The 144,179-nt window shown below is 38.7% G+C and overlaps 3 protein-coding genes and 1 long non-coding RNA gene across 4 annotated transcripts in view; 1 reads left to right on the top strand and 3 right to left on the bottom strand.

Annotated features, from left to right (window-relative positions):
* Nucleotides 1-420, bottom strand: part of ACTC1 (actin alpha cardiac muscle 1) — a 5,447-nt gene extending 5,027 nt beyond the window's left edge. The window contains exon 1 of the mRNA XM_030001491.2: nt 381-420. The gene's annotated coding sequence lies outside the window, so the exon portion shown is untranslated. The remainder of the gene's footprint in view (nt 1-380) is intronic.
* Nucleotides 421-29,352: 28,932 nt separating this feature from the next.
* On the bottom strand, nt 29,353-91,015 carry AQR (aquarius intron-binding spliceosomal factor). The gene is made up of 35 exons (XM_030038313.2): nt 90,833-91,015; nt 89,877-89,933; nt 88,658-88,698; nt 87,589-87,624; nt 85,243-85,363; nt 83,787-83,927; nt 82,088-82,156; nt 81,245-81,345; nt 80,476-80,552; nt 78,567-78,631; nt 76,524-76,640; nt 75,447-75,560; nt 74,529-74,632; nt 73,613-73,715; nt 72,422-72,542; nt 69,282-69,423; nt 68,330-68,508; nt 66,345-66,512; nt 65,729-65,898; nt 59,803-60,044; nt 58,485-58,631; nt 57,850-57,919; nt 55,308-55,418; nt 53,662-53,771; nt 50,872-51,007; nt 48,935-49,144; nt 47,951-48,088; nt 46,990-47,061; nt 43,349-43,536; nt 38,859-39,030; nt 36,006-36,176; nt 35,192-35,277; nt 34,212-34,386; nt 33,034-33,147; nt 29,353-29,880 (listed from the first exon to the last, which is right to left on the bottom strand). Exons 1-35 carry the CDS (start codon nt 90,914-90,916, stop codon nt 29,632-29,634), a joined length of 4,401 nt encoding a protein of 1,466 aa, XP_029894173.1. The 5' UTR covers nt 90,917-91,015; the 3' UTR covers nt 29,353-29,631.
* Nucleotides 91,016-91,218: 203 nt separating this feature from the next.
* On the top strand, nt 91,219-92,572 carry LOC115335648. The gene is made up of 3 exons (XR_003921492.2): nt 91,219-91,352; nt 91,509-91,655; nt 91,747-92,572. It is a non-coding gene; the product is annotated as an uncharacterized LOC115335648 (long non-coding RNA).
* Nucleotides 92,573-100,301: 7,729 nt separating this feature from the next.
* ZNF770 (zinc finger protein 770) lies at nt 100,302-109,422 on the bottom strand. Its single transcript, XM_030001643.2, has 2 exons — nt 109,296-109,422; nt 100,302-104,482 (listed from the first exon to the last, which is right to left on the bottom strand). Exon 2 carries the CDS (start codon nt 104,338-104,340, stop codon nt 102,148-102,150), a length of 2,193 nt encoding a protein of 730 aa, XP_029857503.1. The 5' UTR covers nt 104,341-104,482; nt 109,296-109,422; the 3' UTR covers nt 100,302-102,147.
* Between the last annotated feature and the right edge of the window lie 34,757 nt (nt 109,423-144,179).

Genomic DNA, 144,179 nt, shown 5'->3' on the forward strand with positions numbered 1-144,179 from the left:
CCCGCGCAGCTGAAGGCGCCCCGACTCGCAGGACGCTCGTTAGGGCACCGTTAGCGGTGCCCTCGGGCCGCAGATGGAAACGGGAGGGAAAGCTTTTGAAATGGGAGCGATCGGCCCTGGCCAGAGAGCACTTCACGGGCGGCGGGGCGTCGCGCCCGGTGGGGCCGCGGCGGCCGGCGCTGCGCGGGGGGCGGCGGGGGGGTCCCCGGCAGAGGTGACGCCGTAGCCGGGAGGAGCACAGGCAGAGCAGCGGCTGTGTCTGCGCGACCGGCACCCGCCGCCCGCCGGTGCCCCCGTCCCGTCCGTCCCGTCCCGTCCCGTCCATCCCGTCCCGTCCCGTCCCGTCCCCGCGGGGCTGCGGGCGCCGCCGCGCTACTCACCAGACCAGCACCGGCGGCGGGGGGGGCTGCGGAGGAGAGCCTGGGTGCCGGCTCGGCGCAGACGCCCCGATTTATACCCCGCCGAGGGGCAGCGCCGGCCAGGGCCGCCGCGGGACGGGGCAGCCACCTTCTCCTTATTTGGTCGGCTCCGCGCCATTGAGCGGCCGCGCAGCCATGAATGGAGCCCGGCCGGCCCCGGCGCGGCCCGGCCGCCCGGCCCATGTAAGGCAGGCGCGGGGCAGCGCGCCCCCGGCCCGCCGCATGGCCAAATAGGGAGCCCCGCGCAGCCCCTCGGGGGCCAGCGCTTTCGGGGAGCGGGGGGGAACGGTGGCCTTCCCGGGAGGCCTCCCGGGGGCACGCCCGGAGCCCGGCGCCCCGAGGCGTCGAGACCCGCCGGCGCCGGCCCGGGCGGACCCAGAAACGCGGCGCGGCAGGCTGGAGGTGCCCGGGCTGGGCGGCGGGCGCGGGGGAAGCCGCGCGGGTGTTCTCTCCCCCGGCCGTCCATTTCCCCACCGAAAAAAGGGGCAGCCGAGCCGAGCTCCTCTTTAACCAGCGACCCGTGAGGTTACGTTGGTGCCAACGACTGAGGCTCCTTGCTGCCCGGAGGCAGCATCTGCCGCCCGCCTTGCCTTGGGAAGTTTCTTTCAACTTTGACGAGCACGTGCGGCAAAGATCGCGCTTTTCTCCGCTTTTGCCTGACACCTATAGCACAAAACGGGATCCGCTCGTTTACATGAATATGCGTATAATTCGGCTCCCCATTTTTGCTCGTTTAACGCACACCGGATCGGTAACGCGGGGTGATACGTATAGGGCGGAGGATGAGAGATGGGAATAGCTCGGGCAAAAACCAGCTATGGTATTAATGTAATGTGACAGTTGTTTTCCCGCTCAGTTGTTGAAACATCCACATTGATCATTTGTTCCAGCGGTGGAGCCTAGAAAATCCATGTATCTTCAGGATTACTTTTTTTTTTTTTTTTTTCAGTTAAAAATAGAAAGACTGGAGAAGCATCCCTTGAGTGGGTTTGGCCTGGTATGTGAAGGCAGAGAGTGTCAACGCGTGTCCCAGAGGAACTGCACTGTAACGCAGATTACCGCGTCCTTCGGGAGCTCAGCTTATAAACTGTCCCATGTCTGCCTGTGTACAACACAACGGGGAGGAGCCGCGGGGAGAACTGAGGTTTGGGACAGAAGGGAAGGGTGGGATGTAAAGGTCAAGAGGGGAACGCTCAGTAAACTGGATCAACTGCTTAAACACTGGTCCAGTTTATTAGATGCCTTACAAGGGCTGACAGCCATCACGTGGTTCTATACATCTTAAACGAGGTGGAAGGAAAGAGCCCAACCTGCAATCTGGGGGCTCGGGGGGGCTCTCGGTGTAAGGGCTCTCTTTGCACTGCGGTTTGGCTCTGACAAAGGGTGCGAGAACTGTAAATCGCCGACGACTCATTTCTAAACTGGATCCAAAGGGGGCGTCAGAGACGCTTAGACTTTTAATTTCTTCTGAAATCGGAGATAGGGGAATCAGTTTCCTCGTTTCTAGCACAATTAATGAGGTGGTTAGCTCCACCCCAACCCCAGTTTATCTTGGGGTTGTGCCCAATTATGAGCACTACTCTGAAGCAGATGTAGCAACAAACTTCTTGGCCATTGATAGCTCCTGCTTTTCTTTAAATGCCTTTGAGAAGACACAACCTGTTTCAGGTGAGACACTTTTTGTGTATAAAGGTGTGTGCATGTATATTTCATACATGTGTATATATAAATATATATGCACATATATATGTATGTATGTATCTGTGTATATATATGTATGTATATATATTTTTTTTTTCTTAGCTACCTAAGAAAGGAGGTTGTAGGACTGTGAAATACAGTGACTTCAAATGGTCAAAGCAGGGAAAGACTGTGCTTCAGTGCCTCTGCTCTGGACAAACTTTGGCTCTTACTTTTCCTGGTATTGACGAAAAATTGACCAAAATCAATATTGATGGGATAAGGACCCCAAGTGAGTATATATATTTATCTAAACCGATTAGGCACAGGTAACAGAGAGTTGAAAATATTTTGGTGATAGCAATGCCAATTTATATAAGAATATATATATATATATGCAAGGATGTATAAGCATATACACCCTGGTACAGAGTACCATTTCAAAGAAAAAATACTTTACCATATGCTGCTTTCAATTTTAAAAAGTCAGCATATTTTACTCCATGGTAAGTTGCCATCTATAATTTAAATCTGCTTCTTTTTTTCCCTAGCACATCTTTTCTACAGAAACCATATAATGTGAGGGATTGGCCAGCTTCTCCGGCACTAGAGATTAGTTTACAGTGTTATCTCAGCTGTTCCTCGGTTCAGAGGTGTTACAGTATTTACATAGAAGCCCGCTGCTGATAGCTGCATTGAATTCCTCCCCAATCAGACCCTCTCTGTCACATCCTACATTCCCTTTGGCTAGAGAGAGAGACAGACTCTGCTGAAACTGAGACAGAGCCAGCTCTCTACGCAAAACAGTCTGTATTTTCTTGTTTACTTTATAACTAAATATCGGCTTTCTCTACTCTTTCCTCAAGTTACAAATTTCTAATCCAGCAGGACAGTGCATCTAGGAGCCTGATGCACTTGAGAGCTCATCAATCCCCACCACCACCACCCCCCCCTGCCATATAGTGCAAGGTCAAATGAAAAGGGCACCACATAATGTACATAAATCCAGAATCACATCTGCTTTCTCGTAGCCATTAGAAAAATACCCAGCTAAAAGTACCCAGTACTTTGGCCAAAATAATTCTGTTTTCTGCAATAAAGTGATATTACAGCCTCAAATAAACCAAACAGGCAAGCAAAGAAGCAAAAACCTACTGAAGTATCTTATGTAATGTCATCTAGAGGAAAAATACTCTAGTGTCTGACTGACCAGGGTCCCCACACGCTGTGTGCATTTCTCATGACTAAGCTATTGGGAGTGACCCCAGAGACAAAGGACAGCACAGGCAGTGGGGAGTATTGGGAGAGCAGACAGATCTGCAGTGGACATGATCTGCACGTACCCTAAAACAGCCTGAACACACAGGAGCATGAAGCCTCAATGTGTACACAATATTAATGGGGTAGCAAATTTTTATATATTTTTTTATATATATATATATATGACACATGCGCACGGGCAAAACTGGATGTGTTGTTCAACCAACAAGACACTGTTGTGACTGCAGCCAAAATCAGAACATGAGTTCTTCCCTCTGCATGGTAAAAATGTGAATATAAAAATCACACTGTGATCTTATGATGCCCAGAAATCTTCACAACTGCTATTCAGCATTTGAATGAAAAAAAAACCATTTAGCTTAAAAATAAAGGCTTGATTCTTCAAAAACTTTAAAGCATAGACCACTTAACTACCACAGACTTCAGATCATTTACAGTAGTTAACATTGCATTCAAAAATTGAAAATGTGTAGGATCAGGCCCTCTCTGTATTTTTTTTCCCAGCCTTTCAGATTATTCTTTTATTATCTGTACATGTTCCAATAAAAATAATAAACTTTTCATAATACAGCAAAACATTTCATGTACAGTATACCCTGACCTAGCAGGTCTTAGAGCAGACGACTTCTCACATAAAATCTGCTATTTCTAAATCCAATGGATGATGACATATAAAATCTGTCCTAGCACAGAGCCAAATGTTACCTCTCTTAAGCCTCAGGCCAGTGTAATCTTTGAAAGAAATTTTACTTTTTCAAGAATAAAAAGCAAATGCCACTCTGACAGGTTTTCTTTTGTCCCATGACAGCTGTTTGGAGTTATATGGGCTTTAGAAATGTAAGAAGCATTGCAGCAGACTCTTACTGATGGGCAGGAGCCCTGATGAAATGAGAATGCCAAACATAAAATATAGGATGAATATCACTGTCATGAGTGAGCCACTGTCATGAAGGAGTCATACGTGGTTATCTACGTCTGTGTAGTTATGAATCTGTCTCTGTATGCAGACATACAAAGAGAAGCCAGAAAAGACAATTCTGCAGTCACCACCAGCCTGAAGTTGTTCCCTATGAAAAGCTCTGTTACACTTTTCCAATTAGATTTTGAACCTCCCACGTGAGAAATCTTTCTCCTGTTCTGCTAGAGGAGAGTCTCCCAGTTTAATAATCACACTGTCAGGAAAACTTCTCCAGAGAATTCATCCGGTATTTCCCTTTCTAAGTTATGTCTCATTCACCCTAGTAATAGCCCATGTTTCATACTTAATACATTCCCTGTCTTCTCAGCATTTAAACCCTTCGCATAGTTGCAGGCTGTTATCATCTCTCTGTGTCTTTCTCTCACTCACTCATGTACTGCTGCACATCTATAATTAACCTAAAACATCTTAAGTGTGCGCTGAAATGGCAGAACCATGAGGTGGGCACTGGGAGTTAGAGATGCAGCTAAAACATCTTGTTACGAAGCTGAGAGAATTAGGCGCAGGCAACGTAAGTGGAGGTGAGTGGCAGTGAAAGGAATTTGTGCTTCTGAGCCTCTGACTCCAGAATCATTATTTGCCACATGTCACTTACAAAGAAAGGCCGGGACTCGCACTTCCATTACACCCCCTTTGCAGGGGAAAGAGGGCTCAGAGAGTGCCGGGAGATCCTAAAAGCACTGCGCCTGCACAGGAGGAATGTCTTGCTTCCAGAAGTGCTGTGCATCTCTCGCAAGCCCGAGCATGGCAGGCATGACAGGGTAGGACTCCAGCATTTCATACCATGAAGACTGCAGTCTGCTCTGAAATAAAATGCAGCCCAGGGAAACTGTTATAATTTAGGCTCCTCAGGCTGTCTTATGCGCTGAGGGACATGGAGTAGTTCAAGAGGACAGAAATATGTCCTCAGCACTTCAGCTGTTGCCAGCATGTATCTCGGTTGCCAGTCCTGTGCAGTGTCTCCGAGAGATACCTGCCCTACGTTAGAAAGCTGATGGGCAGTATTTCTAACAGGATTTCGAAGTCTCATTTCTACTGTTGGGTTTTTTTCCAGTTAGAAAACACATCTGACCTAAACACCAGAAAAGATGGAACACGAAAAACACCTTTGTGTATGTTTGTTCAGTATCACACAGTCATCATTTGATCCTTGATGAGTCTCTGGCTGGTAGTACAGTATCAATAAATAACAATTCCAAAGGCAATGGGTAGTTGCTAGATGTACCAAAGATGGTCTGACGATATCTTATATTAGGAATATTTGGAAAAAACACCAATGCTTAAGGCCAAATTCTGCCCAGCTAACAAATCTGTGATTATTTTTATTTAAATTATATTTCCTTTTTATATGTGACTGTAAAAAGCTCAGATTTGCAGAATGGTTGCCCAGGAAGTGTAATGAAATGATATGGGACCTTAGCAGATACTTCATGAGTATATAAATTACTTAGATTAATACCTAGATACTTAAAGATGACAAAGAAGAACAGTGAAAGAGAGAGAGAAAGAATGCAAGACATAGACTCGGAAATTTGCAGCCAAAGGCACTTCCTCGCACGGATTTATGTCTCACTCCACCTTCAGTTTCCTCCAAGCTCACTTCAGTCTTGTTTCTTTGCCATAGATTCTGCACCTGTCATGTTCTATAGAAAGTGATCAGGACTTCATGGCCTATCTATGTATTGCTTTTCAAATTTAGCATCACAACTGCTACCAGACCAGTGCCGTGAGCAGATGCAAATCTGCTACCAGCAGTGGTGTTTCTAGCACACTGCTGTAACCTTTCAGTTTAGTCTAGTTCTCTACTGTCCTTCTGCAAGGTCTCTGGGTCACAACCACCTGTGGTAATTCATGTCAAAGCCAGTGTCTAAGAACTATTCAGAATGTTTCATATTAGGAATTGATCTTTTCCCTTCTTCACTGCTTCTAATGTCCCCCTCTTCATCAAGTTCCCTTACTTTTATTTATGTTTTTAGCACTTTCCCACTATCCTCTATTTCATCACCTTCCTTCCTTTGTAACTCCCATCTTTGTTTTCCTCACCACATCTCTGTAAGTTCTCCAGCATGCATAGATTGTTGTGTGCAGCCACCTACATGCAAAATGAGCAGACACCGACACCGTGAAGATAAGAGAAGAGTGGATTCAAATTGCCAAGGAAAAGTTTCCCAGAGAAACAAGAAACATACCCATTTTCTTCCCCAGCTAGCATACAGTTGTAGGAAGATGAAATCTCATACGTATATCCTGTCTTTACTGGCATATCACACAGGCCCGTCTTCTTATTTATAACCCATCACATTACTTTGGTCTCACCGATCTGCATGAGCAGATTTGAAATCCACTGCAATGAGTAGGGTTCAGTAATCTGAAACAAAAGGAACCTGAATCTACTAGCTGCTGCAAAGCACTGTGTGAGTTCCAGATTGTTTCTCAGCTGCCTTTTATTTTTCAGAATCAGACAGATGTCTCATAATTACAATAAAAGCAATAATGAAGCAGTCTATTCTAATTGCATTCGAGCTAAGGAATTAACTTTTAATAAAGGAAACCATCAAATACTGGCTTTTCTGTTAACCTCTCTACATGCATTCTCTTGCACTGCGTGTTAAAGCAGGAGCATCTACATCTCTTAATCTGCATAGACTAAGGAGAGAAGGAAGTATTGCTTTACAGATGAGAAGCTAAGGTTCAGCAGGATGAAGTAAGTCACTTGACTGAAGTCACACTGGAAATTAGCAGTTTATGTAAGTATTGAATCCTGCTTCTGAAGACCAATTCCAGCTGTTGAATAAGTAGCGCGCTGTTGTTCTCAAATATGGGTACATAAGGCTCTCTGAATCTGTGGTGTACACAGAAACAGTTTGCTTTGCCACAGTTGACAGATATATCCTTCCCAAGAAATATCGTTTTACAAGACCGATGGATTCTACTGCTGCTATTAGGAACACAAAGATGTTTGATGGGTCTCATAAAAATGTGATGATTCCACCCTACAATTTTGCAAAGTTGTAAGATGATTTAGACAAAAGCATCTCTGTTATTAACAAATGATTTAGCTGGACCATGGTATATGGAGACAACATTGCAGTAAGTGAATTCAAGAGTAGAACTGCAGGATGCTGAGACTGGCTCAGAACTTTCTGGCAAAATTATTTCTCTTGCTAAAAACCAGAGATTCTTCAAAATGCATTTTACCCCAGAAGTTTTGTACTCCATTTTTAAAAGAATGCTCTCAAGTCAGCTTATTTCATTTTCTTCTAGGTTAAAAAAATCCACAAACCTACAGATTTATTTTGGAGGAAAGTACTATCTGAATCATGAACAAAATATTTTAATTGGCAGAAATGAATTTTTTTCCAAATTTTGTTTCTGAGTATTTTCAGGATTTTTACCTCTTAGCCAAATTCAGTAGAAAAATATTTTTATCTCACCTTTTTCAAAAGATGGAAAAATTACCTGAAACATAACAGTTTATTAATCAAAGATAAAACTTTGATAATCAAATAATCCAGCATTCCCATTATATGTTCAGTACAATTCAAAAGAATCCATACCAGACTGACATTTTTCATATTAACAATAAAATATGTGTAACATGATAACAATACTGACAGACTTTTCAGATCTCAGAGAGCATTTAAGCTACTCCTACACACAGGGTAAAAAAAATACCACAGTAGAGAAACAGATTTCAACTGAAATGAAAATAGCAAAACCACATTTTGAGCCGTTCTAGAATGCTTGGTGACGGAAGCAGTTTCAGGGGACTAAAAGGGGATTACTTCTAGAGCTTAATAATTTTCTAAATAGTATTCTAGAATGACAGTGGGAAACGTTTTCTACCAGTACTTATTTTTTTACTTATCTATCCAAAGTCCTAACTACAGAAAAAATAAATCAGGGTCTAGCCCCTTTTTCTTGTAAAAAGGCTCTGGTTTAGACAACACTGAGCATTTACCAAGGCTTTAGTAAGAAGGTCGTACTGTCTCTTATGTATATATTCTGTAAATACTCACTGCATTTCAGACTTCACTTAACATGCTTCATTAATATCACAGAAAAAATGTCATAGGGGCATTTCTGAGTTACCTGTAGAACAGAATGCTTGATTTCCAGTGTATTGGAATACTTTATTCTAGTTACTGTCATCTTTAACATAGGAAGACCTGTTATCGGCTCAGCCAACTTAGTAATTATTTATGCTTGATACAAAGATTTAAATTTAAATTAGCATTTTGTACAAAGCTGTTCAACATGTCCTGCAGATAAATAGGGTTGTGGACAGCAGCAATGTACTCTTCCATTTAAAACATCTCTAAGGCATAGCTAAAATTTCTGTTTATTGTCATTCTTCCTGTAAAGAATGGCCAGACAGAAACTGACCTGAACTTGGGAACAATGATCCATTGCAGGTAGGGGTTTGAACCGTTACAAAAACCTGGAAAACTTCTGAAAAAGAGGTTTAAAATCGAAAGGTTAAATGCATATTTAAGGAACAGGTAATCTACCTAAAATCTCAATGATTCAAGATCAAAGGAAGTACCAGATGGCATCAGTAAAATCTCATTGGCAAAAGTTCATCATTTAAGTCAACTGGGGAAAATGTTGCTGAAAATACACTTTTAATCTGTTGCCTCAAGCATAGTAGATGTTCAGGGAAAAAAAAAAAGGTCAATTTGATGGTTCATAAAGCAATTATTTTCCCATAAAGTATCTTCTAAAATAATACACAAAACACAACCAAAGGCAGTCACCGTAAAGAAAATCTAGATGTTTTCCTACTTTGCAAAACAGTTTCAAAACTACCAGGCCACGTGATTGCCCTCCGAGGAATGACTCTCATAAGCAATTGTTTCCCAGTGCAAAACGTCTTGGATAGACTAAGGTATCGGACAGACATTTGACAAAGCCTGGCATGCAGAAAAAAACAAATATAGCATACTGCCCTTCAAAATGAGAAAAAATGGCCCTAAGACAAGGAACTCAGTAAAAAAGAAAAGTTACTTGCTGAGTGAGGTTGCCAAGTCTTGAATCAGCCACACTCTACAGAGAACAGGGGTACACAGATGGGCTGGCATTGACATCACCCTCCAATAGGGATGGTGAGGACCGAGGTTTCTAAGGATTCAGACTATATTCAGGCTGACCAACAGAGCAAAGGGAAAAGAAACCATCTTTATTTAACTTCGTTTAACCACATGGCATTTGGAGACTGTCTCTGCCACGGCCGCGAGGGCACCCACAGCCCTGACCGCCCCTGCCCAGCCCTCCCCGGGGATCCCCCCCAGCCCACAGCCCAGGACCCCGCGGCAGCCCCACGGGGTTCCCCCCACCCTGCGCAGCCCAGGACCCCGCGGCAGCCCCCCAGGGCCGTCAGACCCTGCCCCAGTGACGCCGGAGGAGGGCTGATCTCCAGCTCTCCGCAGGCCGAGGTCGGCCCGTCCCCGTCCCCATCCCCACGGCCCTGCCCAGCCACCCCGGGGCCACATTTGAGCCCGTTCCCCCCCCTCACCAGCCCTGCTCCCGATCCCCATCTGGACCGCGACGTCTCAGCCCAGCCTTGTCGCTATGGTCCTGCTGGCCACCGGTGGGTCTGAACCCTGTCCTGCAGACTGACTTCCCGGATTCACCTCAGACCTGCCTCACCACCGTGGTGTTGCCTTATGACCTAAACCGTTGCTTGGACCTGGCCGCCATCTCCAGGCCTGCCCTGCTTGCCTCGCTCAGGCACTGCGGGACTGGGACCTGCCCGGTGGGACCCCTGCCCTGCCCTGCCCGCTGTGTTATCCCCCACGGGATCCCCCGTCCACTGTAGAGAGGCCACACCAAAAGCCTTCCTGCGGCTCTTGCTGGCCGCACCACCCATTCATCGTTGCTCTTTGCTAGCCGTGTCGCTGCTCAGCTTTTTTAGCAGATATATTACTTGCCTCTGCTCCGCTTACCACCATTCACAGAGGCTTTATACGCAAACGTGGGGTTAAAAAAATAAAAGCAGATACCCAGGACACCTTCAGCCAAATAGAGCTAGTAGATTGCAGAGATGTGTTTCATCCCTTGTTTTCTCTCCCTTTGCTTTTTCATGCCCAAAGGCCCACAAGAAACAGAATGAGGTAGAATTTTATCTGTTAAGCTTCACAGGCTTAACATGGTGAAGGATGCTAACCTAGGAGGTTAGCGTCATGCTGCGCAGGATGCTAACCTAGGAGCTGAAGGGAGCATTGAACCTGTATTTCACGTCCCAGCAGAGTACTCTGACCTCTAATCTGTAATAAATAAAAGGGAGAAGCAGCAGCCTCCTCTCTACCTTCACCTCCTTTTTCATGCCCAGGTGGCACATAAAAAGGAACCCAACAAAAGAAACAATGAAGAATAAGTCTCGTTTAGCTTCTCAGGAGGAAAAGATGCTGACAATTTCTACAAGGATTTCAGGTTCTGGCTCCCAAGTGAACAGAATATCTACCTGCCTGCTTCTTCAGTTCAAGCACACTAACTCCAGAAAGGATGGAGGTTTCAGATACATTCCAGGACTTAGTGCTTCAAATATATTAGCTCTAAATGTCTGATCATTACTTTAGCTTTTTCTGTCATGTTCCAGGGCATAAATCATCTGACATATTTTAGGTGGAACCTACTCATCTATGCCAATTCTCTAGATTCCTGACTGAGTGACAGGCAACTAAGAATTAGGTACTGCAGTACCTCCAGCCTTCCTTACATTTAGCACGCTACATATATTTTGTGAAAGTAGGAATTAAAATCCATGGTGCTTTCAAAAAATACACCATTTTAAAGGTAAAGGTCTCTAATACAGAATCTCTTGTGAAATGTAAATTGTGTCAAAGCTTTCGGAAACTGAAAAGAAGTACTTTATCTTCTGTAAGACTCATTTGCACTGTTTCCTTTTTCTATCATTGATGGTAAACCTGGTTCCCAGCGAAGACCCTATGACAACTCAGAAGGCTGCTGTACGAATTAAACTGTTGCACCTAGAATACTGCAGGGAGTTCTAAGTACCCAAGTGCAAGAAAAATGGGTATTAACTACAGCAAGCTCAGAAAAATTATTATAAGTTTGAGAAAAATCCTTAGAAGAAAGCTTAAGGAGTTGATACAAACCACACCAAAATTCTTAATAAACTCCCATTGACTTTATAGGCTTTGGAATAAACCCAGGAAGAGTTGTCTATGTGTATTGCTTTCCTATCAATTTAAGGAGGACACAACTATTTATAGTTAAATAAAAGGCATAAATACCCAAGGATAAAGAAATATTTATTAGGTAGAACTTTAACTAGCAAATTTACTCTGGCCATTAATTATGAATCATTGTGTACGCTACAAACCTGTTAATTTAGGTTGTCATCTTCAAAGCATACTGCAGGAGTTCAAACCCCAGCAGGAACTGGACTATTCATATTGAACTAAGTGATTGAAATATTATGTTGTTGATTCGATTTCTATAGCACGAGGAAGCAGGTGAAATTCCATACGAGCACGAAATAAATTCAAGATTAAATAAATAATAGGATGAATGCTGAAAATATCATGTCTAAGCATATTCTGAAAATTAGATCAGTTGGGCTGGAAGCATATAAACTAAGTAAGCCCTTAAAGCTTGAGACATTAAGAGAAAAAGCTAGAATATGCACTGTAATTACAGTCTTGTGCTAGCTAACAACCATGTATCCTAAAGTCAGTAGTTTTCTAGCTCTTTAGAGGCCTTCCAGTTTGGTATAACTAAGTTTGTATTTATTAGTGAATTTTAAACTCCCCAAACTCCTGTGAGGTTTTTATGCATAAGGCAATGAGGTACAGATTAATTGACTTAATGATAAACAGGAAATTGTTGATCAATCTGAAAAAGAAAAATTAATCTTGGAAGTACCACTCCAGTGTTTTAAGCATCTGTCCAGAAGTCCTCAAATTTTCCACTTATCAATCCCTTCCTACTGGTGTTTTGGGGCGTGCAATTTTACAGATGACTACAACAGGATCAAATAGTTGTCATGATGAAGAAATTGCTTTGCTCAGCCAGATTCTCCAAGCTGATCTGCCTGAAAGCTGTAGAAAGTTCTGCTGGTGTCAGCAAAGTTATACCCAGCTGAAGCCACAGAGAAGTGAGATTCTGAGTTCAATTATTAACAACAAGAAAATGAAATACTGAAGGGCTTACCTTTAGGAAAAATATCTCTGCAGTATTCAAATGAAAAGAAAAAAGACGAACTTGGAATTCAAATGAGCACAGAAACACAAGTGGGTTGAAAATCACAACAACTTTACATAAATTCTTGTTTTGCCACCTGCTTCTGTAACTGTTAGGAAAATGCAGTTGGATATAAAAATGTCACTGCAGCCAAAACAACTAATATGATGTTATATGCAGACTAATTACTTAACCTGGGAAAAAGTCCTGTGGGATAAACTCTGAAAGGAAAACTAAAGGAAGAAAAGATCCAGGTTCTACATAGTACTGCAGAAATTTGAGTCAGGGAGAAGAATGTCACAAAGGGTAAAAATTTCGGGTAGATATGTCTGCAAGTAAAATTTCAATAAAGCTAAACGTGAGGTTATTGCGTTTGAATATTCATGAGTTTGAATGGCCTTTTATTTGTAATACATATTCATTTAAATGATGATATATAGCATATTTATACATCAGGCTCCATCAATTCTTATCTATTTGTCATGCATCATTACTATTCCAGGAGATGAAAGAAAATAAATTTTGAAGTATTACAAAAACACAGCTTGTTTAGTAATGATCTCTAGATTCATTGTGGGAGATTCTAGTTATTTTTTCTGTTCCTATCACTAAAGAACAGAACAAAATTGGTAAAGCAATAAAAGCAGCAGTGCTACTCATCCTAAAATACCTTGCATTATTCAGAATCAAGCCCTCCTATAACCAAGGGGAGGTAATTTCTTGCTGTAGAATTACACAGTAATAATGCAGACATAAATAGTTTCTAATATAGCACAGAACTGTGGAAGAAGTTCTGTTAGAATGAAATTAAAAGAAGTCTTGTTACACCATTAATAATGAAGGTGGTGTGAACTGGTTTACAACATAACAGGAATTCTTCCCAACCTACTAGCAAAATCATAAATGGCCTTGTGTAAGAGAGTGACTGGTTTGTACATGTATTTCATTGTTTACTTTAAAAGGATGGGCAAAAATACACAAGAAAGGTGAGAAAATGGACAAGAGGAAGATGAACGTGAGGAATTATTGTTTCAACTAACTCTCCTGCTGTGCTAGCTATTCTGGAGCTGTTACAAAATCTGCTGCCTTTATCAGATATGGAAAAAAACCCAACAAACTAAGAACACTTCTAGAACTTAGGTGCTCTTTGGAAGAAGTGTGTTTGGGGGTACTGATGCTCGTTTTGGGAATATCTAGAACAGTGGCTTCCAAGTGGGGTCTGTGGACGCCAGGGGGTGCGCAAGACAATCCATTGGGGTGCAGGAGGAAAATATTTTTTGTACCATTAATAAATAAAATTTAAAAATATTTTTTAAAAAGTGTTTATTTCATCTTTATCTCATTCTCTTTTTAATTTCTATTTTTGTGTAGGTTTTATAATATACAGAATGTGTTAGTACAGTGGTACCCATACATAATTTATACATTAATAAATATACATATATTAGGGGTGCATGTTCAAAAATTTTTTACTGATAGGGGTGCACAATCAAAAAAGTTTGGAGACCACCAGTCTAGGACACTTACTGCTGAAGGTCCGTACCCACAAGGAAATAATAAACAATAGGATGCAGTCCAAAATCTGATCAAGGGTGGCTGAACAATAAACTTAATAACATAAGGTTTAACAGACTGAGATCCAAACACAAAACACAACAGCCCCTTAAGACATACTCAGCACAAGGAATTCTACAAGTTAAGTCAGGCGTAAGAGCAACTTTATAAATATAAAAGGAAATTCAACAAAGTAAATTAGATAAAGGGGAAGGTAAAAAACACAAAGAAGGAAAATAAAATCAATTAATGAAATCCTAAATAAAAAAAAAGATCAAAACCTCACAGAAAAAAAAAAGTATGCAGATTATGATGAAATAAACGAAAAGCAACAAAAATAGGAAAAAATAGAGGAAAGAGGTAAGGAGAATAAAGATGAACAATTAGATTAGGATTGGAAGACAAGAGAAAAGAATGGAGTCTATTCTGGCAAACATTCACATCTCTCTTGCTTGCTGGACTCCAAAACTCATTGCACTCCAAAAGGATTTGAGCAATCACCTACTAATTTCTCATTTGAGAGAGATGGGGAGGGAAGAGCAAATTAAAGAGGTGCTCATAGAGATCACTCAGCATTCTAACTCCTAGCGTCTCTCTCACAAATCCTTCTGGGACTCAGCATCACAGCCACAGCCTTGACACAACAGATCCTCTGTGGTACCAACCAGATATGTAATAGAAGCAAAACGAAGAGCAAAACGTCTAATGCTCCAGTACTCCCAGAACGTAGCTGCTAGGCTTAAGCAGTAACTTAAAGATGTTTGCACATTTCAGGCTTCATTTTACCAGCTCGTACAATTGCTGTTGGAAGTCACACAGCAACATTTATGATTGAAAAGGTAATCTAATTTTAACATTGATTTCAGAAGGCTTATTTCTATGTAGAAGAAAAAGTTACCACAGACAGATATTTCAAAAGTAGTGTCCAACAAAAACCTGGTTTTTCAAAAGTTTGTTTGAATTCTGTTTGATTACTGTGGAGCTATAAAAGAGAGAGAAAAGAGAAAATATCCAAGTCATTCTGTTTATGCTGAATAAGTCAAACAAAAAATAATCTTTTGTTCCAGCACTTAGAAGGCTCCCTACAGGGAGTCCATCACACGAACCACATACTAGTTTTAGGGTTTCAGTTTGGGTGCATTTGTTTGTCTTATTTTCCATATCTAGAACACGTACTGTGGGGTCAATCTAAAGCTCATACTCCCACCTTTTGTATTCACATGCACGTTAGATGAATGTTTAATACCTAAGTTTAGCTGTCTGCTCTGCCCTCGCAGAATTCACAGCTCCCGAGTTCAGTGTTAATACACAGGGGAAGTTAAATGTTTCGGAGAACAGAATCCCTCCCCGCCCCCCCCCTCAGTGAATCACCTTGGTCAGCATTGTGTTTTCTCTGATCCTATCCTCTACAGTTAAACTTCTCCTATGTATCATCACCTAATTCAGCATGAGATGATGCTTGATGGTTGAGGACAAGGGTCTTTCTGAAATACCATTTGTCCCCAAAACTTAGATGGTCTTTCTTACCGGTCTAGATTCACACCCTGAAACCACTTTCTAAAGGCTTGAGCCCTTGCTATTCTCATTTGAAGGAACAAAAAATAATTCAATTATGGCCAACTTTATTTTAAAATGGCTTTTTAATTGCAGTAGCTTATTGGTAAATAGCATATGTAATACTCTTGTGCTCCTGCTGTGGTAGAAATACATATCCTTACCTCCCAGAACCAAGTCACAGGCAGTTCTAGGCAGGAGCTATTACAAAAAACACTTGCTATAGATTAAAACATATAGATAAAAGACTGTTTCATCTAACCATAACCTCCTCTGGATCAATTAAACCTCTTTAAACTGCCTTCTAGACTTGCTAATTTCTAAAACATTTCTGGAAACACACAGGAAATTGTAGTTCCTGTCACTCTGTCAGCTGGTCACTTGAAGATATGCAATGTCTTTTGAAGCGAGAAAAGAAACTTTAGAAAACCAATCTTATTTTTCATATAAATATGCACTATAATAAAAATATAAGATGACAGAACCAGCAAACACAGGCCATAAAAAGCAAAATAAAAAATATTTTTTCTAGAGACCTACTAAAATTCTTAGAAATCCAAAGTATTACAAGTAAATGGTTGGACAATGCTTAGTGTTTTATAAAAATATAAAATACTTCTAACAAAGGACAAAGGAGGAGACATTTCAATCAGGGTTTTTACAGAAATTGTTTATTAATTTAATATACTTGAAAACAGTGCAGTGAACCCACATGAGCAAAGTTGTTCCATTGAAAAACTGCTCTTCACAGGAAATTAACACAAACTGAGATGATAACGCACAAGATTTCTAATGTCTATTGCAAAGGAACTAAACAGGCACTGAAATGTATATATTAAAAAATACACACTGTAAAGACATCAGATCAGAATTTTACTTTTCTTATTACTGAGCAATGTACACTGTAGATTAAAATATTCACAAAAATAAATTTCCAATTCAGTATCCACTCTTCAGCAAGTGTCTTAATCAGAACCAGTAGGTGCATTCCACCTCTTAGGCAGTATTTTCAACTATTTAATTAGATTTTGACACTGAGCTCAAAACCTGAGAGATGTGCACATAGCTACCTTCTCCAAGTACATGGTATCATTACGTATTTTCAAAACAATAGCTACAGCTTTTATCGTATATTTTAGAAGACAAACCTCTGCATTGTAAGGTTTCTTAGACATGCTCAAGGGAAAAGTACACAGTTAAAAACTAAGAAAAGTTTGTTTAGATCTGAAAAAAATAAGATTAACAGAGTAAACTATGAAATCCAACAGCATACAGTTGACTGCTTGACTGATGCAGGGCTGTCTCCATTGCTTAACACAGGCGCTTGCCATCGCACACATTCTGAGCACGCTGCCTCCCCAAACGCGCCCTTCAGCAACACTTCGCTCAATTCATCTAGTCCTATTAAAGTAGCGAGAGGAGAAAAGAATCCATAGAGGGCACACAAGGCTATGCCTATGGGCCAGCCAGGAAACACCAGCACAACGAGCCAAAATAATCCCCATACTAAGCAGTTGCATTCTGCCATCTGAAACCCAGTGACACGGAAAAGAAGGGTTAACTTTGACTGCAAGTGTATACAGAGATATATAGATAGAACTCTCTCTTGTTGGAAATTTTTATTTTGGGAAAAAAAAAAAGATATTTTCAGCCAAGAAAAATCTGTTTCATATATTTAACAAAAGTCTAATGTGGCAAATCCCAAGCCACACATGCCTCCCGGGAAACTTCCTAAGGAAGAAAGGGAAATACCAGATTCACTTTAATGAGTTTTCTAGACTAGAATGACTTGGATGAAAATTTTTAACATAGCTCTACAGAGATAAGTTGCAATGTTCCTTCAACACATGAGAAAATATGGTTACAGGTGAATACAATTAATGTTTGGAATATAATATGTTTGGAATATAATACATTAAGAAAATCCCGAGGTCCAGACTGTGGCTAGCCCATAAGGCTGCAGAACTTTTCAGGTTGTCAACAGGCAACCAAAGAAGGACACTCCCCATTGCTTATTCTCTGGCTTAGTGAGAAACAGGTTGCATACAACTAGTACCAGGTTAATTGAGTTTACATATCTGCGGGTCCTTTTCATTATCACCTACTCCCTGTGCTGAGCTTTGAGACTATATGCTTTATTTAACAGATCCATCAAGCCTATTACCACCACGACTATTAACAGTTATCTCCCCAATGACCGAGATGTGTTGTGAGCTGTCAGAGCATTTTATTTCTGCCTTGTTCATTCTTTCAGCAGTCTGGAAAGTTGCAGGTATATTTATATGTATGAAAATGCTACACAATCTGAAACACAACCTGGCATTTTCTGGTAGTCTTGTGAGATGTCCAGCAGCTAAACAAACAAAGAAAAATCAAACAATGGAAAAATAATGTATCATACCTAAAACACTGAAGCATTTCTCAGTGTTTAATTTTTAATAATTCATAATTGAGATTTCACAGTAAAAATATAAACTGGTCAGGAAATTCTTTTAAAATTGAAAACCAAGCGTTTACTATGTGCACACCTTGGTTATCAAAGGACTCTTGTTAACTAACCATATATACAAAGCGATAAAGTGGTTAAACATCAGGGAGAGAGAAAAAGAACCAAAAGTCAGGGTAGTATTACTCAGTCTAATGAGTGATCATTGAGGGTGGTACAATATTATTGAGTTAAATGGGTTGCTTTAATTCAGATGCTAATAAAATACATGAACAACATGGCAGCAGGCACTGCTTTAAAATCATGACAGAGTAAACAAAGTCATGAAAAATAACAGTAATTCTGGATCTATGGGCAACCTAAACAGTTCCATTTCTTCAGCCAAGTTCTGTTTACAAAACATTTCAAATATGACCAGAAAGAATGTTTTCTTGAACAATCTAACTTTACCTAGTGTTGCTTATGGACTAATTTCATACCAATCGCACTACTTTTTCATAACTAACCTACTAACACTGCTTTTACTGTTCCTGTTTAGAAAAAGAGACTATAATAGGGGTCAGGGAAAGGATGATATGGATTTATTAGCTGAATTTATGCTGCTTTATGATATCATACTGAAAAGTACATGAACTGCTCAAGTATCAGTAAAAGCAGAAAAATACATGGAAAACAGCCTTACCTTTCTTTACAGCACAGCTCTATGGCTTTTTAAATGATCAGATTTCCTCTGCCAGGCATTCACCAAAGGAGGAAAGCAAGGTGAATACATTGTTTGACGAAAGCCCTTGTCTCCTCTTTTGCCACCCGAACACGACCAACCGCACCGTACCAGGACACGGATGTGCCCACAGTGACAGACGTGGCCTCGGCAAGTGGCTCAGGTCTGGGGCGGGCTGCAAGGAACGGAGGGATCACTGCAGGCAGCAAACCTCTCGCAGGAATTGAGACACCCCTAAGCCTGGCGTTCCCTGACATCCACACCCATAAACCTGCAACCTTGGGAGAAACTGCCTTTGCGCTGGCTCACGTAATCCCAACAGGGTGGCTGGGCTGGCTGGAGCTGCCGGGCAAGGACAGAAGCGTGTTGAAGTCACCAACACCAGCCAGAGACTGCGCATCCCGAGGGGAACTGCCGGCTGCCCTGTGTTAAAGCCGTGGTGTGTCTCCTGTGCCGCAGAGCTGAAGACGCAGCTTCCAGCCTTAGCCGTGGTTTTGGCAGCTGCATTTGAGTTGGCACGGTAAGCATCTTCTGCTCTCAACCACAAAAAGCATGAAGCAGGGAAACTAAAGGTAGACACTAACGCATGTGCACGTCACGTTTTGATTAGTGAAGACTTTTGGAGAGACCTGGTATATCCTAAAGATATTACAAATGCGGTTCCCCCATCCTTCCGTGACAGGGATAGAGAAATAAGGATGGCTAGAAAAGTTTTGCAGCAATCTTACAGAAAACTCCACTGTGCCCAGTAGAAAAGAGTGCATTTTGGAACAGGCATACAATAGAAGCAGCAAAGAACCAAAACAGGGAGGAAAACATGAGTCCCAAAATCCCTATGGGAAGGTTTCTGTTTGCATCGGTTACACAAGCACTTCAGATGTTCCTCAAATCCTCCAATTTCCTTTATTTTGTCTTTCCCATCTTTTTGTTAGATAACAAGAACATTCCATAATTTCCAAGGAATTTTCAGTGTGTATTTCTCTTAGCATGTTTGGTAATTTTTTAAAAGACAGCTTACAAATGCTGTTTTATAGGCAGCTTTTTACAATTCAGCTACGTTTATGCTTCAGAAAATTCTGGTAAAATCCACTTAGGCTATATTAAATCACATCAGAGTGAAGCGCTGTAAGATATCCTAAGTAAATTTCTTGTTACCTATATATCTCAAAGAAAGTCTCAGTCACAAAATTATTTGAGCATTTAGTTTAACAAAACATCTTCAGGTAAATACATGGTGATCTGAATTATGTCAAAATTACATCTGAATTACGTCAACATTTTTTTCACAGCGTATATGAAGAAGTGGGTTTTCTCCATAATTTTTTTCAGCACTGAAGTTGCTAAATGAGTATTATGGTGGAAAATGTAAGTATATGGATGTCATGATATTCAGTTATAAAGCTGCTGGCAAGCCTGACAGCTTGCCAGCTGAAATTTTAAACACCCAGTCAACTTAAGCAGAAGAATGAATTCAAATAAAGAAACTGCACAGGACATAGCAAAACAGTGGCGCTGTATCTTCAGTCTTGCCTTTGCTGCGCAGGCCCTTAAAATTGAGTTGCAGATGGTTTGTTGTTTTTCTTCCATTAGAAAACAAACAGTCTAATCTTCACTCTGAACATGTACTTATTGAAATAATACTGCAAATTAGTGCTCAATTTCTGATCATCTTTCATAAACAAACTAGTTAAATAGCTAATTAAAACTGTCTTCAAACATCTCAGTTGCCAATATATTCAAGATGTCCTAAATCTGGCTTCAAGCTAGAACAAGACAAGAAAGTACAGTCTTTGTTGTTCTATTGAATGACTTCCCTATTTTAAGCAGATTTTACTAGAGTATCTGAAATGCTGATAGTCCACAAAATTTAATGAAAACACTATGAATATGTTCCAGTCTTTTCTTAGAATTACCAAAAAGATTGCTATGAATAATTGTTACTTGTCTCCAAGACTGCTGATTTGAAAGGGTGCTACAAGACTGTTTTTTCTCTATCTACTGATATCTATGCAGCCTAGAGCTAGACCTAAAAAAAACAACAGAAAAAAGACTTTTGTGACTACAATGGCATGTAAACATCAAAATCTAAAACTGTAACCTGAAATCTGCACATAGCTCCTACCGACTCCCAAAGGGTTGTATGGCTCAGGGAAGACCTTGATGTACGTGGCCTACATTCAGGGTCAGGCAGTGGCTAATTAGGTTACTGGCGGTTTGGCAATTTAGGCCAATTACCCTAATACAAATTTCTACTTATAAGCACATGTGTTCTTTTTTCACATTACGTCTTTCAAAGGCATGCCATAACCAGTCCAAAATGCAAGCGGCCATATCCAGACTGCAAAAAGCTGCAGCAAAAAGCAGCAAAACTCATCCAGCAAACAGTTACCAAGTAGGGGAAAAAAGGTGCCACCGCCAGCAAACTGAGGCAGTGAGCCCATCTCAGAAGGTAGAGGGTAAGGGAAGATTCCCACTAAGGCTTTTCTGGTTGACTTGAGGAAGAGAGCTTTGCTCTGCAGGCACGAGCGTGAGAAGAGTCACGAACACCGTCGCTTCCCTCCCTTCGTGAAGGAGAAAGGTAGCCTGAGGCGGAGACAGGTGCCAACCGGGAAAATATTTGATCAAAGCAGATGCGTTTCTAATTCATTTAAAAGATCTTGCTAGAAGAAATGTGGAACTATTGTTACATTCACAGATTAAAGCTAAACCACTGAGGTATATATTTAGCTCACTGCTACACGTTACACGGCATCTCCTCATAATATGCTCATGGCATACTATGCTTATTACACCTCTGATCTAATGGTCCCACCAGTTTTTACCTATTGCCTTCCAGGTCCCTGTTACCCAGTCATGCAATCCCTTATACAAAAGTTTGGATAGCAATTTTTAGGACAGCTTTGTATTTGTATGTATGTAAACTTAGCATCTTTAGCTAAGGTCTAGGAGGATTAAGATAAAAATTATTGACCCAAACTCTCATTAGCTTGGGTGGAACATGCTCTCCTCTAGTAGTCTCCTTTGCTGGCAATTCAGAAACCTAGGACAGGGATTGCCTTCTCCACATCTCCTCCTCCATGGTACAGGAGCATTAGCAATAACTTACATTGGCTCTTTATTCCACTGTATTCATCTTGGAATGCTGCAAGACATAATTTCTAAATATAAAAAAAGAAATCCAAATAGAGTAACTTTAAATTTGCAGGGCAAACCATTTTTGGGGAAATGAGATGCCAAAACACCACTTAAAAGGGCATTATATTGTTTAAGTTGAAAGGCTTTTCATATATTCCCACAGGTAGAAAGCATGGGGGTGTATTCATTCATAGTTCTGTATATTGAATACCAAAAACATTTAAAGTCCTGGTTTAAACTAATAGTTTACAGAATAGGCTTTACCTTGTATTAAGTAAAATATCAAGTTTCATACTGACAAAATTAAGCATAGCACATATGTGATTATAGTAAGACATTCTCTTAAGAATCAACTTTCTCTATATAAATTTACCACTACACAAGGTATGCATGTATATTTCCACTGGTATTTGTGTTTTAAGAAATAAAATTTAAAACACTAAATCCACTGGGTTTGCTCAGTTTTTCTTTCCGATTTATAATGACTGTTTCAGCTTAGAGTTACAGGAAGGTACTGTGCATGGGACCGAGCGCTAAGATGAGTCAGGAGCAGCAGCTGTCCTCAGTGCCTCATCTCATTACGCAGCTCAGACTGACAGAACGCCAGTGGGTGAACGTCGCGGGAGCAATCTAGGACAACTGCCCCATCACTGAAGTATCTGTGTATGCAGGAACAAGATTAGTTAATAGCACGTTAGAGATCAAATGAGATAAAGATCGGAGCCTGTGAAAATAACAAGCTACTCAGGAGCATTTCTTAGCTCTGAGTAAAACTAGCAGGTGCTTGAAACATGGTCAGATCCAAACAAGGAAAGAAATAGTATGTTACTACATCCTGTACCAGGATAGGAAAGCAGGGCATTGAGGACTATTTTAATAGCTTGGACTTCATGAAGATTATAGTGAATCATTCACTTCTGTGTCTAGGTCAGTCGGTTTTCAAAACTGGAACTCAAGCGGTACTGCAGGAAGGGTTCAACATCCAAACATATTTGATCAGAGCTGGTCAGAGTTTCAAGTTTTCATTTTGTGTGAAAGTCCAAATTTTAAATTTTCCTTTCAGTGCCAATTGAAAAAAAAAAAAAAAAAGATAATTTTTAAACACTCTGAGATATTTTGAGTTTTTTGGTGTGGGTCTTTGTGGGTTTTTTTGTTTGTTTTGTTTGCTTGTTTTTTTAATTGGGAATACTGTATCTTTTACTTTCTATTTTATCACTTGACTTTCTAGTAACATACGATTCATGTAAAAGAAAAGTGCATTACTAAAGCCAAGTGCTTGAACAGTAGTTGTTCGTTTTTAAATACAATACCAACAAAGTGCAACATTTAACTAACGTTTTTGAGAAAAGCATTGCTTTGGGAAAATTGTCATCAACCCTACAATTGCATTATTTCCTAAAACAATAACCCACAAAATTTTCCTAATTCCCTAACATGTTTTCTGTTCTGAAAATCCCTAGTTTATCACTTAAGTTTTATGTAAATCACATTCATTACAACAGTTTAGATACAATGTTATGATAAATACAGAATTCACCAGGATGCCATACCTTCTGGCCTTCTACTCCACATGATTTTTCACTGCTACACACTGACAGAGATGAGAAAATCCAGACCAATACGTGGTAAGGTATCAGTAAAAGCCAGTCTACAAAATAAGAACTCAACATTTTCTAGAAGGTGAATACGTAAGGTTCTCCTCTGGGATCTGTATGAAACCACAAAACTGCTAAGAGACTTAGTTTCAGTAAAGATTTCTATCAAAAAACAGTAATTTTCAGTATATCTTTCTGATAAGCAAATCCATCATCTCTTCTTAACTGTATCTTACCTCAACTTTAGTCATTATTAGGTTTTTAGAGCCATACAGAGGCAGTGTTTGGGGATGCGTGAGTTATGCTCAAACTTAGGTGATATCTACATACCATGCAATACAGCAGTTATTTATTTAACTCTGCTTATGTTTCCAGAGGTGGTCAGTGACACCAAGACAACTCTTCTGCAACTGGGCTTTTCTTCTTCCCAATTAGTCTTGTTTCAGCATTCTTGCACGTGTCCTCAGCACAAGAGGATTACTGGTGAGGTGCCTTCTCCCCTCTGACTCAGCATGCAAAACACATGTCTCATGTGTCATGGCATGTGGCATGTCTCATTCTAGAAAACATGGTATTGCCCAATAGGGCATGACTGCTGCTGCTGAAAATCACTCTGAAAAAACAGAGCAAGCCTATGCCACTGCAGATGAAGGTCAGAAACAGAATCTCAGTGCCTCTATAACCGAGCTTCTCCCTATCCACTTCTGCTGCCCCGAACTACTTCCTTTACAGTAGTTAAGATACGTTATGTCCCTAATGACTGTCCCATCTAAAAATAAGTGCTCTTAACACACAAGAGATGTCAGGCTAGCACAGCAGGATGCTGAAGCGTCTCGAGATGCGTAGCAGGGCTTCTCTTACACTGGGCTGCAGCAATTTAGGAATTCACACTTGATAAATGCAATAAGGGCGGCTTCTTTTTATCTCGCGCAAATGGTGCCAGGACTGATATATTCCTGACCCTTATTTGGCTCTCCAGCTTATTCTTTTATGCTGTTCTCTGGAATCATGAAATTCTAATGTTTCACTAGGCAAACATGCACTGTAGTTGTATATGCTTTTTCACTGACATGTATAGATGGACTATGCAATTGACAGCAGCTGGCTCAACTTTTTGTTTGGGTCTACATTTTCTTCAGAGATACTCATACAGAAACATACTTTGCTCTGATAGTGTTTCTCAAGCAGAGATAACACTGAACTCTGGAAACTTACCTATAGCTGAAATAACTCTTCTTCAGCTTTTATTTTTATCTTGTTTTCCACATATAACAGTACAGCAACAGGCTTCTCTGCATTACACTTAAGTAATGCTATTACTTGATTCAAAGATCCTTGTCCTTGTTCTTTTTTTCAAGGTGAGTGAAAATTGTAACAGAGGCTAAATGAAATATACTATTTTTCTTAATAGCAACATATTACATTATCCCCAATATGGGCTAGATTAAGCTGATTAAAGCTCTGCCAGAACACAGCCCAGAGAGATAATCTGTCCTTGTTACCTACCACAGGAGTGGGAAAAGATCACTTTCTCATTACAGTAGTAGTATTTAGTCTCCTGAAATATTTTTTACAAACTGAGAGGGAGTAGTATTTCAGATATTGTTTCGCCCTCTTTTCTTGCATTCTCTTCACTGTAGTAATTTTGTAGATGCCTGTGTTGGCAAGGAGGAATTTTATTTTGGAACTTTCAGTACTATACTTTTTCAGAAACCTTTCAAAAGTTAGGAAGATACATGGACTTAGAGGATGCTTAGCAGAAAGTCCTTTAAGAAAAGTTCTTCTTCAATTTGCAATGGAAACGGCATTCTTTTAAAACGTGTTTAGCAGTACTATAGCACATAAACATTACAGTTATTGGGCTTTTTTGACAGGTACCTAAGCAACCAATCCTCTGAGAAAAAGGACTGTAAGAGAACTACACTTGAGAAACCATATAGCAAAGGAAGCACTAAGGGCCATACAAACAGCCTCCAAAACTCCCCCAAAACATTAATTTTCTATTGATTGTTTCTACTGGGAGGATTACCATGTTTGGCAAAAGAGACTACACTGCCATATGTCTTAATGGCATTCGCAGCTTCTTGACTGCTGTGTGTTGTGATTCATTTGTTGGCTAGGACGTTCGCTTTTGTCTGCTTGCTCTTCAAGATTTCAAGTGTTACCTAATTCTTGTTTCAATAGAATTGTATGTCATCATGTTTATCCAGTATGTGATCAACATCGCCTCTAGGTCTTCTTTTCTAAAAGAATTCTGTGATTTCAGAGAATAAGACTGGTCTCTTTTGTCCTGTCAGCAAAGCCATTCTGTCAGGAAAACTTCTACTCCTCACAAGAATACTTTTCTTCAGGGTTCATATACTTTTATGTCCCAGGAAACTGCAGAGATCCATTCCAAGAGGGAAGAGAAGGGGCCAGATGTTTGCTCCCCTTTTGAAGGAAGTTAGAACCTACCTTATCCAACACGTAGAGCAGTATTTGGTATCCACTATTAAAGCAAATGCAAGGTAAGCTAGGAAAAAGTAATGGCCTCATCTTTAGGAGTTTATGGACATATTCATTATTGTAAAGTGCTTAATGAGACCTCCAGATTGTCTCCTTTTCCCCTTGGCAAACCTTGTCCTGAACTTTTTAGAACTAACTTACCCACCGTCTTTGCCACACTGCCAAGCTGGTTCAAAGTCCCATACAGACTAAAGCAAAAGCAAGCCGTGCTCTGCAGGTGTTACTGAGGCATTTTCTTTGATGCACTTACTGCATTATTTCAGTCACAGATGGAAAGGGGCCTGTATTTATATAGTACTATCTCAGCTATGTGTGGATGACAGAACCCTAAGTAAATTGCTCTTTGCCCTTGTTCTTCTGGCTATTACAGAAATGAACAGTACATTGAATTACAGTATCATTTTTCTATCAGCACGATATTAAGAGTCCAAGGATTGAGCCATTTCTAAACTAGTCTCTAATTAAATAAATCTGGAAAGTAGCACCGAAGTTGTTTTACAGGCTTGGTGTAACAGAGGAAAATTAAGCAATTCATGAAGTGCTGGCTAAATAAATATGAAAAAAAACCACTAATAGTTCTTTAGTTTCACTCGAAGAGTCCTTAGTGTTTTGGGGTTGTTTATTACATGGCTTTGGAACAATAGTAGAAAGTAATTTTATAGCTTTTCCTCCAGTTTATACCCTTAAAGGATCTTGTCTTCACAAAGATTTTGTTCAGTAGGTTTTCATGCAGTGCTGTAATAATTCTTTGCAATAATGCTTGAAGAGAATTTTTTAAAAGCTATTTTAACATTGATTTTGTTCACTCACTTACAGATTCTGTCTTCTAAAAATAGATAAATTTGTGGGTTTTGTGTTTTTTTTTTTAAATTTCAATACATTTAGTTTAACAACTGGGTCTTGTTGATCACTAGAATAAAGATAGGGACATCAGAAGAGGATGCTAAATCCCAAGTAAATATTGCCACTGGAAAAGAAACCATGTAGATCAAAATTACAGTTTTAGACTGCTTCACTTTTCCCACCTACTCTTTCTTATAAGAAAATAGAACATAAAAACTACTTTTGGGGAAAAGACAAAGTTCATCCTTTACCAAAAATGAAAAACAGAACTGAAAAGTTTTTTGGGGAAAAAAAGTTCCAAACCCCTAACCTCATACTCTAAATCAAAGCCTCAAGAACTTTCCAACCACTGCTACAAGAAAATCATGAATTCCTAGACTTCTCAAAATGCATTCTCCTAATGCTATCATGTCCCTGAAAAAAGTAAAGTTCAACATACGGAAGATGGCAGCAAGGATAATGAACCACTTGCTCAGCTCAAGTCACCTCAACAAAACCTTCCACCTCTTTTATAGGTGGTGCTTGGTCCCTCAGAAAACTGCATGTTAAGGCTGTTCAAGCTTTTGCAATTGCTTGCAGTCCAATTGCCTCTTCTTGCACCTTAGAATCACAGAATCATTTAGGTTGGAAAAGACCTTCAGGATCATCAGGTCCAACCATCATCCACGCCCACCAAACCATGTTATGGAGTACCCCGTCTACGTGCTTTATGAATACCTCCAGGAACAACCTTCATTACAACTCCACTCACCATTTTAAGGCAACACTGACGTCTAGGACAACTCTATACTTGGCCATTGTTCTACAAGGACTGAGCCAGAAGCGACCACATATACCTGGGGCCTGCACACAGAACACAGCATCACACAGGCAGGTGTGGTCACAGTTCACTGCAAACTGTGCACGACTCAAAAAGGTCTTCACAGCTCCTTTCAGCTTTGGGTGCTTGCTAATAGCCATTCTGTCCTAATTATTGATAGAATCTCTGTCAGTTAAATTATTCAGTTTAGAAAAAAACTCCAGAATCCTTTTTCAATTCCTAAAATACTAAAACACAATAAATGATTGACAAATATTTATAGAAAATAGGCTGGAAAACAGAGATGACAACCCTCAGCTGAGCTAGTCGCTTGTGGTCTGAAGGCCCTGTATTCCTTGACCCTGCATGAACATATGAATGTTACTGTATGAAACTTAACACCCAAATGTTCAACACTGTAATATTTGTTCTTCCAAGGAAGACAATTTGGTAATAAACAGTAGATTTCCTTCCAATCAAAAGAAGCAATGAAAGAACACACATTCTGCTCAAACAATCAGTTTTCTTGTTTGAGAAAACTTCCATTTCAGTGAATGAAAAACAATAAGAGAACACTGTGTACCAACAGCAAGCATCAGAATTTGTTACTCCTGAGCTCCCCTCTTAACTGATGGGCGGGTGCATGATTTCAGGGGGAGGAGCAGATGAGATCTCAGCATGCACACACAAGTATGCAACAGATGTATTTCATGGAGCTTGGCTTATATTTAATTTTATCCTATTTCTTTTTTCCTTATTATACTACAAAAATATTAAGAAAAATAAAGAACTTCAATGTTATTAATAAAAGCTTTTAAGTTAATTATTCTCTAATCAATTTAAGTGAGGAAGTCCTTCTGGCGGCTTCACAACTGCAACACTTGAAAACCAAGCATTTCCCTTTGCCAGCAAAAAAAGGTGTTCCTATGGCTGTTGCTTTGTTTGAAAATCCACTTGGAAATTTGTAAGTCTCATTGAACCATTGAATAATTTGCCAAGTTGGCAGGTATTCTTAACGAACCAGGGAGAAACCTTTCTCTGATCACTTTATGAAAGATGTAGACTTGGAAGTTACCCTAGAAAAACCACTCAATCATTAGGTCATTAATCTCAATATTGTATGTTTTGCAAATCCTACATTCAGGGAACTACTTTCATTTTTCCTCCTCACCTGACTTTATCCTCAGCAATTACTGTGTGCTCTTAAAGCAAAAGAAATTTATTTCAGAACACTAATTTAAAAAAAAGTACTGTTGAAAAGCTGCATCCTTACTTCTTCTGTAAATAAGGATCAATTAGAAACACCATCAGAAGTCAACAATGAGAAATTTCTACAAGTACCTGGGTCTTATGAAATTCTAAGAACCTGCTAAGGTCCCAATTCAATAAAGCTTTTAAACATTTCAAGTCCCATAGTAATTCACATTTCTCAGACATACAATTAAATATCTTACTGAACTTGAGCCTATGCCTAAAATACCATCTCAGTGTACATGAGCACAGCTCTGCATAAGGAATTCTCCACTGCGAAATATGAAATAAACTATGAAGAGTGTCTGACCAATATTGAATGTACTTAATCGGTGAGGTTTAATGGGTAACTCAGTGACTGAATTAAAGGTCAAATATTCAAAAGTGGTATAAAAAGTATCTTTACTGAACAACTTATGAAAAGGAAATTGTGTATTATTTGAGGCCATGAAACAAATTACATTACTGATACTGACAAGAACTCAGTAAAATGTTTGCCAAATATTTTGCTTGTCCACAGAGTATTCAGTGAAAAATATACCAAACAGGTCACATTACACAAGCAACCATTTAAAAAAAGTCATTGTAAAAATAGCAATTATATTTCTAACTGCTTTTTTCCCCATCTGTTTTCCAAAACATGTGAGGACAAACATCCCGTGGATCACTTTTCAGTCTCAGTCTCAGGTTCACTGTCTCCACTATCACTGTCTCTTCCAGGGTGTTCTGGCATTGTTCGATGTTCATCCACTTCGGCCACTTTCAATTCTCCTTCCTTTATCATTTCTTCCCCTACCTTATTTTCTTCTCCTTCAGCATCTTCCTGCATGCTTTGCCCTTCACCTTCTACATCAGTCTCTTGAGTTTGAGTAGTTTCTGGTTCTTCAATCATGGCAGGTGGGGGCAGTAAACGCTAGATGATTAAAAAAGAAAGGATTTTCAGTTATTACAACAAATACCTCTATTTGGGCATCTATTCCTATTTTAGCTTGAACTGTTCACCTTATATTTAGGATTTTGCATTAGATAAGTTAACAACAAAGACTTAAAATTTAGAAGCTCTAATAATTTGTAAGCATTTAACTCCTATATTAAAAAAAAAAAAAAAAGAATAATCTTGGCTCACACAATGGTCTTATTAGAAACATTTTTTTGCCTGAAAAGAGGGTGTTAAGTCAGTACTTCCAATTCAAGGATATCAAACATTTCATTATCCCAAACAGCCAGACAAATAATAGGGTTATGGTAAATCCCTACTTGGAGCAACAAGCACATTCCTACCATAATCTCATCTATTACCATTTCAATCTCCTAGATATGTTTAACTTGCTTTCTGAGGCCTTTAACAGGCCTGTCTTTAACAACTCATTCCAGTAATTTCCCCTTGAAACATCTTATAAAATGCTATGTGAATGTTATCTGTACTTAAAGACATTTCACCCACAGCTGTAAATGCAGAACAACACAAGTTCCAGTAACAGTTAAAGCAATGCTTAGATATCTTTCACGTAATACTTCTGGAAAATAATTTAGTATATTCAAAGTGTTTTGCTCACAACCAAAAAAGTAGTTTGCAAAACATTATAAGCGGCAGTGGTAGCCATATTACAGACTTCGGAAAAAAAAATACCAAGAATATAGCGAGCTGAAGAGTATGGATGAATGTTATACAACTCCAGGCTGTACAGAAACACTCATACTTCTTGCAGCCTGACATTTTTTAACCACATGATGGATGTTTCCTTGGAATATTGTGAAGCATTTTAATGAAATGAAAGCTTGATAAACCTCCCATGGACAATTGTTTAGTTTTGTTTTGCTTAAAGGCAGCTTGGCTTCACATGACAAATTAAGTGTTTAATTACAGTGAAGTCTTATATTCAATTAGATGACACTAATATTACAAATTTCTGACAAGCATAGGCAAATCTATGAAGCAATCGTAACGGTCTCTATAATCCATCTGTTCACGGAAAAAGTTTATTCCAAAACCAGAGATCCTTTAATTACAAAAATATACTCTTGATGCATAAGACAAACTCAGAATACTTCTGCGACTTAGTTAGATGCACGTTGTGTTTCATGACTACTGCTGTTAACATTAGTGTAAAAGAAATGGAAAAATATCATGTTGTATTAAATAGGGTAAAAGTAATTTAATGCCTGCATTTTTTTTTTTTGTAGTTCGCTTTTTGGCTTCTCCTGCAAAAAGAATGTGATCCATTGCCACAGTAGGAAAACAGCAGTTTTGTAACTAATTTTATCTAGCAATGGATTAGATTAGGATGCTAAAAAGGGTAACTGGTATTAGCAGAAGGACGGGGTCCATATTTGATTAAGGTGTCCAGCAAACCCATCTTTTGGTATAATTTAGATACTACCATCTGCTTTTCAGGACATACATACACTTCTCAGTTTTGACAGGGCAATTCATTTGCATCTGACTGTGACCAACTACAGAGTCCATGGAGTCTTCTTCACATACAATCTGCACAGTTGAGAGATCTCCAACTATATTAGACAAACTGGCTCCAAAACAAGTCTCGTCATGTGCTTATAGGACCGGGTTTCCTAACAAAAGCGTGAGCTTTTGCTACTTTAAAAAGAATACAGTTAGAAGAAGAAGAGATTTTAGTAGTGTCACTCTTTCTCTATCCCATTTTCTTTACAGCAGACAAGATAATTAGAGCACTTCCCCAAAATAGTGAGAAAGCATCCTGTCCACCTGGCAAAGGCTTTTTCTGGGTAGCAAAATGCTTCAAATTTGGCTGAAGCTATGCCTCCCAGAAGAAAAAAAAACAAACAAAAAAACCAACACATAAATCCAAATTCACTGGCTAAGAACTACAGAGAAAAAGAAATTTTCTGTCTGAAAGTCTGACATTCAGTTAAAGGAGACATTTTGGGTTCTGATCTCTACTGATTACACTGTTCCATATTAGATCAAAAAGTCAGTGGAAGAAGGAAGGAAGAGGAGGTGATAGAGAAACATCCTTGCATTAAAGCACAGAACCTAGATCTCACAGACAAGTACCTTGGACTAATCTGTTCAAGGATACAGAGCCATGCTCACACTCTCTTCCCACAGCCAGCTAATCCAGAGTGAGTAGTGTCCTTTTACATCAATTTTTTTCCACTTTTGGAAATCCTTCAGAAGAGCAAAAACTAACAAGGGAATTTCAGAGTACCATGAAAGAATGAATTATAGGTTATAAAATCATGATACACCCCAGACATTAAGCGAAAACTGATGCAGTTGAGGGGTAGCATTTAAGACCTCTCCCTTTCTGTTTACTATCAACTACTTCTAGGCATCTAGAGATGCAAGTATGCTGAGTAAAGGCAGCTTTCTGCTCAGTATACTATCTAAAATGCCTTAAAACCCTGCTCACATACGTAAGACAACAAGGTGTTTCTGTTGGGTTCTGAATTCTGCTTCAGGGATTAAACACTGACAAAATTAGGTATAGAAGTGAGAAAGCACCAACAACTGCTTCCAACCCCATGCTATTTTGCTTGGTGCTGAACTACTGCTGAAAAGAAATTGCTCCAGAATAAAAACGCTACAGCTGCTAACCAGCCTGGATAATGCAGTGAGCTAACATGGTTAAAATGGTTCCAAAACATGATCTGGTCTTTCTATACACTGCAGGCTTGTCCTGAAAACCTGTATTACAAAACATTATTGCACCATGCAGTGATGCTATAACACCACTAGCTGGACTCACCTGAAACATAACACACAAGTTTACTTCAAGTAAATACTGGACACACTAATTCTTTAGTATTATTGAGGAATTTTTGGGCCCAGACAGAGCCATGTCTAACACTCGGCATCAATTACTGCTGGTTTTGGGGCCTTAAATTGGGGCTGAAATTACTAAAAGATACAGCTCTTGCTACTGCAATATTTTAAAGACCTCAATATTCTCACTCCCAATCATAAAACCTTCTTGAATTTTAAACATAACAGGAACAGTCTCAAACCTCAACAGCATCTCATGTCACTCACTAAAAACCAATTTTTTTTTAAATACACACCTTCCAAAAGGTAGAAGGACCTTACCTGTTGGTAGTGGCGTGTACTCTGTATCATGTGCATATACATATTGTACACAAAGTTAGCCATTTGAGGCATGTTCTTAATAACATGTATTTGGTGAGATGGTCTTTCTCCGTTCTAAGGAAGGGGAAAAAAAGTAGACATTCAGCAAGCAAAGCAAAACAACCATTTTTCAAAGGTTGTTTAACTATATTAGAAAACATAAACCCAAAGAAATTAAATAATGCTTTTTAAAGAAAAAAATAGCTGAATTCTCTGGAAAGACAGGAAGTGTAGGTCTTACACTGGGGAACTGCATCAATCATGATACTGCAGCCCAATGAAGAAATTTCAAAAGGAAAGGCTGGGTTCTGATGCTTACTCCATAAAGTACATTTTGGACTTGAGTCATTTAACATATTAAAGGCACAAATAATTTACCATCACATTAGGACTTAGCCTACTTGTCCATCACAGTCCAACTCCTTCTTGCTCACACTTGCTGACCATGCATACTGCATTCTCTGTTGCACCGTGGACATGAAAGTTTCAACTGAAAGGCTCCCTCCCAAACTTGTCAACAACACTTAAGACAAGGTAAAGACCAGTAACTGAATTGTGGGTTCATGTAGGCACCCCTTCTCAAAGTTCCAGGAAGTAAAGCAGATACGCTCCTCCATTTCTTCATTTAGCGTCCTACTCTGTGCGTCCTGTGCTTAGATACTTAATACAAACCTTTCCCTAAAGATCCAATGCAGTATTATGAATTATGTTTTAGTACTTATGAACCTAGCTCAGCAACAAAACTATTCTGCGATTCTAGACCCATTTTTAAAAGAAACGATTAGCTTTGTGTGCTTTTTTTTTTTTTTGAGAAATAACATTATTTTGTTTCATAACAAGACCAAGAATATGTAACACACTAAAAACTCACCTATTTAACACAAAAGAAAAATATTGAATCACTTACACTGGCAGGAAAAAAGCAGGCACAACAGAGTTATATTGGTAACTAAGTTTTGTGGAAAAAAATCAATTAAAAACAGCTAGCATGTATCATGACAAAAGTTAACTCTAGGGACATAATTATCCAAGAGGCACTGGTTTAGCAGAGAAGACAGTCCCATTCCTTATAGCCTACTCAAAAATAGTGGGCATACACACCCATTACAAGTAGCAAAATTCAGAGCAGCTGTTCCTACCTGTCTTGCCGTTGGAAAACATTCTGTGGGAATGATATGGAGGTGAAGTGGTCGAGCTGTGAGTTGGCTGAAAGCTGGAGTTAGCTCAAAACAGTTCTGAAACAGCGATACCCTCGCAAAGATATAAAGCCCGAGCCTGGCTCTTGACATGGCAACGACTAATCGTCGGACATCCCTTCAGAAAACAAACAAAATCAATCATGTTCTTTTTCACTGATGACATAGTTGCCATAAAAATAACTAGACGTATACAGACTTCTTAATTAAAGGAAATATAAAATCATCCGCTAAAATACTATTTTGTCTTTATTTTTTTTCCGCTACATACTGTTTCAATAACTACCAAATACTAGAACCATTACATAAAAGAGGTTTCACTGTACCAAGAATGATATAAAAATATCACCCTTTACTATTTTCCTAGACTTCACAGGTAAAGATTTACACTGACAACAAATCACAATAGCATTTCTGTATCCTGAATGAGTAAACATGAGTTTGGTAACTCATCTAACTGTTGCTGATGAGACAAGTCTTCCTCCACTCCACCCCAAAACTGAAGTGCAAACATTTTAAACTACATATCATAATGCAACTTATGCAGTGATCAAACACTTCCGATAGAAAACAAATAAAAAGCTCACTTACAGGAAAGAATCTATGACAAAATTTAAGCCTGCATTTGTTCAACAAGCATTACATTCCTATCATTCTACTAGGGTGAAACCAAGTTCAGCCTATCTGCAGTAATATAAACTAATTATAGTGTAAGAGCCATTACTAAAGGATAAAGTGGTTGTGAAGAGCGTACCAGACAGTTATAAAAGGAAGTATGTCTGAACTTCATTCAATACATAGCATTAAACTTAATTTCTACTATATACTCAAATAATTGAACACTTTTGTATAATGTACTATAAACATCTTTCTGATAGAAAACATGTAGTTTAATGACACTACAAGACTATCGTCTTACGTACCTAAGGTGGCCTACAGCTTTGGTACGCACTAGTGAAAGGAGAATATAATCATTTTGTTGACCTTGAAATCTGTCCACAGTTGTTACCTAGAGAATCAAAAACCAAGAAAAAGCCTCCATAGGTTAATCTTTGCCATTTCAACTAAAACATGACACCAAAATTTTAACATCAACTTCGGACTGAGATTGCAGTAAATGGGAAAAGAAAATGCTTTAACTCTGTTTTAGTCAGCCTCTAATCAAAAATCATCAGCCTGTTCTTTTTGGGAGATGTTGGGAGGAGCTTTTGTCTGACTGTATACCATTTCTTTTACATTTTTATTCAATTCCGACAGCTAACAGTGGGGTGCTAATTCCAAAAGATTGTGGAAAGGCACCAGTTTTATAATACAGAGTTTTAACCTGCAGAATTAGGACCAGACCTTTATAACTATGCTTTTTATTTGTTTCATCAGATTCATCATCATATGTTTTATCAAATCATTTCCACTCTCGGTGGACCTTCCTAAAGGTGTGGGTTTTAGGGCGAGTTTGAGGACAAAATAAATGACAAAATAAAGAGTTACTCTGTCCCATGTAGTCTGTAGCCTTTCCAACTTCACTGACTTCACTTTGTATGTCAAATTACAAACAGGCAGAAACAAGGGCACTACCCTATGAAATTCCATAGAATATAGGTTAGTAAATGTGTGGTTAACCAGGGAATACTTCCACAGAAAGCTGTGACTCTATTAAATTAGTCTATTCTATAATATGACAATTTAAAAACAAACAAACCAGAACCACTCCAATGACTGAAATATTTTCAAAGTCACCTTGTTTGGCCGTCCAATCAGTGGATTATTTCCACACCGCTGATTAATGACATCACGGATCAGGTGTTTCTGGCCATTGTATGTTGTCAGGATACTTATCTTGTCTGCAGGATAACCAAGCAGGCACATATACATGAAGAGTGCCACAACGTACTCTGCTTCACCAAGATTCTTAAGTTTAAAAGAGGAGGAAAAAAAGAAAAGAAAAAAAAAAAAAAGGGTTACTCAACCTGTAAGGTTGGAAAGAATAACACCTGTGTCATTATTGTGTATTTAGACAAAAAACTCAGTGCTGTGAGAAATGTCTCTAGACCTGACGTTTCTTTGTTCACTTAATGAAAGCCATTTTGAAGGAATAAAAGAAGCACAAGTAGGTTTAATAACTTCATTCTGACTCCTCTTCAGAGAACTGCTGAAAACATCTACATCAATATTATTGTTAGTCATTGATTGACACTTTCCAATATTTACTCAGAAGCTCCCAGTTTTATTTCAACAAGATTAAATTCTAAATATTTAATAGTTCTTAAATATAATAATAATTAAATGTTAAAACATTTAAATTATATTTATGGACTATTAAATATTTACACATTTGTATCTAAATGCATTTATATGCTTATAGGTGTCTGCCCAAATGAACTGCCACCTTAACTGTATTATTACAGAACTCAACTGATACAGTATTTCATTTTCTTCTTCTTAAGTCACATGTCAAAAAAACACCTGCTATGTAAAACTGTGGAATTATTATTTGTTAAAAAGTATTAGAAGCTGATAATCTACAGATACCTGTATTTAAATACAACGCTTTAAAAAAACCCACTTAGTGCCAATATAACATGGTTCCAAATAAGCACGCAAAAAAGTTGCAATGAGTCAGTCTCCAGTAAGCTGAAAGTAAGAAATAGCTGAACTAGAATAACTAAACTCCTTTCAACTATTAATTAGGAGACAGACATCTGGATTATCAAATCCAGTTATTTCTACTGCAGGCCTTACCTATTCAATTTCAAATGACCAGCTGTTACTTTGTATTTCATAACTTACAAGTATTTAATTACTTATAATAAATAATGTCTGTTCCAAAGCACCACTCTTCTGGCTATAGGAAGTTCTGTCCCATTTCCAGATGGAAGTTATTCATAGCCTGTTTAAATCCATTTTCTGTGAAGAAAAACTATCTTTCAGGTTAAAAAATTGTTCTCAATTGCTGACATTTATTCCTGCTCTATTTATATTGGGAATCTTATCCCCACTTGGCATATGTTTGACTAGGCTGGACACACCAACCTCATTTATTTTTTCTTATTAAGTGGGCTCTGCATTACTTGGAAAACGCAGTTGCCAGGCGTATCAAACACCTGTGGGCGTAAAGCTATTCTACAAATTTTAACACCCCTTAAGTCTGGAAAGAAATGCCCAAATTCACAAAGAGAAATAATATGTGGTGGCAATCTGTTATCTCATGAAAAACCATGCAATGCCACCAACATACTCTGCTAATATCTCTCAATCCTCAAGATCACACCCCCCCCCCCCCCCGCCCCAACTGTAGAAAGTATTAGAAGAGTTTGCTCATGAAAGCACTGTTGTAATGATAAAGGTGTTCTTTGTCCTTGCACGAGTGTTCTCAGTCTTCTTTGGCTCAGGAACATTCTAAAGCAGTGCTCATGTTCTCAATTATCAGAATCCCATTTTTAAGGCACTGATTTCAGCTGTTCCTGTTCCACAGGACAACTTTTTACTACTTTTACATTACAGTGTTACAGCTTAAAATACAAAATCAAAAGAAACTCTCCCCTCCAAATGACTCTGTCCTCAATCTAGAAGTGAGATAAAGTGGATTATGGCTCACCATTGCTTTCTTCACTAACAGCACACTAGTTTGTATTTAAAAAAAAGAAAGTGAGAGGACCCCAAGCAAAACCTCTTTCATACCTTTTAAAAAAATGGATTAACATAACCCTCAGTGATCTTCACAGGGAAAAAATGACCATGAATATAATCACCTTAAAGTATATTGTTTGTTTTCCATAATACTAGCAAAATATATGGCATTCATTCCATATTTGAATTAAACTTATTAACTTGCACACAGCTCCAGCTTCTAACTTTTTCAAAACTCAAACTGGTGATTTAGGCACCAGACTTTGTTTCATCACTGTTTTTAAAACAAAAAAATATAAGAGGACTGAAAATACAAGCATCTCATTACAAGCGTAAAAGGTTTTCCTATATTTAAAAGAAATAGATAGAGGCTGTTATTGATGGCTTAATTTGAAAATTTATTTGAGAAATTCCAAGGCTAAGGTTTTTTTGGCAAGTTACTTCATCCTCAACGTCTCTCTGCCTCATGTATATTTCTTGCAGTACCTTTTCATTCATTTATGAATGGGCTTTTTAGCATTCTTACATATAGATCAAATGAATACATTGACTCTTCAAACTCAAATATGTGCCACAGAGCAAACTTTGTTCCTTCACGTACAGGAGAAATGCTACCGTCTACTTCACTATCATGGTAGTACAGCTGAATTACAATAGACTTCGATGTGCCATAAGCCAAAACAACATTTCATGATGAATTATACACCAAATCTCACCCCTCCCATAACATTGAGAAAACATAGACTCAAAGTCAGTCACTTTGAGTAAAAAGCACAACATAATACATTATCATTTTCAACATACAAAACTCATTAAAAGGAGAAAAAAATAATGCATACACATGACTCAATTATCCGAGAACAGGAATTAATCAGTTTACTGTATTCTGATAGTCTGTCTTCATTGCAGATTTACTAAGCCATATCTAGATTAAATAAAGTATACATGTAATATTTCTCTCACCTGATAGAAATAAGGATTGGGTTCAGACTCTCCCACACCATTGAAGTCTTCTACATTTATAAGCTGGAAGTCATACAAAAACCCAGCATTGGCTGTTCTGAATTCTGGCAGAAGCTGCACGTGAGGCAGGTTACCCAGATTCTTGTAACGCCAGTTGTACAGGTTACATAAACTGTTCAAAAACACACAGAGGCAAACCCCAAATGGTTAAAGCCTGTTCTTGAATTTATTCAAAATAGTTCAGACACATACAACCCCTTGCTTTCAAGATTAAAGCTGTGTAGGTTTTCAGTGAAAAAAGTAATTTTGCTAGATAGCCTGTACATATATAAATGAACATACTTGTACCAGCTATCCAGCAATATTATTTTTCAGTTTCGATTCTGTTTGGTTCTCTCTCAAAGAAAACTTCAGATTTCACTTCAGTGCAGCACACTTAGCCTTAAGCCTGTTCCACTTGATCAGCTTTACATTGAAGAGTACAATTTTTGCAAAGAAATCTAGTAGGAATTTTCATGGGTAACAAAATTTAAGGAATATTAATGCTTCTTTACAAAAAGGAAGGAGTAAGGGAAAAAGGATCTTCTGCATTATCTGTTGTAAAATGTCTTACTGCAAAAAGAAATTTCTTATTTTGTGTATTGCCATGTATTAACACCAGACGTGAAGGGAAGCAACCAAAATCTATCCAATTCTGAATCATCTCTGGTATTTATAGGGACAGTAACATAACAAAAATGCCTCATTCACAAATGCACAACAATATCCAGACCAGATAAAGTAGCAGATAGTTCATGGGGAAGCTACCTATGACTGGAGTGCTGCAATGGAAGGCTACAAGCTCTTCAGAAGGGATAGGCAAGGTAGAAGAGGTGGTGGGGTGGCTCTCTATGTTAGGGAATGTTTTGACTGTACAGAGCTACTCGATTCTGATGACAAGGTGCAATGCTTATGGGTGAGGCTGAGAGGGAAAGCCAATAAGACAGATATTGTGCTGGGAGTCTGTTATAGACCACCTGACCAGGTTGAAGGGACGGACGAATCATTCTACAAGCGGCTGGCAGAAGTCTCAGAATCGTGTGCCCTTGTCCTTGTGGGGGACTTTAACTTTCCAGGCATCTGCTGGAAATACAACACAGTAGTGAGTAAACAATCTAGGAGGTTCCTGGAGTGTGTGGAAGATAACTTCCTGACACAGCCGGTAGGTGAGCCAACCAGGGGAGGAGCCTTGCTAGATCTGTTGTTTACGAACAGGGAAGGACTGGTGGGAGGTGTGATGGTCGGAGGCCGTCTTGGGCTTAGCGACCATGAAATGAGAGAATTTTCAATTCTTGGTGAGGCAAGGAAGGTGGTCAGCAAAACCACCACTATGGAATTCCAGAGGGCCAACTTTGGCCTCTTTGAGGCACTGGTTGAGAGAATCCCTTGGGAGACGGTCCTGAAGGGTAAAAGGGTCCAGGAGGGATGGACATTCTTTAAGAAGGAAATCTTAATGGCTCAGGACCAGGCTATTCCCATGTGCCGCAAGTCAAACTGCCGAGGAAAATGACCGGCCTGGCTGAATGGGGAGCTTTTGCTAGGAGTCAAGAAAAAAAGGAGAGTTTATCATCTCTGGAGGAAAGGGCGGGCAACTTGGGAGGAGTACAGGGATCTTGTTAGATCATACAGAGAGAAAATTAGAAAGGCAAAAGCTCAGCTAGAACTAAATCTGGCCACTATTGTAAGGGACAACAAAAAATGTTTTTACAAATATGTTAACAGTAAAAAGAATCCCAAGGAAAATATCTATCCTTTAATGGATACAGAAGGGAACGTAGCCACCAGAGATGACGAAAAGGCTGAGGTACTTAATGCCTTCTTTGCTTCAGTCTTTAATAGTGAGTCCAGTTATCCCCAGGGTACTCCGCCCCCTGAGCTGGAAGGTGAGGATGAAGAGCAGAACATACCCTCCTTAATCCAGGAGGAAATAGTTAGTGACCTACTAGGCCATCTGGACACTCACAAATCTATGGGACCCGATGGGATCCATCCAAGAGTACTGAGGGAACTGGCAGAGGTCCTTGCCAAGCCACTCTCCATCATCTATCAGCAATCCTGGTCAACAGGGGAGGTCCCAGAGGACTGGAGGCTTGCCAGTGTGACTCCCATTTATAAGAAGGGTCCGAGGGAGGATCCGGGGACTACAGGCCTGTCAGCCTGACCTCAGTACCGGGGAAGATTATGGAACGGTTTGTCTTGAGAGCACTCACATGGCAAGTCCAGGACAAGTAGGGGATCAGGCCCAGTCAGCATGGGTTTATGAAAGGCAGATCCTGCTTGACCAACCTGATCTCCTTCTATGACCAGGTGACCCGCCTAGTGGATGAGGGAAAGGCTGTGGATGTTGTCTACCTTGACTTCAGCAAGGCCTTTGACACTGTCTCTCATGGCATACTCCTTGAGAAACTGGCGTCTCGTGGCTTGGATAAGTGCACTCTTCACTGGGTGAAAAACTGGCTGGATGGACGAGCCCAGAGGGTTGTGGTGAATGGAGTTAAATCCAATTGGCGGGAGGTCACAAGTGGTGTTCCCCAGGGCTCAGTATTGGGCCCTGTTCTGTTTAGTATCTTTATCGATGATTTGGATGAGGGGATCAAGTGCACCCTCAGCAAGTTTGCAGACGACACCAAGCTGGGAGGCAGGGTCGATCTGCTCGAGGGTAGGGAGGATCTACAGAGAGATCTGGACAGGCTGGATCGATGGGCTGAGGCCAACTGTATGAAGTTCAACAAGGCCAAGTGCCGCGTCCTGCACTTGCGTCACAGCAACCCCATGCAATGCTACAGGCTTGGGGAAGAGTGGCTGGAAAGCTGCCCGGTGGAAAAGGACCTGGGGGTGCTGGTTGACAGCCGGCTGAATATGAGCCAGCAGGAGCAGGGAGGTGATTGCTCCCCTGTACTTGGCACTGGTGAGGCCGCACCTCGAGTACTGTGTTCAGTTTTGGGCCCCTCACTACACGAAAGACACTGAGTTGCTGGAGCGTGTCCAGAGAAGGGCAACGAAGTTGGTGAGGGGCCTGGAGCACAAGTCTGATGAGGAGCAGCTGAGGGAACTGGGGCTGTTCAGTCTAGAAAAGAGGAGGCTGAGGGGAGACCTTATCGCTCTCTACAACTACCTGAAAGGGGGTCGTAGTGAGGTGGGTGCTGGTCTATTCTGTCAGGTGGCTGGAGATAGGACAAGAGGAAATGGCCTCAAGTTGAGGCAAGGGAGATTTAGGTTAGATATTAGAAAAAATTTTTTTACTGAGAGGGTTGTCAGACACTGGAATAGGCTGCCCAGGGAAGTGGTTGAGTCACCATCCCTGGAGGTATTCAAAAAGCGAGTAGACGGGGTACTTCAGGACGTGGTTTAGTGGGCATGGTTAATGGTTGGACTCGATGATCTTGAAGGTCTTTTCCAACCTAAATGATTCTATGATTCTATGATCAGAAAAGACAAAGCGTAGCAAGGTACGGCAAAAATCCTTGATCAAGAAATTGCTTGCAAAGTGAAGGAATTCTTCTGCTCTCTTATCTCTAAGAAATTTGCTGAGATGTTGCAAAATAGTAGATGGCAAAATAAACTTCATTTATCATCATACTCAGATATAATTTGTATTTTTTAAATCATACTGAACTGTTGTTCATATGACTAGAAAACAGTATTCTACCACCCCCAACATTTCCTACATGAAAAAAATAAGTTCTCCTTCATATTGTTCACACCATTCTATGCCTAAAAAAATTAGTATTTATAACTAACCTTAGAGTAGCAAGATTTTATATGGATTATTTTTCTCTTCTTTGATTTTATTTTTCCTTCTTAATATGACCACAAATATGCACTTAACACAATAAATAAATTTGACATCTAAATTATCACAGTGAAATGACAAATACATGGATAAAAAAGGGAAGTTATCTCACTATAGAGACGGAGTATCTCTTTCAATATAAAAAAAGGCTTTATGCTCTTGTATGGACAACCTGGTTGTCTCCAATCAAAGCTGAAGCTCTGCTGAAATACTACAAAACCCCCACCCTTTTGCAGACTTTAAGGGAAGTATTATATATTCAACACTAAATAAATCCAGTCTTTATTTAGCCTTGAATATATTAAATGTATTACTTTAGAAAAGGAAGCTTCTGCAAAAAAGTCTCAGCTGTAATAAAAACCCGAACACTTAAGACCATTAAAATTCCTTTGAATATAATTTTCATTAAAGTACTCATATTATAGCAGAGTACTACTATATTAAAAAAAAAAAAAAAGTAAACCTCATTGCATTTTAACAAAGTAAAATCTGCCTTCCTAGTCTAAGCTGAAACACACGGAACAAAACAACTAAACTACAGTTTTGCAAACTCCTGTCCTAACGATGAAAACACAGTTTCCAAAATTACATGCGCACTTTTCCAATTTTTAACCTGGTATTTTCTTACAAGCTAGAGATGCCATTTTCTCTTTCTCACCTTGCTCTTGCTCTTCCTTGTGCATCCAAATCAACAGTTGGCACTCCAACACGAACAAACCGTGTAAAAAGAGACTGCTCCATGTTGGAGTATTTTTGAAAAGCCATGTTCTTAATGACTGGTGGCAACTGATGATGGTCACCAATCATAATCCACCGCTTCAAACGACTGAATCCATCCTGGGGGTTCTAGAATTAAACAATTACACAATTACAACTATTACAGTATAATCAAGGCACTCAATTACAACACATTAATAGTCAAATTGTCTGTCTTAGTCTAAACCCTAAATTTCAACATTTGTTCTTAAGCTACACTGAACTACAGTCATTTTAAAGACTATTAACTTCTTTCCAATCTACTACCAGAAAAAGGGAATAGTATTTTAAATAAAGTCTTGTTTCTTACAGAGCAACATGTAAGTTTATTTATTAGAATCAGTAGAGAAACATCAGGATAAGTATATTACATTGTTTTAAAGGTCAAAAGTAACATATTATCAGAGGACAAAAGGAAGAACCACAATTAGAGAAGTTACGGTAGTAAAAAAACCTGATTTCTACATGGTAGTGTCACCCTAGAACAGTCCTTTAAACTTTAATTTTTGGATTCTGAGATAGTGAATATGAACTGCCTGAAGCATCTGAAACCGTTTTAGTGCTCACATGTCTGGGGCACAAACTGAACCTGCCCTTCAAGTGTCTCTGTAGTTCATGTGCTTCACTTGTTTACCTCTGGAATTCCCACATGGCCTCTTTCACGACCAAGATGTGCCTCTAATTAATCACCAACCTGGCTCTTGGACTGAATGTTCTTCAGTATGTTTGGTATATCTCTTTCCAGGTCCTCATCCTCTGTGTACCTATGTTACATACTGACAGAGCTCATGAAGGAACATTGTAACGTAGGAACAAAAAAGGAACAGATGTGTGGGTAACATTATCCAGGAATTAGAATCCTGAAGATTTCCACCTGCCAGTTTTATAATTCAGACCCTCATTTTTCACACACTCCTGTAATATCTCCCTTTCCCCATAGGAGCACTATTCAAGACAGAGGCTAAAATTCCTTTTCTTGCTACCTGAAGTGGAAGATCTCTGAAGCCCTCTCTGATCAGAGAGCAAGGAAGGAAAACTGAATTCTGGACTGTCCAGCTCATCAAGCCTGAAGACACTTTAGTGAGAAGGTAAAAGGATGGAAATTACTTTCAATGGCATGGAAAAAGATTTCTTTTTTTTCTTTTTTCCTTCCAAAAGGTTACTGCTTTGGAGAAGACCAAGTGTTCTATATAATCGTTCTGCTCTTATCAACAATTTCAAATCTCGGACAAAGAGCCCTCCAAAGAACTCTGTTTTTAAAAATATTCTACTCTGAATTGCAAGTGCAAGCAATCAAGTACTACTACTCTGTAAGCCTAGATCTTTAGGTTTTGTTTAAAAAAAATCCTCAATTTTCAAGGACTATTTGGATGGCTTTTGTAAATAAGGTCATGGAATATCCCCCAGAATATGGCTCTATGGTGAAATGGTCTGCTTTAATTACATAAAACTCTTCAGCTTCTGCATTGCTCATATACACTTACTTCCCCTCACCAGCCTGATGGATCTAGTTATTCAATGCTCATTCAAACATTTGAAAAACACTGTAAGATGCTTATTTCACTAAATATAATAATTTCATCATCAATGAAAAACATGGTAAAAGCCACACAGGATTTCTTCATTACACAGCACTGCAGTACAATGTTGTGTTATGATTTATGAGAAGCCTCACCCAATAGATGTTTGCTCTCCGAACACTCCAAATAAGATGGAGAAATATGTGCTCCTGTTCAGAGTTTAGGCAGTATTTGGGGTTTAGAGGGTGAATTAGTTGCCTGCCTGCTCAGAATCATCAAAACTCAGCAGTCTTTAACACATCGAGAAGGTGTTAAAAAACTACATTAATATCCCTAAAACTTAAAAACCTACAGAGTTAAACAGCAACTGAGAAGAGGACTTGCTTGGGCTTTAATAGCAATATGGTTAACTTGGACATGCACATTCTTTTGTGCACTAGGCCCATACAGAGTTACTTTCCTGCAATTGTATTCTACTCTCCATTGTTAAAGAGCAAAATGAAAAATTATGAGCCGCAATTACAAATACATCAAATATTTCACGGAGTTTCTATCACGCCTTTTTCAATTGAGATTTATTTTCTTTTAGAATGAAAATCCAAAAGCTTAAATGTGGTTTTCTAGAAGACTTAAAATTATTGGTTTTCAATGAAAATACCTGCTCCAGGCAAAACTTCTGAAAGGAAACAATTTTAGAATATGAGCAAAGGCAGACTGTGTATTTTTCAGAAAGCCACTAGAGTAAGAATCGAATCAACAGTACAGACTGTCTTCAGTTATTGCTAACTTCCCACACATCAGCTTCTGATTTGCAGCTAAAGAAGTTTGCACAAAGTTCCTCAGGGAGCCCATACTTCACTTCCAGAGGCGAAATTTTATCTCACAATAATCTGAGATTACAGAGATAACAGAGCCACAGATGTGAGAGAAGCACATTTTGCTTACTTATGAAATCCTCTAGCTCTTAAAAGAGGAAAGTGATGCCAATCAAGTTCAGAAGGCTAAAAGCAACCACAGATAATCTTCACTAGAGGCACAAAAAACTTCAAGGCAGTCTGAGTGAACGTGTTGAGTTTAGAATGACGGGAGTAAACATTTTTAGGGAAAGACACTCAACTTTAAAGTAGCAATGTTGGCCCTCTATTACAACAATCCCTTACATTACAGAGCTTTTGCTACCTGGCTTCCTAAAGACTGTGCTATAAATATTCCCTGTGCCACATTAACATCAGTTTCCTTCCTTCCTTCCCTGCATTAGCAGTACCTTTCCAGCTGCAAGACTTCCATTCAACTGTATCACATCTGCATTCCTTTATCTACCAATTGTTGCGGTTTGCCAAACATGGTACAAGCTGCAATTGATTCCAAGCTAAACTTTTACCAATTAGCTAGACAAAAGGTGCATAATTACTGGGCAAAAGTAGAAGTAGAATCAGTAACCACTTCTTTTCTTTCTGTGGAGTTGTAACATCAATTAAAATGTCTCCTCTCTACTTAGCTCCAGTTTTCCTGAAAGTTGTACGTGCTTAGTACCTCTCTGTCTCTGTTAGTCTTGACTGAAACTGACCAAACGCCACAAGCAGACAGGAGGACGCAGAGCAATTATGTAAGCCTTATGTTCTTGGGAGACAAAACTGTTATTTAACAAGACGTAATAATTTTAATATTTAAAATTAGCAGTAGCCACTATGAAATGAGAAAGAATGAAAGTAACAAAGCCAGGACCTAGTTTACATTAATATCTTTGCTTTTTTATTTTCAAAATGAAAGCCTGCTAATCCTACTATTTAGTCAATAAAAGCAACATATTTAGAACCTATTAGCTTACTCCATAATATTAAAAAACAAGGATAAACAACTAATGTAGAACAATGTGAAAGTTCTTACTGTCCAACCAAATGGCAAGTATCAGTTCTAGGTTACTTTCTGCACAAGATATTTTCCTTTTAATATTCTATATTGTTCAAGCGCACAGACTTCCATTTATTATTTTTTGTAATATGTTTTATGATTAAGGTCTAACCTGCAACAGGAGAGGTATAAAGGTTTCTATCTCCAGAATCTGAGCAGACTCTTCCATTAAGATGTTGTCATACTGAGAATGAAAAAGTAAAGAGATGTTCATCAACCAATTAATACAAATTAATGCTGTTATTCAGCCTACCGAAAAAAAGCATCAATTACTCATTTGGGTTTTGATGGGGAGGACAGTTACAGCAGGATTTTACCTTACAGGCAAAATATCAGTATTACCAAAAATCCATGTCAGAAGGTGAAATCCTACTACATCAATGGCAGATCTATCTGTACCAATCGGGGCTTACATCTAGAAGGAATCCATGACTGAACCACATGACATGCTTCCCATGTACCATAACCCATCCGCAAGAGAAAAGCCTTCTGCAGTGGAGCAAACCAATTTGGTATCTTTGCACTGAAGCAGAAAAGAAGCACTTTTGCAATCCAATATAGTGCATTATCGGAGAAAAATAATATTGAAAGAATTATTGGTGGTGGGCTTTTGTTTTCTTTTTGTGAGACAAAAGTCTGTACTAAATCAATACTTATGTTTAAAACTGCAGAGTGAAAACAGCATTGCATCATAGTTCTTTTTCCCCAAACTGTTAATTTTTTATGTAAGCAAAGTTATAAAGGCCATTTTTTTCCCAATTCTGCCTTTATTTTATTACTCAATCGTATCACTGCAGTTCATCATCTAATATGGCAAAACTAACTTTTTCTTTATCTACATGTGCTATTAACCATTTTTGTATATACAATAACTTAAAAGTGATCTCATCTTTTACTTACAGAAGTTAAATTTTTCTTTAGTAAAATTACAAATTGAAACATACTGGTAAAAAAATCCAACTCAAAATAATCTAGCTGCCTAGATTTAGGAAAGGCAAAAAGGTTTATATGAGGCGGGGGGGGAACCCAAACCCCCAAAACAATTAGTGTAGTAACACTAGTATAATCATTACCTTGAAACCTAATTCAACCAGGTCATGTCGTTTCAGAGCAGCATGAGTACAAGTCATGGCAATGATTTTTGCTTCTTTCACCAACAGGTATTTGGATCTATCCAGGCCACTGCGGAGAAGTTCAAATGCTCTGAATTCCTATGGAGGAGAAAAAAAAAAGTCTTGAAAGTCAGGATACAAAAAGTTATTGCTTATAAAATGTATTCACTCAAACTATCTGGCCACCTTCTTAATATAATTAGGCAAGAAAGTTATGAAGGTATCTACTGTTAACAATCCCATCTGAATAATTTTTTTTTTAATGATAAACCTGGAAACAACAGTATTTCAAACACCAATCTTTTAAAAACACATCAAAGAGTTCTGCAACTTGTATGCATATATAAATTTGCAGATAATTATTCAATTAATTCTAAGGAACCCTCTCAGAATCCTGCAAAATTTTGATTTACTGTATATTCTTGTTTCCTACTTTACTGCATCATAACATCACATCAAATTCAGTATTAGAAAGACCAATACAGTTAATATGACCAAATGATATACAGATCACCTTCACCCCAACTTTTAAAAGCCTCTCAAGCAATTCTGGGAAATATAGAAGATAATCTGTTTAAGTTACTTCTAGGTTATCTGATTAAAGGCAATTCACTGTAAATACAAAGACCCTGTGAGGATCAGAGGAGCAGTGATAGGCACACCAACCCTAGTAACCACATCAGTGAAAACAAACATGCAGAACGGCTGCTTCCCAAGATCAAAATAAAACAGATTAGACCCTTGTCCCTGTTGTGAAACATGCCTATATTACTCGAAGGTGGAAATCCTCACCTGAAATCCTTGCAAGCTAATGAAATTGCCTAGAACTATATACTCATTTTCAGATGTAGGGCAAAGGAGAATTTTGGAACTCTGTAAAGGTTTTTTTTTTTTTTTTAATAGGATTAGCCAGATCCACTTACCTTTAATAGTTATATGTCTTACCTCAAGCTGAGTGAATATTTTCTTAACATGTCTAAAACACCCTTCAGCAATTTCCATATCTTCTTCATAGGATTTGCCTTTGAAAATTGGTTGAGGAGCATTTGCAAAATACTGGTGAAAAGGAAACAAACTGGAGACATCCATAACATCTGGCACTTTTCCACCTTTAACTTTCACTTTGCTGATATACTCCTCCCAACGAGACATTACCTATGGCAAACAAAAGTGTCATACTGACATGTTTTTATATCATAAAGTCATTGGCAAGGTGTAGTCTTGCACATATAGTATTAAAAAAAAAAAAAAAATCTATCACAAAAGCGAGGTATGTCTAAATTAGCATTTGACCTTGTATCAGAATGACATTTTTGAAGCTGTGGTGGGTTGACCTTGGCTGGCTGCCAGACTCCCACCCAGCATCTCTCATTCCTCCTCAACAGGACAGGGAGAAGATAAGTGGAAAAGCTTATGGGTTGAGATAAAGACAGGGAGATCACTTAGCAAGTGCCATCACAGGCAAAACAGACTTAACTTGGGGAAAACTGATTTATCGCCTATTAAAAATAGAGTGGTGAAAAACAAAGACAAAACCGCCTTTCTTCTCCACTCCCTCTTTCTTCCCAGGTTCAATTTCACTCCTTCATTCCCAACTCTTCTACCTCCTCCCCACCCTAAGCAGTGAAGGAGGAGTGGGGCTTGTCATTCCAGTTCATAACACTGCATCTCTGCCACCTCTTCCTCCTCACACTTCTCCCCTGCTCCAGCATGGGCTTTCCATAGGCTGCAGCTTCCTTCAGGGGATATTCAACTGCTCCAGCATGGGGTCCTCCAAGGGCTGCAGTGTGGATATCTGCTCTGACATGGTCCTCCATGGGCTGCAGGGGGACAACCTGCTTCACTATGGTCCTCTCCATGAGCTATGGGGGAATCTCTGCTTTGTTGCCTGGATCACCTCCTGCCCCTTCTTTTCCTTCTGACCTCAGTGTGTGGAGTTGTTTCTCACACCTCTCTGCCCCCAGATGCTGCACGGTGTTTTTTGACCTCTTCTCAAAGATGTTTTCACAGAGGCACCACCAGTGATGCTGATGGGCTCAGCTTCGGCCAGCAGTGGGTCTGTTGGAGCTGGCTGTGTCCAGCACAGGGCAGCCCCTCGTCTGTTCTCAGAGGTCACCCCTGCAGCCTGCTGCTACCAAAACCTTGCCACATAAACCCAACACAGAAGCAAATCTCTTGATTATCTCCACTTACAGTACTTTCGTTTAAATACAAAGTGGGATTCCTTTAGGAGGAAATTGAACCAGAAGATGAGCTCTAGCAGTGCTCCTAGCACTCTCCAACACCTAATGTCCATTTAATGTTCAGGCCCACAACCTAGCTAGCCCAGAGTAACTTCTGTAAAAACACACACAGTGTATGCATTTGATCCTAAGTACCGCTGTACAAGTCTGCTTAAGCCAGACTAATTGCTAATGTAGACCACGTCACTGAAAAATACATGGAAGGGAAATGAGGGATATACAATATACAGAAAACCACCGTTTTGTATACTATGCATCTGATTTCACATTGGCATTTAACACCATAAAAGCCTTCTAGCAGGACCATCAAGTAGCTGCTCTAATGCTTGTCCAAAATGTAAAGCTGCCCACAGATTTTCCTATTTGAAGGAGAAACTTCAGGTTAGAATCTTTGCCAGCAGTCATGAAGAGTAGCAATGCTGGCCTTCCAATTGGTGAGTCATCAGGCAGGATTTAAAACAATAGCAATGCATGTAAGTAATGTTGCAATTATAGCTTTAGCTGTTATTGTATTTTGAACCACCAAAGAAAATGGGGGTTTTTTTAGACCCAATTCTGAAAAATTCACTCAAATTTTTACAAAGTGTTTCATAACATATTGAGGTCATATAGTCTCTGCAGAAGTATTTCAGTCCTTACTTGGTATAAGAAAAAGTGTCCAGCTGTTTCACAAGTGTAAGAAACATCTCCTGGGACTCCAAGACTCTCTTGCAATCGTCCAACTTCTCGCAGAAGTTCAAGTCTTCGAGCCAGCACATAATTAACTCTTCCATACCTACAAAATGGATTAAATATAACATAATTCATATTCAAATGTACTTAACTCAAAACTATTTCATCTAAGTATCACGAGAGACCACAAAAACACCAACACTCCCCCCACCAAAACCCACAACTACTACCCAGTTCCAAAAAAGCAAGAATTTGCTACACGCTGACTATTTCTATCAGTTGAGCCCTAAAAGTTTACAAAGCCATGCAAGAGCTGTTACTGTAGAAAAAGCTCCTTTTATCCTATCACTTCAACAAAAGCTTCATAAGTGTTAATATACATTCTCATGATGTACCTGTAAAGAAGAAAAACATTACTTCCGATGTACTGTTTAGGAACTACGATACACTACATGTTACACAAATACAAGCAAGTTATACAAGTGTATGGACCATCATAAATAGAACCTATACTGGAAGTTTCAGTATGATAAGGCTGGCTGACTTTGGCAATACACAAAGTGTCTTGCACTAATGATTAGCCCACTTTAACAGACAGGTCTGCATCCTGTATTCATAGCTGCCTGTTGAGTAACTTTTATGACTTTTATGATTAGTTTGTAACCTACTCCTTCTATTCCTCCTCCTCCTACACAATTCAAGCCCCATTTTTCTCCTTTAAAAATCAATTTCTTATTCCATGCACTCCGCCCCGCTCTCAGAAGCGGTACAAGAACAACAACAACAACAACAAATAATAATAAAAAAAAAAAAATCAATGAATCACATTTTCTAAAAAAGAAAACAAATTAAACAGTGGTATAAATGGGTGGAATTAAAGAAGTGAGAGGAACAGAACACTTTCTTTCAAAAATGCAGATGTAGTTAAAAGCTCAAGAGTGAATAAAGGCTAACTTTCAAGTTCTTATTAAACTTACTACTCAAAAAATATGCTTTCTGCACAGAAAAAGAAATGACACAATCCCTGGTAATCACAATGGGTTCTACTGTCTTATTTAGAAGGGTGAAAGTAGTTAAAGCTAGAGATTTGAATTTACTAAGACACAACTGAACATGATTTTGTTCACAGCTGGAAAAAACAAGTTCTTCAGGAACTATGACAGTTAAGATCCTTGGAATGCTAAATAGTTTTTTCTTCTTCAACAAACTAATCCATTATAATTACAAGTGACTGCAACCAGTTGTGGGTTTTTTTCCTCACACTTCCAACGTCCTCTTATTTCTCACAATTGAAGTCATATGTCCTCTTTTAAGTATTTGTTCATCGCTACAAAAATTTTCTTTAGCTGTGATTCCCTTTGTGTTTAAGTGACAGTACCAGTTTAATCAGCTCCTGTCCACCTTACGTTCTTATGCCCCCTGCCCCACTTGGCTGTGCCTGCAGAGAGAGCAAAAAAGGAACACGAAGCTTGCAAGCAGCAGAAATTCCTTAAGCAGTACTGTGCCCTCTAAACCAGCCTGACACAGAAAAATCATTAACTTAAAAGCTACCTAAAACCAAACAAAATGAATATGGGAAGTAAATTTCTCTTTTCACAGTAGTACAGCCCACCTTCAAAGATATTCCTCAACCCTCATCCTTCCCTACCAAACTGCCAGAACCCATAGGACTTGCAGTAATGTCCTGTAGGTCTGGAGTTACCTTGAAAAAGAATGAAAATAGACAATGTAGAGAGTCTCAAAGAAAACTCCTTTTAATGATGAGCACTGCTGTTCAAGGAATATACTAAACCATGAATACCACTAAACAAATATCTGCCAGAGCATCATTTCACTAAGATTTTGGCTATCAAATTTCTGGAATAATTTGACTATGTCAAAGCATTCAAATTTAAAAAAAAAAAAAAAAAAAAAAAAAAAAAAAAAAAATCACAGGTATTTATTTTACTAAATGAAACTCAGCTATGCATATATGGGTAGCTTCTAGTGACTATATATAATTTTTACTACAGCTTTTGAAGTCAAAGTATTGCTATAATAAGCCAGTACTGGGACAGTTCAGTTATTTCCAGTGCACAACCATTATACCCCAGCTCACATTTCGTAATGTGTATAATCCGACTGATGTCAATTGGACTAACGCATAACAAACATACAAATATTTACAAGAACAGGTTCTTAAGTCTTTGTACTGATACAGAGTTGACAGCTTTCCTTATGTATGTACTCTTCAAAATGTGTTATTTACCTATGAAATAAGCAACTTTGTAGTTAAGCAAAATTCTGAAAAATTAAAAGCAGAAAGTTTAATTTCATGATTATATTTATTAATGCAATATTCACCATGCCAGTAGAAGTGATATAATATTTGTACAAAAAACTTGTTAACTGCAAAAACCTACTTTTATTATTCAACTTCCTCTCACAAACAGATTAATTCTATAAAGTGTATATGGGCCCAGACTATAATGAACTACTTTTATTCAAGCAGTTGAGTTTGTAAACAAGCAGCTGCCTGATTCCACCTTTGGATTCTCAAGGGAACACAGTTTCTCTACTGAGTAAGAACCAAAATTACTTAACCCTGTATTGAAAACAAGTGCACTCTGCGTTACTGGGATTCAATAATAGGAGTAAGGTAAAACTTGTCAAGCACAGCTCCTTGCTCATTTACAAGGGAGGTAGAATGGATTCAACACATACACCTTGCTACAAAGTTTATGCAAGCAAATTTATCATTAGCACCTCCTTCCTCACCTGCTGAAATCTTTCTCTGTCTCCAATTCCTCTTCTCCATGACCCAGACGCAGGAGGTGGCGCTCATCAATGTCTAGGGCCATGATTTTTTCAAACAGCTGGTTCAAGGCCTAAAGATCGACAAGCACAGGAGAAAAGGTGGTTTTCAGAAATTCAGAGGCTCTTGCAGGGGAAAACTGAAGGATTAGTGGCAAGCCAGCTAGGAAATTATACCTATTTTGGTATAAATGGAAGCCAAAGCAAACATGAAGTTAATACTGAAACTAGAGCTCTTAACCTTGACAAGAAGGAAATTAGCCAACTAAAATGCTTGTATTTGCATACTTCATATAACAATTAAATTTTATTTTATGATTTTGAAACAATTTTAAGATTTGATTCTATCACATAGTTAATTTAGTTGATAAAGCTATTAGTTTATAAAACTGTCTCAAGAAGCACACTTTGCAAACATTGATTTTGTTGGATGACTTTAAACCATTTAACTTTTACTGTACATTAGAAGAGTGTGATCTGGTACTGACTGGCAGGTGCTGAGACTCTATTCCATATGGATAAGTAAGTTTTGCTGAAGTAAACTTCAAGGTGTGCTATGTCTTCTGCCTTAAACTCTTCAATTCCCTAACAGCTTAATATCAACTGTCCAATTCAGTGTTTTTCAAAGGATTAAGTTTGTAAGCACTGGATCATCAAATAATGAAACTAAGAATAAACATGAGCAAGCTCCACCTGAACTTCAAGTCTGCTGGAAGTCATGCAAAACATGTTACAACTACAGCATCAATGCATAGGGAACAAACCCTGCTGAGATATAATTTACTTCCTGAACTACATTTCAAGTTCATGTTCTCACATAAGTCTTGTTTGGCAAACAGGGTCTCCTACCTGCCTTGAATTATTTCCTTCCTTTTCTCCCCAATGGACATGCTCTCAACCCTTTCTCTCAATTTCACTACCTGTTACTCTCCTGCAACCTGCTGTACACTAGCCTATAATATTTCAGGTTGTAACTCCTCACCAAAATGAAGCCCCATCCACCATTCTTTGATCAACAGCCTAAGTGCCTGATCTTGCTTTGATGGAAAAAGATGAAAAGTTTTCAAAGCGGTATGTTCAGTTAAAATAGCTCATAACTGAGCTAGGCTAGGCTAATTAGGGACACCAGGAAATAGATGACCCTGGTTTCCAAACAAATCCTTCCAAACCAGGTGCAGATTTAGAGTAAGAATCTTTAAGACTTTTACCATTATTATTCTTATTTTATATATGCTTGAGAATTAAGAGGTAGACTCCATTTCTTATGAATGGGCCTCTTCAAGGCCTTCCCTTAAAAGCATGAAGCACAGAGTCTGAGAAAGCTAGTTAGCAAAAATCTGGCTTGCATGGAGTGAATGTGCAACTGTAAGAACTATGCAAATACTTTTTCAAAATACTTCCTAATTTCTATCCCCAACCAGTTAAATATATTGAAAACTTCTGATAAATTGCTCAGAACTACAAACACTGAAACTGGCAAAATTGCACACAAGCCAACTCAAGTTTTCATTGTTAAGAGACAGTTGCAATCGCCAAACTACTGATCTCAATATCTGCTGTTGTTCTTGGTTTTAATTACAGGAAAATTTCATACATGACTGACACTTTACCTGATTAGAGTGGGTAACTATAAGAGTTCGTTGTTCTGGGAAATTATGATAAAGATTGGATATTATCTGAACTGCTACATCAGTTTTTCCAGTACCAGGTGGACCCACTACCTAAAAAACAAACAAACAAATTGTTGTCAAAATATCAACACACAATTTATCAGAATATTGCACAATACAGAAATATAGCCAGTTGGGAAAAAACCAGAACAATCTCAAGACACTGACATCATATATTAACAACAACAAAAAAATCTGTTTCATGTACAATTTCTTGCTGGCTTCTGTGAATTTCAAGAACACATACATATACCATGAAAGACTTAGCCCAATGCTAATGCAGATTCCTGCCTAAGAGGAATATGGTAACCCAGCATATGAAGTACTATTCTGTTTCACAACCCATGAAAACAGACCTTCTCAGAAAAAAAAAAGGCTTTTTAACCTCAGGACAGCCTAAACATAGGGGAAATAGTGAAAAGAGCATCAAAACATACGATTGCAAAAAAAGTAAGGCGAGGCAGATGTAAAGAACAGAAAAAAGAATCCAATCTTTTTATTTACTCAAAAAATCTACAACTGATGATATAGAAATAATACTGACAACTAATGGGTTTATAGGCTTAATTATACCAGTAACATTCCAAAATTGACACCTGAGACATTTTAAAGGTATCCAAGTATTATAAAGCATCTCAAAGTAATTTGCTCAGCATTAAGAAGCACAAAATAGCAGGTTTCATATGTTTCTAGACATAAAATTACAAATTGCTGTGAAATCATGCTTACTCTATTTAATGAATCTCATTGATCACTGGATTCAAAAGCAAGTAAGATTGTAATTCTCAAAAATATTAAACAGAAATACATGACATAATGACAGAAAATAAAACATAGGCCTGTATTATGCAACTGTTTTATCAGTCTGCCTTCTTTCCCTGAAAAAAAGTGGGTGATGCAATAAGAAAAAAAATCAGAAATACATCCTCAAAAACAAAAAGCTGACTTCATCACTGTTTTTTGACCTAACAAACTCTCATTCTCTAATCTCTTAAAACATAAACAAATGCAGTTTTAGTAGAAAAGTTCAAATTATATAAACGAACATCATCTCAAATATTTACGAAAGCTGGAGTACCAGGCACAGGAAGTTACTTTTCTTCTTTAAAGCCCTTCAAAAGTGAGGTAGATGGTAGTTTATAATGCATTATACAAGATACATACGATACTAATGAACAGTATGCAATACTATTAAAAAAAAAAAAAAGACAAAAATAAAAACTAGGTAACTTAGAGACCCCCTCTCTAGTACTTTGTGTCTTAATTATACACTACAAAATGGTGATAAAGATTTTAATTTCCCAATCTTCTTTCTTATTGACAATGCTACTCACATAAAACAATACTCCTATACACCAGTGTGGGTATTCTTAGACAAACACCCTAATTATGTAAAACCCAGCAGTTCAAATCATTCCAAAAAACCCCTTCCAACATTGTTTAATAACCAAATTTAAAGCATCTATCACCATGGCATTTTCACAGCATTCAAAAAAAAAGAGCTTTCATTTCTAAATAGACCTTAACATTGATACTCTATAACAACCAGGAAGTTCTGCTGTGTTCTACTAGAAAACATACTACACTGCCAAGAACTCAGGTAACATTTACAACGCTACTAATTTCAGCACACTTAGGCAGGCAGGGCAAAAGGCATACAATTCTAATGAAGTTTATTTTTTCCTTTGCCTTTTATCTTTTGTGTGCTAGCTACAGAGTGTATAGGGAGTGGTAAAACATAAGGAGGAAGAGGAGGAGGAAGAGTATGGTACTAATGAATACCAATACAAAACCCTAAAAGTTAGCATTATTGCCTATATAGAGCAAGAAGAAATTAGGAGGATCAGAGAAAAGTCATTCAGATATTCCACTGAGTCACTACCAGGATAGACTGTACTTCATTGGGAGACAGGTACTTGTAGTCAAAGTCTAACTGAGAGTGGTAAACCTTAATGACCTTTGCAGAAACTCACTGATCAGAAATTATTTTCATAACAAATCTACAGCTTTGGTTTGGTTTGCAACTTCTTAGTTCTAGAATTCAATAGGATATAAAGGATTGCACATTACATTTCACAAGACAGCAGAAAAAAGCTCCCTGAAGACAATTCAATGACTTTCATTTCCTTTAATGGAGTTAGATCAAACTAAAAATGATGCAAGTAGTTTAAAACAGCTAAAAATGGCAGATGTGGCAAGAGCTTTACAGTCTAAAACTAGCAATCCAACCACTGAAAAAGTAAATTCAGTTGTTGTGGAAAGTCTTCAGCCACTGAAACACAGAATACTGTTATACAGAGATCAAATGTGTTTCTGTATGATTTTGTGAAGATGGGAGGATGTTAATTTTCCGTAATTTTAAACTATTAATAGAAGTAACCTCAGCAAGGCTACAGAAATGGGCATTACTGGTATTTCACTGAATGTACCTAAAGCCAGAATCAAATAAATAAGACTATAAAATCCTTAAAAATATTCTTACCATAGTTAGCCCAGGCTGCATTCCTGCACGTATAGCTTCAATCTGAGTATGGGTAAATTGAATTGTATTGCTGTAACAAAGCAAAACAAGAACAGAGAATTGATAGATTTTGCCAACAGTTTCGATAAAAGAAATTGTTTTAACAAGTTTGATTTAAATTCATTGGCTACAAGTTTCTCCAGAACTACATGCTTGCAAACTCTCATATAAATTAAACCAATATTAAAACTACCTTTATAGACATGACAATCTTGCAATTTCTAAGCAAGACAGTAAATCACGTTGGTCACGTGACAACAAAATCAACCCATCAAAAAGATTGTCTTTAGTTATTATTTGCTCAGAAAGCTGTCAAATTATTTAGATATGATTCTCCTAATATTCAAAGTCCTGACACAATACTAAGAGACAGTATTTCTCATTGTTCTTCAAGGAAATTTTTTAACAGAGAGGGAATAATAGAATAGTTTGATTTAAATATAAAACAAAACAGCCTCATATTCAAGTCGTCTTTTGGTAATGAAATCAAAATGACATTCTGTTTACAATCAACAATGTTATTTTTAAACTATTTCTGAAAATTAACTGCTATGCATGTGTCACCATTTGTAAAAAAGTTCTCATCCATTTATTACCGTTTTGGTTGATTATATGGATATGGTCCCCTGTTTGGAATGACATGAGGCTCTACAATCAGTGTTTTAGCTTCTTCAGGTTTTTCTTCATTCCCATCCTCTTCTTTTCTTTTCTTTCCTTTGCCTCCCTTTATTGGGAAAGTTATCCTGTAACACATAATTTAAGACTACACTTCAACACGTTCACTATGATACCAGACTGTCTTAGAAGTTTATACAAAAAGATTTTTTTGTCCCCATTAAGACAAACTTTTACACAATAGGGAAACAAGAGTTGCAAACAATGAAGTATTAATGAGGATAAGGGAAAGAATGACAAATAAACTGATGAAGCTGATTTTAAGAAAGCATATTTGACAAAAAGTATATCAAAAGTGCTCTTTTTGAAAATCTAGGAGCAGTGCTGAGAACCAGCTGGAAAAACACTGAAGGCAAAGAGTTCAGAAATGAAAATGGAAGGGACAGGAGTAAAGTTATAATAGAAAGCCACCAGCACTATCTGTTCAGCAGTAATAACTTCAGTTTGTTCTAGAACTGATGCACACTTTTTTTTTTTTTTAACACAGAAGATATGTCAATGTTCTAAACTGCTCTAGCACCTGAAGCCTTTTATCTTCCCATTTCAATTTTTTTTTTGTAGCCCTCCGTAGCATGTTAGCAAGCTTCTCTAATTCAGAAACAAATCACAGTGAAGGAATTCCAATGGCTATCCAATTATCTTGAGACAACAATGCAGACATCTTTAACAGCAATAATCTCTTAGTCTCTTTACAGGACAAATGCAGAAGTAGGAAGAGCAATAGCTCTTCATAAATTGGAATATCTGTATTTTAATCTATGAACTGAAAATGAACACTAATTCATCGAGGGAAATTGTGCGTGGTATCTTGTCTTGATACCTTCAGACTATTTTTATATCATCTTATAGTGTTAGTGTCTTCTCCACACGTATTCTACATCCAGTGTTTCAAAAAAAGCATGGAAGATTACCTCCCTGCTTTTCAAGATTCAGTTTGGCCATGGTAAGAGCTGACTTGTGCGGGAAGGGGAGGGAAGCCATCTTTTCCCTCCCCAGTCAAATCTATTCCTTCAAAAGGAAACATATTTCAATTCTCATTAACTTGTAAGGGAAAAGAGATACAGTTTCTTCAGTCCAGCTGAAGAAACTATTCTCCAATGCTATGCACTGTGAAACTCAGTTGCTAAAGTCTTTTTCTTAAAAGAAGGAGAACATCCCTTCAACCACTGAACTCAACTCCACTTGACAACACACTTCAGCAAGAATATCAAATATCAGTATTTGAAATTTTGAGATCACCTGAAGGGGGGTATTTGCAGAACAGGATTGTCAACAGTCACTTTAATGTTGTATCCAGGAAAGCTAGCTTTTAAGTGATCAATGGACAGGAAAGTGTCATTAAAATCCAGAGTTGCAATCTGATTTGGCATTTTTGAATAGTGTGCACTGCTTGGATCTCCATATCCGAGAATGATGTCATGTAGCCAGTCAGGAACAACACAATCTGTGTTCATCAAATTCCTAATAGTCTCCAGAACAGCCTGCAAATTAGAAAAATAGAAAAAAATATGATCGGAGAGATTGACTTTTTACCAAGAAAACATGAGATACTGAAGACTAATCAAGTCTATTCTAAGATGCTAGCATACAACAGTCTTTAATTGACAGGTGTTTGGTTAGATGGAGTCAATATATATAGTGTATATATGCAACAAAACACTAGTGTCAAACTACATAGTTCTTAAAGAGGACCATAATCATCAATAAAGTTTTCATTCCAGAACACTCAGAGGGCGGGGGGGAGGAACCACAAAAGGCATAAAAGACCCTCATGCAGCTTAACGTTTCTCTTTTAACCCTATAAATTTCATCCCTGCAGCCAGCTTAAGTTTCCCTCCAAAAGCTTGCTCTTTATTCCCAAACTAATCTCTCTATTCATCTGTGGTTATGTCAGTATCTTCTCTCCATTCCCCCTCCCATGAAAACACCGGTGCCTCAGACCCTGGGCTTGCACAGGGTGTGTGCATTTTAACTAAGAGGTAGCTGAACTTTAGCCTTCCTGTTAAAGGGCTACTTCAGTGGCAAGTCTTCCAACAACCACCATACTTGAAACTTGGTATTAGGACCCTCTGCTCTTCAGCAGAAGAAACACAGGATCTGAAATCTGCACTGATTTCCAGATCCTCCAACTTACTACACCAACAAACATGGACACAAATGGATGTCAAAGATAGGGCATCAGCAGTCCAGACCAGGATATAATACACATCTTCCAAATGCCAATCTTGTAAAGAATAGTCAGCCAAAACAAAGTATGGAATTTTATTCTGATAGTCTAAATTTACATATCCAGCTCCAAAGGGCAGGATTCTCTGTGCTTTTCCTGCTTGTGTTGTATCATTCAAGGAATCAAAGTAATGTGATCATCATTCCTGCTTAAGCAGTCAACCTCTATAAAGGTTCTGATTCTTCCCCTCTACTCAGCATGGGTGAGACCATATCTGGAGTGCTGTGTCCAATGCTGGGCTCCTCAGGACAGAAGACAGACATACTGGAATGAGTCCAGCAAAGGGCCACTAAGATGACTCAAGGGGTAGTGGAGAATTTTATCAGTCTGTATAAAAAAAAAAAATAATAATGGGAGGAATTAATGACAATGGACCCAGGCTCCTCTCAGTAGTGCCCTGCGAAAGGACAGGAGGCAATGGACACAAATTGAGATACAGGAAATTCCACTTAAATACATGAAAAAGTTTTTCCTGTATGGGTAATTAAACACTGGAACAGGTTATACAGTCTCCATCACTGGAGATATCCAATTCCAACTGTACAAAGTCACAAGATCTTGACCAACTTGCTCTAGCTGACTCTGGTTTCAGCACGGCTTGGACTAGATCATCTCCAGAGGTCCCTCCAACCTCAACCATTCTGTAAATCTGTAATTCTGTTCCTTCCAAGCTCAACCACGCTGTGGATTCTGTGATAGCTCTATAAAGTTATTAACTCAAAGGCAACTTAGCACTATAAAATTTATGATTGATGTAAAGTTATATGCTCCGTCCTTTCCTTATCTAAAAAGGATGCTTGATTTTCTTAACATTAGAATGGCTCCTGCCATTTCAAATTTAATTCTCGTACCAAGGAAACATATCATAGCAGGTCTGTCCTTGTACAGGAACCTCTGGATAGTCAAATTCCCAGCTGTTAGAAGAAGAGAACCTGTGTGGGATAATACAGCTGGCATAAAGTATCACTGTGACACAAAGTATACTCTGAAGCTCAGCCCCATTTTATAATAAAGGGGATGGCTCAAAGTATCTTACCTGATGCCTACAAGCCACTGCAGAAACCTCCTCTCCCTTTGGCTCACCAAGGCATGTAGTTTATTTCTTCTTGCTCTTGGTCTTACAAACATTTTAGTATGTGACCTGCAGGACCGGAGAGGTCCTGCACTTAACTTCTGAAGCCTGAAGGTTCTCCAATTACTTCAAAGGCCCACGATATACGGATGGACAAGTCCCATATTAACTAAGAATATTTATATTTTCGTTGCAAATATACATTTAAGCTGGAAACACTTGTTTTATATTAAGCATAGTGTAATAAATTTGTGCTAAGAAAAGCACAAATAAATTGGAAAATGTGGCTTCTTCAGGTAGCATTTCTAAATCTAGATGATCAGTTTTTCAGAGGAAAGTTTAAGAAATATGTCCCTAACAGCTAATGTGCTGTTTTTACACCACAAAAACTTCTCTTCAGCTTTTCAAAAGTAACATGTATACATGTAAAAATAGTAAGATTAGTTCTTGTAAGAACTAACACTGCTGACCAACCGTAGTGACGTAGTGGTGTCACCTCCAGCAAACACATTGTATTTGCACTTCCCCTGCTGTCTCATCTGCTTAATTTACTAAGACTGCACAAGAGTTCTGTTGTCTTCTCTCCTACAAGCTCAGCTTAAAACTTCAAGCTACCTTCTATCTGCTCCATACACTATCAACACTAATCACAGTGATACCTTGTTTTCTTTTATCCAGCTGAAGTTAGAAGGGTTTGCAAATGACGTGGAACACTTGCACCCAAACTGGTAGCGATGCAATCTGGAAATATTTTAGTTTGTCTTGACAAATGAATACATGGTATTTAAGTAAAAACCAGCATAGAATGGTCTGCATTGTGATTTGCCTGTAAATTAGCTGCAAGCACACAGTACAGATTTGAAAGCTACACTCACATCTAACAGTAATGGTGAGCAAGCTTAAGTATTCACTGCAGCACTTTCCTTCTGACTACACAAAAGCGCATACATACGTGAATAAAAAACACGTCTATAGTGCTGGCACACCAACAGGCTTTGGCTGAGAGCACTTGTGCTTATAATGTAAAATGAACCTGCCACAGATGCACAACATTAAAAAAAACAACCCAGAACTGATTGTTAATGTAAAGTTATAAAGGACTCTCTGTGAAGTACTTCCACTATACCAATCCACAGCTGGATGGCACCAGAATGCTCTGTGCAGACTGCACGCTATTGTTTTACACTAGAGGCATCTTTCCAAATACAGGAAAGAAAAAGTCACAAGTCTTCCTGCCTCCCTCTTTATCCATCTGCACAGAACTTGCTGCAGAATCCTTTAAAATGAAAATCACTTCAATTATGCAATGCATGATTTTAAGGCACCAAAAGAAAAGCAGTTTTTTGTTCATGTTGCATTTTCATAATGGAAAACTCAAGCAACATTAAAGATTCAAAGGTCTAAATGATCTAACAGCAAAGAAACTAAGCACGCATACAAGAAATATTTTCAGGTATACAAAATTATGTACCCTCACAGCAAAAAAGGCCAACAGTATCTTGTGCTGCTTTAGGAAGTTGCCAGCAGGTCAAGGGAGGTACTCCTTCCTCTCTGCTCAGCACTGTTGAGGCTGAATCATAGCATCATAGAATGGTTTGGGTTGGAAGTGTGCTTTAAAGGTCATCTAGTCCAACCCCCCTGCATTGAGCAGGGACATCTTCAACTAGATCAGGTTGCTCAGAGCCCCATCCAACCTGACTTTGAATGTTTCCACGGACACGGTATCTACCACCTCTCCAGGCAACCTGTTCCAGTGTTTCAATGTTCATCGTAAAAAATTTCTTCCTTCTATCTAGCCCGAATCTACACTCTGAATTTCAGTTTAAAACTATTACCCCTTGCCTACCACAACAAGCCCTGCTAAGAAGTCTGTCCCCATCTTTCTTGTAAGCCCCACTTAAGTAGTGAAAGTCCACAATAAGGTCTTCCCAGACTCTTCTCTTCTCCAGGCTAAACAACATTAACTCTCAGCCTTTTGTCATAGGAGTGGTGTTCCAGCCCTCTGATCATTTTTGTGGCCCTCCTGTGGACCCGCTCGAACAGGTCCATGTCTTTCTTGTACTGAGGACTCCAGAGCTGAACACAGTACTGCAGGTGGGGTCTCATCAGAGCAGAGCAGAGGGAAAGAATCACCTCCCTCAACCTGCTGGCCATGCTTCTTTTGATGCAGCCCAGGATACGGTTGGCTTTCTGGGCTGCAAGCACACATTGGTGGCTCATGTCCAGCTTTTCATCCACAAGTACCCCCAAGTCCTTCTCTGCAGGGCTGCTCTCAATCCCTTCCCCCCCCAGCCTGTATTGGTACTGGGGGTTGCCCTGTCCCAGGTGCAGGACCTTGCACTTAGCCTTGTTGAACCTCATGAGGTTCACATGGGCCCACTTCTCAAGCTTCTCCAGGTTCCTCTGAATTGCATACTAACCCTGAATCTGGAGCACTGTGTGCAGTTCTAGGGTCCTCAATAAAAAAAAAGACATGGACTTATTGGAGTGAGTCCAGTGCAAGGGCCACAATGATGATTAGGGGACTGGAGCATCTTTCACATAAGAAGAGGTCAAGAGAGCTGAGACTGTTCAGCCTGGAAAAAAGACGGCTCGGGGTATCGTATCAATGTGATAAATACCTGATAGAAGGAAATGAAGATGAAGGAGCCAGACTCTTCTCAGTAGTGTCCAGTGACAGGACAGGAGACAATGGGCACAAATTAACAGACATTAAATTCCATCTGAACACAAGAAAACACTTTTTTTACTGTGAGGACAATTCAGCAGCAGAAGAGGCTGCCCAGAGAAGTTTTGGATTCTTAATTCTTGGAGATATTAAAAACCCAACTAGACATGGTCCTGGACAGCCTGCTGCAGGTGACCCCTGCTTGAGCAGGGGGCTTGGACTAGATCTCCAGAGTTGCCTTGCAACCTAAATGATTCTATGATTCTGTAATTATACCACCTGATCAAAAAAGTTTACCAAGGGCAACAGAGACCACCTGGTCAAAGTTAAATTTATGTCAATTCACAATTCTAGAAACTCATACACACATTTCAACTTTCCTGGAAAACTCTCCTCTTCTTGCTTTAACAGACGGTAAGGAAAGCTAAGGTATTGATAAGCTTCCTGAAAAACAGCATTTGTTGAATTTATTTGCAAAACTGAATTAATGTTGTGTGCATAGTTTTGATATTACTTATAGGCAATATACAGTATCATAAAGCATTAGCAACAGGTTTATTTTGAACTCTGACCAAATTACTGGAAGGATCTCCTGACAATGAATATCCAAGGAAGTAAAATGCTAAAGAATCATGCACTGCAACTGTGTGAAAACTGTTAGGGCAGGAAAAAAAGCACCATTCAATCTACAAAGCTCCAGTTAGCATACAATCTCTGTAAGGAATATCAAATGTATCAGTGCTAAAAAAATCTCATCTGACATCCTCTAAAGCCCAGTAAGAAACTGATACAGTGATGCTCCCAACAGCTAACAGGTTTCTCTGGTTTTCACCTTTTGACTAGTTACTCCTCCTTTTCCTACAGTCCACTATTACATCAGGTAACACAAACATTCCACATACTCCCTCAACCCAAAAGGGCAAATACAGCTAATCAGTAGGCTACCTGTTAAAAAGACTGAAATTATAAACTATTGTTTTATTATATACTCAAGTGAAGTAGGAGTGTTCTGATTTTCAGTTACTTCAACACTTACCTGCAGGGGGAAGTTATCACCAGCTGACATGCTCTGGCTTCCTGCAGTGATCCAACACAACTTAAGAAGCCTAACTACATGCATCTAAAATGACCATGTCTCAGTACTGCTGGCATATTCCAATGAACTCTTATCCTAAGAGTCAATGAGCAAGTACTTTACCTTGAAATTGTTTTCTTTTGGTTTTCTTCTCATTATTATATTAAATGTCTCATAAACATCTTCTGCTCCATTTTGGATTGTATTGGTCATGTCTTGTTGATACTGGTTTGGGTCCAGAAATACTCTGTATGTTCGGCAATCCCCTTTAAGCCTTGGTTTGGGTTCGGGTCCTGCCCATAATGAAACAGTAAGATTAGAATTTGAAGGGGTGCTAAAAGCAGATTATCATTCAAATAAGTGATCCATAATTGTTCCTGAAATGAAATTTAGACAAATTCATATGATGAAACTAATTTCTGTATGGTGTTACAAACTTTCTTATTTCATGTTTTCATCCCATTTCTAATAGAGTTTTTGAATATAAGTTATTTTATTCCTAAAACCAAAGTGTACTGGATTTATTTAATTAATCTAATTACATCAGATTCTACCAGAGGAAGCTAGTTAACCTTTCTCAGGCTGCTTATGGAACTGGTTTGTTTTTTCAAGTAGGTAATGAATTCAATGAGCATTGCTTAAAAGAGAAGCAAGTCAATGATTAGGCTGTTAAGAACAACAACAACAACAAAAAGAGAAAAAAACCCCAAACTTTCAAACAAGTTTTGGTATGTCATACCTTCTTCAATAACACGTCCTTTCTCATCCAACATGCCCTGGATTTCACAGCCTCTGACATATACCAGGCCAGTTTGCTCAACAAAAGGTCGTCGTCGGTCAAACTTGGTGCCATAAGGTTGCGTGGGACGTACCGTAATCAAAAAGCAGACATCATGTTTACGCAGACCTGATTCCAAAAAGGAATATTCAGTGATCTGATTGAATGCCATTTTCCTTATCCGTTCCTTAATATATATACAATAGATTACACAAAAAATTCTTGTAAATAAACCCCCACCCATTTAGGGAATAATGTATTCTATTTCAAAACATGCCTTTAACTTAGAAGATACAGAACCATAGGATGTTGTAATCTTTTCAACTATTCCTGCATACTAATATCTGTTAGGACTTCAGATACGACAAGGAGAAATTGTCTGCTTTTTTTTCAAGACAACAAACCTTTTTATTTCAAGATTATTCTTCTCCCAATAATCTTACTTAGGCTACACAACCTATATATTTTTCAGTCCTATCTCAAAAGTAGCGTGTCATTAATCTCTTATTCTCATTGCTTTCTTCTGGACTAACCTTCACATTTTTTTTTACAACAATTTAAGTGCAGTGCCTAGAACTGAGCACAACATCAGGGTAAAAGGTCACTTAAGCAAGTTACTTGTTTTCCATGCTACATTCCAGTTCATAAATCCTGTTATGACTTGATTGAACATTATAATTTTCCCCTCAGCAGTAATGTGTTGCTGTGGAGTCATATTCACTTTTGAGCGATGGTGACCCCAAACTCTTTTCATTCTGCAGAGCTACTGCCTAACAAGTTATTCCCCCAACATGCATTCATGCAGTGATTTGTTCTTGCTTAAGTTTAGCATCTTAATATTCATCCTTGTTGAACTACATCCTACTTTTAAAATGCAATTTTTCCAATTCACTAATGTAATTTTGAATACTAATCCTTTTCTCCAGTACACCTACAGATTCTCACAGATGTAAGACACCTTCAAAATTTAGTAAACACATGCTGTATTTTTCACACAAGACAAGTGATTTTTCATTATGCACCAGATATTATCCAACCTAAAGTGGTTTCATCAAGACTCTGTATGTTAGACAATGATTCATGACTTCACCTCAGTTTTGATTAAGTTAAAGCATTACTGCTTTTGAAATCACAGAGGGTGTTCAAAAGCTAGATGCACCACTATATAGCTACCTACAGTATAGCAAAGTCTGCTGCCATCCTCCTAGCTTTACTACTTTAATAGAAATCTACATTCTCAAACTTGTATCTGTTTATTTATCAGACGCTTCAGCTTTAGCATTTGTGCTACGTGACCTGTAATCACACTATGCAGCTCCAGCACATTTAACAGGTTTCTCTAACAAAAGAGAAGGGAGTGACATTTACTGATAATCCAAGTACAAGTACATGCTTCTGTGCCACTTGCCGACACGGTCAACTAAAGTTCAACTCCCCAAGCAAAAGAAGTGTCGCCTGTGGATACTTATAAGAAACAGTATTCGGTACAGTCAGCACTTCCTAACAACATTCAAATATACTAAAAACTACTAAAATGCACTTGTTTGAATTAAATCAAATCTGTCCTCTCCATTTGTATATGAGACAGCCCATTCCCCACTAATTTTCCAATATGACATTATTAGCATGCATATTAATTTAAAATGCTAAGTTACTTTTCTACATTCCCTGTAAAGGGCAAAATTTTACAGTTAGCAAACTGAATTACATCAGCCTGAAATAGTAAACTTTCTGTTCCCAATGAATGTATAAATACTTTAATAACTTCAATATTCACTTTAGGAAAGTATGAACTTCTTAGACTTGGAGTTTCAGTAACTGACTTTTAAACAGTGTATTAAGATTGGCAAATCTGTACCACATTAAAAACAAACAAAAAAGATTACATCAAAGTGTATTTTGATGAGCACCTATTTTGAGCCCCTTATTTCAAAGAACGTAAGTACCTTCCCATTCATCTTTGATGTTATCTCGGACATTCAAATTAATCGTAACATCTGCTCGTACTCGCATGGGCCAGTTTTCACCAATATTGGGTTTTGCCACCTCCACCACTGTGAAAGAGACAATGGGTTGTGCCATCCTAGCCCATCCACCAAAGACCACACCTCCATATTCCGATAACCTAAACAACAACAACAAAAAAAAACCCCAAACACCAAAGTTTTATTAGTCATTATCTGATAACAGATTCAGTTCTTTTTTTAAACTGTGAAACAATTTACTTCACAGTCAGCTCTAAGACAAAAGTAGAAGTCTTAATTTTTCATGCTACTGAAGAACATTCACATAATCCTGCATTTTAGAACTGATGCATAACATGGACTTATATTTCAAGAAACAAAGGCAACTTATGCTGGCATTAAAAAAAAACAACAAACCAAAAAAAAGACAAACACCTCACAGAGAGAGAAGAAAAAGGGAAGATAACAAAAAAGCAACTACTGAGCATGAGAGACATCACACCAAATGATCCCTTGAAATCTAAAGAGGATCAAAATGCAGCAGATAACAAATTTAAGAGTACTCAGTAACACCTCACATAAACCAGAAGAATTGGTGGTAAGTTTCCAGATTTTATAATCTCAGCCAGGGCTTAGTACTTTTGGAAAACTAACTCACCCATCTTAACACAACAAAGGTTGGTGGTTAGCATCCAACATACGGTCTTAACACATCTTCAGGGATGCGTATCAACAGACCCTTACAAAATCATCCCACAGGATGGCAACACCTTATGGAAGAAGTTAGTATAAAACATACTATCTAGATAATACTTTAAAATGCATTTGTTACTGTGTATTTAGTATACACACAATATCAGTTATTCATTCTTGAATGCACTCTGATTACAGTTGAAATTGAACTGACTGGTTTGCATCAGTTAATAAATATTACCATGGTTTCATCCTACTGACACTATCTTCAATGTCTTGTCTAATCTCGTAGGTAGACTCTAAGCGGAAAAGATTGAAGTTCCTCAGCAGGTAGTCATGAAGAGTCAGAAACTGTAGATTCAATTTGGGAAGTGCAAGACAGCCTAAGGGGGTAAGGGTGGAAGGAAAGAGGTATTTGATGGATAAACAAAACAAAAGTGAATTAATATATTGGTTCTACAAATTCATAAATACATACACACATTATTCTATAACTGCCATAGTTGTTATCCTGGGAGATTCTAAGAAATACTCCTTTTATAAATATACACCACTAAAAAGCACACATTTTTCAGGTTTTCTCTAAATGAACCTGCACAAAATTAAAGGAATTTTCATGCTTCTGGCAGTAATACAGTGAACTATTTAAAGACTGAATCCTTCCCTGTATTCAGACTACAACAAAATTGATTTTTATAAAATCAAATGCAGGGCAAAGTAATGGTACTTTGGGAATGCAACAATTAAACCAGCATTAAGTAATGATGAAAAAGGCTCGTAAACTAATAAAACCCAAGCATTATCCAACAATTCCCTAATTCCAATCCTTTACGTTTATTAGAAGCTATGAAAACCATTAATGTAGAAAAAAGTTTTAAGCCAAGAAATCAAATTTTAATACACAACTTTTGAGGAAAGTTTCTGTTCTGATTATAGATATTTTTTTTTCCAAATGAGAATGAAAACCATGGGAAGACTAGATCTAACTAAACAAGGAGTATTAAAACTCCTAGACAGGTCCTAAAGCTTGCATACCTTTAGGGTAGTCTTAGATGTAAATTTTCTGTAATAAAAATTCTTACATGGTAGTCATTTAACATTACTGGACTAATGTTCCAGTTTGACACCTATGCTTAAGATCTGTGAAAGCATCAGGCTTTTGTAACTTGCAGTATTATCCTTGAAACCTTTCACTGGTATATGTACTACATATTGGCTTTCACATGCACTGAGATACAATGGCAGTGAAGAAGGGTTGTAGAGCACAGTAATTTCTATTCTGAAAAGCCTCATGGTGATAAAATACCTTAACACATTTGCCAAGACCAAGTAACAAACCCTGTCCTGTAAAGCTAGTTATATGCATAAAGGGCAGGGCCTGAAGCAATACCTCTTTAAGGCTGCACAGCATTTATCAGACATATATTCTTCTTCCTTCATTTTTTAAAAGAAAGTAGAAACAATACTCCTACCTTTCTTGGGCTAAATTATTACTCTTATTTAAATTTTAGACCAAAAGAATTTAGCTACTTTAAGAACACAAAAAACCCAAGACCACGAAAACAAAACTGTCTTGTTTGAAATCAGGGCTGGAGAATACATGGGGATTAAAAAGAGAAGGCGTAAACTGAAACTAAGAGAAGCGAAATAGAAAAATACTTGTAACAGTCTGACAGCAACAGAAATGCTTCACAACAGTGCTGTCAATACACCAATAATAATAGCAAAAGAGTTCACCACAGAAGGAGGAAGTGTTTCTACTGGCAACTGCTGTTACTTGCCAAAATTACATTTCACCATTAATAAAATTTCTTCAATGCATTATGAAAAAGTCACAAAACAGCACAGACACAGGTGTGATAAGCTGCTTTTTCTCTCCCCCCCCCCCCAGCAATAATACATATACTGTGATTAACATATTTGGCTAATAAAACACAAAATAAACACACAGTGCATGAACAAGTTAAGTACTGCAAAGTCAGCCTTCCAATATGGTCTGAATGACAGTAAAGCTACCTTGACTTGTATTTAAGAACCTGAATGTTCTAGACCATTAGAACAACCTATATGTTGTTCACGGAAATAAAAAATAAAATTTAAAAAAATCTTGGTTTATATATTGATTTCCTAGAAATTACAGCAAGGACCCTGTTTTGGTGGGGTTTTGTGGGTTTTTTTGTTCTGGTTTTGTTTTTTCTTTTGGGTTTTGGGTGGGGTTTTTTTTGGGGGGTGTGGTGTGTCTGGTTTTTGTTGTTTTGTTGTTAGGGTTTTTTTAAAGGATAAATCCCATCAGAAGACCTATTATTCAGAAGAATCTGAATCAGCTTTTAACTACTTGCAACATACTAAATGTGAGTACTTTCTCTTTTTTTGGGCAGATCTCTAGATGGCATTTGTATCATCTCTGTTTGGAAAAAGATCCTTTGTTGCCTATAACCCCACCTATCTAAAGGGGTCAAATTTAAAAAAAATCTCTTTCTTCTCATTAGTACTTGTTCACAGAGAATTTATCCAAAAAAAACCTAATCTAGGCTAAGCAGCTGAACCTGAGGCTTATACCTACAGAAAAGCCCCTCTGAATCAAAACTACATGGAGGAGGGTATGGAATACTCACTGCTCAAACCAGAAACATACTTTATACTAGTCTTTGAAGATATATGTTGTTATTTGGAAATTCCATGTTCCAAATTAAAATTTTCACATTCCTAATGAAAATTGTCATGATCCACATTAAAACAGTTTTTTTTAAAGTAGCTAGACTAAAATACATGTGCTGATTATTGCAAAGCTTCAAATTACATCATTCCTTGTTTGCAATACCTGCAGTTTGCTTCCTTGATCATGAGCACATCAAGCAAGAACACCAGGTTCTGAATTTAGAGTGCATACACTACCTTTCAGTGACTGTGTACACTTCTACCTTGAAATAAGAGTAAGATAATTAAGTGTTAGTTTCCTCCCATCACCATCCTTATTTTTTTCTTTTTAAAAAGGCTTTCTTGAACATACTTAAGAGCAAAGCACGGACAACAGCTTTTCTGCTGTATGTTTACAACCTGTTTCACCTTACAGTAAGTGTCACACCTGTGTCACAGCTGGTGGTAAAGCACATCTGTTACCCAGATTATAAGCAAATCAATGTATTTGTGTAAACACAGGCCTTTGGATTTTTCTTTAAATCCACTATAAATTTGCTAACAATTTTATCTCAGAGTTCCTGATTCACAACTCAAAAAAAGCTGACCTTACTCTAAGATACTGGAAGATGCCAAAGTACTGCATATAAGTTCCAAGGACAGAATGAACATAGATATCAGAACTGCTTTTTTTTTTCCAGCATTCACTGTTGTGTTCAGTATTTACTAAATTACTAATCATACCTTCTCCAGAATAATATTCAGTTGGTACAATATTTTCATCCCAAATAATCTTCTCTGTGGGATAAAGAGGCATCTGGTTGAGTTGTTGAATTTGAGATATCCGTCGCTCATGACGGGAAACCTAAAGAAAGGATGCATTTTAAACTTCCATAAGTCAAAAAAGGGACAATAAAGCTATTTGTGAAACATACACATTAATCCACAAGACTACTGGTGGTCCCTTGCCATTTTCTCTCTTTTAATAAGTTTTGTTTTGTTTTAATTAAATATAACTAAATGCACACAGTGACATCAAAAGGTGAACAAACACATAGTCCAACTATTGGTCATATTACTAGAGTCAAACAATCATTTGGCTACTCAGCAGACCAAAAATGGCACAACACAACTGAATATTTTCAGTCAAGGCTTAGCAAAGAATCAACTTCAAATAAAATTTATTTTGCTTTGCATTAAACATATGGTCAATAGCTAACTAACACTGCTCGTTCAGCAACAGCAAGTCTTAATTCCCTCTTTGGGAGAAAAAAAAAAAAATCCATCCAATACTACCATATGTCATCTGAACAAATCTCTCTCCATGGCATCCATAAGCATCGTATTACTACCACCTAAACCTTAGGAAATTATGTGAATGATTTTTAAAGACATGAACAACCACAAAATAAGCCTATGAAAAAGATTTTAAAAAACAGCTATGCCGTTCTAACACTGATATCAGATTAGAAGCCTACAGTAATATTGTTATACACCGAATATCCCAAAAAACCATTATGTGCATCAAAGGGTATTTCAAATGGGCTTGAGGAACCAAACAGGTACTGAATATCTAGATCTACTTTAGCAGATTTTTTTGTTTTTAAAGGGGACAAACAGGTTACTACATAAAGAGCAACAGCTTTTCCAGAAGAACTCAAAACTGTTGCTGAGACTCTGCTTATTGACCTTTACAATTACACCAAGCACACATGTACTAGTTTCTCAGGAAAACTACATTTATAAGTAAACATTTTCAAATACTTAATTGATATGGTTTTAAATCCCATCTCAGTATGCCATTTACTGCTATAACACTGCTGTGGTTCACAGGTGGTTCCGCAAAAGGTCCTTTACTACAGTGTAGTTGCTAGATGTAGCTATGTCTTGAGTTTGCACAAGGAAAACCACAAGCAATGTTAATTATGTTTTTACCAGCAACTCCAGCAGAAACTCCTTCTCGTAGCTCGAGTCTTCCCCTTCCGGAAGGGGTGGCAGTAGGCAGAGGTATGACGCCACCTGGTGAAGAACATTTGAGCTGCACAGTGGAAGGAAAAACAGAAAAGCTTGTGTCACTTACTGGAACCCGAGAGAGCACTTACCACTCACTGTAGCTTTTAAAAAAATAAAAAAAAAAATTCCAACTATGAATTTCATCAGAGACCAACAATTACAGATCATTATTTTAAGGGAAGTTCGAGATATTTAAAATATTTGGGTTTGCAGTTGTTATGAAGTGCTCTAGAGCACTTCCATGAGTGAAGGGTGTTCAGCCACAGGTGTAAGCTGAACCACTCATCTGTAATAAACAGAGCAAGGTGTGAATATTTTTTTATGGTTTCAAGACGTGTATCTGAAAACCAAATCAAACAACAGAGCACATCTGCCTTTGTCAAAATACAGAGTGCTATCCTTTTAATCGCAGCATTTACAATACAGTAGAGTTAATACAGTGGTATACTTTTATGATTTCTGTAGTAGTTTTTGTACACAAGAGTTAAAAAAGCTAAATTAAAAAAGTTAGAGGTTAAGTTAATTACTGTTACAATTACTTTCAGCAGCTAGCTATTTTCCAGAAAATTAGTACTTTCTCACATTCATTAGAAAAAAGGAAAATAAAGATATTTTTCTTATACTGGAGTTCTAGTACTTCACCACTAGTGGACAGAACTCTCCTGTCTCCCTATTTCAGCAGGTGTAAAGGCACCATGACAAGTCAGAAAGACCTGAGAAGTCACATGAGAAGGTACATGAGAAGTCAGAAAGAAAAAAGGCTAGAAATTTGTTACATTAAAACATACCGAGAACAAAGCATTTCAATTTCACGTTAAATTGCATTTTGATAACTTACCTAAGGGGTCCAAATAACTTCACTAGTGAATCACGAGTATCTACTGCAGCTACATTTGAGAGTGCAAAGTCATATAGCTCTGGGAAGTGTGCAAATGCTGCTCTCTACAAAAGACCCATACCCCAAAACTGAATGTACACATATTAATGAAACAATTTAATAACAATCTGAATAGTTATAAAAAAGCATAGCTTCTGATTCATAACACGTAGCACCCTGTGGACTCTACAAGGATAGAAATAAAAACAAGATGAAATCTCCGTTTTTCTTAGTTAGCACCACCTATTTCTTACTCCTGTGCTTCTGATACAATATCTTTTTTATACACCCTCCTATCAGCATTTGTTCTGTCATTAAAATAAAACATAAGGGGGAAGACATGTAGCCTTGCAGACAACTAAAAAAAAAAAGCAAGGAACAAGTTTAATTTAACCATGCTTCCCTGAATTTTTTTATTAAAACCGATAGGAAAAATTCTGAAAAGTGTAACTATCTTTATATGAATACAAGTGATGTGAATTTTTATTTTGTCTCTTATGCACTATTGCTACCATATGTGTGTGCTGCTCTTGAAGAAATGGTGCCACCTACTGCATAATCATAAGTTAAGTTCCTATAGCACTTAATTTTCCCTTCTGAATAGATTTAATGGGAGCAGTTCATCTCAACAATATCAAATCAAAAGTGGTGGTGTTTTGCTAGAGCGTATTATTTAGTCATAGTCACATACATAACATGGAAGCGTTAAGTGCCTTCGATATGGTATAGAAAGTCAAGTTAAAACTATTCCTGTAACTCAACAGGAGAAATAAGGGGTTTGCTTTGGGAAATAACTTAATGCCTATTGCAGATACAAATTAGACTAAACCAACAAAACCAAATCCTTTCCCTCCCATAAGCACTTTGCCATCTGCCTACCTGTAGAGAAGTAATTCTATCATAGTGAATTGTTGTCATCTCATTCTCCGTCAAAGCATTTCCAGTCTGATCATTGATTTCAAAGCCAGTGTAGAATTTAAGCATATCTAAAAGCTGAGACATCATCCATATAAATTAGTGGATTAACAATAGGAGACACCCTACCACAAACAAAAACACAGTTTAAGAGGACAAATCTGGGCACCATGCACAAACAAGAGCTCCTCAAAGTTCTTGAAGAAATGGACTAAGGAGTGGTATCTAAATTTTATACTTGGCTGGGGCACAAAATAATTTTGTTTAGGTATCTCATCTACAACCCATAGAAATTACAGCACAGCCCACAACCAATGCCGTTTCTTTTACATACTAGGACTTGAAACTGAAACTAACTGCACTAAGGTAATCTAGCCAGAGGTTCACTGCAACACTGAACTCAACTTAGGGCTTGCTACTACCAAAAGGGAGAGGTCTTGCTCCCCCCTGCCCTCTCTGATGCCAGCTCTGGAATTCATCCTACCTTTCAATGATATTATTTAACTCAGAAGAAGAAAATTATTCAGATGTGCTGCTGGCTTTGTGTTCCATCAATACTGACCCTCAGAGAAACTGAACAAATGCCAGAGATGAGGGACAGCAAGCAGCAGGAAAAGCAGCTGAGGTGCAGGTAAGGGGACAGATCTTCAGGTCCTGCCATAAAAAACAATATACTGTCTATGACTGAGTAAAAACTGAGGGACAGTAGTGAAAAACAACTGCACTGTAAAACAGTCTGAGGTCAAAACGAAGCACAGCAGAATGCATTGGTGTCTTTTGCTATACGTGGGGTAAAGCATGCCAGAAGCTGCACCGTTTTCCAGGTTGCACCTTTAAGAACTGTTCACAAACAGAGCCAGAAAGGTAAGAGCAGTCACACACATAAATACAGGTAAGAAGGAACTACTGTCTGAAGGATTTAAATAAACATAGTTTGCATCTATCAGAAAAACCTGTCTTAACAAATATAAAACAAAACAATTGCAGTATTCAGAGCTGCATCAGAATGAAAAAGTTATTTTCAACAACTTTGTATCTCACCTGGCAGAAGAGATGACCCTCCTTCTCTCTTTTAGCAAGACTGGAGAGGTAACAGTGAACAACAAGATGGGAGTCATCCAACACTGTATTAAACCAGCGCCGTGTGGGAAGCAAAGCCTGTGGTAAACAACCTCACGTTAATACAAGCAATTCTTCAAAATGTAAGAAATCCCGGTTTCTCATAATCTTCCATTTCAAGAAGGCATATCAAGATAGATTGCTGGACAGTTATTTACATATCTAATACTCTAACAGAGGTTCTCATGTTAAAGCAGCATTTATGTATGCCAAGACACTGGTTTTATGCAGGTAGGCTGCTATGAACACAGCCTTTTATATGACTGGGAGCACAGCAAAAACTTGCCGTTAGTGAGATTACATTTTGCCAGTAATAAAAGTAAATTAAATAAAGCAATTGTTCTACTACTAAGTGTCTACATAATGACTGTGTGGTACAAAAGGTATGTCAAACTGCTGCAACATTGTTTTCAATGTTTGGTTTCTATACTAATTTCATTAATTTTAAGATTGTCTTTCTCAAGACTGCAAACTGTGTTTCTTCTAAATATGGTATCTTCTAATCTTTGTAAGATACTCAAATTAGATCTAAGAATTTTTCAAATCTTCATTAAAATCCTACAACAGCTTTCTGTAAAAAAAACAGAGATCATTTCTTCTCAATGTAAATAGCTTAAGGTGCTCTATGTAGCAACTGTTCAACAGCGTATAGTAGTACACCTCAACAATTCAAGAGAAAAACAAGTTGTTCTCAGTGGAATCTACAGACTGAATTTAGAAAGCCAAAAAGCATCAGCATGGTGTTTAGAACTAAGACCAAGAAAAAAAAAAAAGAATCTGTAGTACAAAATGTTAATCGCCCTGCACAATAATTACAAAAACCAAACTCAGAATAAGAACTTTCCATGGAGTCATTCCTTTCAAATTATCAAATCACCAAGTTTTGGTGGCAGTCTATATACTGTAATATGAAACAGTGATATTCTGAAAAAGGCCTTGACATAAGTAAAAGAGCCCACTAACACAGTACATGCTACTGAGGCAAAAAGACTTGGATTTACAGCTAATTTCTCATTTGCTTGTTCCAGTCACTTAAACAGGCTTCATAAACCACCTGAATTCTAGCCTTCCTGTAATACCTAGCAAGAACCAACATTAAATGTACCGCCTCCAAGCATTTTGGCTAACAGCCAGACTTAAGTTTAACTTCATATTTTCTCTTATGAGAGTACCTTATACCCATAAGATAACAAGCTCTAATTTAAAGAATTCACTCTATTGCAACTACAAGCACAGGCTACTTAAGTCATTCAGCAGAGGATGGTTAGCCTGTATGAGCTCCAGATCAAGCCATTTTAAAGTTCCCTGCGCTTACTTTTTCAGAAAACCTTGTCTTATTTCAGAATGTCTTCTAAATCTAAAGTTATTTTAAATAAATTGCTACTCGTGAGAAATTGTAAATTAATCTTTTAATTTTTATTTTGGTACTGTGAAGCTTAAAATTGTCCCACTTTCTCACTTGGCCTCCTATTATTCTGTAACAAACCTAGATCACCAGAACTGTTACTTCTAAATAATGAATTCTAGTCAAATAGAAATAGTTTGCATTTCAGAACTACTGATGCTTTCTGGGATTATACCCTACAACACAAAAGATACTTCAAGTGACCTATTATGCACTGGGAAGAACACTTCTGGGTTACTCCTAGCAGATTAAAGCATCACACATTTTCATCAGTTGCCAGGATTATTACCACTGCTCAAATTAACAAAGTCTTCTTCACTAAGCAATTTAGGATCCTAGCTTTCTCTAACAGTTCATCTCATTTATAGACATTACTAGTCAGTTCCCAATGTGGATGCACTGCTACAACCTCCTATTTACAGATGGAAAACCACTATTAAGCAACCATATACACAACTGTGACATAACCACATGCTAATTGGAACAAGGCTGTAATAATGACTTTACGCATTTAAAACCTAGAACAGTACACCTGGAAACAGGTTGAAACAATAACTTACCTCAAGATCTAGCATGAGTTCAATGAATCTCTCACAATAATGAACTTTGTCCATAGAAATAGGACCTAGATAGAAAAAAAATTTTTTTGCAATTGATCCACACCACAATATATTTGTATTTGAACTATTCTTTAAAAATGTAATAAATGCTACTAATATACCAGTACTAATTTTTTACTCTTGTTAAAAGCTAACTAGCCGTCGTGGTTTAACCCCAGCCAGCAACTAAGCACCACGCTGCCGCTCACTCACTCCCCCCCCCCCCCCCAGTGGGATGGGGGAGAAAATCAGGAAAAGAAGTAAAACTCATGGGTTGAGATAAGAATGGTTTAATAGAACAGAAAAGAAGAAACTAATAATGATAATGGTAACACTAATAAAATGACAACAGCAATAATAAAAGGATTGGAATGTACAAATGATGCGCAGTGCAACTGCTCACCACCCGCCGATCAACGCCCAGTTAGTCCCCGAGCAGCAACGCCCTCGCCTCCACTCCGCCCAGTTCCTATACTAGATGGGACGTCCCATGGTATGGAATACCCCGTTGGCCAGTTTGGGTCAGCTGCCCTGGCTCTGTCCTGTGCCAACTTCTTGTACCCCTCCAGCTTTCTCGCTGGCTGGGCTTGAGAAGGTGAAAAATCCTTGACTTTAGACTAAACACTACTTAGCAACAACTGAAAACATCAGTGTTATCAACACTCTTCACATACTGAACTCAAAACATAGCACCGTACCAGCTACTAGGAAGACAGTTAACTATTCCAGCTGAAACCAGGACACTAGCACATTCTTCTCTTTCTGAAACAATCTTTATTTCATTGCAGACCAGAAAATTTTTGGATATAAGAAAGTAATGGAACCAGAGTTTCAGGAGTGTTTTTATCCACTCTGAAAAAAACCCAACGAACACAACATACAAAAATGCACACTTCCACAAGATACCAATGGCCCGCTAAGCTTCTTAAGAACTTTTAACACTGTGTACTCAAAAATACCTATTTAAAAGCTGCAGTCAAGGTGTGTGCAAAAGGCCTTGACAATATTCAAAGGCACTCAGTGGTGACTACTAAGGAGCCTTTAGAATCATGTCAAAACACAACACTAAGTCTGCTTTAATGAATATCTATTTCCTAAAGCCTCCAATGAACAGTTAATGTAAATGTTCCCAAAACAGGTCTTGCATAATTGGGAAAACAGAAGGAATAGGTATCCTTTCTGAGGAAGCCACAATACACAGAATTTCCCCTTCCAGATCAGTTAAGAGCTGAAGTTTGTTAAGAGTTTAAGAGCAAAAGCAGAACTCCGGGAAGTGATTTCACCCAAATTCTGCTGTGCTTAGAGCATAATAAGCCTTTTTTGTCAAAAGGCTAACACCTTCCTGTACAAACACTTTTCCTTTCTAAATCAGGCAAGCATATAATTTTGCTTGTCACAACGACTTATAAATCAAGAGCAGTCAAATCTTACAGAATTTCACTTCACTTAGGCTTTTGTTCTTACTGTAAATCAACAGTACTGACAGAACAGAGCCTTATGATATGCATTTATACCACCTGTTTAACAAGGCACCTAAGTATGTATGAAATGCTTTAATGCTGTAAGAAGGCTGTAAGCACACAATAAAGAATATCAGTACCCAGAAATATTTTTTTTTTATTAAGTCCATACTGAACAGAAGGAGAAGAGGCTTAAAGTAGCTTTCTGCTATTTCATTTTTAAAGCACATACAGATCTGAATACTAATTTTGACACGAAATCCGTGCAGACAGGAACATATTTCACTAAAATCCCATCCAGATAAGGTCTCCAACCTCAAGTTGGTATCCTAAGGAGCAGTTGCTTCAGGAACAGAAAAGAATTTAAAACAGATTACCAGATAACAAAGTAATGCAAGAACCACAGTTACCTGAGACAGGTATTGATTTTAGCACAGAAATGAATTTCTGAATGAGCTGTGAAAGAAATCTTCTCTCCCGATATGCTCTAAAATCAGACATATGACAAAAGCATTAATTTAATTCCTTAAAGGCAGACTGTAAGTACATCGTATCTTTTACTAATACGAAGTTAGCTGCTTTAAAATTTATATAATGGTAGCAGGTTGCTTTGAAACATACCTAAACTATTTAGATGATAACTTTTGTCTCTGCACTTAGGCAGACAGATTAGCAGAATCTACATTTTTAGGCACAGAACTGATTAACAACTCATGCTTCTACTGAGTCAAAGAGGAGAAGTATGTCACCACCTACACCTTACCACATTGCAACACAAAAGTATTGGAACATTTAACTTTGGTGAGATAGACACAAATTTATTCAAATACTTGCCTAAGCTATTTGCTTAAGAGCTAAATATTTGTTAAAGGTCATGAAAAAAATACGAGTAACTACATGAATATTCTCTTATGGCTTTCACCCTACAGCTCTAAGATTTGGTATCACAAATTCACTGATCAAATAAAATATTAAGTTCTGTAACAGTATTTTGTATAAAGAATGCTGGAAAACAAAATAGTTTCCAGGAGACCACATATGATCAATCCTTATTTGCCATCTTCACAGCTTTTTTTTAAAAAAAACACATTTTTTTATTGAAACAATTTATTTTAGCTGAAATACGATGAATGCATTAAGGGCTTTGGATATAACAGGAAAAAGTTTCTGTAAACACACCGCATTCTTGTCTCCTCATCCATTTTCTCATCATTTTTCTTAATTAGATTCCAGAATTTTCTTAGTTTTGGTGTCTTTTTCAGCTCTTGTTCCAGTCGTTTCTGAAATGTTAAAATGTTATTCAGTTACCAAGAATCCTTTCTTCCATGAGAGATAAAAATACAATCCAGTCTTCTTATTAAAAAAGAAAAGATATATAGAAAACTGAAATAAATAGCTGTCTCAGACTAATCTCAATAAGTATCACTGTAAAACGAGAATGTAATACTGCTAGAGAGAGTCTAGACACGGCTGAATCATAGAATCATTTAGGTTGGAAAAGACCTTTAAGATCATCGAGTTCAACCATCAACCATGACCACTAAACCATGTCCTGAAGTGCCTTGTCTACGTGCTTTTTGAATACCTCCAGGGATGGTGACTCAACCACTTCCCTGGACAGCCTGTTCCAATACCTGACAACACTTTCAGTACAGAAATTTTTCCTAATATCCAATCTAAACCTCCCCTGCCACAACTTGAGGCCATTTCCTCTCATCCTAATGCCAACTCCATTCCCTAGTCCCTGTGATCTCATGGTGTTGTCTACAAATTATAGCTTGAAGAAGCTATAAGCAACAAAGCTTAATTTTATGAAAAAATATATAATTAATAATTACAATTACAGGGAAATCAGCAACAAACAAGAAAGAGAATTTTACCAAGCACACAAAAATCTAATTCCATAGCAACGCAGGCAGCTTTAAATACTAGACTTCCATAACAGTATTCCATAAAAATTCACTTTACAGACTTGGATAATGCTTAGAAGACTACTTTGCCAGTTTACAGTGTTATGCTTACAGGTTGTAGAGCCATCCACATTGGTAAGGAAATGAGCTGCTGCACCTGACCTCTGATCAAATCCACTTCCTGTTAGAAAGTTACAGACAGAAAACGTTTTTTTAAAATTCTTATGTTTTCCGACATGCCTGTCTTACAAAATACATCAATGTACGTTACCATCTGAGAAAAATATATATGTTGTTGGATTAGACTTCACAATTTCCTAACAGGAAACCACACAACAGCCCTACCCATTAACACTTGAAACTGTTGACAACTTCCACATTTTAGGTTCTTTTCATGGATTCTGTCAGTTCTTAATACTTCAGCAGGGGCCCCACCCGTGTAAGTATTTTTAGCATAGAAGGTGATGAGAACCCATGTTCCTTCTTCAGTCATTTCTTGTTCTTGAACTGAGCTTTCTTACTGTGCTTTCTCTATTCTTTCTCTCCTGAAGCCTTTCATTTATCAAGTTTCTCCCACTTCATCTACACTCTTCCCACTACCTGAAATAACTGATTTTCTCTATAATTCATGTAACTTCAACTGTTGTTTCCAACGTTCTCTCTCCAATTCTGCCTGTGATCTGGATCCACAAAGTCTTCTTTCTTAAACTACTGAAAAACTTCCATTAACATCTTAAATATGTCTTCATAGACAAATACTCCATTCTCAGCATTCTGAAACTTCACATGTCAGGGCTCCTTACTTAAAACACTACTGTGACTATCCTGTTCTGCATTTCGCAAAGAAGGGCAGCTTCTAATAGCAGTATGCTTTTACAAGTACTTTTTAACTCGCTTCCATATCATGTTATATGAGAAACATGCTCTGCAAACAGGATTCCATACAGTCACTATCAAACCCTCCTTTAAAATGAAGATCCATTGTACCTTGGCCACTACAGAAAAGTACTACCTCAATAAACTATACCTGTTAAGGTTCAGGATGATTACTGCCTCCCATAATCATTCCTAATTCCAAAATCAAATAATACACTTTCTAAATTGTTTTGTCTGCGAAACATGATTTTGTTCTTTATTTGGGCAGACCCTGATTTTGACTGATATATCCTGTGTGCAATGTAAGTAAAGAAAAAGCCCAGTAGCAAGAGAGGTAATAAAGTACTGTTTCATATAACAGATAACTGTAAATTATTCTCCACACTTGCTACTTAGGATCTATAACTGTGTTTTTACTATAGATTGAGAACACAACTTGGTCCAATGCTTTCTTAAAACTAACTTGGGAGAAGTGCAGATAGAAATATTATCTAAACCTGGTTTCAAAAGTGAAAAAAATTACTGTCTTTCTCAATAGTTAATGGAAATAATTTTGTGCAATTTCACAGCCAAACTACAAAGAGTACAGTAGTAAGTAACCTGCTTTTAAGTGTAAAGCACCTTTTCAAATATAAATACCTATTTTTTTAAGCACCATTTTAAATATAAGTCTGAATACATGCCTTTAAATTGCACTAAGTGCCAATCCTCCAATTTCAAGTCTCTTCTACAACCTTGTGTCAGAGAAAAGCAAATGTGATGAGAGAGATAAAGCAAGAGTCAAAAAGAGGGGTAAAAGCCCTCCAGTACGGTCTTCTTCCTTAAATGGGAGTTTTGCTTCATCTGTCTCATAAGAAGAAATCGCTCAAACTAAACTGCTATTAACACAGAACAGCATAAACACACTGGAAGTATTACAGTTACTTTTAACATACCAAACTATTGAAGCAGTGATCAAGGAAAAGCAGCAGGACTGTCTGTTCATGCAGAGAGTATTCACTGTCATTTTCAACCAGCGATGCTTCCAGTATGCATTTGAAAAAGAAGGGAAAGTGTTCTGGCTTTTTTTTGAATGTCTAGGAATAGAAGAGGAAGTTGATTTTGAGTCAGGTTGATACAAATCATTTCAATCTTCATTCATGTAACATAGCTTAAGTTCTCTAAATCCATTTAAATCTATAAAAGGGAGGATTAGTTTTTCTCTTTTTCATTTATTCTGACCAGGCAGCATAAGCAAAACAGACTAATGATATCCCCCTGACCAAGGATCCTCACACTATGGGCATGCTCGTCATGGGACTACTGCCTTCTGCGTAGTCTAACAGAGATGATGCATAGGACAAACTGAACAAGGAGCACAAATGGAGTGGATTGTGTTGTGGGAATGTTCAACCGGTGATTGCATAGAATTACTGTAAAATGACACAGGTTAGAAGAGAATTGGTAGATTTGGGCCAAAACTATGGCAGCTGTTTAGTGATCTGCAAGAAGTGAGCAGGTAAAAACCACCAGAGATTAATTACAGTTGTGGAACTCTCACTCAGCTACCTCAGCAGGAAAAAGATAAACCAAATAATCATCAAGATAAAACCATTTCTTTACAAGGGCAGCCATGTACCAAATCACAAATTTAACTAAGCTGCCTGGAAAGTAACATGCACTTGTCATTTTGCATCTAGTACGTATGCCAGAACAACAACAAAAAAAGACGCAGACATCATATGAGCAAGTTATTAATCCTTTGTGCTTTGCCAGCACTGAAGTAATGGCACTACTATCGGAGTAAGTGTGTTTCCGAAATAAAGCTTGCATAGAATTTCTTACTAGGCTGATGTTGTTGAGATGGCCTGTGAGAACTGGACTGTTTGCAGAAACACTAAATCATTTCTAAACCTATTACTACAAAAACCAGTACACACAAAAGCAGAATAAGAGATTATCTTAGTATAAAATTCCATGCAAGAAAGCTACAAAACCATATTCACAGGTTTTAAGCAAGACACTATTGGATAATATGTTAGACTTCCAGTGGTGCCTTCTTATATCCACAGATATAGAAATCCTTTTTCCTTTCAATATCAGAGCAAGAACTTCTCTGCAAATGCCTGACTTTTGTCAAGTGCCAAAAACGCAAATGCTGCTGATGATGTAAAGGCATCACACAGCAGAACAAAGGACTCACGCACCAAAGCAATCAGGTGATTTTTCATCTGTCCATTGCTTTCTCCAAAAAGAACACACACTTTAAAACATCATGAGACATTCCAGCTGAGGTAACATTTACTTTTAACACTACAAGCTTTGCCACCTTCTGTCAGTATAAGTGATCACACTGCAAAAGCTGCAACTTGCGCATCAAAGTCATTTCTAGTTGTAATTGAAATTGGTTACCTCCCACGCAGGGACATTCTCTCTGAACTTCTCATTCACCATACAGCAGATTGACATTAAATATGCCTTACTGGACACCTCTGGAGAATAATTCATCCACAGGTAATTTTCAAGGTACTGGCTGTGAAGAGACAAAGAATATTTCATTAGTTGCTGCCACCCACGCAACCTGTCACTCATTTAAAAGAGCAGTTATCCACAGGGGTTTTTTCCTCCTTCTCCTTAAAGCCATCTTTATAGTTTGTGAGTAGTTCCTGATGTTACCTGTCATCTAGGTCACTGCAGCAAAACTTGTTAGACTTGGTAACTGCTACAAGAGACAGATGAGTTTCTTATCAGGAAGACACATTCACCAGAGGGTTTTCAAGTGTAACAAGTAGCCACAGCTCAACACAAAGACATAACATGAATTCATGTTGATTTTCCAAAAGAAGAACAAAAAAAGAAAAAACTTCACTTGTCTAAAGAATGTCACATGCAGCATTTCCTAGCATAAGATGCAAAAGACAACTACCGTAAAACAGTATTTGTATTATTAAATAACCTTTCTTGTAAAAAATTATGAATCATCTAGAGAGATTTTATGCTTCTAATCATATAAAGGCAATAAAATTTTTTTAATAAATTTATTTTTAATAAATTAAAAATTTCTTCTTCATTAATATGGCACAATTCCCATAAGAGAGACTCTTAAAATTGGACAAACAACTGTCTCCCTCCTTTAACTTCCTCTTGAAGCTATGCAGGAATTACTCCCGAGCAGGCAATCCCTAAATCCATCATTCTCAGTGCACTTGCACTTTGTGCTACTTTAACAACTGCCACCAGAAAGTGGAAAGTCTTGTTTCTTCCTAAACAAGCTGCTCATCCATTCCTTCATCTCAAGGCCTGCTCTAACATTCATTTGGCCCCTCATGAGCCAACTCAGTTTTACCTATTTACTTTTTTGAACAGCTTACTTTTCTGATGTATTACAGTAAGCTACTTCAATAGTTTCAGATAAGACAAGTACCAGAGACAGTGGTGAAAAAACACAGTGAGAACTTGTATGTAACCAAGAGCAAAAGGCTCAGTAATGGTCAGACAGGGATTTACACTTTCTGGAAGCTCAGCCAGAATGCATAGCTTCAGATGGAGCTGAGACAATGTCATAGACATATACAAGATGAAATACATACTGCTTCCCAAGAGCTTGGATCTACCAACGGGAGGGGGAAACCCCCTCAAAACTCCACTGAACTCCATACGTCATTTCACCCAGGAATTCCAATAAACTTCAATATGTTTTAGTAAATACTATTATGCCCCCAAGTGACAATAAACATATGTGAGCAAGAATGACAGACAGGAAAATCTCATGTGTGTGAAGACAGGAGAGCTTGACGGACAGGTTGAGGGAGTGGGGGCAAGAAGAGAAAATTACTTACAGGACATATGGCAGTAGATGGGGCTATAGACCAGAAAGTATTAAGTTACATTACAGGTTGGTAACATTAAGAATGTTCACAGAAAGAATAAAAACCTGTAACTCCATGGTTGCTGGCATACGAATTCCAGAAGTCATGCTACCAGCATGCCGTCTGTTAGCATCAAACCCCAAACCATAGCTTATATTTTCTCTTCCACCTTTTCTAATAAAGAAGCAGGGAACAGAGGGAAGTTTGTCCTACTTTTCCTAGTTAGTGGTACTACTTATGTATTTCAGCCTTCTGAAATGAAGAATCTCTCTCAACCAAAAACCATCTCATTCTGCCTGCTCATAAGATTTCAGAGATAAACAGAACACTAAATATTGTGCTTTTAAATATGTAAATATTGCAAATATTTATTTTACATAATTTTAGACATGATTCATGAATTCTTCCAGGAAAGTCTGAAGTAGCTGTAACAATCTTCTGGACAGATTTCCATTTCTTTTCAAGTGAAGAAAATGTTAGTGATGCTGCTGCAGCACAATTCATTTTTAACCTCACAGTAAGAGACTTAATCCAAAAACTTCCTCTGACTTTGGTGAGTTCTGATTTAAGGCTTAATAACACATTCCAAATTACAGACTCAAGTTTTTCACCTATTTCATTCATACGCTCTTCTTTGGTGCTTCACTTACACTAGAAATTCAGAATCATAAACCAAGATACTCTGATATGTTACTTATGCTTATGAAATTACTTCCTCCTTAAATTAAGCTCTCCTCACTTAATTTTCCTAGGTACACAATTCAAAGCTTTAGTAAGTAGGAACAAATGAGTACACTGCCTTCAAACTGACTTACTGTCTTGCACTTGCTTCTCATCTTTATGGGTTCCTATGAAAAAAAAATCTAAAATTTCACTCCAATTAGCTTACCTGAATTCAAGAAGCATTATCTTTCTAATAGCAAACCTAAAAAGGAAGAAATAATCAATTAACACAGGAAAGAAAGCCTCCCATACACATCTTAGCTGCGTGGAAAATGGCTGTATTTTCCCTTATTTTGTTATATAACAAAACCTGTAGAAACATCTAGAAATTACTTCTGCCTTCTCATTTCCATGCCAGAGCAACCACTTGAATGCAGAAGCAACTGCTCTAACACTGTGGAAGCTAAAGTTCATGCAGGTTCATTAAACAATCAAATTCACATTAAAAAAAAAAAAAAAAAAAATCCATCTAGACCTTTTAAATATAAAGACACTGCTTCCAATAGCCTTGAAGACAAAAATTGCTAGAAGCCGAGAGTGTCTTCTGGAAAACTACAACTATGTATTTAATCAGTTCATAATGGTATCTCTTCTTCGTGACCGGAAATGGAAGTTTACTCTGATCCTGTATGGCAATTCTTAGATTACTTTCATAAAGGAATCATAAAGGGAATTCTCTCCAGAGCTCAAACTTCTCCTGAAAAACTCCAAACAGCTAAGGTTACAACTCTTTTCTGTACACACAGCTGTAGAATGCAGTTTATCTTGAATTCTTTGTCTCCCCCATCTAACATTACGATTCACTGAAATAAGACTTGCCCTTTATGAACCTGGTAACAATAATTAGGGAAAAGAGCAAAAAGCTAGTGACAGCACACTCCTCAACTGATTTTTTTTTTTTTCTTTACATACCTTAGTGACAAAAGCAGAGACCAGGCTTCTATAACCATCACAACAAAAACAACATAAAACACAACAGAATGCCAGATCAAGGAGCCAAACAATATTATGTCCAACCATCACATTTAAGGATTATGAGCTCATGAACTTTCTTTTTGCCACATTCAGACTTTGAAAAGGCACAATGATTAAATGACTCAAATGCTCTCCAGTCATTTTCATCTGCTTTAAACATGTAAATGCATTTTAAAATATTCTATGAAACATTAGAAACCACTTCAATACAGATAATGCTGGAATGCTTGTCTGTAAGTGAAAGTGACTAGTGTACTTACTTTGACCTGACAATTTCTTTTATATATACATCTTCAATAACCTATGGGAAAGAATAATTTCCAAAAAATGGTTTAAGAATTTTATACACCTCAAAGTGATCAAAAATGCATTAAGACATCTTATGCAAAGCTACTCTTAGTTACTCTCTGCTTACTGCCATTTGATTAAAAATGTAGTAACAATTATGCCTCAGCTCTGAACAGTCCAAAAGCTTCATAGACACACATTCTCACAATGAAAGTGAATCAACTTAGGGGAAAGCACATGATGATAGAGAATTGATAGGACCTTAATTCAAGTTATTTTGAAGAATAACCTACAACTCACCAAGATTTTTCGTATAAAAGTCAAACAGATATGCGAACTTTTTTATTGTTAATCTTTGGCTCATTGTTGAATTTAAAGAACAGTCTTCAAGAGGCAAGTCTGCATCAACTCAATCATCTGTTGTCACTGTTTCTTTTAACTGACAGTTAACCAAATCCAGACACTTTTACCTCGTTTTTCCAACAGGAATTAAAAGAATCTGCACTATCTGTTGCAGTAGGCACACTTTGACATCACGTGACACAGAGATACAATTCAGCTGCTTACATACATCCTAGTTCTAACAATCACAGACAAATACTAACACAAATACTACAAAGAAAGTGAGTAAACTGAGGCTGGAAAGGGAGATTTAGCCAAATACCCACAAGGGAAAGAGACCTAACATGTAAGAACCCCGCGCTACAGAAAATCAACACAAAATCAAACACATCATGACGAATTTTAAACATTCAAAATACACATATCCACCAGAACAGCACTAAAGTTGTCTGATCAAAACTCTCTGAAAAGGCTTTTAGAAAGAAGTACAGAGTTCAGTAATACCTGCATCCTTCATCTTTCTTGGATTTTTAAGAGTAGCCTCTCCTCAAATGTCTTTTAACCTCAAAGGAGATGCTCAAAAATCTTTTATTCTCATAAGTTCTTGGCCAAAATAAAGTGAACAAATAGCATACAAAAGAACTGCACTGCTACAGCACACCTTCACAGCAGTGCCTACATTTATAAACTACAAATACATAACAAATTATAGTGTGTTAAGCAACTGTTGATCTTCCAAGCAGTCTCCTATACTCTTATATAAAATAAGCACTACTGGAAGTGGGCACATCAGAAAAAGGTTGATCCTCATTCTTTTACACCCCAACACAATTCCCGTAGAGTATTTACCTTTGACTCAAAAGACAATTTTTTCTTCACATGTGGAGCCCAGTATTTGTTTGCTAACTGTATGGGAGAAAAAATAAAAAAAAAAAAAAAAAAAAAAAAAAGTTAAATGTATACCTTTTCAGTTATAGTGATACAATAACTCTGTAACACATCCCATCCCCAAACTTTATTTCACTAGTATCGTGCTTAATTTCAGCTTACGGTGACTACAGGTAACAAAATTATGTCTTCCAACAGCGATGCTTTTCAACCATTTAAGGTTTAATGCCTAAACCTTTTCCAACAGAGGTGCGATTCTCTGTAAAAATTTCAGCTCCAGAGACTGCTATATAATAATCAATTTTTTTTCTTAAGTTACTTCTAGCAAATCCCTCAAAAATACACCGTGACCTTTCAGGGACTGCAAACCCCAGATTGCAAATGACTATGCTCCCGTTAAGGTATTTCGCAAGGAACTAGAGACTACATATAAAAGTTCTAACGTTTTAAGGCTATTTGCTGTAGCCATCACTTCACCAAATGTCCTGAGCTGTGGTGGCAAGAGCTTCCCAACCAACTTTATTCAACCTCCTTTATGCTGTAGAAGAGGAAGGAAAGCAGCGCTTCAGCACAAAAACCCGAACGCTTGTATAAAAGCCCTTAAAACGTTCAGCTGCAAGAAACTGCCGGCAACTCTTCACCTATTATAACAAGGCTGATTTATTTCGTGGTGCTGCTCTTGTGCACCTCCCCGGTCTGGAAACGCTGGGGACACACGCCCTTCCGTACGTGACCCGGGCGTTAAACCTCTCTTCCCTTACCACAAAACAAGACCCGCTCCCTAGCGCCCACGCCCTGCAAAGTCTCCCTAAACGCCGAGGCGCCGTCGCTGCCGGAACGGCCTTGCCCGCACCGGGCTCCGGCGGCGGCAGAGGCGGCCCGCAGACCCCCGCGGGCCGCTCCCCCGCCGGCCCTACCTGGGTCACGTACTCCGCGTTGATCTGCGACACGGTGGGCGCCACGATCTTCTTCGGCGGGGCCGAGGACGCCGGCGCCGCCATAGTGACGCCGGCCCAAGGCGCTGCCACGGGCCGGGCCGCGCCGCTCTCCCGCCGCCGCTCTCAGCCCGGGCCAGGCCCAGCGGCATTAACCTCCGGGTACGGTGCAGCGGAGAGGGGACGGCTTCCGGGGCGAGGAGCGCTAGAGCGGCCGCGGGCAGAGGAGGGGCGGCGGCCGCGCCACCTGCCGCGCCTTCCCTGCCACTGCCGCCGGCGGGTGCGGAGCGGCGGTGGCGGCCTCTCGCCGGCGCTCCCGCGGCCCGCCCGGCTGTCCCCAGGCCCGCCGCCGCCGGCGGGGAGGTGGCTCTGGGCCGCGTCGTGGCGGTCGCCGTCAAGGGCCGCCCCGGGGGCCGGCCTCGGTAGCGGGCGGCCTGCTCGGCCCGGCCGCCCCCAGCAGCGCCAGGCGGCCCTTGCGAGGAGCTCCTCCACGAGCTGTTCAGTGAGTCCGTGAAAGGCGACAGGCTGTGATAAAAGAAGAGCGGGGGGGGGGGGGAAGGCAGTTAACGCGCCAGGTTTCTTCTGTGGTCACCCATCAAACGCTCTGCAAATCCACTTAGGGTGACTCCTTCTATTTTGTTATTTATTTATCACTTAGAGCAAAGGTTTCTGTCCATCTAACGTGGAAAAGACCCGCTCTTACTCACATCAAACAGACTCCACCGAGATCCGAGCGCAGCTGCGTGCTCTCTCTGGTACGCGTCCCTATAATTCAGGAGATCTGTGGAGGAGAGGAAAGGCAACGGTAAGAGGGGAAAACTACCTGCTCACAGAAGTCAGCAGTTTGGTAATGATTTAGAGTGGTTTGCAATTAATTTACTCTATTTGGTAAACAGATTAATTGAGGAGGAAATTAACAGACTCCCTAGAGAAGTTGCGGTGCTTTATTTCTGTGCTCATTATCCAGCACCTGCCACTGGAGGAGTACTTTAAACTTCCAGGAGGATACCATTGAAGTCTGTTTGAATATGACCTCCTTTGTTTTGATATTAAGGTGATCTCCATTTCATTTCTTCAAGCAGAGGTTAAACTAAATATTCTTTCTGAAGTTGAACTAGAATGTGCAATGGGAATGGAAAAAGTAATGACAGTACCTTGAATAGCATCAGACAATGGCTGCATTCAAATAAATATGCCTACTGCGTGCCTTTGCTTTAAAAGATCCAGAAAATGTAAGTTTTCTCTATGAGAACTAATAAAATCAAAAAGGTACAAAAGTACCAGTAACAAATTCTGTAAATAACAAGGATTGAGCATTACCTTCTCTAATGATTGAACCTTTCAGAGATCTGTATTTGATAAAAAATATGCAAATGCAAAGCACTTAAAATACACTTAAACCAATGTACCCCCCTCTGACACTTAAATTTTGATAAAAATCAGCGTATTAAGATGCTTCAATTTAAATTCATCAACTTAGAGGTTGCAGCTTCGTGACTGACTTAGGCTTATTGAAATCTATGCAAATGTAACTACCCCGTTTGGTTCTGCCCTTGCTCCATCACTTGGTACAACAGCTAGCACTTGCATCCATGGACAAGCGTAGAAAATACAAGTAAAATTTACCTAATCTCTGAGGTGGCTGGCTGAGCCATATTAGTATGTTGCTGCATCTTAGCTGATAATACTGCCTACAGTGTCCTCTCCCAACTTACCTTCCACAGTTAGGTTCTGCGTTTGACTACCTCAGGAATCAACTTACATAGCTTACGTTTGCATGTATCAGAACAAGTAGAAAGGGAACAGCTTGTCAGTTTGGCAAACAAAAGAGAGTACTTTTACTATCCATAAGTAGACTAGAGGGATAAACGCAGGAAGGGAAGGAACTATTGAACACAAATCAGTGATAGAAAAGGACAAAGGAATGTAAGTTCATTACTTATAAACATAGGCTGAAAATAGAAAAGCTTCTAAAATTGGCTTTCAGATGACAGCCAAAAGTTTCACTTGTGTTTAAGATGGACCATGGGACAATTAGGAGAGGCAGTGGTGACTTCTTGGGATCAGAGGTGACAGTAACTGGTGACCTTAAATTTCTTTTCTAATCACATGCTCAAGTGCTACCCACAAGGTGACTTTTTTTGGAATTATTACCATGCCAGAAAGTAGGCAGGCAAAAAGATTTTGGACTCAGTAAATTTTCTAGAACAGCCTTGCAAGGCTATGTTAAACCTTCTGACCTCTGCTTATGAGAGATCATCAGGCATGTGTCAAAACCCACAAATTTCCATATGGTATCAAAGCTATGAAAGCTCAAGGAGGAATCCGTGTTTACCTAACCTTTGGCATTTGGGTGTCCCAGCGAGGAGGTTAGTTGTCTTAAACCTCACTACAGTCAATGTGGCGACAGAGGTCCTTCCAGAGGCCAAATCAGAACCAATTTAAGTGCTCTGACTCATTTTCTGAAGGAGCTTCTGATATCAGAAACTAATATTAGATGACTAATATTAGGCAATGTGATTACATCCCTCAGTGGCAATGTCAAATAAAGTGATAAAGATCTCCTCCCTATAAATAATGCATTAAGTATTTCTCTGTAAGGGGTATTGTTTAGTTACAGAGTGCTGGGACAGTAAGACTACAAATGAATAGCACAAGTATAAATTAGTGCTTTGGCAAAATACTTCGCTTTCAAGCCTCAAGAGCAGCTGAACCTTTAAAGAGGAGTTGTGGTGAGACCAGCCATAGTGATGCCCAGTGTTGTACCTATGTCCCCGTCTGCGACTCTCACCCCAGCTCACAACTGTCTATTAAGACTGGTCTTTTGAACACTATGCTTAGTTTCCCCCAGAGTGCAGGCACATCTGTCTCTTTCCACGCCAAACTGCTTTGTAGTCAGGGGAAAAATAAAACCCTGCACCCTGTCGTCCCCACAGCCGTCTGTGAAGTTCTCCATCTTTCTGTACTCATTGACTTAACACGTCAAGAAAATCAAGTATTCTTTCTCTTCAAAAATCTGTTAATTCATTCATGAAGACATGTATTATTTAAAAAGTCACACATTTGAGTAGATGGAGTTTTCAAGACTATTATTCATTTCTAGGCTGCATACAGTCCTGGTCAATTTATATTCAATGCTGTGTTGCTTTCTTGCTTAATTAGCTCTTCTTGTTTTGGATGCTTGCCCTCCTAGATTATTGTAGCCAGGAAAAATAGGCTTTTCTCCTCTTCTTTGTAACCTATACAAGCCAAGGTCATCAATAACCATCAATAACATCATTGCTTTTATCTCAATGATACTCTTCCGAATACAGTATCAGTGGGTCAGGAAGTATCTAGTAATAATCAGCAGGGATTGATTCTATGTTCTGTCCCGTCTGCCTTTTAGATTATTTTAGGTTCTACCTAGAGTCACAGAAATGATTAATTTCTAGCAATGAAAACTCCAAACAATTAATCTATAAGGATTTCTAATATTAATTGATTTTAAGGTTTGTTGTTGTTTTAGGGTCTTGACCAGTGAAACTAGATTCAGCAGCTACATACTTCTAATATAAAAGTTGTTTCACTTTGTCCTGTTTCACACAAATACAGAGATTTACCCTTTGAATATTTTATCTTTCAGCTTCTTAAACCTAAGTAAACACTGCCCTGAGAGGTGCAGACTCAGTATGGATACCATCTTGCACCTATGTAAACTGGTGGGAAAGCTTTGTTCCAAAGCAGGTAACAAATACCAGCACTGCGATCAGGGTGCAAAGTGGCATTTCCTTACCCACTCTAGTCATCAGGGTCCCTCAAAATTATAAGCAGGCATTGGCTGACTCCTCCTCCTCCAAGCAAGCATTGTGCTAGGGACAGATGGTTCCCCATGTGCCTCAGCCTGGTCACTGCAGTACAGCAGCAGCAATTACTCCTGGCTCTTTGATCTGGAGTGATGGGGCAGCTACCATCACAACTCTACTACTGTCTGAACTCCCGGTCGCCAGGGGAGCAGCAGCAGGTGGAGGTTCCCCTAAAATAAGACAGAATTGAAGATATCGAAACCTTCTTGCCAGGGTGAGGACTCTGTTCCCTCATAGCTGAGGATGTGCTAACACTGCTCTGATGAAACAGAAAAGCAGCTCACTGGCAGCACTGTCACACTGCTCCACGCTCTCCCACCCAGGGGTTGTTTTCCTGCTGGTCCACCAGTACAATTTCAAGCTAGGCCTAAAGCTCCAGTGCATGATAAAGGCTGTTGAGTCTTTGGCCTGCATTACTTCTTGCTAGAGATGCAGGGGCCTCTTCTTCCTTCCAAAATCATTGAATATGGCTGTAATTCTGCTTACGACAGTAGTTTTTACCCTTTTCTATGTATGTTGAATACCCATAGAGTTTCTTGGACCTTGTGGTACATAACTCAGAGGCCAAGAGAAATCTACATTACTTTTTTTCAAAACTGAGCTGTGATTGTTCTGACAGCAATGTTCTGTATGCAGAAAGTCAAAACCATGTAAGTCCTAGAGGGAGATGGCTGAATTGTGCCTTCCCTGTGCACAACTTAAAAATATTGAGGTGGTCCAGGTGATTTTTAGTAGAACTATGCTTCTCAGGATGGAGGTCTAGATATCTGGGGTGCGTCTCACTGCGGTACAGGAGTTTGTTATCTGGCCTAATACAATTGCATTATACTAAATGCATAAGCTTATCTTTGGGGAAGTACCTAACTGCACACTGGATACCTTAACTTAGGGCAGATGAATCCCAGCCCCAGTGACATTAGCGGTATGTCGGGTAGGCTTTCTGTGAAGCAAGGCCATAAAGCGTAGGAGACTGCATCTCTTTAAAATCAGCTTTTACCTCTGGCTTGTTGACTTTTACATGTAAACACAAGGTTTTTTGAGAGGCATCCCTCTGAAACAGAAAGCTCCAAACATGAGAATTTGAAGTCTCATCATGTGTATGTACAAACTTGCACATACAGCTTTTTCTTCTAACCAAAGAAGTGACTATGAATATGCAGCATTTTGAAATATTACTTGCAAAGTTATATAAGTTTTTGAAATGGATGGGGGGGTGAATGGCATAGAAATGGAACAATATGTACATTATTCAGTGATGACCAGAAACCTCCTCTGTCTCTTACCTGTTGATATGACAGGAGAAACATATTGATCTAACCTGCTTTCAGGTAAATAAAATTTCAAAAAGCTCAAAAAAGATCAGCAGAATCTTTCAACATGTAAAAAGCTTAGGCAAAATGACAGGGGTTATTCCTTTGGTTATAGCTTATCCTTCATAGTACTTAATATTCACATAAACTAAATGTTCAGCCTGTTCATTACAGTTTTAATTCAATCGCATCACATTGCTTTTACTTTTTATTTATGTGCATTCTTCTAGTCCAAGAGTTTGTCACTGTGTTCATCTCATTAAATATGGGTACTCACTCAGTAAATATGTGTACTTCCACTCAGTAAATATGGGTACTTTCAAAAATGATGCCTCAGTTTAGTAACAGATGCTTCTTAAAATATTTAGAATTTTAAAAGTGTAAAGAAGCCGTCAGTAGCATTCTGATTTGTGTATAAATATTTATTTAGCACACGTTCTGGCCAATGTACTGCCCTTGATTTTTGTGCAAAACTTACAGTAACTTCAATGGAAATTCTGAGCTCACAACTAGAGAAAAATATGGTTAATTCAGCAACCCAGCTGCTTTTATATCCCAGAATAGCAAGCAGTGCCTCTAGTGAAGGAGGTGGGGAAATACGAGAGTTTATGTCATTCTTGGCTTTCTGTTGCTGGGCATACATTTGGGTAACACCTCAAGTTAGAGCAGACTCTGGGCTGTTCTATTTCTCTTAAGAGACTTTTAGCTGGGTTCGGAGCAGAACAGTGGTATAAAAATAAGAGGCCAATAGCCAGTAAAGCTCTAGAAATATTTGCTAGAAATCCTGTGAGAGGCTGTTATGTGATAAAATTTCTGTGGGGAAAAAAAAAAAATAATGTGAGAAAAATCTGTTTGGTGGAGGAATATGAGGCCTTCATCACTGAAATGAGATTCTAAGGAAAATAATTTCCTTCCTGCTATTGCTAGCATGAGAAATGATATGGAAAGTTGAGTCTATTTGCAGCATCATTATAAAAGTAGATTCTCAATCACATATACTTTCTCACGATATAGAAAAACCCAAACAGATTGAAGACAAAACTGAAGCGTATCTAATATGCAGCATAAAACTTAATCAAGAGAGAACAATTCTAAGATGCTGACAGCTAGCTCCAGTCTCCTAAAGCTTTCATCCTTGCCTTTCTCCATATTTTCTAGGCTTTTGGTAGACATTTCCATTAGTACGTCAGAATTTTAAAAGAGGATAAAATGGCAATAAGACAGAATACCTACTGAAAACAGAAAAATTCACACTAGTGTAATACCAAAAAATAATTTATTAACTTTTAATAATTTCTTTTACTGAAAAACCCCTTCTACTGTGATATAAACTAAAATATTACACAACAAATCACTTTAGCTTATTGGCAAATGGACATTTTTCCTCTGCTAATTGCACTAGCATCAGACACGCTATTCGATGCCTGAGGGAATTCTTACGAAGCTATTCTGACTACCCAAGTACCTGCTATTATTAAGACCCAGAGTATAAAATACAAGTTTAAGTGCACTACGGCAAACAAGGTTGCCAAGATACCAATCCAAGGTTGCTCTCAATATCATGAAAAAATCATAACGTTTTGATCTTAAAAATTATCCTCAAATTGACTGATACACTTGGGGTGTCTAGATGGCTTAGCAGATTTCTACTCAGTTTAGTAGGACTGTATTGTCACTAACAGGAATCTCTCTGCTCAGCTGTATTTTCAGGATCCTCTTAGAATCAAAATAAAGTGGAAATTGAGGAAATCATCTGAGTTTTTATAACTCAGCAAGCTACTTTTGCAAACACATACTAAGCATTAAAATTTATACTCTTTAAAAAAAAAAAAGAAGCACAAATACAATTATGCAAATTTGCATGCCAGGAAGATAAGTGTTTTCCTTGATGTCAGTAGAAATTGAGTGCAATGCATTAGCAGTACAAATGGGAGACACCATGTGTAGCTGGTTTCTTTAGCTTAGGAATAGTATTTCCCTCCTTCCGTATGTCATCAAGGCACATTCCAGTGCCACATCCAGTGAAGCTGCCATAGGCAAAGCTGGATAGCCACCATTTCTGCGTGCTCTTACTACCCTATGTACCCAGACCGCTTTCAGTGGAGAATGACAGGCCACCGTCATAGCCGGTCAGATTCTCACATCTTCATGGACTCACATCCTCAGGCAGCACTTTGCATGCTATAGCAGCACATGTTCAACACCCAGCTCCATGACTCTCCCTGAGTGACATACAGGGTTTCACAGATTCATATAATTTGGGAACAGGGATGCTGGAAGGATTCTAGTGAAGAGGAAAAATTTCAGCCGCATATGCAAATGATGTCAGGTGTATAGCAGAATCAAGCCACATATTAGCATATCCCGGAAGCAGACAGGAACTGGAATGGCAGAGTACAGAAGTCAAACAGCATTCAGAGGCTTGTGATAACTCAGGACAGACATAATGACACTTTCATGTTAGAACGGCAGTTCCTAAACAAGGAAATTATCAATTCTACTTGTGAGTGATTTTGTTGCCACAAGGCTGATTTCTCCTTCACTTGCATGGACTTTGAAGATTCACTTTTTTAACACATGCTAAAAAGATGCTGTTTAAAAGCTGCTTGACAGAACTAGTCATTATATGAAGAAGTACAATTAATTTGCTCAACCTGGAGAAAATAAGGCATATGAGAGCATAGAAAAGTCACTTCTGTAATTTCAATTTTCCTTATGATAACTGCCTCTCAGACACATCTCATCCATAGCCATCAGACCATAAAACTAGGCTATTAAGTTAAAACTTGCACTTTAAAAATCCACAAAACCTTGTGCTAGGAATATGAACCGTGACCCCTTTAGTTATTTAGGAGATCTAGGCATTTTCAACATTATTACAAGGGGCCATTAGAAGGACTGAATCCATAGTCTTTATTGATTTAAGAGTCATCCAACTGTACTTACCTAAGTGTTACTCGAGTGAGCTGTTGCAAGATGACTTTGAGTTTTACATTTATACTAGAAGGCAGCCAGGAAAACTAAACGTTGGATCCAGCTTCTCAATTTGAAGCCTAAAATCTCACTAACTTCAGTTAAGTGTCTTTTGTGTCTATCTCCCATTTGCCTCACTAACTTTTCTTGTTGGCTCTGGGTATAATAGTGAGAGCAGATCACAGACAAGTATGAAACCAAACACTCAGTGAGAAGGAGCTACAAAAGTGATTAAACAGTTTTTCTGTGGTTTATGATGGCTTTTTTTCCTTTTTTAATTTTTCCCTAGACATATATAGGAATACTTAAATATATATATTTTGCAAGTTTTTACTTTCTGCAAACTTTGCAAAGATTGCACAGCAATCAAAATCATAAACATTTTAAAGTTATCCATAGCCACATTTCCTAGATAGAAAATGGACGATGTAATCAGTTAGTACTGCAGTTCCAGTGAATTTAGTATTGCATACTTTGTCTTTAAAAAAAACCCCTTCTACCTTTTCCTGCTTGTTTTAAAATATTTGACCCTTCTTTTATTCCACATAGAACTACCTCAAAGCTGAATCCACGCAGTTTGAGAAGTTTGCCTTGGGGGGGGGGGGAGCTCAGTATTAACACAGGAAGACCCACTGTTTTCCTGTTTACAATATGCTTTTGTTCTGCATATAGTCTTAAAAAAAAAATCCACAACTTCAGTATTATGAGATTATTACTATTAGCCATCAGCTCATTCTAGCAAAACCACAGGCAATGTCTCTGCCACCAGACACTTCAAAGATTGATGGCTTGAACTTGCCTTGAAGCATTACGGAAAATTACTAACATTCTACTGAACAACACTAGGTGTTATTGTTAACACTAGGAAAACCATTCTAATTCAAATTCTCAAAGGTACTTGGAGAATTTTACTGTTAACTTCAAAAAAGACAGGATTTCAACCTTAAGATTTTTCTTCCCCTGACTCTTAGAAACTGCTTTACCCCTTTCTAGCTAGTTTATGCTATAATCCCCCTAAAATCATGAATTTATATTGACACAAAACTTTTCATAAAGGGGTAGAGAGCTGGATAAACAAAGTGGCCCTTACTGTCCTTCTGAAATCCCATGGAGCCCAAAGATTACATTAGTTTCCAAATTAATCAGACAGTAATACTTCCCATGTATGTCTATTCATCCCTGAAAAGTAGCTTTCTGTATTACCTTCCCTTCATTTTACTCAAATTGGTATTTTCAAAACATACCAAGGTTAGTGTTCTCTAAACATTACTTTCAAACATAGCATTTTTTAAAATGACTGTGACTCCTTAAGAAAGCTCTTAGTATCTTTAAACATATTTCTGTTTTATTTCTATAACAAAAAAAATCTGAAACAAAACCTATTGTTCTAACACACAAAGTTAGTTATTTTGATATGTAGTCTTAAACTTTTCTGCACATTGAATGTTACAAAGTTTCAAAACTCTGGTTTGCACATAAAGTATACAATAGAAGTACAATATAATACAATATAAATAAAATAGTTTATTACAAGTATTTTAAAAGAGCTCTACAATACACTTTCAAAACATTTTATACAGTATTCTGTCTTTCAATATGAAACAGTTCACATAGGGAGAAAAAAATCTCAATATATAACTATAGTCATTATTAAGATACTGAATTTGTCTGTCATACAAAAATCATAGTAACTACAGACTGAATATCTTTCCTGGTTTTATTCTCTCTGAAAATGGGAAAGAATAACATGTCCCTTTACCTTTCACTTCATTTATGCCAAATACTGCAAAGCTCACAGCAAAACCTAAATAAATCACTTCAAAAATTAAAAAAAACCCCAAATATCAAAACCATTTTACTTAAATAAATATTTCCACTATTTAAATAGTGGAAAGAATGCCATGTTTCTTACAGTTAAATGTTAATTTAGAAATAGGATTAAAAACTTCAGGTTTCAACTATTCAGAAGTTGTATAACAAAGGAAAATATCCTAAAAGGTATTTTTTTCAGAGGAAAAAAAAAGAAACAAACTTCATTCTTGCTCATAACGAATAAAGCTCCACTGCACTTACACATTTTGCCAGCCCCACAGGCACAATGGGCAAAGCTCTCTACTTACCAGAAAGTGCAACTACAGATTCTATTAATACAAAATCGGAATTACTTAATTTGAGCTAAAAGTAATTTTCAGTCTGTTATATTTAATGTAATGAGAACATGACTTCCCAACAAAACTGCTCATCTGAGTTATTATCACATCTTAGAGAACATTTCTTTTACTGGTGCAATATGTACGCTAGAAGGAAAGGAGACTGGAACAGATAGTAAGCCCGTTTGTAATGTTAATGGTAATTTCTTGTCCTCTTTTCTTGCAGAAAAATAGTTCAGTATTGTATGAATTGGCCAAAAAAGCTAGGAAAGGCAAGGGATATACAAAGAAGTAGAGATAATGAAGTGGTAAAATGGATTAATTGATTATAAGCCCTGCTATTCTAGCAATGTCTACTTGTATTTTATCATCAAAAGGGAAAAGATCTAGCTCCTCATCCGTAGATCTCCAAACCCATTACAAAGCAGTTAAATTTCTTCTATTAACTGTTCTATAATGCCACACCAACATTTTTTCTCATTAAACTTTTTCCACTTTCTTTTTTGCACCTTTTATCTAAAAATAATAGTTACTTTTTTAAAAAAGTATGAAATAAATACAGTAAGTCTCCGTTATTTGCAAGGTATAGGGAGCCAGAAGAAAGTAAAGGGACCATTTTTTCTGTATTCTGGAAATTACCTTTTTATCTTTACTTTTCTGATAGTTATCATTGCACAGCATAATTTCATAAATTACTATATGGGAAAACGTATAACTTAAAATATCTGATTCATGGAGCACTACAGATTGCTGCAACACTATTAATACAGTAAGAATGTGCATTTATAAATTAATTTAGGAAAAAAAATGCAAAGTGGCTTTTTTGTTGCTTTTTTTTGTTTTCTTTTAAACATCTTCTCACATTCATCACAAATTATATCAAGTAGACAGTTCTGAAGACAGTAAATGAACTCTTCAGGTCATCTCCATAACAGAAAGAGATAATCCCCTTCAGTCAATTGTTAGGTGTAACATAAGCCTTTTAGTAATTACACAACCAAAAATTTTAATATAGAATTTCATAGGACATTATCCAGTTTTGATAAAAACAATATATTCTCTGGTTGTTGCTCAGCGGTACTCAGCTTTAAGCTCTCTTTGAAGTGAATAAGGTGATGTCTTTTCAAATGTGGGGCCTGTCTGAAATTTTTACCACAAACTAAACATTCAAACGGCTTCTGTCCAGCATGCATTAGGTAATGTCTTTCAAGCTTAGAAGGCGATTTAAAAGTTTTAAAGCAGATACTGCATTGATACAATTTGTTAACAACTTCACTTTTTTCAGTACATTCAGAAAAATCATGCCAATAGCTGTAACAGCTTTGCTCTGTTCCCAACAATTTACTACACAAATATGGCTGTGTGTTTCTACTGCTGGTGTCAAGAACAAAATCCCCTGACTCGATTTCAACTTTGATTTCAGCTGCTTGGTTTGACTGAATCAGCTCAAATTCTTGAAAGCCAGATGCCTGTGAAGGTGTTTGAGAATAACCTGAATAACCCACAGGCTGAGAAGACTTAAATTCAATGTGATCTCCCTGATGATTGAAAAGTTTGTTCAGGTTTTCAAATTCTACCTGGCAAACGGGGCTTTTACAGGGTCTCTTTTCAGTATGGGTGAGCTGATGTCTTTTTAAGTGAGCTGACTGTCTAAATGTCTTCCCACAAACATTACAGCCAAAGGGCTTCTGTCCCGTGTGTATAAGGTAATGTCTTTGAAGTTTGGATGAAGACGGAAAGATTTTTTCACATCTGTCACATTTACACACTTTGTGTCTGTTATGTGTATTTTTAGCAGAAGCTGAAAAAGCACAGTGAAGTACTTCTGGATTATCAAAGAAACCATCATCTGATGAACCATAAAAAGCATCATCTTTATTATCCAGTGAATCATTGATGTTTAACATGCTTTCACCAGTAAGCATACCTTTTAAATTAATTCCAAAGTCGTGAGGTTGCGGGTGCTCTTGCCAATGTAATGGCACAGTAAACATTCTTTTCATCCGATTACTAAGTGCCTTGTGCATGTCAAGCTTGCTATGGCAATCCTTGAAAGGTTTAGTGGAAGCGTGCTGATCAGAACACTGATCTCTAGCTGCAACCAGGTCAGGACTTTTAAAGTGACCTGATTTTTTTTTTTTTCTGTCAGTCAGAGAAAAATCTGTTGCCTTTCCTCCAGTATGCTTCAGCTTCATCAGGATCTTATTTTTCACGCTGACTGTGTGGCTGCATGCTGTTGTACCATTCTTTGAACTTTTGTCATCTCTCAGATAACAACATTTGTGCAAATTTAGAACCTGCTCCGTTTCAAAACACTGCTCACAAGCTGGGCACTGAAAGGGTACAATATAAATCGAGTGAACATCACGTGGGTCATTCTCCTGCGACTCGTAAGTGGCAGCATTCTCAAAACTATCCCTCTTTCCTTCCAACAGGTTGTGTGGTCTAGGATATTTAAGAGTCTTTGCTTTGTACACAATATTGGGTAAAGTCTTATTTCTGGCATGGAGCTGTTTGTGCTTCATGAGTTTGCTCTGTATTTTAAACCGCTTCTGACAAAAGCAGCACTGAAAAGGCCTTTCTTCTGTGTGTGTGAGCTGATGGATTTTCAAGTGTGTTGACTGTCTGAAAGATTTACCACATGAAGAACACTTAAAAGGTTTCTGGCCAGTGTGAATAAGGAAGTGTCTTTCTAGCTTAGATCTTGATGGAAATGTCTTGTTACACGATTCACAAGCATGAGTTTGCTTTCTCCTTCTGGCACCATGTAGGCTATCTGCCTTCAGACACTGATGCAGCATCCACCTCTCTTCAGTTGTAAAAGATTTCCAGCACATAGAACATCGAAATATGCCACAAGTGACTCTGTCTTGCTCAGAATTCACAGAGTTTTCTGCTTGGTTGGTATCATTCTGATAATTTTCATTATGAAGCTGCTGATGCTTTAAGAAAGTGATTAAGTTTTTGAAGTTTCTGTAACAAACAATACACTTAAAAGGCAGATTATGGGTTAACTGATGCCTCTCCAGGTGGACCAGCTGCCTAAATGTTTTATGGCATACATGACATTCAAATGGCTTTTGACCAGTATGTATCAGATAATGCCTAGCTAATTTTGATGGAGTTTCAAACTGTTTATAGCAAATGTCACAAATATATGGCTTTTTTTTGGGTATCCTGTCAGCTGTTACACACTGCTGAACTTTTAACATTTTTATAAAGCAATTACACTTTGCCTACTGTTAGTTTCTTCAGATAGGCATTTCAAGTGAAGTCATCAATTGCATACTAAGATGGAAGGCTGTAGAAGCAGCAAATTTTCTTAGGAGAGATATTCTTAAATCCCACAGGTCCCTAAAATAAGAAAGAGAGTATTATTTTAGCCTATATTAATACATAATTGCCTAAGTTGGTCTCTTGTTTTCTACATAAGAGACCAAAAGCATCTAGATTAGAATACTCTTGATATAACTTAGCTTAAAATGCTTTCCTTGTAACAGAGTAATCACTCATTATGTTGCACGATACAAAAAAAAACTAGACTACTTTCCAGAAGAAACAAACAAGTTTAAGTCATCTGTGCTGTAAATGCAGCTATACTTCCAAATAATATACTGTTCAGCTACATTATGATAGTTTGGGTTATTTACAAATAAAGCATATTCTTAAAAAAAACCCACAAGAACTTATTGTAATAAATTTCTCCCCTACAGCAGTAATTCTAACTCCCAGATACAATATTTATGAAGATGAGAGAAAAAGAGAAGAACTAGGGATTCTTGGGCTTCAGAAATAAAAATTAAATTAATGCAGTGTTAGTGAGAAGTAAAAATACTTAGTTTCAATGTACTGTTAAAGTTACTAATCACATTTCTGCATCTTATCAACTGTATCCAGTAGTGTAATCATTTTTGCTTTATCTCATAATGGCAAACACCATAACCATTCAGCAAGAGCAACACACTAACCATAAACTACAACCAGAACAAGGATAAGCCCCAAAACAAGGATGAACACAGGCTATGTTCACTATCTCACCACAGAGCTAGAATATCAGAGTTGTGATAGCTAACCATGTGTGTACCATCTATACCATATGCACCGTTTAACCGTGTGTATAAGTCATGATAAATATAAAGGTCATTATCATAATTCATCATAACTAATGTTTTAATCTAAACCAAAATCGTGAAATAGTCAGTTTTAATTTTCCTTGCATTTTCAACAGATGGAACACACTTGGGCAAGCTACTGTGTCTCAGCTAAGGCATGACTTACAAACAAGAAACAATAACTTCACAAGTACCTGAGTGCATAAGAAGTTATTAACATATTCATAGGAACAGCTAGAAAGCACCTCAGGCAACCATTTAGTCCAAGCCTTCCACTGTGAGGCCAGATCATGTCTAGACAGCCTCCAAAGTGGTCTTAACAACTTCCCTTGAAGGAGGTTCCTTAACCTCAGCAGGGCTCCTGCTCCAATGCATCGCCCTCTCTTGAAGCTTTTCTTTGCACTCAGCTGAGCCTTTCTTTACTACAAAGTTATTTTCATTATCCTTCCCCCTGTGAACCTGTAAAATAACTAAAAAGTGTTCTCTGCCACAGCTTGATGTATTCAAAGTCTCCTTTCTCTCTTCTTTTTTTTCTTTTTTAAACTAGGAAAAATATGGTTTTTCTAAATATTGCTTTTAGGTCCACTAAAAAAAGAAAAAAGAACAAAAAAATTGGTCTTTTTAATCATCTCGGGACTAATTTCAGTTGGTCACATCCTTCCTAAATTGCAGCACCTAAAACAGATTAAGTATTCCAGTCCACAAGAGTAGTACAAACAACAGAATAAAAATACCTCTGGTATGGTATTACCTATATCCCTTTATAAAAAAGAAAAGGGATGGAGGGAGCAAACTTTAAAGCAACAGCATAACAGTTAGGACTTATAACTTTGAGATACACAAGACATTTCTACAAACTATAATTTGTGGTATTTTGACACTACAACTCACAAGTTGTACATTCCTTCTATGTACCAGCAGAATAAAAAATTCATTTATTCAGTGTCTCCAAAAGCCCTGTCTTCACAAAGAGTTAGTGTCCCTAGTTTTAAAAATTCAGAAACAGCTGAAAAGTCCATTCAGAGTCTTTTCAAAGAATGAAAGCCTACTGCAATTTAAAGCAAGTTACGATGAGATTCAAGACGCACGCACAAAAGACTGAAAATGTCTGGTGAATCAAGATTCTTCTTAAGCTTAATGGAAGGAAACCTGGTCATCTGTTGGGATTGTTCCACCTCTAACAGATACGTTCCTAGATAATTATGGGCCTTATTAAATAACATTTGGATGTACGCCTTAGATGCAGTTGTCACTACATTGAGGAGTTACCTAATCTCACTGAAATAGTTCAAGATAGGATTTATCAATGCTATGAAGCAGTTGCAAAAGTCAACTTTTCCTTTCCTAGTCTCTTTCCCATAGAATTTTAACAGCTACTGGGTTTCAGTCTTGTTTTGAAGATGCAAGAAAACACAACACTTTAGGAGACCCCCTTTTCCTCCCAGTTGTTGTTCTGTACAGCTCAAGGCAGCCTCCATTAGCAGGGAAGGAAAACCTCCTGAGAAAGAACTGTAAGGACTGATGAATTTTAGTTAACATACTGTCATACAGATCTAATTTACGCATCAGGGAAGTGCTCAAACAGTATAGTGACATGCAAAGAAAAAACGTCCAGAGTAAGAGACAGCTGTGGCATATTACACAAGGGATTTTGCATTTAGCTTATAAATTTTTTAGAGATTCTATCTGGTGAATGAGGAAAATGCTCTGTAGTACAAGGTGTCAAAATCACAGTAGAGCTTCTTGCTGTGGTCTTCTTGCCCTGTGAAAGACTAAAGGCTCAGATGAGGTAAACTTACGGGACGCAGGGGAAGGAGAAAGGAGCCAAGATAGGCATTACTGTGTGGCCCAAATATATTTTCAAATCCTATTTACTAAGGACAGACTTCTCCACATCTATTTCAGGGTGCTCTGTGCCTTGCAAATCTAAGGAATAAACATGCTGCTGCTAAAGATCAAAGAGCAAAAGACAGGCTTGGAATATTGTCTCCTGCCAGCTTTGGAAATACACAGGCATGTCCTAATTAGAGTCAGAAAAATGTGCTTCCCTACGTGACAAGGATTTAGTTTGCGGCATAGGTCCAATTTAATATTAAATTGACCCTACTTTTCATCTTGGCTCAAGGTCATGCAGAAAAATAAAATCAAGAAGTAACGTAGGCCGTTGAAGGTCCACAGAGGACCCTCTTAAGTCTAGTATTATTTAACGATTAAGATTATGTTTATTAATATTACAGATGGCAGCAAGCTGCAACAAAATGAAAACATGATAGAAGAAAATTCTGAATTCTAATCCAGTCTTTATTAATTAGAGAAGGTTTTTTTTTTTAAAAAAAAAAAACAACAAAAAACAAAACGGGAAGGGCACTTCAATAAGAAGAAATGCAAGATCTTCAATTTAGGCAAGAATAATCAACTGGAAGTGGAACAACTTACTAGATTAGACTCCAGGTCTTTTCTGCACAACTGTAAGTTGGAACAGAAGCTGAATATGCCAACAGCGTGCCATCCGTACCAGGATATGTAAACAGAAGTAAAGCTTTGCTAGCACATAAATCTTCCATACTACTCACTACTGTTTAGAATTCAGCTAGAGTACTCTATCCAGTTTTGAATACTGCCCTTCAAATTGATTCAAGCATAGGAACTAATTGGAATGAATTCAGAGAAGAGGATCAAGAATGATCAGAGCTTAAATACATAATATACAGGAAAAGACTGAAGTAACTGGAAATGTTTAAGTTAAAAAGAGGAGACCCAATTAAAAAGAACAACAAAAAAAACCCAAAGAAAACCAAACATAAGAGCCAGCTTTAAAGAAAATGGAAGTAAGCTGTTCCCCATGCCACTTACAGTTGTGACTAGAAATGGCTTCAAATTATAGAGAGGATTCAAGTACATTATTGTCCTTACAGTTGCAAAGTTTTTCCTCAGTAAGCATACAAATAAGTTGCGTGGGGAAATCGCTCTGCCTCCAACACCAGAGGTCTCCAAAAAAGGTTGTACAAACATCTCTCAAATTCCCACACCCATATAGTTGACCCCATACAAGCTAAATATTCTGGCTTGCTTTCCTATGACTCATTAATATAATTCAAAACAAGCCACTTAAGAATGGAAAATTCAATATATTTCCAAATTTACCACTGAAGGATTCTTTCACATTATGATTAGTGTATCCTCAGATCCTTGAGATAAGCGAATGCTTATAGCTTCCCAGACACAATAATAATAAACGTGTGAATAAACATAAGGAGCCTCCTGTAACATTAACTACAAAACAGACAAGTGAAGATCTAGCTGCCGATTTATGAAACATAGCACGCAACAGATACAGGGAACCTGAGCGCCGAGACAAACACACTGCATTCCCTCACCAGCTCTCCCTCGGGAGAAGTTTAGATTGCTGCGACGGGGGAACACGTTACACCACGCACGTAACCGTCACCGGCAAGTTATATCGGAATCAACGTCACGCATCACGGCTCCTCGAAGCTAACGCCTCTCACGCTCCCGTTTTCCATGTATTTTTCAAGACGCTTTCTGAAGCAAAACAAAAGACACGTGACGGTGAAGCAGGGTGGTTTAAGCACACGCCGGAGTTCTGCTGAAGGGGCCCGAGACCGACCCCACCACAGCCCCCAGCAGGACACGCTTAAATCCAGTCACAAACTTGAAAGCAGTTAGCGAGGCGGCTCTTCCAGGCACCAGACCGCGAACAGACACACAAAACCGCCGGCGGCTTTCCCGCAGCGGAAAGCGGGCGCCCCGCCGGCCCGGGCCGCGGCTGCCCGCCCGCCCCCGCCGCGGCTCCCCCAGCCCGCAGTGCCACCACCCCCCGCCGGCCGGCGGGGCGGGCACGGCACGGCGCAGCCCGGCACCCGCACCGGCGATGCCCACAGGGGCTCTGTCCCGACGCGCCGCACTGGCGGCCGGCGGCGCCGCGGCCGTCACCGGCCCAGCGCCCCGGGGCCGCCGCGGAGGCCGCAGAGGCGCTGACCGCCGGCCGAGGGCAAGGGCGGCAAGCGGGGACCGGGGGCGAAGAAGGGAGCGACCTGGAGAAGCAGCTACCGCGCCTCCACCTTCCTCATCCCTCCCGGGGTTGCGGCCGCCTAAACTCTTCCCCCCGGATGGCACCGGGACGCCGGGAAACCCGGGCCGGAGCTTTCCGTTCCCCCGCGCAATCCGGCCCCGCCTTCCGCCGCTCTGAGGCGCCGGGCCGGGCCGGGCTGCGGCCAGGCCGGGGCTGCGGCCGGGACAGGGGACGGGGAAGGTGCCCCCCGGCTTTATTTCTGTCCGGGCAGAAAATGCCCCCAGGCTCTGCTCGTGAATTATTAGTGGGTGGTGACACGTTGTTCCCTACAAATAAGACACAGTTTCTACTTCAGCATCCTGAACGCAAGTAGCGGATTCCCGGTGGTTTTGTGGGTTGCAACTAAAGCATGCTGGCGGGGTTACCCTCTTGCACCATAAGGCCAAACCCACCGGCCTAAAAGGCCGGGAAGTGGTGCCTGGAAGAGAAGGGGAAAAGAGACTTTTGGCTGGGAAATCTAAAAAGGCCTTCAGTAACACGTGCACACAAAAGTAAGGGTTTTGCAGAGTTTTGCCTCCTCTGCAGGAGGGAGGGATCAAAGGAGTGCAGGAGCTCATGGGCTGAAGGACAGATGGGGATCCCTGCAGTAGCTGGAGCCCCCTCGGTGAGTGCAGCTTGGCTGAGGTTAGCTCAGAGGAACAGCAGGCAAAGGGCTGAAAACATCCAGAAAGAGACAGAAACCTTTTACAGTTGAGCCCTGCATCCAGTTCTGGCGTGCCCGGGACAAGGAGGACATGGACCAGTTGGAGCGAGCCCAGAGGAGGCCATGAAAATGGTCAAGGGGCTGGAGCATCTCCCCTGTGGAGACCGGCTGAGAGAGTTGGGGTTGTTCAGCCTGGAGAAGAGAAGGCTCTGGGGAGACCTTATAGCAGCCTTCCAGTACCTAAAGGGGGCCTACAGGAAAGATGGGGAGGGACTTTTTACAAGGGCATGTAGTGATAGGATGAGGGGTAATGGCTTTAAACTGAAAGAGGGTAGATTTAGGTTAGATGTAAGGAAAAAATTCTTCACTGTGAGGGTGGTGAGACACTGGAACAGGTTGCCCAGGGTGGTTGTGGATGCCCCATCCCTGGAAGTGTTCAAGGCCAGGTTGGATGGGGCTTTGAGCAACCTGGTCTAGTGGGAGGTGTCCCTGCCCATGGCAGGGGGGTTGGAACTAGACAATCTTTAAGGTCCCTTCCAACCCAAAGCACTCTATGAGTCTGTGATTCTACCTCATAAAAGAACACGCAGATGTCAGAGCAAAGTGCAAGAGATTCACCGTAAAAGTCTGTTAATAAAACAGAAGGACATGGATGAGGCTGGTGAGGTTGTAGCCCCATTGGGACAGAGAATTCCTAGTCACCAGAGTTTTGACTCAGCCACCTGTGTGTACAGCTCAGAATGGACTCTGTTAGTCAAATCTTAAACCGCTTATCAAATTTTCACATAAAGACAGGCTGTAGATCTTTTTTTTTTTTTTCCTAGAAATCTGCCCTAGCCCAGGAGTTACAGAGGATCAGTAGAAGATGTCTTTTATGCTTTCTTCTCAAAAAAAAAAAAAAAAGACAACCCACAAAAATCCACCTTTTTAAAAACCAGATAATTGATTAGACCATCTTTGTGAGTGAATTTGCAACACTGAAGACAAAATAAGTCATTCTATTAGATAACACTTTATTAAAGGTTTATTTTTTTAATATAGATGCATTTTTCTAAGAGCTTTGCTTATTCTCTTTCTTCTGTTCATGCAGACTGGAATTAAATAAAAATAATTATTTCCATGTGCAACATTAATTTCTTAGAAAAACAGGAGTGCCAGCTCACTCATACTTTCCTTTCAGCTGTCCTTTTTCTGAGATTCCACCTCTGTGTGATGGGTGAGGTTAGGATCTGACTCCTAGGAGGAGGAATGGAAGAAGAGGGCAGAACAGAACAGACAACAAATCAAGGATTTAAATCAGTGGAAGGCTGGACCCCTTGGTGTAATAGGGAGATCTACCCTAGAAACTGTCCTAGAGAGCAGCTGCATTGGCACAGAACAGCCACTACGCCTCCACCGTATTTCCCCAGTTTCCAGCAGATGAGGTGGCTGCAGTAATTTGTACTGTCTTTCTGCTCTGTGTGTTGAGTACCCTCTCCCAGCCCTATTGGGAATTCAAGAAGCAATCATGTGTGCTGAGGAAACTCCCAACAGCATGGCTGTTTCAAAACTTTGGACAAGCTTGCTGGAAGAAAGCTGAGAACCAAGTGGCAGTGAGGAACTTAGCTTACAAGGTGAAATTTCAGCTTTCTTTTCCAACATGTGCATGATCCAAATCCCTGCTACTCATAAAGTAGTTCAGAAAAGATCTGCCGACATTTTGTCTTGTGTCAACACGAATGCAGAGGAAAGTTTTCATCCAGATTTCTTTGCTGAGATATTTTGTTTGGTTTTGAGCTTTTAAGTTACCTTCAGATTGCTAGCGGGCTGCTCGAAACAGCCCCAATAAAAGATGTAGGTACCTAGTCGTCACTTAAATTGCGCAGAAGACCTCACCCTTGCCCAGTCCTATGCTCCTCACTCATGGGGCAGAACTCTTCCTACTTGCAGTGAAACAAAGAGAAAGACAGAATCAGAGTAGTAATTTATGTCTCTCTCTTTTTTAAAAAAAGATTTAAAAAACCTGGTGTCCTGGTTTAACCCCAGCCAGCAACTAAGCACCACGCAGCCGCTCACTCACTCCCCCCCCACCCAGTGGGATGGGGGAGAAAATCGGGAAAAAGAAGCAAAACCCACGGGTTGAGATAAGAACAGTTTAATAGAACAGAAAAGAAGAAACGAATAATGATAATGATGACACTAATAAAATGACAACAGCAATAATGAAAGGATTGGAATGTACAAATGATGCACAGTGCAATTGCTCACCACCCGCCGACCGGCACCCAGCTAGACCCCGAGCGGCGATTCCCCGCCCCCACTTCCCAGTTCCTATACTAGATGGGACGTCACATGGTATGGAATACCCTGTTGGTCAGTTTGGGTCAGGTGCCTTGGCTGTGTCCTGTGCCAACTTCTTGTGCCCCTCCAGCTTTCTCACTGGCTGGGCATGAGAAGCTGAAAAATCCTTGACATTAGTCTAAACACTACTAGCAGCAACTGAAAACATCAGTGTGTTATCAACATTCTTCTCATACTGAGCTCAAAACATAGCACCGTACCAGCTACTAGGAAGACAGTTAACTCTATCCCAGCTGAAACTAGGACACCTGGGATTCAGGTTCATCTTTCACTGATGTGTAGCTTATGTAGTACAAGCCATTGCAGTATGATGCCAGCTGATTAAACAATAACAAAACATAGAAATTGATCATCGTAATTCTGGTTTTGGATAGAAGATACACCCAATCACCTTTCCCTCACTGTTGGTGAATAAAGACAGATATCCTATTGCTATATAAAAAAAATTGTTTACTCATATGAATTTTGAATACATTAATGAAAGAGAAGTTGGCAGCATTTACAGGCCTAAGCATAAGATAATTTTGCAGGCCCTAGTATCTCTGCAGAACTGTCCTTGAGATGTAGTTTTTGATATCTAGAAACAACTCTCTATAGAACAACCACTACTTCTCAGTTGAGCAGTATTAGAAATCAAATCAGTCTCATCGCCAGTGGTACTAAATAATATCTGACCTAGTTTGCAACACATAAACTAAATTTTAACAGTACAGAACAAAATTTATTTGCAGTTAAGCTTAAATGCTCAAGAAAACAGCTTAAATAGTGTTGATCATTACTTTAATAGCATACAATCGTTTATTAACCTCATTGAAAGACAGCCAAGTCTTGTAGTTAAAACGAAGGTTGGGACAGCCTATAGCTGAAAGCTTGGAAACACTATATGACCACAGACAAGTCACTTAGCCTTCTAAGATGTCAATTTCCCAGCTATAAAAAGTGCATAATGTTTGCCACAAGCATCTCATAAAGCTATTCAGAAAATTTATTAATCATGTAATAATTGCAGATCACCTGATTATATATCTTTTTCTTTTTAAAGCGTCTCTCTCATTTTAAAGTATATCCAGCCTTAGCAGTCCATTCTTCATGAAGCCTCTGGTCTGGTCTGGAGCAAGAATGCAAGCAGCTGAGTTCTGCCTGTGCCCAATAACAAATTAATGTAGCAGACCCACAGCTGGTGTAGATTGTTGTAGCTCTCTTGATTTTAATGAAGCTGTAGCAATGTATACCAGCTGAGGATCTGCTTGTATAGTTCTGGGAGTTAGTGGAGAGTGTAATCCAAAAATACTAAATGCAATCTTAGCCCAATTATAACAAAACAGGTGAATTCATTCAATGTGTTTTTGTAGAAAACGCTGTGAACACAGGGAATCGATTATTTGCTTTTATGATGCTAAAGAATAAAATATGCATGGTTTGTAGGAAATAATGTTGCAACATTATAGCAACAATGCAAGACCTCCTAGGAGTGGAAAGTGGATTTATTTTAAATCTAAACTGATTTCAGTCATTCACTTATACCTTCTTCCCACATCTTGGTTTCAGATATACCTTCTTCTAACCTGACCGTGATTATTTTCACCATCCTGTACCACTTTGGCAAGTCTTTGGGATTTACTCACTGCCCTTTGCCTCCTCATCTGGGTGTTCTGCTAAACTGTAGGTAGATGTGTGCTAGGATCTTGATGACCTGCTAATCTAGGTGCTATGAACACAGGCCATTCTTGTAACTGTTCTCCAGCTGGTTTTTCCTTCTGATGCTTCCACACCCAGATATTGCTATGTATTCTTGATGCACACTAATCTTAACATTTCTCTAACAATTCTCTACATACTGAGAATGTGCAGAATGTGCGTGTTTTGGTATACCCATTATCCATGTTTTATTTATCTAGATTAGGTTATATTTAATAGATAAATAAAACAGGAGCATACTGTAACAATCTGCATGATTGTTATCTGACTTGGCACTCGAGAGGTTAAACAGATCTGGCTCTAGTGATAGCTATAGTGTTACATGTAAGATTCTTTTTTAAATTCTTTTTTTCAAAGAAAAGAAAGCATAAAAAATAAACAATGAAGAAATTCCTAAACTTTCCTTAAAGAAAAATTGGACAATACTACAGTTTCACTGGCTAGAACTGGATTTCAAGGTCCTGAAATGCTGAATTGTCCCTTCATTTGTGAAAGAAAACTTTATTTCCCACTTGCTACAACAACATAAGCTATGTAACTCTTGTACCCTACTATTCTAAATGCATATTACTCCACTTTCACTTACAGAAGGCACACTGTTTGGAGTAGGTATTAGCATCTCAGTTTTAATGTTAACAAAAAATGAGCGATTACTCTTTTTGTGGGTGTACGCTATAGTATATTGATATGGAAAACCAGACCTCATTCAGATAAATTTCAATTCTCTTTAATTTTTAGGCATTATAAGATGTTGCCTTAAAATACGGTAAAGATGCTTCTGCAAACTGGCAGTTGGCAATTAAGTTACATGAGTTGCAGGGGCAGTCTGTGAGTTAACTGCAACATGTTATCATTAATGTCGTGTCTGCTTTTGTAAGGTGTTCCCTACTTTAAACATGTGCGATTTATGCAATGTGTTACAGCAATTTCCCTGGTGTTATTTTTATTGAATTCTAGGCTAAATAGGCATATAACACAGTATATAACTTGCTAATGTGTCAATTAATGCCACCTCAGGGCTGAAGTAAATTGCAAAGACTTTTAAAACTGTGAATATGCATTTCATGCTAGTCTTAGGTTTCTCCCTTTTTCTCTTGTCCTATTTTCTGCTTTTTTTTTCCCCTAAGTAGTCCATCTTAAAGCCCTCTGGTGCATAACAATGAATTGCCTTGAGGGGAGATATTGTTTAACGAATCTCAGAAATAAGTATTCTACACATGCAAGCATCATATTTTATTTGATTAAGCACTATGTGTGGCAAAAGCTCCATAAATCCTCTCTGTATGCTCAAAACAAAAAGCAACTTTTAATGATGTTTTCGAGAAAAGTAAACTTTATTCAGCCATGCTTATAAAAAGCTAGAGTATCATAGCAAAAGCCAGAAATTTTATAAGATTATGATGAAATTTTATAGGCAACACATTTAGTTCTGTGAAATGTAAGAATAATTATATTTCAATATCTTTAAGATACAGTTGTGCCTAACTACAATCACTTCCATTAATTTTTTGGCTTTGTTAAGCAATGTTTTTCTTTGTCTAGCAGTATATTTCAAGATGAATTTCATGTCTGGTATAGTATATTTAAAACTGTTACATAAAACAGTTTATTTAGATGTTCAATTGTTGAGTAAAAAACCCACAAATTGCTGGCTCACAGTCCTTAATCTCTAGAATCCCTTAAGAATCCCTGCTTTGATATTAGTTGCAGGCTCTATCAATTATATCTGTTTAAATGGACAAATTTAATTACTACAGAAGAGCAATTGATTTTTAAATTACCACTGATTGCACAGTGGTTATCTCAGTGGGAAGACAGGTACATGCAGGCTCTCAAATGGAATCAATGTATTAATTAATCTACAGATTGACATACTCCATGGAATGTTCCCCTTCTCTTCACCTCCTTCCTATAGATTCCTTTGTTTCAATTTGAAAGGAATTCCTGATGATCTAGAAGTGAAAAATTCAAATGCAATATAAAATTGCACATGCTGTGTATAATATGTAAGTTTTTGGGTTTGTGCCATTTGCTAGCCTAGGTGGCCTGTGAGTGATAAAGCATTCCTTACAACACTGAAACATTAAACTGTGCAATATCATGCCAAGGTATATGTATGCATGCAGGAGTGGAGCTGAAAATGACTTTAAGTAAAATGGAAATAAATTCCTTTAACGGAACCAGTAAAATGAACGTAAACAAAAACAGAGCTGGAGAAAACAAACATGACCTCAGTACTGTGTCCACTGCTGGGCTGCCCAGTACAAGAGAGAGATGGACATACTGGAGTGAGTCCAGCAAAGAGCTGCTAAGACGATTAAGGAGCATCTGTTATATGAGGAGAGGCTGAGAGAGCTGGGACTGTTTAGCCTCAGGAAGAGAAGACTTAGCGGTGATCTTATCAACATGTATAAATACATAATGGGAGGGAGTAAAGAAGTTGGAGCCAGATTCGTCTCAGTGGTGGCCACTGAAAGGACAAGAGGCACAGATTGAAATAAAGGAAATTTCACCTAAACATGACAAAGACCCCTTTTTTGCTTTGAAAATGGTAAAACACTAGAAGAGATTGCCCGGAGAGGTTGTGGAGTGTCCGTCCTTGGAGATATTCAGGACCTGGCTGGACCTATCCCTGAGCCAGCCGCCTGCTCTAGCTGATGGCTTTGGGCAGAGGCTTGGACTAGGTAATCCCCAGAGGTGCCTTCTGGCCTCAGCTGTTCTGTGATTCTATGCTATCAGGTTTAGGGTTTATGTAAGGGACTTGTAATACTTCATTTTTAACACTGCTTTCTAGTCATGAAGTGTGTAGGTTCTTATCTTCAGAAGTAGTTCATTTCTGAGGCCTATGTTGTCAAGGAAGCATAAGCATCTATCTGCCTACTAACGGTGCACTTTCAGAGTAAGACGCTGAATCCAGCTATATTATATTGTAACTTCTTAAGCCTATGGTTTCACTGAGCATCTTGATCTAAGTCTACAAAGGACTTGAATTTTTCTGCTTCGACAGCAGCTAACTTTTACAATTTTTCAGAGCAGAGCTTTTTATTTGTCATTCATTTTTCTGGAGTGGTTTTGTTAAAGGTTTGAAGAGCACTGGAGTACAAAGGAGAAGAAAAGAATCCACAGTTGGAGTGGATGGAGGCTTGAAAGACCAAAGGAGCTGGCAATTAAACTGGTTTATATTTCTGTGGAACCATGGCTTGAGTTAAGGAGAAATAAATGAGCTGGGATCACAATAGTGCCACTGATGAACAGACCAGTTTCTCTGCCACTCCCTGGGAAACAAGTGTGAATAATAATATTCAGAGCCAGTTATTCCTGGATGAGGTAGACAATACTCAATGATTACTGAATCACTTATAGCTGATTCTATTTTAGAATTGATTTACATTTGGTTTTGGCAAGCGGTAAGTGCACTAAAGAACAGTTGGTCATAAAAACAACATTCTTTTAAGTAATCACATATAGATTACATTTAGGTTAACTGGAGGATTAATAGAAGTTGGTCCTTAGGTTTCTTGATTTCAAAAGAAAGTATGAACTTCAAGAAATTAGGAGAATTAATTAAATCAAAGAGTGGTCAGCAAGGAAAGCTAAACCTCAGTGATGGGAAGTGTAGTGGTGAAATAAGATTTGCCAGAAGTCAAATGTTATTAGTCTTAAAAAATATATAGCAAAAGGTTCTTCAGCCACGTAAATTTAAAAGAACAGTAAGTGAGATCCCTGTGTACTGAAAATGAAGGAGCAATGGAGGATAAATTATGCATAGTTCAAAATGTATTTGAATATTTGGCCTCAGTTTTCAATACGGATCACAAGATAGGTGAAAGGAAAGGGGGACTGAAAATCTGAAGTAGCAGCAAAACTTGTAAGGCTTGGTGTGGGTCAGTTAGGAAAGCTGTATGTTTATTTTTCTAGAAATATAATGGAAGTAGTATATGAAACACCTGACCACCTGTGACAGCAGGAAATTGGATTTGATGAGCCAAGAAATCCTTTCTATTCTTAAATTCCAGTGCTCCTGTACTGACTTGCCCCAAAACTCCTGTCCATCAATACAATTAGTTTTTCTGCACCACAGAGAATCTTGACAAATCAAATTATCTTGATTTATAATATGAATGTTTTCATTTAGATTTGATCTTGTAATTTAGACAGTATGGACACATCATTGCATGTAAATGCAGTGGGACGCAGATGGTATAATCATCTATTCAGGGTAACTAATTTTTAAGTGTTTTAAATTTCAAGATCAAGAGTTTAGTAACAATCTAGATTCGTTCTTGCAAGCCTTTCCACAAGCAGATGCCTGCACATGTGTAGAGTCCTCTAAAACTCAGTAGAGGTCTCTGCAGGTGCAAGAATCTTCATCATAAAGCTACTCTGAAAATCAGGAACTAAGAGTCTCACATAGAGTTACAAGTAGCCTAAGTATTTCTGATAACTCAAGTAATATGTTAAAATTTAATAGATGTGCTTAATGTCAGCTAAAGTCATATTGCAGGAAGCATAAGATTATTAACTTGGAGAAAAATACGCTTTTGGCTTCTAAGGATAGATTTTTACTTGCATAAGATCTGTGGGACTGGATATTAAGGTAAAAGGTATTTTCCATCTCACAGTGCTTCACCCTGCTGACTTCCGCTTTAAATTACTTTCTTCTTAACATGAATAACAAAAATAGTTAAGAAAATAGAAAATTTTTAAATTTTACACACCCTCCAAGTCCTCCAGTTATCACAATATATTATGGGTACTCATGCCAGCCTGCACATTTACTTGCGTGTCCTTGACCACTCCAGAATTGTCATGAGAGTATAACACCTTTCCACTTAAATGCCAGCCCACAGCTGTCTACTGCCCTTTGCAGTTGAGAGCTAGAAAACGCTGATTTTTCAGGGTCCCATCCCTCCCTCCCATGGATTGTCTACCTTTTGCCATATGTTATTGAAGTTGCCAGCTTTCTATTTGTAGTTTAAGTATTCTTGAAGTCCTTTAAGCAAAGGAATATAGCTTGGATGTCTGGTCAATCCTAAGAGCTCCGTGTGATCCTTTTAAGATCTGGAAGTAGTTGTATTTCCATTTTTGCCAATCTGAATCTCACCTGTTCACAACCCCTGTCTATCTTTGCCCTAGTGGGGATGATGGGGCTTTTCTAGGACAAAGTCCAAACTACCTTGTCTGCTTGACATCAGTCATCTGACATCACTGCACAGATTGGCGTAAGCAAGCTGCTAGGCTTAGGCATGAAGTTCCAGGACTTGCCTTCACATAAAGTACGTCCTTGAGTTAGCCAGAAGAAGCAGCTTTCTTACTAGTAGTAAGCTTTCCAGTAGTCAAACAATATGGATAAGTGGTATGTTTGGCTTCAAAACTGACACTTAGACTGCTTCTGCCCAGCAGTGTGATCACTGCCATATAGGTATTCCGAAAACCCTGATGCATTCCTTAGTTTGCGACTTCTTCTGCTTTATCTCTTAGTCAGAAAGCAAATAATATCATGAACAACTTCCTGGCCTCTGTGGTCTAAGTTTGGTAACTTTCCATTCAAACTCTTGTTTCAGGAAGTCAAAAGGTGAAGGTGCTTCACTCTGAAGAGTCTGTCTTTGGTCCGGCAAAAGCATGACACAATTTTGCCATCCTATGATAAATTCCGAGTTTACATGGGACATTTGTTATAAAACCACCCTCTTCTCTATAGTAACAAGTTAATAACTTCAAAAAGATAATAAGACTTCATAACCTGTAGAAGTTCAGCCAATGAACAGATGAAGTAGACAATCCTGGCACCGACAAGTCACCTGGCAGAAACCAATACAATATATAGAAAGATTAGAAACCAAAACACCAGTTCAAGGAGAAGGTTTCCTTTCTGATATTGAATGCTGACAACGGGATTGGAAGGAAAATGGTTGCATTTATCCCATTACTTGCCTTAGTACGTTTTGGAACCCAATGACCACAAACCAACAGAACCTCTTACATTTTAACACGGTTTATGAGTTAGAGAAAAAGCACTCACTCAGTAGTCGCAAACATCTTAATTTCAAGATGAATGAATGGTTAACTGAGAGCACATCTCCATAGTTACCTGCTAATCAGCAATAATCAGAGTTGGGCAGTTCATAATAATTTTACTGCTCTTCACCACGGTCTTGCACCATCCAGTGTTTTTGTCTGAGCGGACCACAAGATTCTTGTCAGCCCCGCTCAATGTTTGCCGAGCCATGTCTTCATTCATATATTCAGAATCTTTGTTTTAATGTCGCAGCACAACTTCAAATATTTCTTCAGGAGCCTATCTGTATTAATCACTGTAGAGAATAACAGGTCTTCAGTGTTTTCTCCATGCCACCTACCAGTGTCTTGAAATGGCACTGTTTAGGGAAAAAAAAAAAGAAAGAATAATGATAGAATGAAGCAAGAGAAGTTAGAGGAACCCTTTAGTTTCACTCCTGGTCTGAAATTGTATGGTTTTCTGTTAGGGATCCAGTAGTGCATGATGTGATAAATCCTGCAATACACGCAGTACACAGCAGAGCAGTATAATGTATGACCATGCTGTTCAGCACCTTTTTTTTAAAACACTGTAGTGCAGTTTAAACACAACAATGCAAAGGAAAGATGTTTAGATGTGTATGTATGGGCACAGCGGGGTGGAAGCTTGTGTTACCAATCAACTAACCATCAGAAAAAAAATGGCAAATTTCAAATGTGGATGTAACCCTAGAAGAGCCTGAAACTAAAAACTTAGGATACAATTTTGATGCATGCAAGTGAAGCAGAGGACACATTTCTTAACTATCTCGCAGAATGAAATGTTCTCTTCAGTCTGGGTGTTGCAGCTTCTGGTTAGGTTCACTTCTAGAACTGAGAGAGGAGAGGGATGTGCAAAGAAAGTGTTTACTGCAATACAACTTGCGGGACTACTTCAGCATCATAGTCAGCAGCATTTATAAAAAAATACAACACTGAAAACTGCGTAATGTATTTTATTCTTAAAACTTATCAAACACATATGACAAACAACGTCAGTTAATCCTGATTTATTTTGCTTGCATGTTGCTGTCATCTACTTTCCTGTCGTACAGCCAGCTTGTGACAATATACCTGACGGATGAGATACAATTGTTTTTAAATTTGATTATACCCTTTGCACTTGAAGTGCTAAGGTTGTGTTAGCACTTCCATTATAAGCTCCTGTTTGTCAGGGTTTATGTCACAACCATAAAAATGTACTTCTGACCTAGTCTGGCTACCTAAGATTGCTGTCTAAGGAATAATTCAATTATGCATAATTAAAAACATGGTTTTATGTGCATTTCCATACATTGGAACATAGTTAATAAAGACTTTTAGTACATAGATCAAAGGCTGCCTAGTGCCCCTTTCTTTACAACCACATATCTTTTTTTCCCTCTGTATCTCCTTCTATACTTGGCTGATAGAACTTTTCAGGTATCATTATCTCCAAGAAGATTCCAGTTATGTACTGAAAAGAAAAATTAAACAAAAAGAAACTTCATATGTTGCTAAATATTCCCAGATATGTAATCATAGGCTCCTTTAAAAAAGGAAGAGGTGAAGTACTGCATTAGTTTGCATGCTAAGGATTATGAAATTATAATGATACTATCAGGAAATGTTTTTTTATAAATTTAATTAGTAATATAGGGCCTTTATTCTTCATTTTCTTACATATTGTAAAGTCACCACAATTAGTGTGAAGCTCACATAAGTGGAACTGGTCAAGAACTTCTTGGTGAAACCACCTTTTTATCAGAAAATGCTTGTTCACTAAAACTGTAATTTTTCGGAGCCATCTATCAGTTTTATCACAACCTTTTTTGGTGACGTGATCTCATATCAAGCCTGTGCTTTCCTGATTGAAACTGGAAAGTGAAACTGCCCCTCTTCCTGAACAAAGAAGTAGCTAAGGCATTCATAGGGGATGTGGAAAATCCCAGTTCAGATCTCTGCTCTGAATTTGACGAAACTGGAATTTAAACCCATGTGTATATATGCGATGTGTGCCTGAGGCATGAGTCTGCTGAGCGTTGCTGTTTTACTAGTTAAAAAAACCAGCTCAGAGTTAACCTACTTTACTGTAGAATCAGAGATTTCCTGAAATCTGCCCAGCTTTAGATGTACGTAGCAGCCATTGTCAGTATAAGTTAAAGCATTGTAATCCCATAAAATACTGTGCCATGTTTACACAGGTACAAATGACCACACATAATGTGAAGTAGCAGAAAGGCTGCCTCTGGAAGTGGTCAGACATGCTTCAGGTGGGCACTGCATATAGTCAGATCTAAGAAACCACAGAGGTGATTTAATGTCATTGAGATGATACATTAACATTTAAAAAATAACTAAAATTTAGATGCCAGTGTGTGTGAATGGTTCAAAGTATACATCAACAGTCTTGTATTGTCTGAATACGTGCTCAACATACACACTGCAATCAAAAATCAGTTGTCAGGGAATTCATTGACAATACTGGCTTGAAAATTTTACATCGAGAATATATTAAAGCTCTTCCTCCTTTCAAAATAGAAAGCACATAAGCCAAGATTTGTCAGTGGGCCATGTCTTGTGCTGTGCCCAGACATACTGTGATTTTGTTTATGTCTATGAAGCAGATGATGAATGTGCTTTTTGTCTTAGTGATGAATCTGCTGCCTTATGGTTAATGAGGAAGATTCAGGTAAAGCGTCTGGAATTTCTGTCTGTAAGGTGAACCCTTATCTATAAAGACTGATCAGAGTGAAAGTGGGTGTTTCAGGATACCGTGGTTTCTAGGGCAGCTTGTTATGTGGAAACAGAGTGAGATGAGGAAGATCAAAGCAGAAGACCTAATTTTTCTTTAGTTTATTCTCTTTATTTTTCCTTTTTCTGCCTGCATTCTAGACAAGGATTTATTTTCAGGGGGAGCCATCCATAAACCTTATTTTTCTAATTTATGGGGCGGTATTTCCAGCCTTTTCCATAGGATAAATTAGCCAACCCACCTTCTCCATGGAAAAAGGAATAAAAAGAAATGTTAGTTCATTTCAGTTTATCAATTTTGGTTAGAAATTCAAGTGGGAGAAATGTGAGGAAGATTAAACTGTCTGTCTATTTTCATTGTATGTTTGAACTTTAGGGCAGATCCTTTAGTAATGAAGAAGTCAAACTTCCCCTGTACCTAAAATATGGTCTTTTCAAGATTGGATTTCAGTTAGTTTAAAGCAGCATAAACATATTAAGTCTCCATACAAACTCACTTTCAACATATGGCTAGTAAAGGGTATGATGAAAACAGTGACCTAAGAATTTTGAAAATCTCTGGCATAAGTACGTCAGTTAAAAATGAAGATATAGTGAGAAGTATGGGGAATGTAGGAAAACCACTTGGGGTTAATATTCCAATAGAGAACATGAAAGATTAGTCTGAAATTAAAGGCACTTTTCATATTTCTAGTATAATTGAAGCAAGGAAAACAGTTGGTGAACATGTCAGTCACTTTTTAGACATGTCACAGCTGTCCATGTGCTTACCACATCACCCTGTTCAATTTTTAGAGTTTTTAATATGAATATCAATTCTTCTATTCATAAATGTAACCTATAAATGCCAGGAATCCCTTAGGAGTTTTCTCAGACTTTATTTAATGCCCCACAAGAAAGGATGTAAAAGAGACCTTTCTTTTGTAAAGTGATCCTATAATTCTGTTCAATATCCATCATTTTCAAGGCCAAGTAATCATATTTAATGGATCCTAAATTACTTTCTGTCAGGCAAGGATTCCCTTGATAATATTAACCAGTACAGAGGACTGACACTTGGAGGGCTGAAAGTAAGAGGGTTTTTTATTGCAAGCAGCTTACAAGTACTTAGACAGGGGTGGCACTCACTAGCCCTGCAGTAGGTAAGGGTCAGTGTTTCCATTTTGACCTGTGCTTTCAATGGGTTTTAGCTTGGCTGTAAATACTCAAATTGGTTTCTGCCAAAAAAAGCAATGCCTAAGGTGACCTGCAAAGGCTTTTTATCCTGTGCTGTGTTTGTCTCTGATTTTTTCTCTGATTTTTTTGAGGGCGGGGGGCGTGTTAAGCCTGGATTTCTTACGGCATACAAAGATGTCGTCAGGGAGCAGCAAGAGCAGCATGCTCTCTAAGGGAAGGTGAGCCAGGAGCCAAGGGCGTCCCAAGGCAGGTGGAGGGCTGTGATTGCACTAACAAAGGTCCAGTCCCATAGTACCCCAAGAAGAAGAGCACAGCAAGTCTGGTGATGGTAATGAGGGTCAGCCAGCACTCCCGGGGTTGCCAGGCAAAGCTGTAGTGGTGAGACAGGTGCAAGTCCAAACTGGGAAGTCAAGTCAGTGGGTCGGGGTCAGGTCTGGATCAGTGGGGTACATGGCCAGGCACAGGCAGGGATCCTCGACAGGGACCGAGGGCAAGGGCAGGGGGTTGAAAGCAGCTTCCGAGCAAGGAGGGTACAACCATCCCCCTTCTTACAGTTCTTTCTCACAGCAGTCTTTCCTCAGCAGTCTGAACCCAGATTATCCAGCTGCACCGTGTCTGTGTCGACTCGAGAACAGACAGACAAATCCCTTGGAGCAGGGGCATGGGGCTGCACTCAGGGTACTGGTAAATGTCTGCAATTTTTTCTACCTCAGTTTTTGTTACTGTTTTCATATTGATTAGCTTTTACCGCTGAAACGTTTGAGAGTCTAGATGAGCAATGTCATGTCTAGCCTTTCATCCTGAGTTAAGGTTTCTGTAGAGGGGAGGTTGCTGTGCTGTGCAAGAGGTGGCTGGGAAGGAATCCACTCTAAGAAGCGCCTAGAATTTTATGTAGAGAGCTTTCACTAATTCAGAAGTTATGGCATTGATATTTTAACAATACGACATTCTTTTCCCAAGTATTCAGTAGGCATTTAAGTTCAACAAATATTTAATAAAAGCTACTTAAACTCATCAGTCAAACATTATCAAAACACTTTCCATCTCAATTTTTTCAGTGGAGAATGGTGCTGGAGATTTCAGGCTATGAAAGCATGGGTTGTATGGCCTGGACTGGGTTTGATAATAAGTATATGATTTTCTGTGGTGTCAAATACAAAATAATTTATTTGTTACATCTATTGTGTCATTTACTCCAGCAGTAATAAGGAGGGGATCTGCTCTGCATTATTGGAATTAAGGAGCAATAATGGGATACACTGAAAACTTAGTGTTGCCAATCTGTTTCTTAATATGATGTACTCTAAGGATCTGGGTAACATTTCTCAGTTTGTTTGCTAAAGGTTTCTTTTTCACTATGAATTAGTCATTTAAAGGCTGATCTTGCTCCCATATGTAATTGGTTACAAGGGTGGGGTAAATGTTACTCAATCTGATTGGAAATATCATTCATCTTCCACATATAAATCATTTCGTGGTCTAGTACAGGGAAAAATATGACTTTTAGACTTCCTCTGTGCTTCAGTTTATTTCTGTAAAATGAAGAGACCAAATCTTTTCTTGATCAAAATACGCTTTAAAATAACATTTGTTATTACTTGTGAAGTGGTGAAACACCATAATACTTAGTGTCACATAATGCCTATGAATAAACATTCCTGCTACCTGGAGAAAGTACAATAGCTTCAGTCGATTCTCCCAGAGTCACATTCCACAGACATATCTACAGGTAGAGGTACTAAGTCCCAAGTGAAGGAATTTCTGATACTTCTGCATTCAAAGCTTGTTCTATATCATTTCCATAATAAACTAAATAGTCAATAAAGAACCTTCCCATATGCCAAATATCAGTCATGTTTTATCAGAAGTTTCACCTTCCATTTTTCTGCTATAGTTTCTGCTAATTTTTACTCTTTTGTACGCATAATCAAGCTCCCACCCCTGTTTCTGATAACTGCTTTATACAGATCCGACAGAATATATCAGAATTGTACAGATAGTCCTAGGAATTTAAACACCAGATGATCAAGGACTTTGAGTGGAAAAAGTTTTTCTCATCATCCCAAACCACTGTATTTAGGTGAAGAAAATATTGTTCCCTGAAAGAAATGTTATTTCACAGAGATTTTTTTTTCTTTTCTTTGAGACTGAAAGAGAGGTTTCCCAATATTCATCTACAGCTGAGAGTTTGAAACAGTGATACAAACATTATGCAGAAATCTATGAATATGGGCATAACAAAGAAAATAACCTTTCAAAATGTCACATGGAGCACAATGAAGAGAATTTGGATATCTGGAAATTTATCAGACTATTATTTTTAAGTATTCAAGTCAAAACAAGTACTTCTATTGATTGCATTATGTGAAAGACTGAAAGCAATTCTTTAAAAAGACTTTTATTAGGAGATAGGAGTAGGAGAAGATAGTAGGATTGGTTGTGAAAGCAGCTGAAGGAGGCATTATGAATTTGGATGGTCACAGGAGAAAAAAAGGGGGATAAAATGAAGCTGAGCCGCACCAACATATCCCACAAACAACCGAGGTTTCCTTAGAGTCAGGACAAACAAGGCAATGGGCAATCATTGACACAAGAGAAATAACTCAAAGATTTTCTGTGAAATAAATTTTCTTAATACATGTTCTTTCCTTGAAGATTTACATGAAGTCTTCTGGAGGTGATGATTTAGTGTATAGGCCTTGGGTGGGGAAGACATTCAAATCTGTTTTTTCTGATTGGGAGTGGCCAGGAAATAATACTCCTTGCTGAGTGCAAAAGGCAAAAAGTGTATGTCTGACTTCCATACCTCAGGCCAGTACCTTAACCAGCAGGAAATAGGCTTCTTTATGGGAATTTCAGCACCATTAAGGTTTTCAAAAGTCTTTTACTCATTCCAAATGGAAAGGAGAACCAGTGTAAAAAATTGCTACAGAAAGAGGAATTATTGTTATCTATTTAGCTATACCTTCTTCAGCCCTGCATTTACCACTTTTGGCACTTTAAAGCACAATCCATTTCATACACATTTTCCAGGAGAAAATCAATATGAAACTCTAATCTGAGCTATAAGTAGTTGCTACACTGAGCAAAAAAGTTTGATACACTGAACTGCTCAACCAAATAAATAATTTAGATAAGTGAGTCAATGGCGCTGAAAAGTAAGTCTTCATTAATGGACACGACTGAGAGAGCAAAGAAAGCAAAATGAATCATCAGTCCATTGCCTTTAATAATATGATTAAAGAAAGAAGGTACTGAATTATTAAGAACAGTGGGGATGGAAAAGAAAAAGAGCAAAAACCATAAAGGGTACCAGTTTGCAGAATGATGATGAACTGGATACTCTTGCTATTCTGAAGGGGTTTGTTTGTCTTTTAATTTTTTAAACTCTGGGAGCTGACAATTATTTAGGCCTTGATTCTCCACCTAGCAAAATCACAGGCATCTCCTTCCTCTCAGTTTCATATAAATCAATGATCTCTGTGATTTACATATAAAAGTGGATTAGCGACTAAGTCTGGAGGAGGCCCCTGAAGTAGTATTAAAATCAAGTCCTGTTCCTTCTGAGGTTAATAGCAAAACTCAGACAGACCTTAATGAGGACACAAACAACCTCCAGGATTTTGAATCTAGGACAGGAGCGTAAATTATACAGATTTTCTTTTTACAGAGAAATAAAGAATGAATACACAAAATTTAATTCCATGAAAGAAGAATATTTTAGGCTGATAGTAGTATGCTTTGAATCCACCTTCCAAATAATTACACAAAGCCAATTCCTTCAGATACCTTGCATTGCTTCAAGAAAAGGCTAGCTTTACTGCCCCTTTTTATTCAGCTATACAGCTGTGTATTGTTCTTTATGTACAAGCTTATAATGTACACTTAAATTGGATGTACAGTTCAAAGATTTCTTGTCTGCTGGACTGGCTTTTCTCTCACAAATGATCTGATTCAACTCTCTGGATATAGAATCCCTAAGTAATTATACATTCGGATTTAGTTTTAGATTTGCAACTCTTCAAAAGAATATTGTAAAAAGCTGACGTAAGTCCTTGTCCATGACATCTGTGCATAAAGATTTGCTCAGATTCACATGGTTATCTAAGTACGTGCTTTTTACATGCCATTAAAGCATGATGAAAGGGTATGCTGGGGATTCTGTATTTTAATTTGATTTGATCAGTTGTTAACTTTTATTTCTTCTGAATTGGATATTCTAATAGCAAGGATAACCTCATTTGGTGTATTACAGAGACCTCTGTTATTATTACTAAATTCCATTATATAAAAGACAGATTTATTTTAATTTATGTTATTTTATTTTCATAAATTTACTTTGCTAAATTTACTTGTACATGCTAGCTTTTGCTGCCTAACTATGTAGCTGTAATGCTATAACCTCTGTCCTTACCCCTCTTCCAGCTGCCCTATATTTTGGTTTTTTTTTTTTTAATTTCATTTTGCTACATCACATCTAAATTGAATTGTCAGCTCTCCTAGGAAGAACACAGAGAATTCTGCATGGTTCTGGTATAATAGTAACAACAACAACAACAACAACAACAACTGCACTCTCATCCCACTCATAAAAACTCCTGTACCCCCCTGCCCTATATTGAAAGCATGTATTATAAATCATCTGAAGAAACTGCAGAAGCTGACTGCAGAAGGAAGTGAAGAATGTGGTCACCAGCAGATGTGCTTAACGTATGACCAGCTTATCGGCATCCCTTATCACCTGATATGCATGTACCTGGGAGAGGAACTGTTTGATCCTTTGAGCAAGTTGCCAGGACAATCTGTCTGTGTTTTGATCCTTATTTAAAAGAGTGAGGAAAGAGAATGACATATGTCAGTAACTGAATTGCCCTTACAAATTTCACCTAACCTGCAGGCTATGATCAAGGCACTCCAGATGTACACTGTTGTTGAAGAGTATATATGGATGTTGGAATATGTTGCTTAATGCGTTGCAGTCAGAAGTTTGTGTACTGCAGTAATGACTATGGCATCCAAATCTCTATATGGCACAATATTGTGCAGTATAAATCATCACACATTCCAGTATGAGCAGCAATGGAGGAGCTGTATAGGTATCTACTCCTTATCATCTCTTCCTGTGCAAGAAACCATGGCCCACCAGATGATGCTGATCAGATGATGCTGATGATGGTGCGGTAAGAACAAACAAAAGGATGAGGTTTGCTTGTTTTCAGAAGCGGCTTTTGTAGAAAGGACAGCAGAAGAAAAATACTATTTCAGTAGTTAAAAACATGGAGATCCTGTCACTGACTGGGACCCAGCAGATTTTAGTTCCAGGCTCATCAGGAGTAGTATGTGTCCTACAGCAGTTTCTCCTTCTCCTTCCTCTCCTCCATCTTCTTCACTGGTTACATACATGACTGTGGGGCTCCAAGTCCCTGATTACTAACATTGACCCAGTCGAATAATTTCATGTCAACTAAATACGCATTCTCCATGATTTGTTTTTCCTAAAGTATGAGAAGTACAAAACCCCCCAAGGTATAACTGAATGACAGATGTCCATAGAGCCACACAGAAGATCAAGGGCTCTTATATTGTCTCTGCCAGAGTTGGTAGAAGTCTGCTAAATAAATTGTCCTCCCTCACTGTGGCATTTCTGGCTTGTTTCCGTATTGGCAAACTGTCTTCATTGTCTGGCTCAGAGAAGCAGCTTTCCCCAATGTTTATGTTCTATCTGAGATACTTAACCCATTGCATGGTAAATTTTAGACAGTGTCCAGACCTTGGATTCCTTTATATCAGATTCACTTTAATATAGTTCAGTGGACTTAGTTGCAAACACTAAGCAGGCTTTGGGCATACATGTTTCTAATTTTCCTGTCTTGACTTTTTCTTATGTCTCTTCACACCTAGTATTTTATGTGGTTGCACCACTGCAGCTGGTTACCATGACTTTCAGCATGTTACCAATTGTGCAAAATCAGCGCATTGGCTAGTACGGCCTAGGTTTTAAAGCACAGACTGAATACATCTTCTTATACCTGGACTTTCACTTTGTGAAACTTTGGTGAAATAATAATAAGTAACTATCTCTGTCTACTTCAAAGACACAGTAAGGATTCACTGACAATAGTAGTTGTCAGCCTACTACATTTTTGCACCTATTAAAGGGAAGAGTATCTTGACAGACAGTGGTATGATTACACTTACCAGCAAACAGGAAGGCAAAAAAACCAGCTAATTAAGACTCACATAAAAACCCCAATAACATGCCCTATTCAAAAATGTCCAAAGCAGTTAAATCCACAAGTGACAAGTGTTGGTTTCACCCAACTCAGGTGAGGAAGAGTAAAAAGTGGAGAAACAGAAAGCTATAATAAACAGGATCATCAGGTACTCAATTGTTTGTGTTGTGTCACCTCTGTTTTTCTTCTTGAAAAGAACTTTTGACAAAGGGACTTTACAAGCAATGTGTAATTGGACATAACATAATCTTCTAATCAAATATATTACAATGAAAGATGATTTAACTTTTGCACTTCAGGGACATTTTACTGCATTTAATAAAAACGTGACCTCACTGGTAATGTTACAGGCATTTTCTGTTTTTCCTTTGGCAGATCCCTCAGTTATAGGAATAATCATTTGTCTAGAAGTATGGGTCTTCACTGAAATACACCAAGACTTCTGCTTGTGTGTATAACAGTCACTGAATCAATGTTTTAGGAGAAGTACTAAAGCCCTTCTAGTGATTCTGAAAATAGACCATGATTTGAACTTGCCTTAATATTTCATTGGGGACTCCAGAGAACGATGATGACCAGTGAGTAGTTATTCAGGTAGTGGAGGCTGCTACCGACCAGCATCCCAAACTGAAGGTAGTAAAGTCACCAAAAGTTGTCAATATCTTCAAGATATTATCTGAAAAAATCATCTTGGCCTCTGTAGTCAGGTGATGTATTTTAGAAAGTCCAGAAAAGTGCCTAAGGGCAGCTGTGTGTCTGGTGATAAAAGCCATGCAGTGCTGACTCTCTGACCTTCTTTTGAAATCTTTAGTTATCCTGTGGGCTTGAAGACCAAGAGAAAGTTATTTGAATCTATGAATAAACAGCAGACCCAGTTTTTGGAATTAACCTCTCTTAGGGGCAATCTCATTTATACACACCAGGCACTACCTTATATGAAAGGTAATTCAGAAGGGGAGATGTTAGAGGGGCTACAGCAACCTCAGTTTCTGTAACTTCTGCAACCTCAGAGCCAGCTCATCCAAAATTAAAACTGCCTGGTTGTCAACTTTATCATTTCACCCAAAGGAAAGCTGACAGCTTCTAGGTAATCTACTAAGTCCTCCTTTAGAGAGCACTGTCCCCCTGGAGCCTGATGCATGGTTTTTGGCAATTGCAGGTGAATCAAAACTTGGACACACAGCAGTCTCCATGAGATCTTCTCACCGAGTATTTCATTAAGTTCTAACAGCCTGGGTTTCCCACGGCTGATGCTTAAGGATAATGTTTCTTCTATGATGTTTGATTTAAGAAAACAACCACCTTTGCATTCCCACATTACTGGGATTACTTGATCTAGTGGGCTTTCTACAGTAGCGTTTTTTACTTTCAGTCTGTCTACAGTGATAAAAATGAGCCTCTGTGTCATATGGATTCAGCTTTTTTCATTTTAATCGGATGCCCATCAAATGCAGGCAAGGCATAACAAATATTCATGACAAAAAGGCAATAATCTAAGACTTTGAATTACTTTAGCAATTCCAAATGCTCTCTGGAAAACAGGAATGCAACTGGAATCATAACTGAGGCCTGATTCATCACATCTGTATTACTGACAGGAAAAAGTGTTCTAGAAAATAGCTTCCAAAGACAGGAGTGTGAATGTGTGCCTCTGTGTGTGTTTGTGTTGAGGATGGGCAAGTATTAATCTGTTGTAAAAAGCCTTCTGATTCCTTTAAGAAAAAGCTGATGTGTAGCAAACTACATGCAAACCTAGGCAAAAAGGTGAAAAACAGACATCAGAGTATTATTGGACAAATTCCTATAATGTTGTTAGTCTTGCAATGCAGGATGTAATTTCCACACTATATTTTCCTCAGTCAAGATTTTCAAGATCAGTAGTATTTTGTGACGTGAATAAACTAAGGAAGACAAAGGCTATCAACTGCGAGACTAGTGACTGTGCCACCTGTGACCCTTCCTGTCTTTCTCATTGCAGACTCGATATTAATGCTGTACTTTAAATATATGAGACTGCTTAAATCACGTTGAGCCCTTCTCAGGGGAATGTTAAACAAACAGAGAACCTGTTAACATAATATTTATCAGCACACACACTGGCAGAAACAGTCTCAGAGATTTTGAATAAATCACAAAGCTGTTTCCATCTCCTCATTTTTATTTTTTTCAGAAGACAACATGTATGGACAGATGACTGTCTTAAGTGGTCAGTGGTAAAAATTTTATAAATGTCAGATTAATAACAGGACTTCAGTGTTCCAGTAAAACTCTACAATGTGATCAATTTGGCACTCATTATTTATAAATATTTTATAGTATTTATATTTAGTCACTATGTAAGACAATAGTAGCTAAGCTGTGCCTGTTCCAGACAAAGCTGAAAGAGTTTGGAGCTATTCCATCATCCAATATTATAGTAATTTCCATCTTTTGAATCTGTCTCAAATGGAATAAAACTGTCCAGTCATGCTGTGCAACAATATTTTCTCAAACGTGTATCAACTCTTTTGGAGACCTGTTAATTTATATTCTACACATTAAAGTGCTTTTCCAGAGGGAGGAAGTTGGAATGGGTTGGAGGGGAAGGAAAAGAATCTTGTCCAAATATTTCACAATTCACTCAAAATCTAGTTAAGTGCTGAGTCCCTGTCAGCTTTCGTGACTATACTTCAGCCCTTGTTTCAAAACATATGCTGTTCCAATCCCTGCAGAAGTCTCTACTGGTTGGTACCTCTTACTCCACCTTTGATCAAGTCACACGCGGTCACTCCAAGCTGTCAGGCAGCCTTCATTTCCTCTAAGAACCCATGCAGATCGTGCCTCGTGGGGCTGCTGCAATACAGAAATCACAAGTTTGGGGTTGGGGTTTTTTTTGCATAGTATGGTATATTAATTTAAGGCCTTCCCCCAACATAACTTTGCTCTTTGTAAGACAGCCACAGTTATAAGTCTCCATTTCTGCCTCTGGGAATAAAGGCTATACAATTTCTAAAAAATACTGTTAAGGCTTGATGTAAGAGAAAACAATACATAACCAACCAAAAGTATTTTCTGAACCTCCTTTAAATCTTGCTAGCAAGGCAGTCCAAACCCTCTTTATGATTTATGTGTTGCTTAAAACTTGAAGGAAGTCAAAAGTCCTGGCAATCCACAATGGTGTCCTAGAGCTGTGTGAAGCTCTAGGGAAGGAGTAGCTATTTTGTGGTGTCATCTGAGCCTATTTTCCAACCCTACCTAGAGTTCAGAGCAGTGTGGAAACACTTCTACCTTCCTGAAATCAGGCAGCTCTAGATCAAACACTACATACATCAGAGCTTTACAGGGAATTGCTGGTAGGTCACTGATATGCAAAGCTAACCTTTAATTGTCTTAAAATGTTTCAGGATCATTTAAATTGCAATTCTACAGGGAAAGGAAGATGGAAGTGTGAAATAAAGAGTCTATGGGCCTGATTCATGAAAAAGTTACAGACCATTTACATAGGAAAGGAATGCATGAAAATCCTTTACAGTGTGCCTATGTGATTTATTAAATTCCTTTTCCCTGTGTAATTGGTTAACTGCACTTGAAAGGTGTGGATTCCAGAGATGAGAGAAAAAGGCTGATGAAAATGAGGTAGAGCATTGTAGCTTGCTCAAGATTTGTGCCCAGCAGACAGACAAAAAGGTAACTGTGGTGAACACAGAAAACATTTTTGAGGTTCAGTAGCCTGTCTTCAAAGTGCTCATTGACAAGGAGCTCATGAGTGCTCAGAGTTCTCCTGTGCTGGAACAGGAAGTACTGCTATACTGGAACACGAAAAATGATGCTATGTTAGGGGTTTTTTGTTTTGTTGGTGGTGCCTTTATAGTAACCTCAGTATATTAAAAACCTGGGAGTAGCACAATTGTAATGTTGAACTCCATAGTCAAAGAAGATCCATCAAAGCTAAACACTCAGTATGACCGAAAATATTTTCTCCTACTTACTGTTCTTTCTTTAGCATCTTTTCTTTGTCTGCCATAAAAGCACTTATGTCAGACAGTTTCACCAAGGGGTAGAGATTTGTCCTCTTGCTGCCCTATTAGCAATGGCCTGTGGAGGGCTAATAATTGCTTGCGTATTTTGCTCTGCCTCTCCATTCAAACTGGGACTACATTATCTGTGGCCCCCCAAAATGCTTGTTGACTGTGCCTTACAGGTCAGGGTTCAGGATGCAAGACCCGCATAAGTCAGGAAGGGATAGGTTCTTTTTTGACGTGGAGGGAACTTCCTACCAAAAGCTTCTAAGTGTAGCTTACAGTAAAAGAAAACATATAATGAGAAGATTGAAGAGTGGAACCAGGAATATGTTCCGAATATGCAAAGTGGGATCCTGCAGTTAGTTACAATTCACTGCCATTTTAAGTGGGAATTTCCTTACTCACATTACACACAACATTGTTTAATAGCACATTAGATAAAACTTATCACAAGGCAAGTTCTTAGCAGACAAGCCATTGAAGAACAGGGTTAGAGAGATGATATCAGACCTTATCAAAATGTATGTGAGACTAGAACTTCTTTTCACTATCCATGAGTGAAAACTCAGATGGCTAAAGAAAATGTAAGAGGGAAGGGAAAAGGAAAGGGAGAATTAGAAATACAAAAAATTATTTGATAAATAGATAACAAAGAGAAGGGAGTCTGGAAGGTTTCTTTAGTTGAAAAGAAAGGAAAACAGGAAGTTTTTGCAGGAAAACAGGAAGTCACTGGAGAAGGAGAGAGAGAAAGAATGCAAAAAGCTCCCAGCATCTCTTACACCTACAGTCGCTGCCGAACTCTAAAACTGTATGAGCTGGCAAGGCAAGATATTCAGCCAATGTGGAGAAGAACAGAGAACCTGCATCAGTCTGTATTACCGTGGGTTGTGCTGGAGTCCAAATGAAGAGGATAAGTGGAATGAACTCTGTGTGGCCTGAAGGGTATATAGGGTGTGCAGGACAATCAAATCTGGATATGTCTTGGGATATGTTGGAGACATTGAACAAATATGTATGAAAAACATGAGAGTGTGAACTGAGGTAAGTGGGTTCAGCTGCCATGGAGGTAGAATGAATTTCTGCACATATCAAACAAATGGTTTGGTTGTATTTATGATTTAGAAGATGAAAAAGGAGCTTTTTTTACTGTTGTTTTACTTAGCAACAGCAACAAAAATGAGTACTCAGCTGGGACTGTCAATTGCCTAGCTCATTAAAACATTAAGAGACAACATATCTTAGCAGAGCTCTGAGCCTGCAGAGCTGCCAAATCAGCTTCCCAATACGCAGGGAAGGAGTGCTGAGAGTTTTTCTCCTTTTTCTTTTCTCTTTTACCCCTTATTGTCATCAGTCTTGAAGCAGACTGCTTCCTACCATTAGTTTTCACTAGCTACTTTTCTTGTGTCTCAAGAGGCCTGGGGCACCACATTCCAAGGCTTCTTCAGCAAATAATACAGATTAATGTCCATCCCAGAAGACTTGTTGTAACAGGTTTCTTTTTCTCAGGTCCTCATGTAGTCAAAGCAATGCAAAGGTTCCCCTGCCTTCCGTGACAGCCTGATTTATTCAAGAGGAATAATAGGACCAAAACTGAGAAGATAACTGAAGGATCTGAAGATATTGTAGCTTGTTTGATTTTCTGAATGCCAGAATACGTTACTTAAAGTAGCAATCTGAGTAATTTCAAGACATTTTGACTGACTTCTTTATGAAATTCTGTTAAGGTTGCTATGGTGGGTTGACCCCGGCCAGCAGCCGAGCACCCACACAGCTACTCGCTCATTCCCCGTCTCTCCCTAGTGGGACAAGGGAGAGAATAGAAAATAGAAAGAACAAAAGTGAGAAAACTCATGGGTTGACATAAAAACAGTTTAATAGATGAAGAAAAAAGACATGATGTCAAGTGATGCAAAGGCAATCACTCACCGCCTCCCACAAGCAGACCAACGCCCAGCCAGTCTCCAATCAGTAGCCACCTTGGAAGACAATCTCCCCTTCCTTGCCTTCTACCTCAGTTTTTATTGCTGAGTACACTGCCATATAGTATGGAACATCCCTTTGGCCACTTCACGTCAGCTGTCCCAGCTGTGTCCCCTCCCAGCTTCTTGCCCACCCCCAGCCTACTCACTGGGGGCACAGAGTGGGAAAAAGAGAAAGCCTTGATGCTGTGCAAGCACTGTTCAGCAGTAGCCAAAACACCGGCGAGTTATCAACTGTTTTAGCCACAAATCCAAAGAAGCAGCACCACATGGACTGCTATAAAGAAGGTAACTCCCAGTTAATCCCAGCCAGACCCAGTACAGTTGCTATGGTGGACCTATTTGCTCATAAATTCTGAATATAACTGGTACCACTGGAAAAGAGAACAAAAGAAAGAGTGAAAATACTGATTTTAAAACGTGGCTGTTTTCATTTCCCACTGTAGTGCATTCTCTTATGTGTAACTCTCATTGCCTGCCCTCTATGTATAAGGTGAGGAAGAGTAGTGGCTTTGACAAGGTAAAAAACTATTTTTCTGCATTTTCCTTATTTCTTTTGTTGCTCCCTTTTAATTTATTTGCCATGGCTGCTTCTCTTTCCTACAGCCTCATTTTTCTATTTCGCCCTGGTCATTCCCTTCTTCAAGTTACCCAGTTCCAGTAAACCAGTAGGTTTCACCACTGCTCTCCTCCAGCTTTGGAGCCAGTGCTTTCCCCTCTATCCATGTCACTTGCAGAGGCTGAATACTCCATTGCTTGGGAGAGCCAGGATTTCTCTAAACCCTTCTTCTGCTCAGCTCCTAGCCCCTGAAATATAAGCTTTCAGTATCCTAAAAGCAGTATCATAAAATACTTTCTGGTATCCTAAAAGCAATACAAGGTGTAGCCTATTAGAAAATATGACTGATGTCTTGGACCCTTCATTTTCTGTGCTGATGCAAACTGTGTTGCTTACTGGCATTCACTTTGGCCGTGTTGGTCAAAGTGTGTAAGCACACATCTAAACATCTCACTTAGATCATGAAAGCATATGTTAAGTGTCTTGCTGAATTGGGGTTTTGAAAGCAGTTTTAATGTACTTCAAGGAATAAATTCTTACTGTTAAATCAGTATTAGAACAGGTTAGCCCAATGTCAGTGCAGTAACTCTCAATGAAAAGGGGGATTTCTTAAGGAAATAGGAATATTATTGGCAGTTTAATACAAAATAGCTCAGAAACATGAACAAGTGTTTTTTTTGTACTGAGAAGATTTTTGTACAGGTTGCCCAGAGAGGTTGTGGGTATCCCATCACTGGAAGTGTTCAAGGCCAGGCTGGATGAAGCTTTGAGCAACCTGGTCTAGTGGGAGGTGTCCCTGCCCATGGCAGGGGGGTTGGAACTAGACGATCTTTAAGGTCCCTTCCAACCCAAACCACTCTATGATTGTATGGTTCTACAAGATTGTTCCTGAAATAGCAACAACTGAGAGAACAAGCATAGGCAGAGAAATAATTTGTTTTCTTTTTTCCTTGTATAATTAGCCACTGGTCCATTCCTGAAAGGGAACACAAATGTTCAAATGCATTTAAAAAAGCTAAAAAAAACCCAAAACCCAAAACAAAAAAATTCAAAGAAATAGTCTTTCAATAGCATACATGGTTTGAAGTTTTGGTTTTTTTTCTATGAACACAGCTTTTCTGGTCCTCTGCAATCATTGTCAATTGCTGATCAACAACATGACAAGCTCCTACCAATGTGATCTGCATTCTCTTACTCTGTACTCATCAGAGTAATTGATAAGCTTTGTTGGAATGCTCTTCTTCCCACCTGAGTTCCTTCATTTCAGAGCTGCAGTGGAGCATAAGTCTTTGTCCTTCTTAGAGTGAAGGATTAAAGATAGTTTTTTTTCCCCTATTTAGTCTAGTTACCAGAAGTTGTTTTCTGTTGTCCTTCTCAAAGGCTTCTGGGAGAGCTGACATCAGCAACATGGAGAATCAGAATGGTAGCTCTTTTAATAAACTTTAAAAAGTAGTTAGGCAAGCACAGCTGAGGCACATAATTTCTCTCATGAACTTGAAAGTGACAATACAAGGATGAGTAGTGGTTTTGATGTTTAAGGTAGACAGCAGAATTATGTATTTCTTTGGATTCTAGTCCTCACAGTGCACTGACTTGTGGCCTGACTTGGAGCCAAAACAGAGACATCAACATGTGCCATGTTTAAGAAATTTTAGCTCACAGACCCTAGAGTAACATCACAGATTTTCCCAGAGCCCTAGTATAGATCAGGTTTATGAATGTTCCTTAGCACTTCTGCAGAGGAACAGAAGAGAGTGATATGAGGGAAGGAGAGCATAAAGACTCTTCTCACAGCTCCAGTAAGCTGTGCTTCAGCTGCTTTTATCAGAGGGCAGCTCTGACTTGACCTGTGCTGAGGTGGAGGTGAAACATCATCTCTTTTGTGCCCCATCCTGTATCACTGGCTGCTGCTCCACCTCCCTAGGCATAGCAGTTTGTACCCATTAACAGCAGTGACACCAAGCACCCAAGACTGGATGGACTGATTAAAGCTTACAGCAAAAGCCAGAAACTCAATAGGTCAGTCATCCATAGTTACAGTATTCCAACAGCTAATACCGATTCGAAAGCCTTCTCCAAATTTTGCAGTAGACGCATTCGATTATGGTTGTCCCATATCCCAGTGAATTGTATTGCACAGCAAGAGAGGAGAGCACGGTCTCTTTCTCTGGGTTCGGTTTTGTGCAAGGTCCAACCTCGCTTAGGTGTTTGATCCAAGGAGAGGATTCATGACTATGACTTCTGAATGGCACCTGAGGTGAGAGCGAGGGGTCTGAGTCCTTCCTTCAGTTGTTCCTGCCTACATACCTGGCTTGGTATGTACCTACTCAGTATCCCGGGAAATTGATAGAGCCTATTTAAGGAATGCATTCTTGGGATCTGTGTCTCACAGTGTGTTTTATAAATAAACGAGGTGTGTAATCTAGGTCTTTGGATTCTACTAGATGACAAGGCACCTGTGAGTTAGTTACTGTTCTTTTATCTGCTTTCCACCTGTACGGTGCAGCATCCCTGCTCCCTCAGCTGTGACCAACACGGTCCGAGAGAACGGTTCCTGCCACAGCTGTTTAGCACAGCTGTGTTGTAACGCTTAGTCAGAAAGGAGTGGTACAGCAAAGAGACATACTCATATTGAGGTGGCAACTTGAGGTGGTTGTCTTGTTTTCAACCCTTTTGATCTTCAGAGTGAGGTGCAATGGCCCGTGGCTGATAAACTGCAGGAATGGATGCCGACACAGGACTCGCAGTAATATAATCTGTTGCAGACTCTTTCTAGGCCCTGCCTTCCTACCGTTTGTTTGTGTGCTGGGCACTTCAAATTTCAGCTGGGATTTCCATCTGAATCTGGGAGCTAACACAGAAGATAACACAGGTAGGGTAAATGCTAGCCAGAGTCCGGTGCCTGCAGTTCTTGGAGCTGTACTTCTCCGGTAGGAAGGGAGGCCTCGAAATAAATACCTGCAAGGAGATTCTGCGGTGCTCTGCCTGTCAGTGCCGCTTTAAATAGTCTATTTATCAGGCCCGGAGAGTCAACTGATGCCTGTTCTGGAATCTCAGTGACCGCTAGGACAATCTGCCACTGTTCGCGTAGCTTCTAAGTCCTTCCTCCTGGGAAGTGTCCCCTTCCAAAGTGGAGTGGTCCTAAGTGCACTGGTACGCGTCCGGATCCAACCCTGGGCCTTCTGTGCGGTATCACAACGTGCGAGTATAAAAGCATCTCCAGCAGCCTGTTTCTTTCAAATGCTTCGCAAGTGCCAAGTCAGAAAATGCTACGTTTTTTGTGGAAAGAAAACAGCTGTTTATTTTATTTTATCTGAATGATGGTGTGGATTTTAATTCAGCAAAGACATAAAGTATGTTGGTAAATTGTGAGTGCCTGTAGGTGGGTGTGTTAGTGGGTGTAGGGAGCATATGGAAGAAACTGCAGCATGAGAAAGAAACCAACAGAAGGGTTTTAAAAAGTAGAAGACAAAGCAGACTTCTTAGTACGTTTTAACTCTCCTTTTGGCAACGGTTCATGCTACAACCTTTTTCTCATGCCCTCCTAGTTGATAAATTATACTCAGATCTCTCTATATTTGCTTTGAACATAATTCTTCTATTTATAGTTCTAGGGCCGAAAAGGTAACGCAAAAATGCTACCGGTAAGACAAAATTAACAAAAGCCCCCGAGTCTGCAATGCAGAAAACTGTACGTAAGTAAGGGTTTGCGTGCGTTCGCTGTACGTTACACTTCACGCATTAATCAGGAATCGTAATGATCACCATTAGTCACTAATCACAATTATTGTGCCGCGTTTTTGCACAACAGCAGAGCGACAGCACAATTCCAAGGACTTCAGCCCCCCCCCCCCCCCGCCCTCCGCCAAGGACCGCTGCGGCCCCCAAGTTCATTTCCCACCCGCCGAGCGTTAACCCCGGCCTCGGGGCTTAACGGAGGCTTCGGGGCTTGCGTTTCCAGCCCCGAGCCCCCCGGCCCCAGGCGGGCTCCTGCCGTAGCGCGGCGGCAGCGGGCGGGGGCAGCATTGCCCGCCGAATGGCGGCGGCGGGGGAAGGCGGGCAGGAGGGGGAGGGCTGTCAGGCGGGGGGGGAGAGAAACGTGAAATCCAGCCCCCTTTTTCCCCTGCCTGGTTGGACTCTGCTGGGGCTTGCTTTGCGGCACGCTCGGAAGCGGCTTTATCGCGGTTCTCTTTCGGGGGAGATAGATAGTGAGATTTTTTTTTTTTTTTAAAGAAAAGAAAGAGAGAGAAAAAATCAGGTCAGCACCAGCACCTAGTGTTCACTGTAGCGTCAGTGACACCTCTGCTTGGGAACAGTTAAAACGGCTTTCAGCAGGATTTTTAACTTGTTATATGCTTAACCTGTAACTTAGCGAAGACCTGGGACCTTACAATGAACAACAGATCCAGAGCATTGATTGCAAAGTATGCTGAAAATGGGCCAGATATTCAGAAGAATAGAACGGAACAGAACAGAACAGAATAGAATAGAATAGAGTAGAAGAACAGAATAGAACAGAACAGAACAGAATAGTGCAGTTGGAAGGGACCTACAGCGATCATCTAGTCCAACTGCCTGACCACTTCAGGGCTGACCAGAAGTTAGAGCATGTTATCAAGGGCATTGTCCAAATGCCTCTTAAACACCGACAGGCTTGGGGCATCGACCACCTCTCTAGGAAGCCTGTTCCAGGGTTTGACTACTGAAGAAATCAGTTCCTCTTTGAGCAACTCTGCAAAGGCTCAAATTTTTTTGACAGGCTTTGCCCTTCAACATTCAGCCCAAGCAGGGTGGCACTCTTTGTGCAGCTCCTTTAAAACTGCACATCTCGTGAGTAAAAGAGACAAGGAATAATGAAGATTTTTCTAACACCTTTTACAGTAGATTGACTTTACAGTTTATTTATAAGGTCTGCTCTGGTAAACTTTGGAACTCTTGGTTCAAGCTACGAGATCATAAAACACTACCTTCCCAAGAAACATTTTGTCAAAGGTGCTTACATGACTTGGGAGCATAAATTCTACTCAGTCAAAATGTGAATTACATTCCCAGTCACTTTGGTACTTTTGAAAAGCCTACATGGAGTGCTTGGGCTTGGTAAAGGCAACAGATGATATTTCAGTACTGAGTCACATTGTTGAGATGCAAGTAACACCCGAGTAAAAGCATAGAAGGCTTGCTCGCTTTAACCTCAGATCTATGAAACTTTACAGTTTGTATTTCTAGATATACCTGATGCCAAGGGGGCTAGCTGCAGTACTCACCTTTTTTTCTGTGTGCCGTCTCACTTACGCTTATGGTCTTCATCTTAACTTGGATTTTTAAGGTCCTTAGTCGTGACTGCAAAAGAAGAGCTCACGTGGGGCTTTCCTTTTGTTGAGCAGACACTGGACATTGTAAGTCAGTATCAGGGAGAGAAGGACGAAAAGAAAATCAAAACGGAGGAAGAGGAACACAAAGAGGGGGAAAAAAAGGGGAGAAAAGAGAAATGTCGTCGTGGCAAAGGAAGAGTCATCCAAAGACCAAAGGCATACAGAGTTTGATAACAGAAGAGAAAAAGCAGCTTTCTCAAGCCTCCTGCCCTATTTGCAGTTCTTAACCCCCCAACTTCTGTAAAGAAGTAATTTTTTTTAAATCTCAGTAATATTGAAAACACTGTTTTCTAGTTTCGAGGATACAGAGAAAAGCATGGAAATGTAAGAGTAGCCCCAAAAGTCAAAGTATGCCTATGCTACATACTGCTGTGTAGTGCAGAGTCTGGACAGCCAGCCTGCAGCTGTACCGGAGACACGAGCCCTGGGCTTTTGGGCCAAGCTGTACCTGCAAAGCATCCCCATACCATCCTGAAGTCTGCTAGGTAGACCAGAAAGCAAGCAAAAAACTCCCACAGTGTTGTATTTTTAAAAAGTCTCTGTAATTTACAGCTGACTCAAGACTCAAAATTACCTACCTCAGCAACGTATAACACTTACAGGATACCTCACTGCAGATCTATCATTGCCTACAAGAGAATCTTCACAACAATCTAATCTAACCCATTACTGTTGTCCTCATTTTACAGGAGGGAAGAGGTCATTAATATATAACTTACAACCATTACAAAGTTCAATGTCAATGTCAGAATTTAAAACTACTTGTCTCTGAGGTCTGTGCTCACATCTCTGAACTCTATTTACACCAGAGCGAAGGTTCTTTTTTTACTTGAAATAAGGTGTCTCAAAATATCATAGAAAAAGAAAAATCTTTTAAATAGAATTTGGCATTCTAGCCAAACATTTTGAGATGTAAATTGCAACAAGTTCTGCAACAGAAAGCTTTCCATGGTCCAACGCTTTCTGGTAATTTCAGAAAAAAAAAGAATATGAATAGAAAATCTGACATTTTCAATAAGAAAATAAACACTTTGACCCAATTCTTTTTTGGGGGAAAAAAAAAAATACAACCACGACCAAAAAAACCCCCATTTGAAGTCTTTTATTTTCAATCAAATAGGAAATAAATACAGATTTGAAACCTTGATAGTTGTTGTAAAGTGGAATTGAAGGCCTTTGGCCAGCTCTTCTTATCTCTTGAAATCACTTTGTGACACATATCAAAAAGTTTGGCCACCCTTGATATATGTACATATTAGCGTGTGCATTCAGTGTTTGAAATACAGTGTATGAAATTGCTCACAGCACATTAAGAATGCTCAGCAATGTGCAATTTTAGGGTCATACTTTATGCTGTAAAGACACATTGTGCTGTTTGCAATCTTTTTTCTCTCACTAAGCACACGTTATTTGAGTATTCTAGCTGAGCATACACCTAAATGAATTTTTGCTTTTTTTAAAGGCAGCCATAAATTATCATCAGACTGGGGTCTCAAATCAGCTGTTATTTGAAGACTATCTATCTGCTTCTTCTCAAAGTTCCATATCATCCTTACATCAATATCCTTTATAGCAAAGCATGAATTCAGAGGATATAAAACCTACAAGCCCAATTACATACAAATTGGACATTGAAGGTAGTGCAGTTTTTTCAAACAAAATTCTGTCCTCTCGCAGGGTTTTTGTGTGACCTTTCTTAATTTCCTTAGTTTATTTTCCTTTTCAAAGACTGTCAAAGATGACTGCTTTTCATCCATTTTCCCCAGTAAAAGACAGTGGTAGCTGCCTCCACTTTACTACACTCTCACTTCCTCTACAGGGGGTTGATCCACCTGTCCCTTAAAAGGGGGAGAAACCAGCTTTGGGGAGTGCCTGTCAAATAAGAAAGTTGCACAGTGATGTGACTCTGTGTGTGTGTGTATGCGAGAGGGAGAAATCAAATAAAATCCAGAGCTGAAAAAATAATTCACTGTATGTAGCATAGAGGAAAAATCATGATGAAGTCCTGAGCTAACTCACATAATGCTTTCAGGAATCAGAAAAATGACACTGTCAAAACACAACATTAGTTTTCAG

This window comes from Aquila chrysaetos, chromosome 2 (assembly GCF_900496995.4).
Source record: "Aquila chrysaetos chrysaetos chromosome 2, bAquChr1.4, whole genome shotgun sequence".
Taxonomy (NCBI): domain Eukaryota; kingdom Metazoa; phylum Chordata; class Aves; order Accipitriformes; family Accipitridae; genus Aquila; species Aquila chrysaetos.

Bases quoted from the DNA above. Each gene is read 5' to 3' on its own strand.
- AQR (XM_030038313.2), bottom strand. From the start codon at position 90,916: ATGGCGGCGCCGGCGTCCTCGGCCCCGCCGAAGAAGATCGTGGCGCCC. The intron at 89,934-90,832 runs GTAGGGCCGGCG...TCTCCCATACAG, and splicing joins ACGCGGAGTACGTGACCCAG to TTAGCAAACAAATACTGGGC. The intron at 60,045-65,728 runs GTAAAGTACTTG...TCTAATTTGCAG, and splicing joins CAAAAGAAAACAATTTCAAG to GCTGTTCTGGAGACTATTAG.
- ZNF770 (XM_030001643.2), bottom strand. From the start codon at position 104,340: ATGTTAAAAGTTCAGCAGTGTGTAACAGCTGACAGGATACCCAAAAAA.